Source organism: Haliotis rufescens, unplaced genomic scaffold, assembly GCF_023055435.1.
Source record: "Haliotis rufescens isolate VD_foot unplaced genomic scaffold, xgHalRufe1.0.p SCAF_12, whole genome shotgun sequence".
In the NCBI taxonomy this organism is placed as follows: Eukaryota; Metazoa; Mollusca; class Gastropoda; order Lepetellida; family Haliotidae; genus Haliotis; species Haliotis rufescens.
Window position 1 is genome coordinate 39,049,992 of NW_025963802.1, and position 113,095 is coordinate 39,163,086.

General features: G+C 40.1%; 5 protein-coding genes and 1 long non-coding RNA gene across 8 annotated transcripts; 3 read left to right on the plus strand and 3 right to left on the minus strand.

The window, feature by feature from the left end:
* Window positions 1-5,752: 5,752 nt before the first annotated feature.
* Window positions 5,753-22,727, minus strand: LOC124150966 (solute carrier family 23 member 2-like). Its single transcript, XM_046523181.2, has 11 exons — window positions 22,506-22,727; window positions 21,644-21,801; window positions 14,504-14,601; window positions 14,057-14,151; window positions 12,870-13,051; window positions 12,076-12,196; window positions 11,291-11,447; window positions 10,393-10,646; window positions 9,175-9,448; window positions 8,464-8,559; window positions 5,753-6,621 (listed from the first exon to the last, which is right to left on the minus strand). Exons 1-11 carry the CDS (start codon window positions 22,725-22,727, stop codon window positions 6,452-6,454), a joined length of 1,827 nt encoding a protein of 608 aa, XP_046379137.1. The 3' UTR covers window positions 5,753-6,451.
* Window positions 22,728-30,952: 8,225 nt separating this feature from the next.
* Window positions 30,953-55,290, plus strand: LOC124150949 (TNFAIP3-interacting protein 2-like). Its single transcript, XM_046523162.2, has 8 exons — window positions 30,953-31,062; window positions 33,462-33,961; window positions 35,709-36,050; window positions 42,857-42,928; window positions 43,565-43,771; window positions 44,924-45,148; window positions 52,829-52,915; window positions 54,261-55,290. The coding sequence occupies exons 2-8, from the start codon at window positions 33,494-33,496 to the stop codon at window positions 54,606-54,608; spliced, it is 1,749 nt and encodes a 582-aa protein (XP_046379118.1). The 5' UTR covers window positions 30,953-31,062; window positions 33,462-33,493; the 3' UTR covers window positions 54,609-55,290.
* A 13,331-nt stretch (window positions 55,291-68,621) lies between these two features.
* LOC124150947 (N-acetyl-D-glucosamine kinase-like) lies at window positions 68,622-90,520 on the minus strand. 2 transcript variants are annotated; one of them, XM_048393623.1, is made up of 11 exons: window positions 90,379-90,520; window positions 81,815-81,899; window positions 81,347-81,445; window positions 80,172-80,248; window positions 79,507-79,571; window positions 78,498-78,608; window positions 77,204-77,316; window positions 76,314-76,401; window positions 74,588-74,688; window positions 72,933-73,011; window positions 68,622-70,554 (listed from the first exon to the last, which is right to left on the minus strand). In XM_048393623.1, exons 1-11 carry the CDS (start codon window positions 90,417-90,419, stop codon window positions 70,373-70,375), a joined length of 1,041 nt encoding a protein of 346 aa, XP_048249580.1. In that variant the 5' UTR covers window positions 90,420-90,520; the 3' UTR covers window positions 68,622-70,372. The 2 variants fall into 2 exon arrangements, with proteins under 2 accessions (XP_048249580.1, XP_048249579.1); XM_048393622.1 differs by lacking the exon at window positions 79,507-79,571 and having other exon boundaries at window positions 80,107-80,248.
* A 274-nt stretch (window positions 90,521-90,794) lies between these two features.
* On the plus strand, window positions 90,795-98,884 carry LOC124150948 (transmembrane protein 230-like). 2 transcript variants are annotated; one of them, XM_048393625.1, is made up of 4 exons: window positions 90,795-90,879; window positions 93,140-93,309; window positions 94,526-94,648; window positions 95,504-98,884. In XM_048393625.1, the coding sequence occupies exons 2-4, from the start codon at window positions 93,217-93,219 to the stop codon at window positions 95,639-95,641; spliced, it is 354 nt and encodes a 117-aa protein (XP_048249582.1). In that variant the 5' UTR covers window positions 90,795-90,879; window positions 93,140-93,216; the 3' UTR covers window positions 95,642-98,884. The 2 variants fall into 2 exon arrangements, with proteins under 2 accessions (XP_048249582.1, XP_048249581.1); XM_048393624.1 differs by having other exon boundaries at window positions 90,831-90,955.
* A 5,232-nt stretch (window positions 98,885-104,116) lies between these two features.
* On the minus strand, window positions 104,117-106,647 carry LOC125378252. Its single transcript, XR_007220161.1, has 3 exons — window positions 106,599-106,647; window positions 104,628-105,501; window positions 104,117-104,240 (listed from the first exon to the last, which is right to left on the minus strand). It is a non-coding gene; the product is annotated as an uncharacterized LOC125378252 (long non-coding RNA).
* A 1,008-nt stretch (window positions 106,648-107,655) lies between these two features.
* Window positions 107,656-110,058, plus strand: LOC124150946. The gene is made up of 2 exons (XM_046523157.2): window positions 107,656-108,771; window positions 109,333-110,058. Exons 1-2 carry the CDS (start codon window positions 108,423-108,425, stop codon window positions 109,686-109,688), a joined length of 705 nt encoding a protein of 234 aa, XP_046379113.2. The 5' UTR covers window positions 107,656-108,422; the 3' UTR covers window positions 109,689-110,058.
* Window positions 110,059-113,095: the final 3,037 nt, after the last annotated feature.

Genomic DNA, 113,095 nt, shown 5'->3' on the forward strand with positions numbered 1-113,095 from the left:
GTCACGACGGGGGATACCGGAAATGGGCTTCACACATTGTAGCCATGAAGGGAATCGAACCCGGGTCTTCGGCGTGACGAGCGAACGCTTTAACCACTAGGCTACCCGACCGCCCCGGCAACTGTTGAGGCAACTATTTATTGCTGTGTTTTTGTGTTGCGATCAACCAGAAATAAAAAAGGCAAATGTTGATTTGATTCACTGTTCAAATCGGCGTTAAACCAAACTTAATCACTCAATCTTTACCGCACCTGAATTGTAATGTGTATTGAATATTTGCAACATGGTAAAAGGGGACCTTGATTGGGATCATCTGGTCAATGGTCGTTTCAAGTCAGTACTAACTGCTAATTTAGAAATATATGCGAAACATGTATGTTCCTCAGGATACCGTATACCACAAAGATACATGTGTACGTGACGGTCAGTTGTGACGTGGGAGAAGACAGATATCCCGAATGCCCTGAAGTTGTTGGCTCTGGCGTCATACACCATTTGGCCACCAACGCCCCTTGACACCCCCACACACCACACACCACACACCACACACACCACACACACCACACACCCCCACACACCACACACACCCTATCATTTAGTATGGCATGGTTGTGATTCTTGGTGTGTGAGCAGGATCGAGGATTACACCAAGTGGTACATGTCAAAGACTTGCATTACACATAAATTATATGAAATTATTAAACCCAAACCACTCACCTACAAACGATTTCTCTACATTATATGGTTTATATCGTGCAAGGTGAGCTACAGTACTCCCAGGTATAATATCACAATAGGTGAACCGCGTATGCTGTTTTGAATGGACAGTCATCCTCTACAACAAATATGTGCAGTATTAATTAAGTTTTCAGTAACGATTTCTATGCACGGCTCAGTTCCACGATAGTGTGACCGTGTTTACTAATGCCAATATTATAATAATAATGTTAGTTCACGTCATGTTTGTATTCACGGGACAATTTTCATCAATCTAAATATTTGTGTTCAAACACCGTAAATAAAACAATCCTGAAAAATCCATTTTAGATGCCGTCTATATCATAATCTAGTGTTCATAAATAACCATGAAAAAGTGATGAAACACATGATTTGTCCACGTGATCTTGATAAAATACTATGAAACTCGCCTTGACGGGTAATAAATTTCTCAGAGGGGAAATAAATCTCTTATATCCGCCACGAGCAATACACCCTCCACGTGGATTTCTGAGAGGCAGAATAAATCCCTTATACCAAAATTTTAAAAAAAGCCTGACACTTTTTCCGAGTCAAAGGAGGCCACGTGACATAGCACAAGTTAACCTCAGCTCAATCGAACAGCTGTTTTCTATCAATTTTGAATTGTGGTAATTCGTTTACAGTGTCAAGTTAAAACATGTCTGTCGGTAAGATAAATCGTTGTAGCACAATCACTCGGGGTATATAGGATTTTATGCGTCCCTCGTTAGGTGTTATAAGCGTATTGTAACATTTACGTGTCTCAGCCGTTCTCTTGTATTTATTATGTCACCTGAACACACTTGAGAAGGAATGCGTGCTGTTTGTTCAAACACGGGTAAAATACCTTTGTCAGTCCGACCATGGCAATGCTGTAGCCTTAGGAAGATGCGCCGTGACCTATTCCAAGACCTTCTGCGAGGATCACCATAGCACCTTCCACAGAGATGCCTCTGTTGACTGCGTGAGCAGGCGGTGGTGGAAGGTAGGCAGTCCGCGCGCATGTGCTGTAGTCGCCAATTGAGTCAATAATCGACAGGAAAGTTGACACAGAGAAACTTGTAAATGCAAATACGTTGAATTGAGGCATTCCAAATTGACCTGCGTGTACATAATGTGATTGATAAAGCATACCCTGTGTACATCCATACATGGACTGCCAACATGAAGGTGTTAAATATAATTTTATCATAATTTTATTGCGTGATAGTAGTGTTATTGTAAAGCCACTAAACGTGGTCATCTCTAAGATGATATAGAAGCAGTTTGGGCATTAAGGGTGGAGCCTCTGATTGTTGTTCAAAATAATAATTATAAGCATATTCTGAATGGCTCGCATAGATTTGTTCACAAGAATGGAAAAAGTTAGGTGATATTGTTTTTCAAATTTCACACTATCGTTAGAGTAGAGTGACATCGATGGTAACTAATTTTATTTCATTCTGTCTGCGATGTATTGGCATCGGGCCATGAACAATCGCAATGCATCAACAGATCGATCAATAATTACGCTTCGAATCAAAGAATTAATGATCATAGTTAATTGTTCATCAGAAGCACAAAACATAATTTGATCTTGATATTTAAAAGAAATCTGACTCAAAGAGTTACAACACCGTGCAAAAAAAGTTATGGATCATGAACATTTTTCATGTATGCTGGTATTTTTTTTAAAGTATATCTCACCTTTTTCCATAATCCAGGCAACCTGTCTGGTATATCTCACCCTTTTCCATATCGATAATCCAGGCAACCTGTCTGGTATATCTCACCTTTTTCCATATCGATAATCCAGGCAACCTGTCTGGTATATCTCACCTTTTTCCATATCGATAATCCAGGCAACCTTTCTGGTATATCTCACCCTTTTCCATATCGATAATCCAGGCAACCTTTCTGGTATATCTCACCCTTTTCCATATCGATAATCCAGGCAACCTTTCTGGTATATCTCACCCTTTTCCATATCGATAATCCAGGCAACCTGTCTGTCACCATTCACCTGATGAAGGAGAAAGTACATACTCCGAAACGTTGTGTTCCTCATAATAAAGAAGATGACATCCATAAATTCTCTTCCTGTCCGATCATGTTTAGCTGATGAATTATGCTGTGTAAAACTGACAATTGTCACATGTGGATAGAATGTCGGTAATCAATAACAGCGTGAAATATGTGAATGGACATAAAGGATATTTGTCCATGTTTGATGATTTGAGTTGATATTTTGCATGAACTTATTTCAGAATTTTATTTGTAGCTTATACAATTATTGTAACCATTCACAACAGGCACACGAAAGGAGCGAGGTTTGGATTGGTGGGAGAAAGACACCGCCCACCATCCGGGTCACGAGACGTCAACAGAGTACCAGTATGAGGAAGGAAGTGATGTGTATGAGCCATCGTTAATCCCAGAACGCTGGAAGCGATCAAACTGGACCCGTTTTTCCCTGTCAAACCAAATTACCATTAACGAAGTGTAACCAAAGTATACATTTAATTTCCAACATGAAATCTGTTGATGATGGAATTCGGAAGCGCTGTCTCATATTTAAAGACCAATATATTTAGCAGTGTGTCAGTATAGATTGGAGTATGTTTACTATAGTGAGTGAGTAGGGTTTTACGCCGCCTTTAGAAATATTCCAGCAATATCACGGCGGGGGACACCAGAAATGGGCTTCACACATTTTACCCATGTCGGGAATCGAACCCGGGTCATCGGCGTTACGATCGAACGCTTTAACCACTAGGCTACCCGACCGCCCCTGTCTACTATAGAACATCACTAAAACATTATTTTCGTCAGTAGTTATAGTTGTCTCAAAGGCATGACTCCCTTAAGCCTGATGTTTTATTTTACATTAATTTATTTTTAATACGACAATGGAACGACACATTCAAGAGCCTACATCGTCATAACTGTATTGTAACAGTCATGGCATCAGCTATGCTAAACAGATCAACATGATCTGCCCTGTGGGTAAGCTGTAACGCGTCGCAGACTTCAAGCTATCAAGGTGCATAGGCAAATAAACATTTAAAAATTATTATGTTCAGTGGAAGGGGATTTTTCAAAAAGAGGAACTTGAAATTAATCGATCATGTGGAAGATATATGAAGAAGTAAAAACAAACAACTGCAGAAGTAGATTTAATCCAATTCCTGCTGACAACAAAACTTTTATGTTAGTGTGAGCGAGTCGGGGGAGGAAAGTCATAAAACCCGCGTTACCTCCGTGTTCATTAGTATATGCAATCGTATTTAAAGAAAATAGATAATTGTGCCACGACTTTGAAGTTGATGTCCAATCATGACTTTAGAAATGATTGAAAAAAAAGATTGATATACTGGGTATGGGAAGTGAAGCTTAACGTCTGTGGGTGTGTATGTTGTATGAAGATATGAACTTTTTGCTAAATCACGACATTATAGTATTAATTCTATTGTCTGTTGTATAATATGTATAACAACCTTCTGTTGTCACTGTTTAACCTACTCACGTTGATGTATGCAATTGTTGTTACTGTTAATCCTCCACCTACTGTATATATTCTGTACCATGTTCATAATTCAGCCTTTCTTGACAACGGTACAAGGATCTTTACCGAAACGTCACCTTCACAGTAAATTGTCTCTTCTTTGTCTCCTGTAACCAGTAGACTCATGCCTAGAAGTAAGCTGCCTTGGCATAGGGAAGGTGCTTGTCCCATGATTTTGGTTTCCAATCTGCATATAAACACGGGATCGGGTGGTCAGGCTCACTGACTTGGTTGATGCATGTCATCGTATCCCAGTTGAGTGGATCGAATATTGCTGAGTGCGGCGTTAAGCAACTGACAAACACAACACAAACAACAAACAAGGCATATAAACAGAGCATGGCACCCAAGGTATGGTCAAAACGCTCAACGGTTGAAGAGCTGTTGCCCTTGTTTTCACAATGCCAAGCAACTTCTTGGAAGAGTAGCCTAATTATGTCTGCTCTGGTCACTGTGTATTAGTGCATGTGTACCAAAGCGCAAAAGCACTCTTCCCCTATCTTTTTGGCTACTGTTCTTGCCTCAATATTTGAAATGGCGTAAGCGTCAGTCCACTTTGTAAAAGCATTGGAAACCACCGAAATGAACTTGTTACCAGTCTGTGAATGATCGAGGAGCCCCATAATGTCAGTAGTAAGTCGCCCCATAGGTGCTCTCTACTTAGAGGGTCGTTTCCGAGCAGAACACGTGTCACATTTAGAACATTGTTGTCTAATGCCTCTGTTCATGTCAATCCAATAATAATACTCTTGGATTTTTTAGAGTCTAATGCATCCAAAATGACCTCCCAAAGGGGAATCATGATTATCTGTCAGGAGATGGCGATGCTTACAAGTTGGCATGACAATCTGTCAATGCCATCTTTGATCTCCCACCTTGTATGGAGTACCCTTTTTACCTCACAAACACTTGAAGTCTCAGCATTGCAATAGCCCGCTGTGAATCAGCTGTGAGAGAATATTGTGATTGCGCCTCTACGGCAATCCTCTCTTTTTCCAGCTGAATCCTAGAGTCTGTTAACTTAGAGTTCAATGTAACATTGTCATCCACCAAATCTCGACCTAAGTCCGAGATGGTAGGTTGGCTGTTCCCTCCGTGTGTTGCGGAGCTGCTCTCCATGGGGATTGATTCACACACTGAGACGCCCAATGTCCAGGTTTAGGACAGTTTGAACAAAACGAATTTGTCACGCCTAGATGTTCCCTGAGCTCTGCGCATGCCCCTATTTTGGGTATCCCAAGGACTGCCATTGGGAGAATGGCTCATTGAATTGTTTTGTCTCATTGGGCTCTGTCTGTCTGTCTGTCTAATAGTTGCAACAATATTGACTTCTAATAGTTTACGTGACTCGGAGTATTAATTTTCCAGATTATTCAACTTCCGGATGATAGAGATCCATTCATACAATTTTCACCGCAATTTTGCCTTTTACAAGTGATGAAATCTGTTTCGATGGATGATCGAGTTTATTCTGGCGTTGACATTTAAATGCAGTGTTATCTAATACTTTACAAATATGCAATTATCATCACATATTTACTGCAACTTTATAACATGGTACATTACATCATATATGTTACTGCAATCTAATGCAGTATAATACATGACATCACATGATTACTCCAAGCATATGCAATATGATACATGACATCACTTGATTACTCAAAGCATATCCAATATGATACATGACATCACATGTTTTCTCAAAGCATATGCAATATGATACATGACATCACATGATTACTCCAACAATATGCAATATGATACATGACATCACATGATTACTCCATGCATATGCAATATGATACATGACATCACATGATTTCTCCAACAATATGCAATATCATACATGACATCACATGATTACTCCAACAATATGCAATATGATACATGACATCACATGATTACTCCAACAATATGCAATATGATACATGACATCACATGATTACTCCATGCATATGCAATATGATACATGACATCACATGATTTCTCCAACAATATGCAATATCATACATGACATCACATGATTACTCCAACAATATGCAATATGATACATGACATCACATGATTACTCCAACAATATGCAATATGATACATGACATCACATGATTTACTGCCACCATTCGCAGTATGAGAAATGACATCCTGTTGTAAGATACAGAGAGAATATCACTGTTTGTGACGTGGTATTACGGGGATGAAACGGGCCCATTTTGACCTTCTGAGTCGCCGTGGTATAAAGAGGGGATCATACACCTCCGACCCCTCTACATACGGGTTCTCAGCAGACGTGTTGTAGTCATCCTCCCACCAGTCCAGCCCCCGCTCGTGTCGTGTTCCTGTAGAAGCAGAAGCTTTTCATTTACACAATTATCGAGAAACATGCGTTTAACTAGCCACTAACATATAAATCTTATCATGTTGTGCAAATTCATCATTTCAACACCGGAGAAGAATCAGTCTTGAATATCTACCGAAACAGATTCCAAGGTGACATATAAGACAAATTACTTCCTAAATATTATTCTATAAGTCCAACTCTGGATAAACTAAAACAACTATATAGCTGCAACCTCTATGTTATAAGAAGATTTGCAAAGTATGTATTTCTCGCTCTCAAGAAAAGGAACACTCTTCTTAAAGATGTGCCTGTTATGTAGTACTATGCCATTGTAACAATGTGAGACAGTGTGTGTAACATGTGTTGGGACCCGATCCACGGGGCGTTTGTAGGTTATGACCGGCCTCAGTAACCCTCTGTGCATCCTTCTCAGCACTCCGATGAGTGTTGACCGCTTGTTCGTGGCTCGCGGGCGCTTTTGTGAATCGGTTCTCTGATGTAATAATCAGCGCTCTCTGTACATGTGAACTGACTAATCCAATGTACCTTGTATAATGGGCCGGTGGCCCCTTTACGGAATAAACGCATTCATTCATATAAAACAAATTAGTTATGTAAATTATAAGAATAGATCACTTAAAATCTATACTATTGCATGATGCTTTATTCCAATTATCAAAGTCAAAGAATATTCGCCGAAACAGACTCTAAAGGGCGTTAAATTTTAAATAGTGATAACATTATATGAATACATCCCTGAAACTCGGTGATGACACCAAATGGTGTAATATTATTATAAATATGATAACATCGTGTACATGTATCATGTTGACATGTAATGTGTCACATTTAGTGAGTAAGTGAGTATGGTTTTACGCCGCTTTTAGCAATATTCCAGCAATATCACGGCGGGGGACACCAGAAATGGGCTTCACACATTGTACCCATGTCGGGAATCGAACCCGGGTCTTTATCCACTAGGCTACCCGACCGCCCGTGTCACATTTAGCAAAATTCCTCTGAATGTATACTATATTGTCTTTACTTAACTTAAGGCCTGTGATGAAAATCTTACTTGTAATCAAAATATGTCTTTCCATGAATTTAATAAAAATGTACACGTCGTGTAGTTTGATGTGTAGAGGCAATTTGCTGGCGCTGATAGCATATCGCACGACCCGAAGGGACAAATCAAAATCATCAATTTTATCCTAAAGATTGGTACAGATGCTGTCATCATTTTGCGTTTCAATAAACAGGTCCAGATAGAACACTGAATGTGATAACGTACAGATCCCCAACAGTGGCTGCTGAAAATGTTGCCTGTGTCGTGAGCCAATGACATACGGAGATATATGTCGTGCACCGGTCTCGACGTTGGTGTACCCTCCATGTTATTTTATGTTCATAACACGGACATAAACTACATCCACCCATCAACTCATCCCCCCCTCGTGGCCGGTGGAAAACGAATTTATCTTACTGCACACCTAAATATATTGCACGTACGTCTTGTGCATGCTTGCTTTGGTCCAAATCGGTATGAATACCACAGTTAGGCATTTGTTAACTTCGTTCGTTTTTCACATTTATCGAAAAATATCAGACGAATACAAATTTAGGGTGATTCCCCAAGATCAAATTCTTTCGTCTTACATAATCAATTCGAGATAATAAATATTGTGGTTGGTATGTTGCAAATGCAATGCCAACAGTTCGGCAATTCGTGTGAAGAACATAAAAAATCTACCTTACATGTTTCCGGCGTATATTGAAATTTAATAGAATCCGACATTTATGTGCAAGATGAGATAATGCTGAATAAAGACTTTTATTATACCTGGCGTGGCGTTGTCTAGGACGCAGGCAATTACTCCGCCGATCAGCATTGGGTTGGACAGAAGGATCTTGATGAAACTGTCAGCATCTGAATTACCTGAAAGACACACAAAACTCAAGTCTTGCAGTGGTGTAATTAGCTTAAACAGACGAACAAGAGAACAGTTGTGTAATGTGTGACCCGTTCTCAACGCTGGAGGACATTCATTGGCACGCTAATATAACCTGACAACTAGCAGGAGACGGGTAATTGCTATCTTCATCCTCTGATTCCCATTAAGACATTCACCACATTAATCCTATTTTCAGTTGCTACTTTTTATTAACAGTCGATTCAAGCACAGGGTTAGCTTGGTTCGTGTTTAACGCCGCTCTCAGCAATATTCCAGCTATATTTCGGCGATCTGTAAATAATCGAATATTGACCAGACAATCCAGTGATTGATATGTAGCGCATCCACCTACGCTAAAAGCAAACGAGTCTGACCACCTGATCCCACAGTTGCCTCTTACGACAAGCATCTGTTGCTGAAGACCAATTCTAACCCGGATCTTCACGGGTAATCTTAAGACGTTCTGAAGAATACATACTGTACTGATGGTAGTATTAATACTACTAGCCTTTGTGTTGAAAGATGAACTGTTTCGCGAACAAAGGAATGTACAGTACCAGATGAAAAGAGATTATTGGCTCATTGGACTATAACTGTACCTGTTTTGATTGCATCTGGACGGGTGGTAACCCAGTCGGGAATCATGAACCCAACAAAGAGAGAAGTGCCAATGATGACAACGTTCCGAGTGGATGACAGATCTACAACCTGTAGGTTGGAGAGAATGAAACCCACGAGTGGCCCATACAGAATGAGCATAGAGCCCCCCAGCACAGAGTAGGGAATGGTGACAAAGACGGCCCCCAGTTTGGTGAAGATGCTCAGAAGAATGAAGATTACTCCTGTCAGTTGTAGAACGCGACGGCTGGACACCTAAGGTGGTAGAACAACAATATTAAGACAGTTTCATGTATTGAAAGGACTTGAAGCCTAAAATTTGTGATTCACGCAATGATATAGTAACTTGAAATTTTCTCAATACAAAAATACTCCCATTGATAAAACGTGTATGCACTGTTTCGAAAAAAATATTATTATTATATCATACATTTATACAATGAATCTATCCAGGAACTAGTATCTGCTCAAATGCGGTTTTATTTCTACCCCGACCAGTGGATCCGTTTGCATTCCATTTGATAAACTAAATAAGCTGAGCATAGTGATGATTTGAGTTTAGATATGATTTCTTAGTAGGCAATCAACCCTATTGAACGTGATTTTCTTTTTGTACGTTGCTTGTCGCAACTATAATGTGCATTGTAACATTACCGGTGTGTCATAGTTGTAAAGTGCATTGTAACATTACCTGTGTGTCATAGCTATAAAGCGCATTATCATACCCCATGTCAGAATGATGAGATGTGATTGGTCCATGTGATCTTGATGAAATACTATGTAACCCGCCCTGGCGGAAAATACATTTCTCAGCGGGGAAATAAATCTCTTATACCCCGCCACAAGCAATACAGTCTGCACGTGGATTTCTGAGAGGCAGAATAAATCCCTTATCCTTGTTCCGAGACAGAAGAAGTCACGTGACATAGCACAAGTTAACCTCAGCTCAATCGAACAGCTGTTTTCTATCAATTTTGAATTGTGGTAATTCTTTTACAGTGTCATATTAAAACATGTCGGTAAGATAAATTCGTTGTAGTATGATCACTCGGGGTACATGGAGTTTTATGCGTCCTTCGTCAGGTTTTATAAGTGCATTGTAACATTTGCGTGTCTCAGCCGTTCTCTTGTATATATTATGTCACCTGAACACACTTGAGAAGGAATGCGTGCTGTTTGTTCAAAAACGGGTAAAATACCTTTGTCAGTCCGATCATGGAAATGTTGTAGCCATAGGAAGATGTGCCATGACCTATTCCAAGACCTCCTGCGAGGATCACCATAGCACCTTCCACAGAGATGCCTCTGTTGACTGCGTGAGCAGGCGGTGGTGGAAGGTAGGCAGTACGTGCGCATGCGCTGTAGTCGCCGATTGAGTCAATAATCGACAGGAAAGTTGACATCATGAAACTTGTGAATGCAAATGCGTTGAATTGAGGCATTCCAAATTGACCTGAATGTACACAATGTGATTGATAAAGCATATCCTGTGTACATCCATACATGGACTGCCAACGTGCAGGTGTTAAATAGAATTTTCTTACGGTGAGTTTTTAGGCAGTCAGTGAACTATTGTTATTGCAATTATTGCAAAGCCATAACACGTGAAGATTATTGTTCAAAATAATAATTATGAGCATATGGATCTTAATGGCTCGCATAGATTTGTTCACAAGAATTGAAAAAGTTGAGTGATATTGTTTTTCCATGTCACTCTATCGTTAGAGTAGAGTGACATCGATGGTAACTAATTTTATTTCAGTCTGTCTGCGATGTATTGGCATCGGGCCATGAACAATCGCAATGCATCAACAGATCGATCAATAATTACGCTTCGAATCAAAGAAGTGATTATCATAGTTAATTGTTCATCAGAAGCCTAAAACACAATTTGATCTTGATATTAAAAACAAATCTGACTCAACGAGTTACGACACCGTGCAAAAAAAGTCATGGATAATCTTTTTCAATTTTTTTTTTTTTTTTTGGGGGGGGGGGGGGGGAACTTTATGAAATTTGGTGCTCTTACTTCACTACCAAAATATATTCCCCAACATGGCCATCATCCCACCCCAACTGTTTTTTCAATATATTTGCCTGGGTAAGGGAAGGAAAACCAGCTGCTGTCACTGATGACGTGTGTCCGTGAGTCTGTACGGGCGTAGTACTGGATGTTCTTAGGGTCCGGAGACAGAGAACCAGTCACAGTCAAGATGGCTGACAGAGCCCAACCCACAACCATAGATATCATCACCTACACAGCGAAGAAATGGTATGTCAAGCAGCGTGCTGTATAAAGGGTCAGTATTATTCATATCATGTGAATACAGTACAACCAGTGATGCCACCTTACCACATTAGAAAATGTGGCATTATAACCAGGTTGGTTTGGTTGGTTGGTTTGTTTTACGCCGCACTCAGCAATATTCCAGCTATATGACGGCGGTAAATAATCGAGACTGGACCAGACAATCCAGTGATTGTTAACATGAGCATCGATCCACACAATTGGGATCGATGACATGCTTCAACCAAGTCAGCAAGACTGACCACCCGACCCCGTTAGTAGCCTCTTACGACAAGCATAGTCGCCTTTGCGGCAAGCATGGGTTGCTGAAGACCAATTTCACCCCGGATTTTCCCGGGCCCATTATAACCAGGTAGGTGAATGATTGATTGATATTATAATAAAAGCGACAAAACCCTTTTCATGTGTGTTAGAAATATCTGCCAAAAAAACAGTCGACTTCACGATTCCGACTATATCATGAGCAGGTTTTTGTGTGTTGGTATCAAAACCAGATTGGTATTATCAAAAGGTAATTTTGGTCCTAGAAACAATGGTATTATAACCAGGTTGTACGGTATGTGAATGTCCTTACTGCAAATGTTTTGTGATTGCCAGTCCATGACAAGTGAAAGCCCTTCTGTCGGCTCCAGGCCGGGAATGGAGTGGAAATATTTGACATGCTGGTCGACAGAATGAAGGCAATGGCAGCAGTTCTGGAAGAAGATCAGCATATAATGTTTCACAAATCTTGACAGCACAAAGTGTCAGAACAGTGTCAATTTTACTTTCATCATCTCCGTGGATATTCAGAGGCAGAAGTTTTCAACCACGGAAACAATAAAAAGGCGACGGGTTTCAATTCAATATTTTTTTCTGTAACAGGCGGAACAAAACTAAGTGTTTGTGACCCACAAAACATTACGTTTCAGAACATCCAGCATGTCATGTGAACGATTAATGTTTTATCTTAAATCTGTGGACAAAGCCCTCTACAGCATGACTTCTTCACATCCCAACCCTCTTGACAAGTAATGGTCAGGCCCTTACTTTGACGGTTACGGACCCGTGACGATCAGGGGTGGAATTGGTCTTCAGCAACCCATGCTTGTCGTAAAAGGCGACTATGCTTGTCGTAAGAGGCGACTATGCTTGTCGTAAAAAGGCGACTATGCTTGTCGTAAAAGGCGACTAACGGAAGCGGGTGGTAAATAGGCTCTCTGACTTGGTTGATGCATGTCATATCCCAGTTGCGTGGATCAATGCTCATGATGTCAATCACTGTATTGTCTGGCCCAGACTCGATTATTTACAGACCGCCGCCATATAGCTGGGATGCTTCTGAGAACTGCGTTAAACAAGAAACATGTCTGAAGTATCTTGACTTACACAACAGCAATTCCCCAGTGAGTTTCCGAGAACTTCGAGGCGACTTTTGACAGGAAGAGCCCAGCCAATGTTATTGCAGGAACGACGGTCACGGGACCAATGAAACGTAGCAATAAACCAACCAATCCTGTAGCTCCTATCAAAGTGTGTATGACTCCAGCGAGCATAAGACTTCCCATCAACTGCAAAAGAGAGTGTCAAAGCTTCTTTCTGTATTACATATACTTCTAATTTGAGTAATATTTACCATTCCACGTTTTGATTTAACTGGAAACCTGAAAACTTCAGTCCAGTTTATACTTTGAAAATGAAATATGATCATGTTATAAAATGACATAAAAACTCAGCTATCAACTGCATATTAAGAATTGTAATTAATAGAAATCTTTGAACACTCTGCTACATTATATGTACAACAAACAGCGACATATCAGTGTTGAGTGCCATACACACATTCACTACCACATTATGGGGCCGCACGGGTGCCCCATTCGTCTGACGCGCCGCAATTCGCTGCGAAGAGTTGCGTCCCTTGGGCACACCAGAAACCTATGATTGTTTGTAACAATCCCGGTTCGGCCCGATCATGTTTCTAAGGTTGTTAGCACCGGTTTCGCCCAAGCGGTAAGTAAACGTCTGACACCAGCATCACTTCGGTCTTTTCTCCCACATGAAGCTGACACAACGTAATATATTTAAAATCCTGTTAAAAGTTTCGCGACAACCTGGTATCATCACTATTTGATATTGATTAATACACACATGATCGTGATTAATCGGAATCGTAGTCGACTCTGCCTTTAGCAGAGATTTTTTTATGAATATGGAAAGGTTTTGTCGCTTTTATTAATATTAAACATGTTGAAATGAGAGAGGAAATATGAATATTTTCTTTATTATTGTTTGCTGTATAAAGCTTAACTATTAAAACCATAAATTATTTAAAACATAACATAATATATTGGAAATACTATGGAAATGTGGAACAATATAACTATTTATCCTCGGACGACCTTATTACAATAACTAATACAATATCATTATTATTTCAATGCCAGTAAAATCGAACATGTAAATATTCATTTTACAAATGGCGATCAGGATACTATCCTTTTTAAAATTATTCTTTCGTAACCATCATATTTTTTTCAACTATTGTTAGATGTTCATTTAAAGCGACTGATCACCTGTTGTATTTTATTATCGATGAACTCATCCGGCACAGGCAGCAGCCCGCGAGTGTTGAGGGACACATTCACTGTTGTGTTTTCATACAACTCTGCTGGAAATCAGAAATGGAATGTAAATCAAATATTGGAAAAATATTTATATGAACATGAAATATATTTCAGTAATTGCGTAGCACGTATTATTCTGTGAATATTCATAATGGCATGAACTTTCATTTATATGAAGCCAAAAATATGCTTATCTGGACAGAAGCAAGAGGACAATTACTTAAAATATGAAAAAAGTTACCTTTCACGTTCAATGTAAAAGAATATTTGGTGGCTGGGAATGTCATTTATGACTAATATGAAGGGATTCAGAATACATTACATGAACTCTTAGAGACTGAAATGTAGGTACTTCTCAAAATTAAACTTCTCATTATCTCTATTGATTATGCCTACCAAGTGATTCCTGGGTTGGACACTTCCACTCTGCAAAGGATGTCATGGTAAGCAACGGTATCAAGTAGTAGGTATCCGGGCCTTGGAACACTGGGAGTCTGCAGTATACATGTATGTCATGGAATCACGTTTTGTTCGACGAAGAGGACAGTTAACTTGTAAATCAGAAGTATATATGAAGGGGAACACATTTCCATTCCTTTCTTAATAATATGAAGGAAGATATTGCCATTCCTCTCATGAGTACAAATGAAGCAAGATATTTCCATTCCTCCCATGAGTACAAATGAAGGAGGATATTTCCATTCCTTTCATGAGTACAAATGACGGAAGATATTTCCATTCCTCTCATAACAAATGACGGAAGATATTTCCATCCCTCTCATGAGTACAAATGAAGGAAGATATTTCCATTCCTCTCATAACAAATGACGGAAGATATTGCCATTCCTCCCATGAGTACAAATGAAGGAAGATATTTCCATTCCTCTCATAACAAATGAAGGAAGATATTTCCATTCCTCTCATAACAAATGACGGAAGATATTTCCATTCCTCTCATAACAAATGACGGAAGATATTTCCATTCCTCTCATAACAAATGACGGAAGATATTGCCATTCCTCTCATAACAAATGACGGAAGATATTGCCATTCCTCTCATAACAAATAAAGGAAGATATTTCCATTCCTCTCATGAGTACAAATGAAGGAAGATATTGCCATTCCTCCCATGAGTACAAATGACGGAAGATATTGCCATTCCTTTCATGAGTACAAATGACGGAAGATATTTCAATTCCTCTCATGAGTACAAATGAAGGAAGATATTGCCATTCCTCCCATGAGTACAAATGACGGAAGATATTTCCATTCCTCTCATGAGTACAAATGAAGGAAGATATTGCCATTCCTCCCATGAGTACAAATGACGGAAGATATTGCCATTCCTTTCATGAGTACAAATGACGGAAGATATTGCCATTCCTCTCATGAGTACAAATGAAGGAAGATATTGCCATTCCTCCCATGAGTACAAATGAAGGAAGATATTGCCATTCCTCCCATGAGTACAAATGACGGAAGATATTGCCATTCCTTTCATGAGTACAAATGAAGGAAGATATTGCCATTCCTTTCATGAGTACAAATGAAGAAAGATATTGCCATCCCTCTCATACGTACAAATGACGGAAGATATTGCCATTCCTTTCATGAGTACAAATGAAGAAAGATATTGCCATCCCTCTCATACGTACAAATGAAGGAAGATATTTCCATTCCTCCCATGAGTACAAATGACGGAAGATATTTCCATTCCTTTCATGAGTACAAATGAAGAAAGATATTGCCATCCCTCTCATAAGTACAAATGACGGAAGATATTTCCATCCCTCTCATGAGTACAAATGAAGGAAGATATTTCCATTCCTCTCATAACAAATAAAGGAAGATATTGCCATTCCTCTCATGAGTACAAATGAAGGAAGATATTGCCATTCCTCCCATGAGTACAAATGACGGAAGATATTGCCATTCCTTTCATGAGTACAAATGACGGAAGATATTTCAATTCCTCTCATGAGTACAAATGAAGGAAGATATTGCCATTCCTCCCATGAGTACAAATGACGGAAGATATTTCCATTCCTCTCATGAGTACAAATGAAGGAAGATATTGCCATTCCTCCCATGAGTACAAATGACGGAAGATATTGCCATTCCTTTCATGAGTACAAATGACGGAAGATATTGCCATTCCTCTCATGAGTACAAATGAAGGAAGATATTGCCATTCCTCCCATGAGTACAAATGAAGGAAGATATTGCCATTCCTTTCATGAGTACAAATGACGGAAGATATTGCCATTCCTCTCATGAGGACAAATGAAGGAAGATATTGCCATTCCTCCCATGAGTACAAATGACGGAAGATATTGCCATTCCTTTCATGAGTACAAATGACGGAAGATATTTCCATTCCTTTCATGAGTACAAATGAAGAAAGATATTGCCATCCCTCTCATACGTACAAATGACGGAAGATATTGCCATTCCTTTCATGAGTACAAATGAAGAAAGATATTGCCATCCCTCTCATACGTACAAATGAAGGAAGATATTGCCATTCCTCCCATGAGTACAAATGAAGGAAGATATTTCCATTCCTTTCATGAGTACAAATGAAGAAAGATATTTCCATTCCTTTCATGAGTACAAATGACGGAAGATATTGCCATTCCTGTCATGAGTACAAATGACGGAAGATATTGCCATTCCTCTCATGAGTACAAATGACGGAAGATATTGCCATTCCTCCCGTGAGTACAAATGAAGAAAGATATTGCCATCCCTTTCATGAGTACAAATGAAGGAAGATATTGCCATTCCTCTCATGAGTACAAATGACGGACGATATTTCCATTCCTCCCATGAGTACAAATGACGGAAGATATTGCCATTCCTTTCATGAGTACAAATGACGGAAGATATTTCAATTCCTCTCATGAGTACAAATGAAGGAAGATATTGCCATTCCTCCCATGAGTACAAATGACGGAAGATATTTCCATTCCTCTCATGAGTACAAATGAAGGAAGATATTGCCATTCCTCCCATGAGTACAAATGACGGAAGATATTGCCATTCCTCTCATGAGTACAAATGAAGGAAGATATTGCCATTCCTCCCATGAGTACAAATGAAGGAAGATATTGCCATTCCTCCCATGAGTACAAATGACGGAAGATATTGCCATTCCTTTCATGAGTACAAATGAAGGAAGATATTGCCATTCCTTTCATGAGGACAAATGAAGAAAGATATTGCCATCCCTCTCATACGTACAAATGACGGAAGATATTGCCATTCCTTTCATGAGTACAAATGAAGAAAGATATTGCCATCCCTCTCATACGTACAAATGAAGGAAGATATTTCCATTCCTCCCATGAGTACAAATGACGGAAGATATTGCCATTCCTTTCATGAGTACAAATGAAGAAAGATATTGCCATCCCTCTCATAAGTACAAATGACGGAAGATATTTCCATCCCTCTCATGAGTACAAATGAAGGAAGATATTTCCATTCCTCTCATAACAAATAAAGGAAGATATTGCCATTCCTCTCATGAGTACAAATGAAGGAAGATATTGCCATTCCTCCCATGAGTACAAATGACGGAAGATATTGCCATTCCTTTCATGAGTACAAATGACGGAAGATATTTCAATTCCTCTCATGAGTACAAATGAAGGAAGATATTGCCATTCCTCCCATGAGTACAAATGACGGAAGATATTTCCATTCCTCTCATGAGTACAAATGAAGGAAGATATTGCCATTCCTCCCATGAGTACAAATGACGGAAGATATTGCCATTCCTCCCATGAGTACAAATGAAGGAAGATATTGCCATTCCTTTCATGAGTACAAATGACGGAAGATATTGCCATTCCTCTCATGAGTACAAATGAAGGAAGATATTGCCATTCCTCCCATGAGTACAAATGACGGAAGATATTGCCATTCCTTTCATGAGTACAAATGACGGAAGATATTTCCATTCCTTTCATGAGTACAAATGAAGAAAGATATTGCCATCCCTCTCATACGTACAAATGACGGAAGATATTGCCATTCCTTTCATGAGTACAAATGAAGAAAGATATTGCCATCCCTCTCATACGTACAAATGAAGGAAGATATTGCCATTCCTCCCATGAGTACAAATGAAGGAAGATATTTCCATTCCTTTCATGAGTACAAATGAAGAAAGATATTTCCATTCCTTTCATGAGTACAAATGACGGAAGATATTGCCATTCCTTTCATGAGTACAAATGACGGAAGATATTGCCATTCCTCTCATGAGTACAAATGACGGAAGATATTGCCATTCCTCCCGTGAGTACAAATGAAGAAAGATATTGCCATCCCTTTCATGAGTACAAATGAAGGAAGATATTGCCATTCCTCCCATGAGTACAAATGACGGACGATATTTCCATTCCTCTCATGAGTACAAATGACGGAAGATATTGCCATTCCTCCCATGAGTACAAATGACGGAAGATATTGCCATTCCTCTCATACGTTCAAATGAAGGAAGATATTGCCATCCCTCTCATACGTTCAAATGACGGAAGATATTGCCATCCCTCTCATACGTACAAATGACGGAAGATATTGCCATTCCTCCCATGAGTACAAATGACGGAAGATATTACCATTCCTCTCATGAGTACAAATGAAGGAAGATATTGCCATTCCTCCCATGAGTACAAATGACGGAAGATATTGCCATTCCTTTCATGAGTACAAATGACTGAAGATATTGCCATTCCTCTCATCAGTACAAATGAAGGAAGATATTGCCATTCCTCCCATGAGTACAAATGAAGGAAGATATTGCCATTCCTCCCATGAGTACAAATGACGGAAGATATTGCCATTCCTTTCATGAGTACAAATGAAGGAAGATATTGCCATTCCTTCAATGAGTACAAATGAAGAAAGATATTGCCATCCCTCTCATACGTACAAATGACGGAAGATATTTCCATTCCTTTCATGAGTACAAATGAAGAAAGATATTTCCATTCCTTTCATGAGTACAAATGACGGAAGATATTGCCATTCCTCCCATGAGTACAAATGACGGAAGATATTGCCATTCCTCTCATGAGTACAAATGACGGTAGATATTGCCATTCCTCTCATAAGTACAAATGAAGGAAGATATTGCCATCCCTCTCATACGTACAAATAAAGGAAGATATTGCCATTCCTCTCATGAGTACAAATGAAGAAAGATATTGCCATCCCTCTCATACGTACAAATAAAGGAAGATATTGCCATTCCTCCCATGAGTACAAATGACGGAAGATATTGCCATTCCTCTCATGAGTACAAATGAAGGAAGATATTGCCATTCCTCCCATGAGTACAAATGAAGGAAGATATTGCCATTCCTCCCATGAGTACAAATGACGGAAGATATTGCCATTCCTCTCATGAGTACAAATGACGGAAGATATTTCCATTCCTTTCATGAGTACAAATGACGGAAGATATTTCCATTCCTTTCATGAGTACAAATGAAGAAAGATATTTCCATTCCTTTCATGAGTACAAATGACGGAAGATATTGCCATTCCTCCCATGAGTACAAATGACGGAAGATATTGCCATTCCTCTCATGAGTACAAATGACGGAAGATATTTCCATTCCTTTCATGAGTACAAATGACGGAAGATATTTCCTTTCATGAGTACAAATGAAGAAAGATATTTCCATTCCTTTCATGAGTACAAATGACGGAAGATATTGCCATTCCTCCCATGAGTACAAATGACGGAAGATATTGCCATTCCTCTCATAAGTACAAATGACGGAAGATATTGCCATTCCTCTCATAAGTACAAATGAAGGAAGATATTGCCATCCCTCTCATACGTACAAATAAAGGAAGATATTGCCATTCCTCTCATGAGTACAAATGAAGGAAGATATTGCCATCCCTCTCATACGTACAAATAAAGGAAGATATTGCCATTCCTCCCATGAGTACAAATGACGGAAGATATTGCCATTCCTCTCATGAGTACAAATGACGGAAGATATTTCCATTTCTCCCATGAGTACAAATGACGGAAGATATTGCCATTCCTCCCATGAGTACAAATGACGGAAGATATTGCCATTCCTCTCATGAGTACAAAAGAAGGAAGATATTTCCATTCCTTTCATGAGTACAAATGAAGAAAGATATTGCCATCCCTCTCATACGTACAAGTTTTGCAGTATAGATACTATGATTTGGCTGTTGACAACGAACACGTGGATCGTTGCCTATGTTTTTTATTTACAGGTTTTGTCTGGTCTACACTAGGTTATTCACACATCGACGTGATGGTGCAGAGTATTTTATACAACGGCGTTCAATTACATTATACCATGAAGTTTGAAAATGATTCTGTTCTAATTTGTCAATCAGAGGTTTAAAAATACAATACCAACAACTGAATGAAACAAAAGGTTTGACAACTTAATCACAGATGCAGCATGTGTATAACAGTATGTGTGGCAATATATTTTACAGGAGAGAAGGAAAGATAGTTTTGTTATTTGGAGGGACAGCAGACAGCTTGAACTCTACATCCATCTAATCCACATCTATTGAGTGAGTATGTCCCTCTCTTGTTTGTTTTGTTGTTCAACGCCGCACTCAGCTATTTTCAGGCTCTCTGACGGCGGTCTGTAAAATAATCGAGTCTAGACAAGACAATCCAGTGATTAATATCATGAGCATCGATCCACGAAATTGAGATACGATGACATGCATATTCTACCCCGGATCTTCACGGGTTCCCTCTTTTGACTTTTGCCATATGTTCCTGTGTTTTTTCAGGTAAACAGCTGACTTGCATTTGCATGTGTTGCACGAGTGCCTCGGTGAGGCAGGATACGCTCACCATTTCGCGAATACCTGGTATCATCACTTATTTGATAGTGATTCATAAACAAATGCTCGTGATGCAGTCGGCATCGTACAATAGAGATTTCTTTAGGAGTGAGTGAGTTGGGTTTTGTCCTCTGTATACTGTTTGACATAAATCACTTCTAGCTTATACCATACAAGACCAGTCCAGTGAATGAGTGAGTGAGTTAGGTTTAGCGCCGCTTTAAACAATATTCCAGTTATATCGCGGCGTGTCAGCTTAATGTGGGAGGAAAGCCCGAAGTGATGCAGGTCTCAGACGTTTACCACTTCGGTGAAACCCACGAGCACGGGTATGGTGCTGACAAACCTAGAAACATAATCGGGGCGAACCGGGATTCGAACCCAGAATCATAGGTTTCTGGCGTACCCAAGGGACGCAACTCTGCACAGCGAATCGCGGCTCCTGAGACGACTGGGCCACCCGTGCCCCAGATTTCTTTAGGCTATGAAGGGGTTTTGTCGTTTGTATTCAATGTAGATCTGAGTGGAATTTAGATCTGAAGCCTGTACATTATATGTGGACACGAATACACCCTCAATACACTTATCAGAAATCGTAGATGTTAACGTTACACTGAGAAATACTTATAGTAGATATAGTTGCGCGGTGAACAATTGATGACAACGAACCTGATACCGAAGGTCGACATGAGGAATGTTGTCAGGCCAGTCACAAACATTGTAGAAGACAGAACCTTGGTTTTAAGGAGCTCGTTGTCTCCGGCGCACATGCATTCAGCGAAGACGAGAGTCACGGAGAGACACCTTGAAATACTGACCAATACTTGCTGAGAAGGACAAAACCACATTATCGAGATAAGACTTAAACGACTTGGACAATTTACATAAGTAAACATATAACCATGAATAACGAACTTTTGAGCACGGGTTGAACAAGGAATTTGGAATAATGGTTTGCTTTTATCTCTTGTTGGTCTGTTGGTTTGTTGTTTAACGCCACTAAACAATATTCCAGCTATATGACGGCGGTGTGTAAATAATCGAGTCTGGACCAGACAATCCAGTGATTGATATCATGAGCATCGATCCACACAACTGGGACCAATGACATGCATCAACCAAGTCAGCGAGCCTGACCACCCGATCCCGTTAGTCGCCTCTAACGACAAGCATAGTCGCCTTTTACGGCAAGCATGGGTTGCTGAAGACCTATTCTACCCCGGATCTTCACGGGCCAATGGACTTCAGTTCAGAAATAATGAGTGAGTGAGTATGGTTTTACGCCGCTTTTAGCAATATTCCAGCAATATCACGGCGGGGGACACCAGAAATGGGCTTCACACATTGTACCCATGTCGGGAATCGAACCCGGGTCTTCGGCGTGACGAGCGAACGCTTTAACCACTAGGCTACCCGACCGCCCCTCAGAAATAATGAAACCGAGTCATAATTACGTTTCCTCAATCCATTTGAACGACATGCTAATAACTGAATGTTTAGAGACTTTAGTATTTCAGTGATTACGCTTTACCTGCATTGCGAGGCCGAAGGTGACATGGGCTGGGGGGATATCACTGAGACTGTAGATCATCTTTGGTGTCTCAGTCGTTACATGTAAATCCACTCGTTTGGTATTTTCATTATCCTCCGTTGCCAGATCTGCGTCAGGGCCATCCATGTCATTTTGATGTGTCTTATACACCGTTGTTGCTAACATTGTGTTGTTTTCCCCAGACAATTCAATGTCCGCCATGTTTCTCTTGGAAAACAGTGAATACATGAGTTACTGAATTTAACGCATCTGTCATGTAACGAATAAAAACATATGAGAAAGGTAAACACCACTTATCGGCACATGTACCGCTACAAAGTGTCAGTGAGCTGACTCACATCGCTTCGTTACTGTGTATATCCCCTTTCAGCAACAGTTGTATTGGGGTGGGACCGTCTTTGATCTGATAGAACCGGGGTCAGCAGACATCAACTTTCAAAGCTCCCGTAAAACCTCAGTTTAAAGCAAAGTCCATTGTTTGATTCCGACTTTAACATATGCATATGTGTATTCATTACACAAGTTTTATCACAAGATATACATGTACATGTCAAGATTAATTGCATACATTTGCGTTGTGTCGTTGATCCTATCGACAACTGGTTTAATATGTCAAACATTGCACAAAATACTTCAGCTTCAGTAGAAAGGGAGTGAATATTCGCTGCAGAAACTTGGGGTAATACATTTAGGCAAGAAGAAGGCATCCCCATGGGCGCCAATTGTTCTCCCCTTCTTGCTGATCCGTTTCTTTATGCGAATGAATCAGAATTTCTGCTCGGATTGGCAAAATCAAAACTAGGTAATTTGGTGAAGACATTTATCTTCAGTTTCAGGTCTATCGATGATCTGATATCGTTCAATAACCACCAAGCAGCCAATTCTCTTGCACTTCTCCCAAGATTTCAAAGAGCGTCGTGCAACTCTTGCTCAGAAGTTGTATGACCAAGGTTGCAACATTCAACATTCAGAAAAGCTTTCAAAACGTTTCATAGTAGACATGTGGAGGACTGTCCAAATTTGACTCACCAGTGACAAAAATGATGTCCGATGCAATTGCCTACTTTGACTTTTTCCATAATTAACATGTTTCTTTTTCAGGTGAACAGTTGACTTGCCTTTGCATGTCTTTGTGGTAGGTACCACCAGTGGGACAGGATACAATCTGCTTTTCGGAAACACCGGGAAAGATCACTTTTTGATGGTAATTCATAAATAATTGCTCCTTGTGTAGTCGAAATCGTACAATCGACCTTGCTTTCAGCAAAGATTTGTTAAAAATACGGAAAGGGTTTTGTCACTTTATTCATTTGTAATTAACATTCGCATAGAACAGTATATGTAGACTGTGTCCAAGAAATAGTATTGGAATTACAAATAGCAAAACAAAATCGTTGTTTTCATGGTGGACACGTGAGGCAAACATTCTTTACGATATTACTTTGTACATGTATATACAGTAAACTACGGTTATAACGAACTCAAAGGGACAACTAATTTTAGTTCGTTGTAGCCGTAGTTCGTTATATGCATATATACAGCATAACTACAGCAAATAGTCGGGACAAAAAAGTAAGTTCGTTATATCCGTCAGTTCGTTATAAGCGTGTTCGTTATAAACGTAGTTTACTGTATATTTAATATACCATGCGGGCGTCAAACATACACTGCACTTTTAACCCTGGCCACGAGCAGTGACAGACGGAAGGACGGACAAACAAACTGAAGGAGTCGGTTTGTATATGATGAGCTTATTTCGTACAACACGCATACCCCAAACGTAAGTTAATATCACTTAAGGGGGCACGGGTGGCCCAGTCGTCTAAGGCGCCACGATTCGCTGTGCAGAGTCGCTTCCCTTGGCCACGCCAGAAACCTATGATTGTGGGTTCGAATCACGGTTCGCCCCGATTATGTTTCTAGGTTTGTCAGCACAATACCCGTGCTCGTGGGTTTCACCGAAGTGGTAAACGTCTGAGATCTGCATCACTTCGGGCTTTCCTCCCACATTAAGCTGACACGCCGCGATATAACTGGAATAGTGTTAAAAGCGGCGTTAAACCCAACTCACTCACTCACTCACTAATATCACTTAACATTTGCGTGTAACCAAACTAGTAGATTATTACTTACCTTGGAATCGTTATGAATATTTGATCGGACAAGCAGATGTCCATGGGTTGACAATCCCATGTCGGGAAGGTCATATATATAGATACTATGTACTGCTCGGTACAGTTGTTACACGTTTCATCCCCTGATAAGTTCATCGTTTGCTTTAGCTATTAATAATATGTGTTATTTATTCGTAGAACTATTGTTGTCAAGACAATTGGTGTGTCATATTGAAACGGAAAGCTTTATTGTGGGTTTTCACGTTCTCAATATTTAGTGTTTGAATACCAGGCACTATCGGGTTTTCACTTTAATGAAGAGCATGTTCACAAATTATGAATGTTACGGTAGAATAGTTACGAATAAACTGAGGAACAAATGAAACTATTATACCTCTCTGTTGATGTTTCACATGTTGAACATATATTAAGCTGGTGATAAAATATGAAAAATGAACTATTCTGGCTCTTTGTCAGAATATTTCAACATGGTTTTATTTTTTTAATATACAGTAAACTACGGTTATAACGAACTCAAAGGGACTACTAATTTTAGTTCGTTATAACCGTAGTTCGTTATAAGTACATATACAGCATGACTACAGCAAGTAGTCGGGACCAAAAAGTAAGTTCGTTATATCCGTCAGTTCGTTATAAGCGTGTTCGTTATAACCGTAGTTTACTGTAATTTGATTTGAAACATTTGAAAAAATAAAAAATAATATGCTGATGGGTATCTTAGACCTCTTATCTTTGAAAATAAAAAAATGTTTCCTTTTCGGCTCACATTTATATTTGAAGCATTGCAGGTTGCAAATTCCCCTGTCTTCATTGAACCCATTTAACTTTACACAAAATTCCCCTAAAACAGATTACTTTTGAAAAACTGTTGTAGGAATGAGTGATGGTTACAAAGACATAATCAAATTGATAATGATAGAAAAACTATTAGTCACACGGCAACAATACATTTATGAACACAGTGCAATGTCATTTTATCCCAACTGCGTGGATCGATGTTCATGATGTCAATCACTGGATTGTCTGGTTCAGACTCGATTATTTACAGACCATCGTCATGTAGAACATATACTAAGCTGGTGATAAAATATGAAAAATGAACTATGCTGAGTGCGGCGTTAAACAACAAACAAACAAACAAACAAACTGTTTCCCTCGGGTACAATGGAATGTAACTACCAGAACAGAAATAACATTTCTTGAAATATTTTCCGATCATAGGATTCGAACCTGTAATACCACGTGACATTTCGTTACTGATTCCCAGCTAGGTGTCAATTCGACCACACAAGGAGACAAGTCATTCAAGTGTTACTTCCTACTCGACTTATATCATATTTTCACATTTTTTTATATGTCGATATCTAATCTCGGCGACACACCCCTTGTCCGTTACACGTGGGATTTAAGACGCAAGAAACTCCATACTTTCTATCTCAAACATAAACCAGGAAGATCTGATTATATTTGAATACGTCATTTGATATAGTCAAAATCGTAAACTGCACTCTGCAGAGATTTCTCAAGGAGGGAGATAGAGGTGTGGTGAATGGGGTTTTACGTCGCGTCCAAGATTATTGCACTTATATAGCGACGTGCATGTACGTGTGTGTGTTTGTGTGGCTGCTTGTACCAGTCCGGACTGATGCCGATTTATAGTGCTAGCTCACTGAGACACCATGCCGCAGTTTAACATGAATACCTCACTCAGACACAGTATACTGACTCCGAGCCGACCAGTCCTTGTTTTAGCCCCTTAATGCCGAGCGCCAGACAGGGTAACAACAAGTACCATCTTTTAACAACTTTTGGTATGTCGCGGTCAGAGAGAGAGAGAGAGAGAGAGAGAGAGAGAGAGAGAGAGAGAGAGAGAGAGAGAGAGAGAGAGAGAGCTTATTTATGTGTCACGCGGTTACCTCGGCTGTGTATACACAACATATGGGCATATAATTTACAAGTAACGCCAAGCCATAAGGCTTATGAGACACAGTATAACAAAAAATGCATGTGTGTATAAAACATAAGAAGAATACTGTTCGTATCCTGTACAAAACATTATTATACATGGTAATATTCTGTCTGGAAAGGGTTTAGTTGCTTTTATTTATTTGAATCTGTAGTCCAACACGGAAGTAGTAAGCTAACACGATCCAAACCCGGGGACGTTGTGAAGTGATTAAGACGTAGGTGTCAGGGTAGGTGTTATATTTTACTGACTCACAACGAGGTGAGCCGTGCAACTTACAACATCATATCACGTGGCCACTATACGTGAATAGAAAATTGTCAACGATTCAATTACTGATTTACATCCCGGTAGCTACATTGATCTAATTTAGCTCAACGAGTCTGTCCAGACACCACACACATTTATATCCCGTTAATGTACTGTCACGTGTCATCGTTCCTAATTAAAGTGCAGCAGATTCCCGCTTGGCACGAATCACACAGACCTTTAGATGTATTGTCTGTATTTGTGATATATATAGTGTGATATAAATTATGTTGTTACGTGTCGATTCCCAAACTGAAACAATATGTTAACCCAGAAATATGTACGTAAAAGAACCTAGTGTGAAACCAACAAACAACCAACAAATTATATACAATTAAGAAATGTATTACAAAACTTAACTAGATTTACAAATCAATACAAATCACTTCACATGCAGTAATTGCAATGGCAGTCAATATCAAATACAAACACACAGTGGTGGCAGCAAAAGTCAGTGATAAAAAATAATACATATTCACCCAGCGGCGACAGAAGTCAAGCTCCCGAGATGGGTTAGACAGGGAATCGGGGATGATGAGCGATCCTCACGTGAAAGCTGGTTCCATATTCATGAAATGCGTGTAAGAGATGCCTAAACACGCTTTTGTCTCCTTATATAGTCTTACCAGCTCCTGTAAATCTTTATACAGTACCCTCACCAGTCTAGCAGCACTAGAACATTACAGAACTTTACATAACATTTTACACCGTCCGTGATATATAGCACCGGAAGTTTACACTTAGCCGCTAAATATAGTAATTTCCTGGCGGCTGATTCACTGCAATAAAACAATAAAATACACTGCCATATAACAATGTGCATCATGTAATCAAAAGGTTTGTTTGTTTGTTGTTTAACGGCGCATTCAGCAATAATCTATATATGTGACAGCGAGCTTACGTAATAGTGTCTGGGCCAGACAATCTAGTGATTGACATCATGAGCATCTATCTACTCAATTTGGATACGATGACATGTATCAATGTTGTCCACCATATCCCGCTAGTCGCATCTAACGACAAGAATGGGTGCTGAAGACAAATTATTTAAAGGGTAATCTCTCTCCATGACGAGAGCATCCAGCTCTCCCTTATAATATTCGTGTTTCGTATATTTGTCAAACATCACTCGCGAATATACACATATACACTATACTTCTGTTCTGTTGTTTTACACACCGTTGAGCAATATTTTACACTTCCACCTCTGTTGAGTATCAGACGTGAAGACCGCCTCCGTGGTCTAGTGGTAGAGCGTTCGCCTGGAGAGCGGAAGGTCCGGGGTTCGATCCCCGGCCGCGTCATACCAAAAGACATTAAAAGGTGGTTGTTGTTACCCTGTCTGGCGCTCGGCATTAAGGGGCTAAAACAAGGACTGGTCGGCTCGGAGTCAGTATACTGTGTCTGAGTGGGGTATTCATGTTAAACTGCGGCATGGTATCTCAGTGGGCTAGCACTATAAATCGGCATCAGTCCGGTCTAGTACAAGCAGCCACACACACACACACGTGCATGCACGTCGCTATATAAGTGCAATAATCTTGGACGCGACGTTAAACCAAATTTCACCTCACCTCACCTCACCTGACGTGTATTATACCACAGTTTGTTTATCATGTGATAGAAATTGAAGCTTACAATATATCTAATATTTTACTGAGAAAATACGCAGCAAGAAATATGAACATATTTTTGTTTGTTAATGTAGAGGGGGATTTCTGAGTAACTCTCCATTCTTTAAAAATAACGGAAGCCGAGGCCCAATTTTTTAAGGTTTTAAGGAACAGAGTTACGAGGATATTCCCATACTTAAAATACATCCCTATTTTACACTTTGACAAAACCTTCCCTTTTGAAAAATATTTGAAGAATAAACCAGAACACTTTGTGGACTATATTTACACTGTGTGGGTCGCACTTGCGTCATGCACGAGGAATACGTTCTCCCCCGCTGTTGCACGTGCATCAAGCTCCATCGCGAGCTGATATTTACAATGCATGGTACACGGCATTTCATAATTTCATTGGGTTCAGCTGGTATTTATCAATCGCTCGCACGTTGTAAATACAAGCCGATGGGGAGTTTGGATAATATAGCGCCCTGAACAAGGATACATTATGTTTACCCGACGTCTCTCAGGTAACCATCTGAACGGAAATATTATTATATTTTTTAGCTTTTAAGGGTTATGCAATTTTTTGAAAATATTTAATAGGTAATTTCACACCGTTCCGTCATGTGTCGCCAAAGCTGAGGTCGACAATTAGATGCTGGCGACAAGATTTGTAATCATTCACTTGTCAAATTATAGAAAAATAGTTCCGTCTATTTCAAGTGTAAATTAATTAAAATTTGGGTTCAGGATAATCTACGATTGGCAAACAACTGTCCATTCCTGAAAAATAATGGTGTTTTAACAATAGAATGACGTCACAGATGTGTTTTACGATGCCCTCATGATCACCAATATCATGCACAGACAGACATATTTTTTTATTTTCGTCTCTCCACTGTTCATCTGGGAAAAAACAGGCCCGTGAAGATCCGGGGTAGAATAGATCTTCAACAACCCATGCTTGCCGTAAATGGCGACTATGCTTGTCGTAAGGGGCGACTAACGGGATCGGGTGGTCAGGCTTGCTGACTTGGTTGATGCATGTCATTGGTCCCAATTGCGTTGATCGATGCTCATGATGTCAATCACTGGACTGTCTGGTCAATCCTCGATTATTTACAATCCGCCGTCATATAGCTGGAATATTGTTGAGTGTGGCGTTAAACAACAAATAAACAAACAAAGAAAACATAATAGAAAATGCATAAAATAGGAGTTTATACATTTAAAAAAAACAATACAGCGCGACTCATATAAAGTTATGAGAGACGATACAAAACTTTTAAAATAAATTCAGATAATCTTTTACCCATATAACATTAGCTTTCTGCGTTGCAATACATGTATTACCGAGCAGGTTTTGGCAGTGTAATATACTTAATTTAAAAGCCTCCCCAAAAATCACAAACACTATAATATATATGTTTATGGAATAAGTTTTTTTACAACCACGGGGCCACGGGTGGCCCAGTCGTCTAAGGCGCCGCGATTCACTGTGCAGAGTTGCGTCCCTTGGGCACGCCAGAAACATGATTGTGGGTTCGAATCCCGGTTCGCCCCGATTATGTTTCTAGGTTTGTCAGCACCATACCCGTGCTCTTGGGTTTCACCGAAGTGGTAAACGTCTGAGACCTGCATCACTTCGGGCTTTCCTTCCACATTAAGCTGACACGCCGCGATATAACTGTAATACTGTTAAAAGCGGCGTTAAACCAAACTCACTTACTCACACTTTTACAACCAAACCAACATGTTATCATGGAAGGCAATGCGCATTCAAAATGTCATCATATGTTTAAAGAAAAGGGGAGGGGAGTCACCCCAAGAATCATTTTGAAGGTTACGAAATTATCGCAACCGTCATGTTTCTATGACGCATAAAAAAAGTTGAAATGATTATACTTAATTAACGTGTCATAATTAATTTTGTAAAATTGTGGTTATTGCCTAATTTAATACCTTGAATCGACACAATTTGAACGTGTATGCGGCTATTTTTAACAACGAATACTGATCTTGTGACAAGAACTTGTTTTTTTTAGGATTTGTTTTGTTTTCCGGATTAGGAAGGTTCTGGAAACAGAAGAAGTGGGCGTCAAGATTTCGATTTCGTAAACGTACGGAAACATCCGGGGATTTTTCTAGACTTTGTACAGGTTTACCGAGGCGGTCTCTACTTTTAACTTTACATATATTTTCAATACAACAGTTTCTGACTTATCGCGGTATGTTGTTTAACCATGAAATAAAACAATAAAACAGAAATAAACCCCAAAATATATCGAAAACTGTCATTTAATAACACTCCGAGGAGATTGCATAAATAGGGGATTCCCCTTTAGAAATGGCTGGCCGACATTGGAGAAAATTAACCAATCAGAGTACAGATATAAGTCATGTGGTAGGATTTCCCCGGAAATGCGTTGTATGTCAGAGAGCCAAATCTGGACAGCTTTCGCTTCTGTTTTGACGTATCTCGCTTCATTCATCATATAATACCGTAGACAAAGGTAATACAGCACATTTGTTTTATATACAATGTATCCATAATGAATGAGTAACTCACATTGATTACATTTGTGGGTAAATATGTCTTCGTTCGTGTGTGAAACTATCGACATGTTCTTACTATGTCACTGGTTTTACTGTGTCCGAGGTGACTTGTTCTGGGACATAAGTCGAGACAGTGATGCTTGGTTTGTTACTGAATCACTGATAACGTTCTCTAGCTAAGCGTCTCTGTGGTAAAATCTGTGTGTGTTTTTACCCTGGCAGACATAAAAAAAATCACCTTCGGAACATGATCTTTCATGTTCACTTTCGTAAACAAATATATTTTGGGGGATGCTACCATCAAATTACTTAAATTGTTTCTGAATTAATTCCATCCTAGGTGGTTATTGTGACCTGATGCCTGACTGACCATTCAGAATCGCGTAATTTCCAAATTCATGGTAGAATGAGCATTTTCTATTTACTCACATTTGGTCTGTCACATTGGGTATTGATAATTTTTTTTTGGCATTCAATATATTTTGTAATCTTTTGGGTCTAGTCTATTGGGTATTTTTAGAGAATGAATGAATAACTCTGCTTAAAATGCTGTGTCGGATGACTTCCTGGTGTGTCACATGTCACAGAAGCTCACAGATCAGTGAGTTACAACAAGCGAGACGGAACACTTTTGTGCATATTATTCACTGCCTTTCAAATGTTTGATCAGTAAATAAAGATCTGTAAAGGCATGGGTGAATCAGAAGGGCTTGGCTTGTCGTAAGAGTTGACTAACAGGACGGGTGGTCAGGTTCGCTGACTTGATTGATGCATGTCATCGATCCCAATTGTGTGGATCGATGCTCATGATATTAATCACTGAATTGTCTGGTCCAGGATCGATTATTTACAGATTCCGTCATATAGCTGGAATATTGCTGAAAAAATAATAATGCATATATATACACATGCAATCAAAATTAGTTGGGTTAAGGTGCTTTTGTGTATTTTAGGCAAATACACAGCTTATTATGGTTGTGTGGTATTACAGGAATATCAGTAAATTGAGGTCTCTTCTTTCCATTATATGTATCACAATATTATCATCTAATGCTCGGTATATCGGAAGATTTCAAATAGCAATTTTTATCATGTGTTTAATGTTATACAATTGCCAATACCTTTGAAATGTATCTGTAATTCAGTATCAGAAATTGGAACTAGTCCTAAAGCCTTTGCCAAATTGCCCAATAGTTATGATAGAATAAGGACTAGTAGACATTTGCCATTTTAAGGGTTGTGCTCTATGTTATTGTTATAAGCACTAGTGGATTAAACCTATTAGTTTCTATCGCTGTAATTCTGAAATGCAAGTTCGCGAAAGAAAGAGATAATTCCCAGTAACCTCCGTTATGTGCATTCGCATCTTTTCATACACTTCCGACAACATCTGGGGCACTTTGTTCTGAATTCAAAATTTAGAATTATACGGTATTTCCTGATACGAATCGCAAGACAGCCTTGTGTGTTGTAAAATATTGTGATACATTAAAAACCTCCAATACCAGTGTTCGAAATACCTGCCTGCCCGACCGTCCGAGACGGGTTGATTTCAACTCGGGTTGCCAGATTTTCAAATCCCCCTGCCCGACGGTCGGGTTATATTTCATATGTGAAATTATTCTAAATATTTCCCAATGATAAGCATTAATTCACATGTAAAGATGAATGATAAAATGTAACCAAAAAGAAACCCCGTTAGCTTATCCTGAGAAACATATGATTATAGTGGGCAGGCAGGTTTTGGTCAGGGCTGGCAAGTATTTCAGCTAGCCAGTCCTGTGGTCTGGCTGAAATTTTGGGGAGTTTCATACCCTGCCAATACACATTCCTACAGCGTTTAAACTTAATATTGCTGAATTTGACATAAATTTAACTCACTCATTACACATAAGGTACAAACACAGTGGCACAAAGTATCGCACTCAACCAATACCTGAGTGAATTTGGACTTAATTTTCCATTTTGGAGCAACTCTGTGGCCTTGTCGTAAGAGGCGACTTACAGGATCGGGTGGTCAGACTCGCTGTCTTGGTTGATGCATGTCATCATATTCCACATGCGTGGATCGATGCTCATGGCATCGATCACCTGGATTGTCAGGTCCAGACCCGATTATTTACAGACCGCCGTCATATAGCTGGAATATTGCTGAGTGCGGCGTTAAACAAAAGACAAACAAACAAACAAACGAAGCCTAGAAAAACAGCTTTTTTCCAGGCAAGCATCCCACACACACATGCATACATGTTAAGATCCATACATCCATGCCATGTTATCTTTCTATAACACTATTGACTAACACTCCCAATGTAGTTATGGATAAGGGCTAGTATAATTATTATTATATTTGCAGTTCCTAAAGCCATTGAAGTATAACGGTATCCCATGGGCGTTGGCCAGAAGATGACCGACCACGGCATGATGTCAGGCAAAGGGGAACCAGAGTATCCTACAATGCAGTGTGGTTCCCGGTTGACGGTGGAGCAGGAGCGAGACTGGTACAAGGAGAAGCTGCTGCACATGAAGGTGGTGTTCAGGGAGATGCAGCACAGTCTCCAGTCTCAGAAGATACGGAAGGAGGGGGTTGAGACTGTGTCCGTCTTGTTGAAGGAGTCCCGGCAGCAAATAACGACTTTGGAAAATCAAAAACGAGCACTTGAGACAGCTGTGAGAAATCTGCAGAACAGGCTGGCCAATCATGGACTGTCAAACAGTGTGACATTTGAAGAAAATGAACTTTTTATTCCGGGTACTTCCAAACAGATATTAGACAATTTAGCCAAAGAAAATGCAAGGTTGCGGAATCTACTTGGCATGTCCGGGGGATTTGAGGACGTGTCCAAATTACATGAGGTATGGATTTGTTGCTAAGGCATACCGTATTTGATGTAATAAGCGCCCAGGGCGCTCTCAAAGTTAGAAATGGGGGGGGGCTCTTATAAGAATAAAATTTTGATGAAAAAAAAATGGTTGAAAGATCGTAAATTTCGTGGTTTATGCTGACAGCCTGAAATGATACAAAATAAAAGTCTGTGCATATTATAACAAGAGATATATTTTTCCAGAATTTAATTGCCCATAACTAAGGGTGCATATAACACATGAGTGCGTATTATACAAGAAATAATAAGTCTTCGGGACATTGATCAATCAATGTCTGACCATTTTTGTGATGTAGGGGAAGAGGTTTTTATAGTCAGCTAATGAAAAGAGTCTTTCTTTGATTAATGTTAGTCCAAGCAGCCTTGTTCCGTGCATAAACACAGAGCTCCAGATAAGCTTTTGGTGTTGTAGGTATTTTACCCATGCATTTTAAAATCATTGGGTATCAGTAGTTCTATCTGGGTATTCAAATTTCTGTTACCCACTAGTTTTTACACAAGTGGGTATTTAAGTTAAATATTTAAAAACACTATTCATCTAGTCCCTGCAAACTGGTGTCATGTGGGTTCGAGAGCTTTATAGGACTCAAAAATACCACGATACTTCCACAAGAAAGTGTGATGGCAAATGATCATGATGTAACTGTCATCTTGGAGTTTGGCAAGGTTGACAGAATGCCCGTTTATAATTTCAAAATAAGTTGCTGATTTGCTAATCGAATGCACAGGGTTACTTCACAATATTTTGATGATACGCACAAGTTTTATTTTTGTAGTGTATCTGTAATGTTCGTTCGGATTTGATACGCTTGGATTTTATTTTACTGCATATTTCTGCATTTCTGATGAGTATTTTACGCAGATACGCAGATACGCAGATACGCAGCTTATCTTGAGCTCTGAAACATTTAGTGGACCTTACAGGGATTTATCTAGACTTGCTCTGAGGCCAGTATTCAGCCCCAAGTGTACCTCAAATGTCAGTAATATTTCGCAATATGAAACAGACTTTTGGCTTTAATACCTTCCTTGTGAAACTTGAATGACTGAACCATCATTCTAGGCAACAAAGTCCATCCAATTGTCTTAAACAGTATATTTGTAATACTGAAATATATTAAAGTGCCCAGTTACAACCATAATTTGAAACAATGACGGCGTGTATTGCGTCTTTAGTAGAATGAAAAGTCTTGTAGCATGTTGAGAATTGTTTTGTACATCGATCGTACATCGTGCCCCAAATTCGTAGATATATCTGTGGTCTAGGAAGTCTGAACGCAATAAAATGTGAAAAGATTACTTTGGTCCGAAATACTTAATCATATTTAAAATAATCGTAGTGACCTCAACAAATGGTGAAGTGGTAACCAGGATTTATCTCCAATATTTGGCTCCAAGTCTGCAGCAAGTTTCAGTAAGAAAAATGTCCTTTCGTGTAACAATGTTTAATTAATAGTAATAACTCTAGGCTTGATAGACATGATTGAGGTGACTTGTATTCATAAAAGTAGAGAAGAGGCTTGATTTCACTTTGTTGTATTGAATATTATGTCAAATGTTAAATACCTCTGAAGACAAGAACTTGAAACATATCCCAATTTTGAACAAACTGACATTTTTTCCCAATTTGGTTGCCAGAGGTGCTTAGTTTGAAATCCTAGATGAATCTGTGGATCCTGTTGTGAGGATACTCATTCGCTGTTCCTCGTCTATTTCAGACAATCGAGAGAGTGCAAGGGGTCAGCTCCAATCTGCAGGTCGAGAATGACAACTTGCTCCAGAAGGTCACTGACCTTGAAAACATGTTAAAGTCTTCGGACAGTGACAAGGACAAGATGATCTGTCAACTCCGTGAACACATTGACAAGCTTCAGTCCAACTCCCGGACCCAGGACGTCCTGTGTCAGTCCATGTCGGGCGAGGTGTCCGGTCTCCGATACAAGCTGAAGGACTTCGTGCTGCAGTGTCAGCAGCTGGAGATGAAGCTGGAGGATGCAGAGCAGAACAAAGTGACCTTCACCCAACAGGAAGTGCCGGTCACCGAGGTCAAATATAATCAAGTGAGTAATCTGCCTCAATTTTTTGTTCATATGTTCAACCATTTCCTTTGATAAATAATTATACATAAACACACTCATCATCAATGTGCAAAAGATTAAGTAATGAAAATGTCCTAGAATTAATAATCATGATAGGGCCAGTTCTATCAAAGACAATTTCCAGAAAACAAAAGATTGACAGTTACATTATCAAGATTGGGGGGGACTATTCCATTATTATGGAGATAAGGAAGGACGATTCTTTTAATATGAAGATTGGGGGGACTATTCTATTAATTTTTTACTTATCCTGCATTACTCCTTAATGCATTCACTGCTTACTTACGACAACTAGAAGGACAGCGCTGCGAAGGTCCTGGGTGAAGAAATAAAGTTGTTGTTCTCAAGTCCCAATCAGTGGCCTTCCGTCGCTGTCCTGTGACCTTGATGACACCTAAGGTCATCTTCACATCACTGCTTGTCGCAGCACAGCTAGGACGTGTCCAAGCGGAGCTCTCCTTTTGGATTAATTTTAGACCTTCAGTTTGTCTACAATCTTAAAAATTGATCTGCGATGGGTGATGTATTCTTTTCATATTACTTTCACCATGTTGTGTAGTTTTATGTGAATTAATTAGGCGTGAAAAGACACTTGGTTTTTTTTCCCGCCAAAATATTGTTGTTCGCCGCCATTTTGAATTGTGTTACAATCGTTTGCCTGCCAAGGTAGTCATATTGTTTACAATTCTCAGCTACGTATGTATAACATATTCTTATGTTCTTAAATATTACTAGCTTTGGCGTAACAGTGAGTTGCGTATACTAAAATTATTGTATACTTTTTCAACTCGTTAAAAATATGGTTGCCGATAGATTAATATCAAATCTACGGCTTTCTTCCAGTCCCGCTTCATCAACAATTCTTTTATTGCGTACCTATGTTTATGCGATTAAATAGTTTTTTGTTGGTATTTTTGGTTTTACATTGAGTTGCGTATATGAACTATTGTATACTCTTGCAACTCGTAGTTTTTGCCGATAGATTATTGTTCAATTCTATGGCATTCTTCCAGTACCGCCTCATCAACAATGGCGTAATTGTGTTTAATTTAAACATATTTTATTGACATATATGGTCAACGGGATTGGGCAAAAGTTATCCAACTTAGGTGGCCCTTTCCCTACTCTATATGTACAGACATTGAATATACATACATATATATATGTAATTGTGTAACTTATGATTGAGCGTGGTATTAATTGTCGTGGGAAAAATCTTACAAAGATTATCATCCACGTTGTTTGGTTTGCGCGCAGATGTGCTCTCCAAACCCTAAATGAAAATATAAATACCCTTGGTTTACATTGGGTTGCGCATACAAAAATATTGTATATCCTTGCAACTCATAAATTTGCCGATAGATTAGTGTTCAAATTCTTCGGCACTCTTCCAGTATTATCTCATCAACAAGGGTTTCATTGCGTAACATACCTTTGAGCATTTTACTAATTGTCGTGGAAAAAACCTTACAAGATTATCATCCACGATTGGTTGGTTTGCGCGCGGATGTGCTCTCCAATCTCTAAATGTAAATAGCCTTGGTTTACATTGAATTGCGTATATAAAAATATTGTATACCCTTGCAATTCGTATTTTTGCCGATAGATTACTGTTCAATTCTACGGCATTCTTCCAGTACCATTTCTTCAATGGTTTAATTGCGTAACATAATTATGTTTGCTCGGTGTACATATTGTCGTGGAATAATCGCCCAAAGCTCTTTATCCACGGTCATAGGCATGCACGTAGATGTGCTCGCCAAAATTCAAAATGTAATTTTTATGTAAATCTCTAATCCAACGAGTTTACTATATAAAAGCAGATTACTCACAATCATATTTTGCAGTTATTCCGTCGTGAGACGAGAGGAATGTCACTATCGCAGAATAGCGAATGACATATGGTTCTGTCATTACCACCCAACCGTTATTATCGGCAGGTATTATGACGACTGTGATTGCAGAAGTACACCATCCACCGAAATCAACAATACCGGAGGATTTTGTGAGTATCGTAACTGCTCCTATTTTTTCAGCCGCCGGACACTTCCAGATACATGTATGATAATCTGTGACGTCGGCGACAGCACCAGCGTATCGAGATGCTATGATGGGGGTAGATTAGACACAAGCCTTGATCCAGTCAATACTTTTGAGCTTTGTGTCTGATTTATCTGCGCCGAGCGCAGCACTTGACTACAACCAAAGCACTTCTATTACGCAAGCGGCGCACGATCAGCTTAGCGCTGTTCCAACATATCCAGCATAGACCTGCGCCGAGCGCAGCGTCTGACTGATACCCAAGCGCTCCTATCACGCCAGTGACGCAGGATCAGCTTAGCGCTGTTCCAACATATCCAGCATAGACCTGCGCCGAGCGCAGCGTCTGACTGATACCCAAGCGCTCCTATCACGCCAGTGACGCACGATCAGCTTAGCGCTGTTCCAACATTCCAGACCTGCGCTGAGCGCAGCGTCTGCGTATCAATCAAGGTCTCTACAATGACGTTAGCCCAAGGCTTACAGTGTACTCGGTTACGTAACCGGCACATGATCAGCTTAGCACATGTACCCGATTGGGAAGCAGACCATCTCGTGTCAGTAACGCCCTCCCCTGATAACAGGGTAAATAAGAGGGACACCACGAGGTCATTGGAGGAAGCCTTCTCCAAAACTCACATTTGCTCCGTGATTTAAGCGACCAATATCGTCAATGTTTGCAGTGGATCAGAATCTATTAGAGGATAACCCTATCTGATTAGATCACTTCCAAACTATGGTGTTTTTCCTACAGCGTCAGTTTGACCACAGGAAAATTCATCTTGAGACCGTTCTGACGGTGATTACCGTTACACACAAGACTTTATAGCGTTTCCAACTGAGATGCTGGTTTCAAGGGCAGTCTATTACGTCAACCTTGATCATCTACTCCCCTGTTCAACGAACAGATCGCAGACACGCACGTCAAGTTCCCAAAAAGCTTGGAAAGTCCAAGTCAGGGAATTATAAGCCTAGACGCGCGTTTCTCAGGGAAGACCAGCATTCCCTTACTGAGAAAGGGAGTGGCAGAGACAAGTCTCAAGGACGATTTCGTACTTATCGCACTATATCATGGTGTCCGTATAAGGGTAGAGTTAACCCCACCGTTGACCACAGTTTGATTGGGAAAATCCAACATAGACATACTGTTGGTAAGAAGAGCTGTAGAGTGGGTTCACAACCCAGTCTATACTCCGGGGTTTTATCCTCACACCTACCTGGTACTCATGAAGGACCCAGACAAGATGAGAATGATCCACAATCTCTGTGTTCAACGAACGTTTGATTCTTCATCAGTCTCGACTATCCATCCCAACCGTAGACATTTCAGGTCCAGTTCATTGGGGTTCACTACCAATGGTAGTATTTCACATTTGACATGTCAGTGACACTTATGGCTATTTACAGGAGTAATGAAGCCAATAACTATCTACACGTGACGAACACTTGGTTCGAGTCGTAGATGGAGGGCGATCTACTGTATCATCAACACATGTCAATAACTGGGATAGACAATCAACGAGGCGAAGTCGGGAGTATTCTCCTTCCTATTGACTTCAGTTCATAGGAGACCTGGTTAAGACAGACCAGGATATCCTATCTGTACCGAGGGACAGATGGCACAAGTTTCTACTTCTTTTGTCATCTACTCTACACCAACCACACACACTTCGCCAGTGGCAAGTGTTGCTAGGGTTAATCACCTCGGCACAGGAGTTAACTAGCATGGGCCGCTTACAACAGCGACCAATTCAATTTTTTTCCTGAACCCTTACATCAGGAGTCAGGATCCACTCAAGGCCATCACTCTACCAACTAAGCTAGAGCCTCAATTTGTGGCGCTGAATGTCTGCGGAGTCTGTTTATTCGGATTTTCCCCGAATACACACCTGTTTGTGGACGTCCCCTTTCAGGGGTGGAGTCTTCACTTACAAGACCAGATAAGCTCAGGGCTATGGCCCGGCGCACAATGGAAGTGGCACATAAACAACTTGGAGTTGGAAGCTTTAATTCTGGCTATATCACATTGGCAGAATCAACTACAGTTAGCCCGACTCGCTATATCCACAGACAACAGCACTGCGGTGTGGTGCCTGTGCAATCGGGGAACAACACACTCCCACTCTCCACTTCTAAGGACATTCAGATTTCTTCCATCTAGTGGATCGGCTGTGACTAAGGTTCATAGTTCAGCACATCCCCGGATGTAGAAACATACTGGCCGATACTTTATCACGTCCAGACAGGGTGGCTCCCACTGAGTGGAAATTTCTCACAGAAGCATTCCAGTTACTGCTTCAGGAATTCAGGCAACCAAACATTGACTTGTTTATTACTTGCCTAGGCCACCAACTCATGACGTATATCTCCCCGTTGCCGGATCCGCAGACTTGGGCGGTGGACGAGTTCAGTATCACTTGGGAAGGGCAAAGAACTAAAACTCTTCTGCCACCACTATAACTTCCCAAGGTGCTACAGGGGATCAAGGAGACAAGGTATCTCGATCTCTCCTTTGGTCGCACCATGGTAACCGGCGAGAGGGTAGTTCGTCAAGCTCGGAAAAATCTAAAACGATTCACTTCCCCTCTCACAGTGGTCCAACCTACTCATCCACCCTCAACAGAAAATTGCCTCACCCAACGTCTGCACGCATGGTTCGTCTTTAAAAGGCGTTTAAGTGCGAAGGGTTATTTCGACACGGGCAGCAAAGCTATAGCTTTAGTTCATCGTTACTCTCCCAGAGACGACGATGACAAGTGGGGATCACTTGAGACTTTTTACAGGGAAGAAAAGAATCAAGACCCTACGATTGCGTCACAATTCCTAGAGGAATACCTCCTACATTGCGTACCCAAAAACACTTGGAAGGTAGCACCATTACTACGTAATTGGCTGCAATTATCTTAGTGTTGGCCGTTTCCGGAAAATCACAGTGTGATTAAGGTCAGGGAACTACAGGCCATATTATGCTCATTCAGGTTTGAGGATCAGAAGGCCAAGTTCCAGCCACCTGATTGGGACTTGAACGTGGTACTTCGAGGTTTGCGAGGGCCCCCTTCGAGCCCCTCATTGCATCCTCATTTTCAAGCTCCTTCCCAGCGCGTGACACCTTCGTTACACTCTCGGTATAGTATAGAGAGCTCCGCGAACGGCTATCGCTGTGAGGAGCTTGGACATCACCAAGGAAACAATGGTTTCTCTTGGCATTAGCAATGGCGGTACGGGTGAGCGAACTACATGTGGTCGACTCAACCCGGATCCGTTTTGAGCATGGGACGCACGGAACAGGACATCTAGGGTTATGCTGGGATTTTATTGCTAAAATCTACTACCAGGCCAACCCGACCGTTCTTCACCATCCCACCGATATCGACTATTGTGGGAATCGTACATGGTGAAGTTCTCCTGGGCTCGGTGCGAGCAGTTCGAGTTTTCATTCGACGCTCCAAGAAAAGGCGTGGTTCGTCCACGACAGAAGTTAGTCGCATAATCGCAAACACCATATCTATATGGTTACGCGCAGTAATCCTTCAGGCCTACGAGATCATCAAACGGAACTCGCCGAGAGCGAATTACCCTCAAGATCTCAAGGTGTCAGCCTTACCAGGGCTCAACACGGCAATTGTGGTTTTGGAACAATCACGGAAGGATATTTCTGGAGATTCGACACATATTTTCGTTAGTCATAACCTTCGCGTTGTGACTCTCGAGGATGTCAAAGACGTTCGAAGTTTGGCCCTCTGGTTGTTATCCTGCAGATTGCCAACCACTGACGCAAATAATGAACTCGCCCTATACAGAGCCAGTCAACTTCCATGTGCAGTCACTCAGTCGCCACCAGTGGAAGAATATTAGACAATCTTGTTTGTCAGCGACGGCTCTATGACGCAGTAAGTAAAGAATTAGCTGAATAGCTATTATTTTCTTTATTACTAAGCGTGTATAGGGAATTTCTCTTTAATTCCTATGTTCAATGTTTTTGATTTTTGAACAACCCTACCGTAATGGCGTTTTTGTCTGAACTGTTCCGCTTCACGGTTTATCGACCAAATGGGGTCGTATTGCATGGTGTGAATTATTGAGGTTTCTGTATTCTGAAGGTTGACCCACCTCCAAACCGTCCGATACAGATGCATTAAGGAGTAATGCAGGATAAGTAAAAAATTTAGTAAAATCTAAATATTTTTTACATTTGTATACTTATCCTGCATTACTACGCTTAAGGCCCACCCGTCGTTAGACTTGCCTCCCCACTTTGGCTTCAGAAACCTCAAAAGTATGTTTTTCTAAGAGCTTGGGCGACAGGCAGTGATGTGAAGATGACCTTAGGTGTCATCAAGGTCACAGGACAGCGACGGAAGGCCACTGATTGGGACTTGAGAACAACAACTTTATTTCTTCACCCAGGACCTTCGCAGCGCTGTCCTTCTAGTTGTCGTAAGTAAGCAGTGAATGCATTAAGGAGTAATGCAGGATAAGTATACAAATGTAAAAAATATTTAGATTTTACTAATAACATAGATTGGGCAGAGACCTCCCCCCTATTTCAATGCTTCACATTGCCAGGGTGTCAGGGTCATTTACTCTTGAAACAAACTACTGGCCCTGAGACTGCTCACTGTGGGTCTGCTGGCCCTGTATTTCAGAACCTTCCTCACTTGTGAAAATGCATGTACATTTAAGTCATAATGTCATTATCGTAACACATGAGTGACAATTGTTTTCAGAAATCGGAGGATACCCCAGATGGCAATATTATTTTAGAAGAAACCACAAGATTGAAAGAAGAATTAAAAACTGTAAGTGTTCATCTTTGTTATTTGAAAAAAAAATTTGTGTCAAGGATTTAGTCAACACTTGCTCCTAGATAGTGAGGAATAGGTAAGAACTTGTGGAAACCTGGACGGAAACAATCAGATCAAGGATACAGACAATCAGATCAAGGATGTAAACAATCAGATCAAGGATATAAGCAATCAGATCAAGAATACAAACAATCAGATCAAGGAATTAGATCAAGGATATAAACAATTAGATCAAGGATATAAACAATCAGATCAAGGATATAAGCAATCAGATCAAGGATACAAACAATCAGATCAAGGATACAAACAACCAGATCAAGGATACAAACAATCAGCTTGCTGTAAAAGGTGACTATGCTTGTCGTAGAAGGCGACTAACGGGATCGGGTGGTCAGGCTCGCTGACTTGGTTGATGTCATCAATCCCAATTGCGTGGATTGATGCTCATGATATTAATCGCTGGATTGTCTGGTCCAGACTCGATTATTTACAGACCGCCATCATATAGCTGGAATATTGCTGAGTGCAGCGTTAAACAACAAACAAACAAACAAACAAGCAACAGTAAATTTTCTCTTATCCCAGTCCTAGAGTCCACCTTGATAGCTATTTACAATGTGCTTCCCACAGTTGAAGGAGATGAACCGGCGATGGCAGGATTACAACAGCGACCGTGAACGCTACACCCAGGAGCTGCACAGCAACTACCGTGAGCTCCAGCAGCGCTATAAGACCAGCCAGGAGAGTCGGATCACGGAGGAGAGGGAGCGTCAGCTCAACAATCTGCTTGTCACAGCCAAGGAGAAACTGGAGAAGATGGAGGTTGACAAGAAACAGGTATAGTTGTTAATCAGGATTACAGAGCTCCAGATAAGCTGCGTATCTGCGTAAAATACGCATAAAAAATGCTGAAATACGCAGTAAAATAAAATCTAAGCGTATCAAACATGTCAAATACGCAACGAACATTACAGATTCGCTACAAAAATAAAACTTGTGCGTATCATCAAAATATTGTGAAGTAACCCTGCGTATTCGATTAGCAAATCAGCAACTTATTTTGAAGTTATAAACGGGCATTCCGTCAACCTTGCCAAACTCCAAGATGACAGTTACATCATGATCATTTGCCATCACACTTTCTTGTGGAAGTATCGTGGTATTTTTTAGTCCTATAAAGCTCTCGAACCCACACGACACCCACATTGAGATACATTTATCTGCGTAGTCCAGTTACATCTATAGCAACCAAGTTACCAGACACCTCCCTCTCAAAAAGAACATCATCCAATATGTGGCGTTATCAAATTGCGAGCACATATTCTAATCTCCGGAAATGACGTCATGATAGAACAGTTTTTTATCAATAAATTAACCATGCTTCGTTCTTCATTGTTCTTTGTGATTTATCGTGTAGCTATTTTATATCATTGTTCATTGAGGATGAATTTCTCTAAATATTAGTGATGCTAGGTGCATTACACTTTCCAGGATACCTGCCGGTCATAATTGGCCAAATTGAAAAATATGTTAAAAAATAGGAGAAAAAATGAATCAAAATGCATTTGTATGGTTTACATCGATTAAACTAAATATTTTTATTTTCATTGACCTGTAAAATATGACATCAGTAGAAATGCTCTATGTATACTTCTCAAAAGAAGTTAAGCACAACCCAATTCATGTGGAATATTGAGGTCAATTGACAGTGTTAGCTGTAACCATGACTGTAACGGACTGCTGACACATACAACCTGAAGTGTGATTGTTAATAATAATAATAATAATAATTGATTTGTAAAGCGCCTAATATCCATCGACAGTTGCTCACTGGCGCTGTGACAAAGTTAAAATGTAATGTCTATGTACATATGCCAACAATCAGGAGATCTATTGAAAAGCTGAAGTGAAGACGTGGGTTTTGAGGAGAGACTTAAACGTTTCCTTAGAAGCAGAGAACATGTTCCAACATCCCCTTGTTCACTTCAGCTTGCGGAGAAGTTGGAGGCATCGGAGGCCACAGTTGGCAGCCAGATGATAGAGATGCAGCAGCTGAGGTTGATGTCTGGAGGAGGGGACTTAGAGACCATTGCGGCACTCAAGGCACAGATACAGGTGTGCACCGAGGACTTCGAGACAGAGAGACAGGACCGCGCCAAGGCTCAAGCTAGAGCTCACCTGTTGCAGGAAGAAGTCAATAACCTGCGTGTGGAGGTAGGTGGCGCCATCTGGAACACTTGTTGTGTTGTATGTGTAGCAGCCATAAAATTTTCGAGTCCCGTGATGGGATTCAAACCCCAGCCTTCTGGCTCGGGCGGACGCCTTGTCCATATGACCAGAGAGGTTTATCCCATCAGCAAGCTGACAAGGTTAGGATATTGCCTGTGGGATGACTCCATGCCCTGCTACACATTCTTGGAAATTCCTTGTATTGTTATGATGGAACTGTTGAAATTGTAATTGCAGGGTTAAAAAAGTTGCCCTGAAGGACACATGTAGAAATTATGAATTATCTCTGCCTAAGTACTTGTACCAGTAACACAAAGAAAATACTAAGGGTCGCCAACTCAAGTCTGGTCGATCTGCCCTTCCTGATCAGGCACATTACAAACAAGTGTCTTTGTTACAATGTTATGACTATACCGTACCCTCACCATTCCCCTACCGTACCGTCACCATTCCCCTACCGTACCCTCACCATTCCCCTACCATCCCTTCACCATTTCCCTACCATCCCTTCACCGTTCCTCTACTGTCCCTTCACCATTTCCCTACCGTCCCTTCACAATTCCCCTACCGTCCCTTCACCATACCCCTACCGTCCCTTCACCATTCCCCTACCATCCCTTCACCATTTCCCTACCGTCCCTTCACCGTTCCTCTACCGTCCCTTCACCATTCCCCTACCGTCCCTTCACCATACCCCTACCGTCCCTTCACCATTCCCCTACCATCCCTTCACCATTCCCCCACCGTCACTTCACCATTCCCCTACCATCCCTTCACCATTTCCCTACCGTCCCTTCACCGTTCCTCTACCGTCCCTTCACCATTCCCCTACCGTCCCTTCACCATACCCCTACCGTCCCTTCACCATTCCCCTACCGTCCCTTCACCATACCCCTACAGTCCCTTCACCATTCCCCTACCATCCCTTCACCATTTCCCTACCATCCCTTCACCGTTCCTCTACTGTCCCTTCACCATTTCCCTACCGTCCCTTCACCATTCCCCTACCGTCCCTTCACCATACCCCTACCGTCCCTTCACCATTCCCCTACCGTCCCTTCACCATTCCCCAAACGTCCCTTCACCATTCCCCTACCATCCCCTCACCATTCCCCTACCATCCCTTCACCATACCCCTACCGTCCCTTCACCATTCCCCTACCATCCCTTCACCATACCCCTACTGTCCCTTCACCATTCCCCTACCATCCCTTCACCATTCCCCTACCATCCCTTCACCATTCCCCTACCATCCCTTCACCATTCCCCTACCATCCCTTCACCATACCCCTACTGTCCCTTCACCATTCCCCTACCGTCCCTTCACCATTCCCCTACCATCCCTTCACCATTCCCCTACCATCCCTTCACCATACCCCTACTGTCCCTTCACCATTCCCCTACTGTCCCTTCATCATTCCCCTACCATCCCTTCACCATTCCCCTACCATCCCTTCACCATTCCCCACCATCCCTTCATCATTCCCCCACCGTCCCTTCACCATTCCCCTACAGTCCCTTCACCATTCCCCTACAGTCCCTTTACCATTCCCCCACCGTCCCCTCACCATTCCCCTACAGTCCCTTCACCATTCCCCTACCGTCCCTTCATCATTCCCCTACAGTCCCTTCACCATTCCCCTACAGTCCCTTCACCATTCCCCCACCGTCCCCTCACCATTCCCCTACAGTCCCTTCACCATTCCCCTACCGTCCCTTCATCATTCCCCCACCGTCACTTCACCATTCCCCTACCTTTCCCTTCACCATTCCCCCACCGTCCCCTCACTATTCCCCTACCGTCCCTTCACCATTCCCCTACCATCCCTTCACCATTCCCCTACCGTCCCTTCATCATTCCCCCACCGTCCCTTTACCATTCCCCTACTGTCCCTTCATCATTCCCCTACAGTCCCTTCACCATTCCCCCACCGTCCCCTCACCATTCCCCTACCGTCCCTTCACCATTCCCCCACCGTCCCTTCACCATTCCCCTACAGTCCCCTCACCATTCCCCCACCGTCACTTCACCATTCCCCTACAGTCCCCTCACCATTCCCCCACCGTCACTTCACCATTCCCCCACCATCCCCTCACCATTCCCCCACCGTCACTTCACCATTCCCCTACAGTCCCTTCACCATTTCCCTACAGTCCCTTCACCATTCCCCTACTGTCCCTTCATAATTCCCCTACCATCCCTTCACCATTCCCCTACCATCCCTTCACCATTCCCCACCGTCCCTTCATCATTCCCCCACCGTCCCTTCACCATTCCCCTACAGTCCCTTCACCATTCCCCCACCGTCCCCTCACTATTCCCCTACCATCCCTTCACCATTCCCCTACCGTCCCTTCATCATTCCCCCACCGTCCCTTTACCATTCCCCTACTGTCCCTTCATCGTTCCCCTACAGTCCCTTCACCATTCCCCTACCGTCCCTTCACCATACCCCTACCGTCCCTTCACCATTCCCCTACCATCCCTTCACCATTTCCCTACCATCCCTTCACCGTTCCTCTACTGTCCCTTCACCATTTCCCTACCGTCCCTTCACCGTTCCTCTACCGTCCCTTCACCATTCCCCTACCGTCCCTTCACCATACCCCTACCATCCCTTCACCATTCCCCTACCATCCCTTCACCATTCCCCCACCGTCACTTCACCATTCCCCTACCATCCCTTCACCATTTCCCTACCGTCCCTTCACCGTTCCTCTACCGTCCCTTCACCATTCCCCTACCGTCCCTTCACCATACCCCTACCGTCCCTTCACCATTCCCCTACCGTCCCTTCACCATACCCCTACCGTCCCTTCACCATTCCCCTACCATCCCTTCACCATTTCCCTACCATCCCTTCACCGTTCCTCTACTGTCCCTTCACCATTTCCCTACCGTCCCTTCACCATTCCCCTACCGTCCCTTCACCATACCCCTACCGTCCCTTCACCATTCCCCTACCGTCCCTTCACCATTCCCCAAACGTCCCTTCACCATTCCCCTACCATCCCCTCACCATTCCCCTACCCTCCATTCACCATACCCCTACCGTCCCTTCACCATTCCCCTACCATCCCTTCACCATACCCCTACTGTCCCTTCACCATTCCCCTACCATCCCTTCACCATTCCCCTACCATCCCTTCACCATTCCCCTACCATCCCTTCACCATTCCCCTACCATCCCTTCACCATACCCCTACTGTCCCTTCACCATTCCCCTACCGTCCCTTCACCATTCCCCTACCATCCCTTCACCATTCCCCTACCATCCCTTCACCATACCCCTACTGTCCCTTCACCATTCCCCTACTGTCCCTTCATCATTCCCCTACCATCCCTTCACCATTCCCCTACCATCCCTTCACCATTCCCCACCATCCCTTCATCATTCCCCCACTGTCCCTTCACCATTCCCCTACAGTCCCTTCACCATTCCCCTACAGTCCCTTTACCATTCCCCCACCGTCCCCTCACCATTCCCCTACAGTCCCTTCACCATTCCCCTACCGTCCCTTCATCATTCCCCTACAGTCCCTTCACCATTCCCCTACAGTCCCTTCACCATTCCCCCACCGTCCCCTCACCATTCCCCTACCATCCCTTCACCATTCCCCTACAGTCCCTTCACCATTCCCCTACCGTCCCTTCATCATTCCCCTACCTTTCCCTTCACCATTCCCCCACCGTCCCCTCACTATTCCCCTACCGTCCCTTCACCATTCCCCTACCATCCCTTCACCATTCCCCTACCGTCCCTTCATCATTCCCCCACCGTCCCTTTACCATTCCCCTACTGTCCCTTCATCATTCCCCTACAGTCCCTTCACCATTCCCCCACCGTCCCCTCACCATTCCCCTACCGTCCCTTCACCATTCCCCCACCGTCCCTTCACCATTCCCCTACAGTCCCCTCACCATTCCCCCACCGTCACTTCACCATTCCCCTACAGTCCCCTCACCATTCCCCCACCGTCACTTCACCATTCCCCCACCATCCCCTCACCATTCCCCCACCGTCACTTCACCATTCCCCTACAGTCCCTTCACCATTTCCCTACAGTCCCTTCACCATTCCCCTACTGTCCCTTCATAATTCCCCTACCATCCCTTCACCATTCCCCTACCATCCCTTCACCATTCCCCACAGTCCCTTCATCATTCCCCCACCGTCCCTTCACCATTCCCCTACAGTCCCTTCACCATTCCCCCACCGTCCCCTCACTATTCCCCTACCATCCCTTCACCATTCCCCTACCGTCCCTTCATCATTCCCCCACCGTCCCTTTACCATTCCCCTACTGTCCCTTCATCATTCCCCTACAGTCCCTTCACCATTCCCCCACCGTCCCCTCACCATTCCCCTACCGTCCCTTCACCATTCCCCTACTGTCCCTTCATAATTCCCCTACCATCCCTTCACCATTCCCCTACCATCCCTTCACCATTCCCCACCGTCCCTTCATCATTCCCCCACCGTCCCTTCACCATTCCCCTACAGTCCCTTCACCATTCCCCCACCGTCCCCTCACTATTCCCCTACCATCCCTTCACCATTCCCCTACCGTCCCTTCATCATTCCCCCACCGTCCCTTTACCATTCCCCTACTGTCCCTTCATCATTCCCCTACCGTCCCTTCACCATTCCCCCACCGTCCCTTCACCATTCCCTTACCATTCCCCCACCGTCACTTCACCATTCCCCTACAGTCCCCTCACCATTCCCCCACCGTCACTTCACCTTTCCCCCACCGTCACTTCACCATTCCCCTACAGTCCCTTCACCATTCCCCTACAGTCCCTTCACCATTCCCCTACAGTCCCTTCACCATTCCCCTACAGTCCCTTCACCATTCCCCTACAGTCCCTTCACCATTCCCCCACCATCCCCTCACCATTCCCCTACAGTCCCTTCACCATTCCCCCACCATTCCCCTACAGTCACTTCACCATTCCCCTACAGTCCCTTCACCATTCCCCTACAGTCCCTTCACCATTCCCCCACCATCCCCTCACCATTCCCCCAGCGTCACTTCACCATTCCCCCACTGTCACTTCACCATTCCCCTACCTTTCCCTTCACCATTCCCCCACCGTCCCCTCACCATTCCCCTACAGTCCCTTCACCATTCCCCTACCGTCCCTTCACCATTCCCCCACCATCCCCTCACCATTCCCCCACCGTCACTTCACCATTCCCCTACAGTCCCTTCACCATTCCCCCACCGTCACTTCACCATTCCCCTACAGTCCCTTCACCATTCCCCCACCGTCCCCTCACCATTCCCCTACAGTCCCTTCACCATTCCCCCACCGTCCCTTCACCATTCCCCTACCTTTCCCTTCACCATTCCCCCACCGTCCCCTCACTATTCCCCTACCGTCCCTTCACCATTCCCCTACCATCCCTTCACCATTCCCCTACCGTCCCTTCATCATTACCCCACCGTCCCTTAACTATTCCTCTACTGTCCCATCATCATTCCCCTACAGTCCCTTCACCATTCCCCCACCGTCCCCTCAGCATTCCCCTACCGTCCCTTCACCATTCCCCTACCGTCCCTTCACCATTCCCCCACCGTCCCTTCACCATTCCCCTACAGTCCCCTCACCATTCTCCCACCGTCCCTTCACCATTCCCCTACAGTCCCCTCACCATTCCCCCACCGTCACTTCACCATTCCCCCACCATCCCCTCACCATTCCCCCACCGTCACTTCACCATTCCCCTACAGTCCCTTCACCATTCCCCTACAGTCCCTTCACCATTCCCCCACCGTCCCTTCACCATTCCCCTACCTTTCCCTTCACCATTCCCCCACCGTCCCCTCACTATTCCCCTACCGTCCCTTCACCATTCCCCTACCATCCCTTCACCATTCCCCTACCGTCCCTTCATCATTCCCCTACAGTCCCTTCACCATTCCCCCACCGTCCCCTCAGCATTCCCCTACCGTCCCTTCACCATTCCCCCACCGTCCCTTCACCATTCCCCTACAGTCCCCTCACCATTCTCCCACCGTCACTTCACCATTCCCCTACAGTCCCCTCACCATTCCCCTACCATCCCTTCACCATTCCCCTACCGCCCCTTCATCATTCCCCTACAGTCCCCTCACCATTCCCCCACCGTCACTTCACCATTCCCCCACCATCCCCTCACCATTCCCCCACCGTCACTTCACCATTCCCCTACAGTCCCTTCACCATTCCCCTACAGTCCCTTCACCATTCCCCTACAGTCCCTTCACCATTCCCCTACAGTCCCTTCACCATTCCCCCACCGTCCCCTCACCATTCCCCTACAGTCCCTTCACCATTACCCCACCGTCCCCTCACCATTCCCCTACAGTCCCTTCACCATTCCCCTACCGTCCCTTGATCATTCCCCTACCTTTCCCTTCATCATTCCCCCACCGTCCCCTCACCATTCCCCTACCGTCCCTTCACCATTCCCCTACAATCCCTTCACCATTCCCCTACTGTCCCTTCATCATTCCCCCACCGTCCCTTTACCATTCCCCTACTGTCCCTTCATCATTCCCCTACAGTCCCTTCACCATTCCCCCACCGTCCCCTCACCATTCCCCTACCGTCCCTTCACCATTCCCCCACCGTCCCTTCACCATTCCCCTACAGTCCCCTCATCATTCCCCCACCGTCACTTCACCATTCCCCTACAGTCCCCTCACCATTCCCCCACCGTCACTTCACCATTCCCCCACCATCCCCTCACCATTCCCCTACAGTCCCTTCACCATTCCCCTACAGTCCCTTCACCATTCCCCTACAGTCCCTTCACCATTCCCCTACAGTCCCTTCACCATTCCCCTACCATCCCCTCACCATTCCCCCACCGTCACTTCACCATTCCCCCACCGTCACTTCACCATTCCCCTACAGTCCCTTTACCATTCCCCCACCGTCACTTCACCATTCCCCTACAGTCCCTTCACCATTCCCCTACAGTCCCTTCACCATTCCCCTACAGTCCCTTTACCATACCCTCACCAAATTTCCAAAGGCAAGTGACTATAGAAGTCCAGTTTCAACTCTTGCCGAACTTGACTGGAATTTTGTGGCTCGATTGTAATGCCATTAGTGGCTATTTTGAGTTATGTGCCTTCTATATTCCACCTCCTGACCAAGATTCCACCTCTCCTATCACTTGCATTTGCTTCAATCAAAATGGTTGTGCCCAGTCTGATCGATAATCAAGATCTATTAAGTAATAAAAAGGGGTCTTTCCTTGTGAAGTGCATCATATCACTTGAGCACCTAAATTGAAAACATGAAAAGATTTGGCAAATATCTGTTGATGCCCAGTTGGCAGTACACATGCTTTGCAAATCCTGCAATTGACTGAAATTTGCATGTTGAAATCCATGTCATGCCAAAATATAACTCCATAATTCCAGCCTTTTTCAGCAAGGATGAAAACTGGACTTCTATAGTCAGTTAACTCCCTTGCCTCTGGAAGATGAGTTAGATGACCCTCACTATACCAACACCATCCCCTCACCATCCCCTCACTATACCAACACCATCCCCTCACCATCCCCTCACTATACCAACACCATCCCGTCACCATGGTGACAATGAGTCTGGAACCTACCACTGCCTCAGGGAATACACTTTACATCATGGTCTTCTTGTTTCAGAATAATCAGTTGAGATGCTCAGGAAATCAAAACCTGTTATCACGGCAATCTCAGGTCTACAGCAGGCACCAATCCATTGCACTGGAGGTATGTATGCTCAGTAAACACCCAATTGCCACCTACCCTTTGTCTCTGTGACCCATTGGGACTCCAGGTTAGAATAGGTCCCCAGCAGCCTGGCCTTAAGTGAGTGAGTGAGTATGGTTTTACGCCGCTTTTAGCAATATTCCAGCAATATCACGGCGGGGGACACCAGAAATGGGCTTCACACATTGTACTCATGTCGGGAATCGAACCCGGGTCTTCGGCGTGGCGAGCGAACGCTTTAACCACTAGGCTGACCGACCGCCCGGCCTGGCCTTAAGAGGAAACTTGATGGATCTGGGGCTTGTTTGACAGAGCGATCATAGCGCTGCGATTGTCGTAAGCCTATGTTAAGATGTAGGTGTTACGATAATGTTACGATCTCTTTGTTAAGCGGGGCCCTGGTGGTCAGACCCTGTGACACTATTTGATCGCGTGTCATTGTACACCATCGCTGTGGATGGTTGCTCATTACATCAGTCATGAGATTGTCTGGTCCAGAATCCATTATATATAGGATGACATCTTACAGCTAGAATATTGCTGAGTGCTGTGAAATCCTCCTCAGTGTTCCTATAAGAGTTGTAAGAGCAGACTACTGTTGTTGTTTGTTGTTTAACGCAGCACTCAGCAATATTCCAGCTATATGATGGCGGTCTGCAAATAATCGAGTCTGGACCAGACAATCCAGTGATTGACATCATGAGCATTGATCCACGCAATTGGGATACGATGACATGCATCATCCAAGTCAGCGAGCCTGACCCCCCGATCCCGTTAGTGGTCTTTTATGACAAGCATTGTCGCTTTTTGCGGCAAGCATGGGTTGCTGAAGACTCCTGGGATTGGGTGGTTGTTATGTGTGACGTGGATGACAATGCAGCCCAATGCAGAAAAAAATTCTAATATTGTTTGGAGTGCAGCATGTTTAGTAGTGACAGATGACAGTGACAAGCATACATGTTTACTTCTGAAAGGGCTTTGTTTTTTACTAGATTATTACAGCGACCAAAGACTACCTACGATACACTTAATGAAATGTTTTTTTAAAAGTCAATAGTTACTCTATTTTTAGAGGATTTGGGGAGCTGTATCTTTTTATTTTTCTAATCCGTAAAACATGGAGTGGTCAACAATGTTCAGGCAGATATTGATAAATTGAAACTATTTTGATTTGATGTTCTTTTTGTGGATTTTGGCTGAATACCTAAACTGAAAAATAAAAAAAGGGTCACATTCACTCCTTTTAGAAAATTTGCTTCAGAATCATCGTTTTCATTCTTAAGACTTATGACACAGAAAGTCCCATTATACACTGATGTAACATGGATGATGCTCCTGTTGTCAGCCTCCGCAGCTTCAAGCACGAGGATGGCCGCAGCGGCGAGGATTAATTGTGACTGATGGCAACATGACAGAAACTGATGGCAACCTACCGGGGACAAAGTCGCCTGGCACCAGCCCGAGACTGATCACATCACGATCGCCCACCAACCCTAGTGTGCCACGACACTCCCCTAGTTTCTTGACCTCCGGGCCAGTGAGCCTCCCCGTCATGAGGTCGGACCCTAGTCTGTTTAAACCAGCCTTGAGGAAGAAGGAGGAAGAAACGCTCTGTTGTCCTAAATGTGGGCAAGGCTTTTCAGAGGAAGAGCAGGACAAGTTACTTGAACACATGGAGGTTTGTTGTGAGTAGCTTCACTCAGACACTTTGAAATTCTGATGGATTGTTCAACTGGGATTGGATTAGAGGAGGGGTGTTTTCGGAAGCCGATCTGATGTTTTGAGGTTGAGTGTGAGAAATTGTGTGTTGTGGCTTCGCTGAGACGCATCAAGATCAAACCTTAGGGTGTCTTGGGTGTAGCGGTATGTTGTGGGTATATGTACTGAGACACATGGTGAGGAGTGTTCCTCTGAGCTTGGCTTACATAAGGGGTGTTTTGGGAAATCAATCCAATGTTTTGAGGTTGAGTATGAGAGATTGTGTGTTGTAGCTTCGCTGATACACATCAAGATAAAATTTTGGAGCGTCTTGGGTGTAGTGGTATGTTGTGAATAATCCTACCGAGACACATGGTGATGAGTGTTCCTATGGGATTGGTTTACATGAGGGGTGTTTTCGGAAGCCAATTGGATGTTCTAGGGGTAGAGTATGACAGATAGTTCAAGGAATGGAGCAATACCTTTTATTACAGCCATAAACTGCAAAGAGCATGCACCACGTCTTGGGAGGGGGGAGGAGGGAGGGGTATAGGTTGTGAAACCAAATGTAGCAGGGTGTAGAGTCATCCCACAGATGACATCCTTACCTTGTCAGTGTAGCAGGGTGTGGAGTCATCCCACAGATGACATCCTTACCTTGTCAGTGTAGCAGGGTGTGGAGTCATCCAGCAGATGACATCCTTACCTTGTCAGTGTAGCAGGGTGTGGAGTCATCCCACAGATGACATCCTTACCTTGTCAGTCTAGCAGGGTGTGGAGTCATCCAGCAGATGACATCCTTACCTTGTCAGTGTAGCAGGGTGTGGAGTCATCCAGCAGATGACATCCTTATCTTGTCAGCATGCTGACAGAGTTAACCCCTTTGGTCATGTGGACAAGGCACATGGCCTTGGATCAGAAGGTCTGTGGTTCGAATCCCATCAAATGGATCGGAAATTTTGTGGCCGCTACACTGAGAAAATTCGGCTGTGAGTAGCTCACATGACTCTTTATATAGACCAAGGGTTAAGTACTATAATGTGTGGTGTACCATTGTGACATGCGGCTTTGAACCTGTAAATAACCTGACCTGTAGCTGATGATGCTGTGATGATCGATTATCGTCACTAATCGATGATTGATTGGTTACCCAAACAAATGCAAAGATCGACTGTGATGAAAATCAGTTGTGGAAAAAAATATTATTTAACATTGAATATTAAAATATAATTTTCTTTTAAGAATCAAGTTTGAAAATTTCAGATCATGAAAAAGGCAGGGACATGATCGGGAAGACATTATTTAACCAATTCTAATCCATGTTTGATTTGTTGAAAGAAGCCGATCCTAACCACTGATCAGTGCTAACATTCTGACGCCCACTATGTGTAGGGTTTGTGTCACAATGTGTAAGGAGTGGACTGGTCTTGGGGGGCATGGGTGGCCCAGTCGTCTAAGGTGCAGCGATTCGCTGTGAAGGGTTGCGTCCCTTGGGCACGCCAGAAACCTATGATAGTGGGTTCAAATCCTGGTTCGCCCCGATTATGTTTCTAGGTTTGTCAGCACCATACCTGTGCTCGTGGGTTTCACCGAAGTAGTAAATGTCTGAGACCTGCATCACTTCGGGCTTTCCTCCCACATTAAGCTGACACGCCACGATATAACTGGAGTACTGTTCAAAGCGGCGTTAAAACCAACTCACTCACTTACTCACTGACTCACTGGACTGGTCTGGTATGGTATAAGCCAGAAGTGATTTATGTATAGTATACAGAGGACATACAAATGACTGAATGACTTGTTTGACGGGTCAATGTTTGACGACAAAAGTTGTAAAACAATATGAAAATATTGGAATGTGGTGAACTTTGATTGATTGTAAATATTTGATTTATATTATTTCCTCTATGTCACCATGGTTACAGCTATATCTCAGTGCTTTGTATTTGTTCCTTGTTTGTTTGGAAATGTGATAAGATTTTATAATATTCACCTGTCCATATGTTTTATATCAGAATCTAACATGTGCTCATGTAAACAGATTTCAATTTTGTATATTTGTAGGCCTTTCTTTGTGATATTTATGCCTCATAATTTAATATACTTTTATTTCACCAGAACTCCTTTCATTTATTACTGTTAGAGTTTCTAGTTTTTTATTGTTTGTTGTGCATGTCGTGCTAGTTTTTCTTTTAGTCTGGTAATGGAAGTTCGAGGGGGAAGGGGCATGAAAAAAATGCAGTCCTGAGACAATGCCATTATGAGGAAGAGACATCAGTGTGACAGTCCTGAGACAATGCCATTATGAGGAAGAGACAGTAATGCGACAGTCCTGAGACTATTGCCATTATAGATAATAGACATTCATGTGACAGTCCTGAGACAATGCCATTATAGAGAATAGACAGTAATGCGACAGTCCTGAGACAATGCCATTATAGAGAATAGACAGTAATGCGACAGTCCTGAGACAATGCCATTATAGAGAATAGACAGTAATGCGACAGTCCTGAGACAATGCCATTATAGAGAATAGACAGTAATGCGACAATGCCATTATAGAGAATAGACATTCATGTGACAGTCCTGAGACAATGCCATTATAGAGAATAGACATTCATGTGACAGTCCTGAGACAATGCCATTTTAGAGAATAGACATTCATGCGACAGTCCTGAGACAATGCCATTTTAGAGAATAGACAGTAATGCGACAGTCCTGAGACAATGCCATTATAGAGAATAGACAGTAATGTGACAGTCCTGAGACAATGCCATTATAGAGAATAGACAGTAATGCGACAGTCCTGAGACCAATGCCATTATAGAGAATAGACAGTAATGTGACAGTCCTGAGACAATGCCATTATAGAGAATAGACAGTAATGCGACAATGCCATTATAGAGAATAGACATTCATGTGACAGTCCTGAGACAATGCCATTATAGAGAATAGACATTCATGTGACAGTCCTGAGACAATGCCATTTTAGAGAATAGACAGTAATGCGACAGTCCTGAGACCAATGCCATTATAGAGAATAGACAGTAATGCGACAGTCCTGAGACAATGCCATTATAGAGAATAGACAGTAATGCGACAGTCCTGAGACCAATGCCATTATAGAGAATAGACAGTAATGCGACAGTCCTGAGACCAATGCCATTATAGAGAATAGACAGTAATGCAACAGTCCTGAGACAATGCCATAATAGAGAATAGACAGTAATGCAACAGTCCTGAGACAATGCCATTATAGAGAATAGACAGTAATGCGACAGTCCTGAGACCAATGCCATTATAGAGAATAGACATTCATGCGACAGTCCTGAGACAATGCCATAATAGAGAATAGACAGAAATGTGACAGTCCTGAGACAATGCCATTATAGAGAATAGACATTAATGTGACAGTCCTGAGACAATGCCATTATAGAGAATAGACAGTAATGTGACAGTCCTGAGACAATGCCATTATAGAGAATAGACAGTAATGTGACAGTCCTGAGACAATGCCATTATAGAGAATAGACATTCATGTGACAGTCCTGAGACAATGCCATTATAAAGAATTAGACATTCATGTGACAGTCCTGAGACAATGCCATTATAGAGAATAGACATTAATGTGACCATGGTGACAGTCCTGAGACAATGCCATTATAGAGAATAGACATTAATGTGACAGTCCTGAGACAATGCCATTATAAGGAATAGACAGAAATGTGACAGTCCTGAGACAATGCCATTATAGAGAATAGACATTAATGTGACAGTCCTGAGACAATGCCATTATAGAGAATAGACATTAATGTGACAGTCCTGAGACAATGCCATTATAGAGAATAGACATTAAAGTGACAGTCCTGAGACAATGCCATTATAAGGAATAGACAGTAATGTGACAGTCCTGAGACAATGCCATTATAGAGAATAGACAGTAACGTGACAGTCCTGAGACAATGCCATTATAGAGAATAGACAGTAATGCGACAGTCCTGAGACAATGCCATTATAAGGAATAGACAGTAATGTGACAGTCCTGAGACAATGCCATTATAGAGAATAGACAGTAATGCGACAGTCCTGAGACAATGCCATTATAGAGAATAGACAGTAATGCGACAGTCCTGAGACCAATGCCATTATAGAGAATAGACAGTAATGCGACAGTCCTGAGACAATGCCATAATAGAGAATAGACAGTAATGCAACAGTCCTGAGACAATGCCATAATAGAGAATAGACAGTAATGCAACAGTCCTGAGACAATGCCATTATAGAGAATAGACAGTAATGCGACAGTCCTGAGACAATGCCATTATAGAGAATAGACAGTAATGCGACAGTCCTGAGACCAATACCATTATAGAGAATAGACAGTAATGTGACAGTCCTGAGACAATGCCATTATAGAGAATAGACAGTAATGTGACAGTCCTGAGACAATGCCATTATAGAGAATAGACATTAAAGTGACAGTCCTGAGACCAATGCCATTATAGAGAATAGACAGTAATGTGACAGTCCTAAGACCATCGCCATTATAAGGAAATGTGACAGTCACTTTCCTCTCACATCAAGCTGACACACTGTGATAAAACTGAAATACAGTTCAAAGCAGTGTTAAGCTTAACTCAATTGTGTCAAACGCAAAGCCATCGATATCTATAACTTGTGGAAAGATAAAATTGCACGTTTTTTGTCAAGTATTGTCAACATTTGAAAGGTGAACTTTTTTCATGCAATGTTGGCAACCAATACTCATGAGATGCGGTTTCCTATGCTCATGATGATGATAGTACTACATGTATATTTATGTACATTACATACTAAAAATGGCATTTCCTCATGACAGTGACTAATCTTTTGAAGCATACTACACACAATATATATAGTTCCTGTTTCAACTTATAACTGAAATACTGTTCAAGTGTGTTACATCCAGCTGACTGACACTGTCTATGTAGACATTGAAAAGAATATTAAGTTAGTTATCAGAGGCTAGAAGGATTCCAGGATATTCAATATACCATATTCGATATAATAAGCGCCCAGGGCGCACTCAGAATTATTGAATATAATTTTGGTAAAAGATTTGAAAGATTGTAAATTTCGTGGTTTTTGCTTACAGCCTAAAATGATACAAAAGAAAAATCTGTGTGTATTGTTCACGACAGATATATTTTTCCGGAATTCAATTGCCCATAATTAAGGGTGCATATAACACATGAGTGTTATAGACGAATAGATAAGTCTTGTGTACATTGATCATTCAGAAGGGTGCTAATTGGGATTGTTCACTAGCTAATATATTAGGAAATATCGCCGTGGGGCGCTTGTTACGTCGAATGCGGTACGTGTGATGATGAGGGAAACTGTTGTGTCAAGCTTCATCAGTTTGAAAAGAATGAGGGGCAGTCGGGTAGCCTAGTGGGTTAAGCGTTCACTCGTCACGCCAAAGACCCGGGTTCGATTCCGGACATGGGTACATTTCTGGAGTCCCCCGCCGTGATATTGCTGGGATATATATTGCTAAAAGCAGCGTCAAACCCTACTCACTCACTGAAAAGAATGCTGGTCTCATTTGAGTGCAAATGTCAGTCTGTCACGTGATCTCACATTAATTTATAAAAAAAAAGTATCAATCAAGCTCAGTAGTCCGACTTTCGTACAAATTTGGAATTCCTAAATGAAATTCAAAAATAACATTTTTACATTGACATTAATTTTGACTTAATCAGGAAATTTACACATGCAACCGTGCTTTAGAACCAAACAAGACAGACAACACAAAAATGTTCATTTACAGTTCAGCTTATCTGATGAAAATTCAGTACAAAAGGTATTAAAAGTCAGCCTTAACTGAAAATGTGTCTTTTTCTACACACTGGTGCTAGATTGCATGCATTTTATGTTTTATAACAAGGCTTTCACTATTTGCTTACATCCACGTGTGCATTTAACATGTTTTGGAGTAAATTGAATGTTAACAACGATTTTGTGAATATGTTCATGTAAAATATCGGAACATGATTTTGTAAATAAATAAAAGTAAACTATCAGTCAAGATCTCGTTCTATGCTTCTTCACCGCGTCCACTACCACATGTTTTTTTCTTTTTAAGCACAGCATTGTTGGTTTATTTATCTAAGCACCACAATTTGGTGTACAGAGTTGCATCCCTTGGGAACATATGCTTGGGGGTTTGAATCCTGCTTCACCCTGATTATGTTTCTAGGTTTGTCTGCACCGCAACGTGCTTGTGGTTTCACCAAAGTGGTAAATGTCTGAGACCTGCATCACTCAAATACTGTTCAGGAACCTGTTCCACAAAGCGATTCTTAGCGCAAAGACAGTAGTTAAGCCCATACTTTAACTTTAGACAGTCATATCGCTCTGAACAGCATTTTAGCTGAAACTGACGAGCACAGCATGGTGTTACCCAACTCATGTTTAATGCTACCCATGAAGATCAAGGGTAGAATAGGTCTTCAGCAACCCATGCTTGCTGTAAAAGGCGACAATGGGATCGGGTGGTCAGGCTCGCTGACTTGGTTGATGCATGTCATCGTATCCTAATTGCATGGATTCATGCTCATGATGTCAATCACCGGATTGTCTGGTCCAGACTTGATTATTTACAAACCGCCGTGATATAGCTGAAATATTGCAGTGTGCAGCGTTAAACAACAAACAAATACTTATAATGTATTAACGTGTTAACATTTGTAACTTAATGACGGACATAAGTACTAACTAAGTTACAGCCTTATGGTCCCAGTGTGTTAAATGTCTAAGACTTGCATCATCCCTGACTTCCTCCCACATCTTGCTGACATGTCCTGACTGACTGAAATATTGTTCAGACACAGGTACTGTGAGCATCCCAGGGGGCGGTCAGGTGGCCTAGTGGTTAAAGCGTTCACTCGTCACGCCGAAGACCCGGGTTCAATTCCCGAAATGGGTACAATGTGTGAAGCCCATTTCTGGTGTCTCCCGCCGTGATATTGCTCGAATATTGCTAAAAGCGGCGTAAAACAATACTCACTCACTCACTGTGAGCATCCCAACTGGAAACAACGGTTTGGGGAACAACTGGAATCTTTATCTGTGGGTGATTTTGGACTTTCACAATACATCTTGGTTCAAATGATACCACATTTTCTTCATCTCACCTGAGACCAAGGACTGGATTTTGTAAAGCTGGTTTTGTGTGATTGTATCAATGCGGACATGAAGAGACTTATGAACACTTAAGGGACCGGTCATTTATTACAGGGGGTACTGAATGTCCTGACAGTTACCCTCCCCTAATGCATGTCATATTTTTGGATGACCCTCCCCATGTCCTTGTACACTGTCCCTCAAAAGACGAGATGCAAAAACACTTTATATTTATATTAAAATGTTCTTTGTTCATAATCTTTACAAGATATGTGTATTATTTTTATATAACCCTCCCCAGCTAGAGACTCATATTTTGGGTGATCCTCCTCTGATTTACCCCCTCCCCAATCATAAAATATCAGTCCCTAAATACTTTGAATTATTTTTTTTTGAACACACACATCTAATATCAGAAAATTCAACGTCTAATTTTATTATTTATTCCAGTTACTCTGATTTCCAGAATAGGCCACTTTTATCAGAAAGGAAAGATATATGAGTACACGTAGGGAAATTCCCAGTTGTTCTTCCTGTTACCTGTTCATATCCCGTGTTGGCTGTAAAAAGGAGGTCACTTCCTTGTATGTGAGAGTCATTGAAAACAACACCAAATCACTGGGATCAAGTTCATGACTCCAAAACCGACTTTCAACATACACAATGCAGTCAGCTTCACTGTGCACAAAAATAGTGAACAACATGCCTATAACATTTCCAGTTTAAAACCTACAAGGTCACATACACCTGTCCAAAAGTTCAGCACAACCCATAATTTTATCAATGTGTTATCTTTACATTGACTGTGAATCTTAACGTTGTAAGTATGAAATACTGCTTCAGTGAGTATGTAGGATGTGATGTTTATCCACACCTCTATAAGCCAGCTGACCATTATTTCATATTTGATTAAACATTTTAAAAAATATGTACATGTTCGATTATTTTCAACCTAATTAACCTGTGAAGATCCGGGGTAAAATAGGTCGTAAAAGGCTACTATACTTGAGGTACAAGGTGACTAATGAGATCGGGTGGTCAGGCTTGCTGACTTTGTTGATACATGTCCTCGATCCCAATCGCGTCTATTGATGCTCATGATATTAATCACTGGATTGTCTGGTCCATACTCGATCATTTACAGACCGCCATCATATAGCTGGAATATAACAACAAACAGACAATTCAACCTAATATATGTAGGGGTCGATGCCTAATGTTTTGGGTCCTATTTGCTGTCAGTCATTGAAAACATGTTGCTGAACATTCTGACAAACACACTGTGTCGCAGTCAACAGCTGGGTCAAGCACCATGTGATCTGATGACGTTTACAGCATGATCTGAATAATGTCGATATTACATTTCCCATTGTACTGGGGAAATATTTCAACATATTCCATTGTCATAATCTTTAGAGGAAGTAACTAAGTGTTCACATATTTAGAAACAGGATAATAATCACCCTCCAACATGCTTTGGAAAAACTAAGCCGTTTCAATCAGTACTGAACATGCTTTAAGCAAGATACAACGTAAGACACTCCTTGTCCAAGGACTCTTTCCATAGGGCAGCTCTGGGCAGTGCACCTCTTGGATTATTGTTTAGGAGTTGCCATTAATAAAACCTTTTCACAAGGCATAGTAATTATTGTTATATGTTGTCACACTTGACATCAATCCGATATAGCCCTTGATAAAAACATGATGTATCTCTGAACAAATCTGGTATAGCCCTTGATAAACACATGATGTATCTCTGAACAAATCTGGTATAGCCCTTGACAAAAACATGATGTATCTCTGAACAAATCTGATATAGCCCTTGATAAAAACATGATGTATCTCTGAACAAATCTTTTATAGCCCTTGATAAACACATGATGTATCTCTGAACAAATCTGATATAGCCCTTGATAAACACATGATGTATCTCTGAACAAATCCGATATAGCTCTTGATAAACACATGATGTATCTCTGAACAAATCTGATATAGCCCTTGATAAACACATGATGTATCTCTGAACAAATCTTGTATAGCCCTTGATAAACACATGATGTATCTCTGAACAAATCTTGTATAGCCCTTGATAAACACATGATGTATCTCTGAACACATCTGGTATAGCCCTTAATAAACACATGATGTATCTCTGAACAAATCCGATATAGCTCTTGATAAACACATGATGTATCTCTGAACAAATCCGATATAGCTCTTGATAAACACATGATGTATCTCTGAACAAATCTTGTATAGCCCTTAATAAACACATGATGTATCTCTGAACAAATCTGGTATAGCCCTTAATAAACACATGATGTATCTCTGAACAAATCTGGTATAGCCCTTAATAAACACATGATGTATCTCTGAACAAATCTGGTATAGCCCTTAATAAACACATGATGTATCTCTGAACAAATCTTGTATAGCCCTTAATAAACACATGATGTATCTCTGAACAAATCTGGTATAGCCCTTAATAAACACATGATGTATCTCTGAACAAATCTTGTATAGCCCTTAATAAACACATGATGTATCTCTGAACAAATCTTGTATAGCCCTTAATAAACACATGATGTATCTCTGAACAAATCTGGTATAGCCCTTAATAAACACATGATGTATCTCTGAACAAATCTGGTATAGCCCTTGATAAACACATGATGTATCTCTGAACACATCTGGTATAGCCCTTAATAAACACATGATGTATCTCTGAACAAATCTGGTATAGCCCTTAATAAACACATGATATATCTCTGAACAAATCTGGTATAGCCCTTAATAAACACATGATGTATCTCTGAACAAATCTGGTATAGCCCTTAATAAACACATGATCAATACGTTGCTATTTGTATATGTATCATGTTTGGGAGAGGCAATCAGATAAGCAAAATTTGCTTGTTTGCCAATCCCTCCACTTTATGGAAATAAATATGTTTATATCATAAACACATGATGTATCTCTGAAAAAATCGGGTATAGCCCTTAATAAACATATGATGTATCTCTAAATAAATCCAATATTGCTCTTCATAAACCCACCCTTGTTATTTATGAGTTTATATATACATGTAATATACTTTCTCACTCTGCTTAAAACATTTATCAGTTTACACTAGATAACTATGAGATAAATCACCGGCAGTCACTTGAGAACACTTAAGTAACTTGTTGCCAATGTGTATATAGTAATCAGCTTGCACCATTGATGTAAGGTGAGTGTGTTAAATTTAGGTTTGTTGTCATAAAGTATCCTGTCCATGATTGCAGTGAGGTCAGATAGCTATGTGTGAAGTGAGTTGAAAGTTAAACATCTTGCAGGTGTGGGTGTGTGGATGCTATTTTGTATTTGAACAGTGAGTCAGGGGAATTTTATAATTTTGGATACTTTGGACTCCCAAATGAGTTTGAGACAACCCAGAATTAAACACATCCAGTTCGACAGATCCGAGTTACTTACTTACTTGCTTATATTGGAGATTTTACGTGCGCTTTCTGACTGCAGCGTATTTCGCACATGGGCCGGCCAGGCCATTTAATGTGTTTCCGAAAAGGGGAAAAAGTTGTTTGGCAATCCAGTAGGGGTGTTTTAGTGGTTGCTTACCGGTATATAGAATTTTTGAAATTTTGAGATTTGGAAAAAATGCCACGAGGATTTGGGGGGCGAACTAAGGGAGCTGAGTAGGGAAGTTTGTTAGTTTGATTATGTGGTTTGGTTTTGGTAGTTTATTGGGGTTTTAAATGCGATTTATTAGTCCTGTTTTGATTAAGTATACACCTAAGGCTTTGAGTTTTTCTATTTTATTTTGTGGGTTTAGGATTGCTTCTAGAGTAAGAGCCTTATGGTGCAGTGTATGAGTGCGTGTTCTAGGGTTTTTTGTTGTTTGCAATGTGCGCAGGTTTCTGTTGCGTGTTTTTTTATTATTTTGAGGTGGTTATTTAGGTTGGTATGTCCTGTTTGGAGTTTAGTGATTACTCTGTCGATTTTTTGGACGGATGTAGAATTTTTGGTTTGGTTAGGGTTTTTTTTAGAACCTTTTGGATTTGGCTATTTGAGTTTAGATATAGATTATGCCATTTTTTGGTGATTTTTTGTTTGTTGACACTTTTAATTTCTGATTTGGAGATGGGTAGGTTTAAGCTTATTTCTCGGATTTTAAGGGATAGGTTAGCTGCTTTATCGGCGTTTTCATTGCCGTATATTCCTACGTGGGCGGGGATCCAAATGAATACTATTTGTTTGCCTGCCTTAGTTAAATCGTTTGAGCTTTTTAGTATTTGATTTATTAGTTCAGGGCGTTTTTTGGTATTTTTATTTTGGAGGGCTTGTAGTCCACTGAGCGAGTCGGTAAGTATTAGGATTTTTTGTTGTTTTTTAGATTGTTGATTATGAAGGGCTGAGGCCATGCCCATTAGTTCGGCCGTGAATATTGATGATTGTTTGGGAGTCGGTAGGATTGTGTGGCTTTAGTTGGTTGTGTGATATGGACTCCGAAACCTGTGTGTTTGGAGATCGGATCTGAGGATCCGTCTGTGTAAATGTGACACCAATTTGGCCAATTTTCATGTATGTATGCTAGTGTGGTGGTTTTTGCTATGTTTGGGTCGGTTTTGTTTATTTAATGTGCTAGCTAGTGTTATGTCTATTTTGGGTGTTTTAAGTTTTGGGGTGAAGATATTTGATTTTTCACAGTTTTGTTTAAGATTGTTTATTTGGTGTTCATTTAAGTAATTGGTTATTCTTTGGGATATTGGAGTAAGTTGCGGGTGTTTTTGAGCTAGAGCTTGGTTTTTGCGGCTGATATTTTTGTTTATTAGGTTTTGGATTAGGGGGTTGGATTGAGACGCTGCCCAGAAATTTAGGGTTAATTGTTCCCTACGTAGATTTAGTGGCATTTCTCCTGTTAAGGCCTGGAGTGAAGTGTAGGAGGTGCCATGTTGAGTGCATATATTAGTTTTAGAGCCTGATATTGGATTGAGTCTAGTTTTTTGCTTAGGCCTTGGTTTACATGGTTTAGGGTGTAGTATATGGCATATCCGTAGTCTATTTTAGATCTAATTAGTGATATATAGAGTGAGAGGAGGGTGTCTTTGGAGGCCCCCCAGTTTGAGCCAGTTAGGCATCTTAGCGTATTTAGATCTTTGCTACATTTAGTTATTAGATTATTTATGTGAGCGTCCCAGGAAAGATGTTCCTCGAAAATTAGTCCTAAGGAATTTGGATTGTTTTAGGAATTGGATTGGTTTGTTGTTTAGCTGGAGTTTTGGGGAGGCGTGTTTCATGTTTTTGTGTTTAAATACTATTCCTGTAGTTTTTTCCGAGTTAAGGGAGAAGCCCCATTTGTTAGCCCATTGCTGTATTTTGTTTAGAGATTTTTGAAGTAGGTTTTGGGCCATTTTAATGCTTTTTGTGCGGATCCAGAGGGCTCCATCATCCACGAGACAGATACGAGTATAAATGATGATAAATATAGCAGTTCTATTCAAAGATGGGGTGTTCTTAATTCAAGAAGAATGGTCTTTATTCAAAGAGGTGAGCTCTATTCAAGGATGATGAGCTGTATTCAAGGATAGTGAGCTGTATTCAAGGATGGTAAGCTGTATTCAAGGATGGCAAGCTCTATTCAAGGATGGCGAGCTCTATTCAACCATAGATGAAGTCGGTTTGAGCCAGGTGCGAATGACGACACTTCAAATAACCATCCACCAAGAAATTGTTTCTGTCAATACTGAAACAAGTGGCAGTGTCACCAATGCTCCACTCATTGTATGCAATCACAAACAAAGCTAGGAATGTTTGATAACTGCAGGACGTCTCTCCCATTGTCTTAATACTCTAAAGAACATCTTTTCCGGCTAAAATTTAATCATTACAGTGTTCTGATTTGATTAAGGGTCTGACCAAAACAATTGTCTGCCTCAGAAAATACATTGTTTCAAGATGTTTGTTTTTCTAAAAAGAATTTTTTCGGCTTACTTTCAATAAAACATATCTGATTTTGCAGATGCAGTTGAAATATCCAAGACCCCATATAAACAATATCAAATGGTCTTTCGCTAAATCTATAAAAGGCTTACACACTGGATACCGCAATTTTAAATGTAGATCTATGCAAGGGTTTTATTCAGAAGAGTCATTTTTCATTTGATTGGGTTTCATTTAAGCTCATAAACTTAAAACATTCCTTGCAAAGTTAATAATAAGCATGATCATAAAGATGGAGATGGCAACATCACTTCCAAAGGAAAGCTTTGGCGGTGAAGGTGGCCAGATATTTATCATAATAAAATGGAGACAATGGAGGATAGTCATGGTTAGTTCATTTTTTTTTCAATATTCAGACTTAAAACATAAGATTCCAGTGTCAACAGAATTATCGGTTTCAAATGGATCACAATGGTCATCACCTTCCCAAGGCAGGCATGTCCACTAGTTTCTAAACTTGCCACATCAAGCCCACTTTTCTTGGCTCGACCCTGGCGCAACCTTCGTAGATCACGAGTTGTGACCCTTTGTAATGAAAATGCGATATCTGACCAGAGCGCTGTTCTTATCTCATATAATAGCTTCACCAAGAATACCTAGTCGATCAGATAAGGAAAACATTCTCGATTTCATCCCTGACACAAAAACATAGGCAATTGTTAGGGGGGGGGGGGGGTGTTAAAAGATGAAAGACGTATTCGTGTCAACAAGGACATGAAGCGGTAAATCACTTTCATACGAAGGTGTACCAGTCATGGATGTTGATTTTGTGAAACATTTTCTTACTGAACTATTCATCCCCCATTCTAATGTTACTAACAAAATGATGCAATAAAAACAAAAGATTTTATCTTGTTTATTTCTTCTTTAAATGATAAATCCTTCAACCATAAATATAGAAAAGTGCTCATGATTTTACAAGCTCAATACATAAAACATATCCTGTTTATGCAACACTACAAAAAACTCACCAAGTTTTTAATACAGACATTTGTTCATCAGGTACTGTCCACGACAAATATTTAGCTGCCTTGTAAATCTCAAATCTAAGCAAATAATTATGTAACTTATCAATGAAGCCCTCCTAAGAATAAAATAATATAAATTTAATGTAATTATACATTGATCTTTCAACATGAAATTTCTGATTTGAAATTCAGTTGATATGAAAAACACATGAAATTCAACTGAAATGAAGCATGTTTAATACAAAAGAATATCACTTATCATTCATAATATATAACTATCATGACACAAAGGGACAGTTGTAAAAAAATATGTAAAGCTTCCAATAAAATCATGAGCCACAGGGGCAATATGCAGAACATCTGTGCTTGTTGATCTTCTGCAGCTGTGACCATTGGTGAAAACCACAACCAAAATTGATCAGGTGAAAAGTTAAGTGTTGAAATGTGTTCACAGTGTTTCCAACTGTGCTTAAGTACTTAACCAACCAACTTCCAACAATAGCAGTCCCTGTCCTGTTTCGGTTGGCTATGGGCCAAAGGAGCTAATTTGGTCCTTGTACAAATAGAACACTTCCTAATTTGGTCCCTGTACAAATAGAATACCTCCTAATTTGGTCCTTGTACAAATAGATCACCTCCTAATTTTGTCCCTTTACAAATAGAACACTTCCTAATTTGGTCCCTTTACAAATAGATCACCTAATTTGGTCCTTGCACAAATAAATCACCTCCTAAATTGGTCCTTGTGCAAATATATCACCTCCTAAATTGGTCCCTGTACAAATAGATCACCTCCTAATTTGGTCCCTTTACAAATAGAACACTTCCTAATTTTGTCCTTGTACAAATAGAACACTTCCAAATTTGGTCCCTTTACAAATAGATCACCTCCTAATTTGGTCCCTGTACAAATAGATCACCTCCTTATTTGGTCCTAGTACAAATAGATCACCTCCTAATTTGGTCCTAGTACAAATAGATCACCTCCTAATTTGGTCCTAGTATAAATAGATCACCTAATTTGGTCCTAGTACAAATAGATCACCTCCTAATTTGGTCCTAGTACAAAAAGATCACCTCCTAATTTGGTCCTAGTACAAATAGATCACCTAATTTGGTCCTAGTACAAATAGATCACCTCCTAATTTGGTCCTAGTACAAATAGATCACCTCCTAATTTAGTAAGGCGCATCCACCAAAGTAACAAGAGACTATATAGCACTATACAATGGCAATGATTGGTCAGTTAAAAGTAGGCAGTTGCAATGTGCTTCAGTTTTAAGAGAAATGTGATTGAAATTTTCCAATATTCTATTGGCTTTCTTGTGAATTTTAAACTATTTTCCCTACTAGAAACCAATAAACCAGGAAATAAACATAAAGTTCGTGAACTTTATGAATCATCACTATCAGTCTAAAAATGATTTCTTTATTGCTGGACCAAGGTCATACACCTGCAATATCATCCCACATGCTTAAAAAATTCTACCTAAAAAGCAAACAATTAAGTTACTTCTGTAGCACACTGAATGAAATATTGTTACTCCCTTCACATAAGGCCTTCAAAAATCTTTATCCAATCCCCAAAGCAAGAGAAGCAGAGTCTCAAGCAGATATCAGTCATCATGCCAGTTTCTTATTGAAGAAGATCTTGGCGTTAGCTTTGTAGTCAATAGGCAGATCAAAGTCGATGTCTCTGGCAGCTAGGGAGGCTGCGCCCACCGCCCCGGATACCAGCAGTTCCATCAAAGTCACCTCCGAGATGCCCAACTTCGGGCCGCCCTCCGACATCACCGCAACAAAACCTGAAAGTAACATGACACCCAACAGGTTGCATCCTTGACAAGATACAAATCATTAACTTAAAAGTCATAATGTATATGGTACAGGGAATATGTCAAATCAGGGAATATATGTAATGACAGATTCACAATGGGAATATACATAATCCCTCAAAGTTTCAAGGATTATACACATTGCCTGATTTAACAACAAGTTTGTTAGACATATTCCCTATTACGGTTTTTGTCCATACTGTTATTCCAGATGTCCATAACTGTTACTTGACAAATATCCTACAAAATATAGAATACTATGCAAATGTATATCTTCTAGTAACTTCAAATGTTTGTATTTTATAGTGAGTGAGTGAGTTGTGTTTAACGCCGCTTTTAACAGTATTCCAGTTATATCACGGCGTGTCAGCTTAATGTGGGAGGAAAGCCCGAAGTGATGCAGGTCTCAGACGTTTACCACTTCGGTGAAACCCACGAGCACGGGTATGGTGCTGACAAACCTAGAAACATAATTGGGGCGAACCGGGATTCGAACCCACAATCATAGGTTTCTGGCGTGCCCAAGGGACGCGACTCTGCACAGCGAATCGCGGCGCCTTAGACGACTGGGCCACCCGTGCCCCCTTGTATTTTATAAGAAAGGTTATAGCAAGCTGCACAATGTAAGTGTAGTTTCTTAGCACTGACATAGTTATTGTATATCGACTTTTGCCTTTTTATTGACTACACACACATTTAAAGTTTTTCAATGGATATTTTATCTCAAACATTTGACATTTTAAGATAGAAATATCAAAACAGACATTTTTGTATCTATGTCCACCACATAGAACTTAATTTTATACTGGTCTTTAATAATTTGACAATTTCATTTTGGTAACAGTATGGACATTTTCGATCTAATTTGTTATTCAACCCCAATTAAAACCGTTCTTAATTAAGACAAAGATTGTATTTTTGTCGATTCATCAAATACAGTTTACATGTCAATAAAACAATTATCATTACCCAAAAAGATATTTTTTCTGCCTTTAAAAATTACACTCTTTGTGAAATTGACTCATATATATTATCATTTGTCAAATATATCTTTTCTTCTTAATAAACTTGTTAACAATGTTATATTGAATAATTCTTCTAACAACCATGAATGAAGCAGTTTCAGTGAATATGTCTAACAAACTTGTTGTTAAATCAGGGAATATGTACAATACCTGAAACTCTTAGGGATTATGTATATTCCTGTGTGAATCAGACATTACATATATATATATCCCTGAATATTTCAGGTATTATACATATTCCCTCATTTGATCATTCCCTGTTTTGACATGTTCCCTGTAACATATACAAGTTTCAATACACTTTCTATTTTTTATTGGTAAACTTTCTATGGAGGAAGGAGTAGTCTGTTTTTTCCTTATGTGACACAACCAAGTACCAGTGATATTTGACACAACCAAGAACCTGTGTTATGTGACAAAACCAAGTACCTGTGGCACTCAACACAACCATGTACCTGTGATATTTGGCACAACCAAGTTCCTGTGACATTTTACACAACCAAGTACAAGTGATATTTGACACAAACAAGTACCTGTGATATTTGACACAACCAAGAACCTGTGATATTTGACACAACCAAGTACCTGGGATATTTGACACAACCAAGTACCTGAGACATGTGACACAACCAAGTACCTGAGACATGTGACACAACCAGGTTCCTGTGATACTAGACCCAACCAATTACCTGTTATATTTGATACAACCAGGTACATGTGACAATCAACACAACCAAGGTCCTGTGATACTAGACACAACCAATTTCCAGTGATATTTGACACAACCAAGAACCTGTGATATTTGACACAACCAAGTACCTGTGATATCTGACACAACCAAGTACCTGAGACATTTGACACAACCAAGTACCTGTGATATCTGACACAACCAAGTACCTGAGACATTTGACACAACCAAGTACCTGTGATATTTGACACAACCAAGTACCTGAGACATGTGACACAACCAAGTACCTGAGACATGTGACACAATCAAGTTCCTGTGATACTAGACACAACCAATTTCCAGTGATGTTTGACACAATCAAGAACCTGTGATATTTGACACAACCAAGTACCTGTGATATCTGACACAACCAAGTACCTGTTATATTTGACACAACAAGTACCTGTTATATTTGATACAACCAAGTACACGTGACAATCAACACAACCAAGTTCCAGTGATAAAAGACACAACCACGTACGATAGATACTTGACACATTCAAGTACCAAAGAAACCTGACCATCATTATGGTCCCAACATTTTCAAGACATGTGTCACAGCCACCCAACACTGGGTTCAGGGATGAACTGTTTACCTGGCTCCAGCAGCGGCCAGCTCTTCCACACCGACCCCACACACACAACATGGAGTCCTCCGTCCCCTTCCAGGATTTTCTGCAGAGAGAATGTCACATGCGATCATAGACGAAGTGGGCACATTTATAACCCCCTTTGGCTATCTAATGAAATAACTGAAAGAATTATTCATCTGATCACAAACATGTTTTATTATAGAATATTTGAATATGTGCATCTATGTTTAACACACTGATTGGCATCTCCTGATTCAACTTTAACATACATTATCTGATCTAAGCAAAGAATGTTTTTGTAACGGGATGTCAGGATGATTCTCCCAAGTGAATTTGAACCCATACCAGTGTGTTTAATCCTATACTATACTCTAGAGTAAAACTTCCCCTTGGATAATATTTAGGTAGGATATAATCCTTGCTTACACCGGTACTCATCACTTATAAATCCATACAATGATTATGCTGGAGAAACTTGTAGCTGTGTTATTAAAGATCATGCTTAGGGTGTGAAGATGGTGTTTATTTACACAGGTGCATCACATGTGCAGAATTCCTGCACTAGAACTTAACAATGCTGATGTATCTGCAAGATTTGGCTTCTTTCTAAAAAATTGTTTGAATCTTGCTTCACCCCAATTATGTTTTACAGGTTCGTCAGCATCATACCCGTGGGTTTCAACAAAGTAGTAAAACGTGGTTTCACTTCGGTCTTTCCTCCAACATTGAACTAACATGCTGTGATATAACTAGAATAATGTTTAAAGCGACATTAAAAACCCAAATCACTTGTCAAGAAATAATCTAATCTTGCTAACCTTATATTCTTATGTAGGTGTCATGTTACATATGACTATAGTATATCAATGTTAATTAGGGGTGACTATTTGCAGTGGTAGAAACCAACAGTTTTAGTCCACTAGTCCTTATAATGATAAAATATAGCAAAACCCTTTAAAAAGGGCAAATTTCTACTAGTCCTTATGATACGTTAACTAGTGGTCATTTTGGCAAGAACTACAGGACTAGTGCCAATTTCTAATGCTGCTATTTGGGCTATTTTCATTATTGTGATAGCATCCCACACTATTGCAACTGTATTGAGATAGTCTTAAAACAACTTTAAGGCTTGATAAGTATAATCATCAATGTAACAGAAATTAATAAAGTATTTATTTCTTGTTTTGTTTCAATACAAATGATGGATATATTGGAACATACAACATGGACATGTTGAACAACAACAAATAGTCGTTGAGCTCTCCAGTACCTTTTTCAGAACAACAGCTTATCAACATGCTCCAATATTAAGTCTTAATGCTGAGCAGTAACAACTTCAACAAAATATTAAGCATAGTAAGGACAATTCCATCAGATGTTTTCATATTCCCATCGACAAAGTACAATCATGACACACACAATTGAAATACATTGCTAGTTTGATATATCATTACATCCTTAATATAACTCTGGGACAGTTGTAGTACCAAGATAACAATGTGAAACTGGGCCCATGGTTTTATGACAAAACACAATTCTTAAATCAGTACCCTTTTAATTTCTGCATAAATGTAAGTTTACAAGTAAGGTCCCTTTTATTTACAGTATATTTACCAATTAGCTTGGGTCGGGGGAACAAAAATAAATTTGAAGCTAACCTTGTCCATCTTTGGTCCGAGGGCAATTACGTGTCGAGCTAGAAGCTTCCCTGCCTCCTCAAATATATGCAGGCACAGAGGATCCTTTGTTTCCATGGCACCTGCAAACACAGTGTCTTCAACATGTTCAAATAGCCACACCACTGGCCTATACACCTTGCATCAGTGCCCACATAAGCAGCCTGTTGGTTGATTCATAGCCAGTACTGTACATTGTTATCCCACAGCCTGTACTGTACATTGTTATCCCACAGCCTGTACTGTACATTGTTATCCCACAGCCAGTACTGTACATTGTTATCCCACAGCCTGTACTGTACATTGTTATCCCACAGCCTGTACTGTACATTGTTATCCCACAGCCAGTACTGTACATTGTTATCCCACAGCCTGTACTGTACATTGTTATCCCACAGCCTGTACTGTACATTGTTATCCCACAGCCAGTACTGTACATTGTTATCCCACAGCCTGTACTGTACATTGTTATCCCACAGCCTGTACTGTACATTGTTATCCCACAGCCAGTACTGTACATTGTTATCCCACAGCCTGTACTGTACATTGTTATCCCACAGCCTGTACTGTACATTGTTATCCCACAGCCAGTACTGTACATTGTTATCCCACAGCCTGTACTGTACATTGTTATCCCACAGCCTGTACTGTACATTGTTATCCCACAGCCTGTACTGTACATTGTTATCCCACAGCCAGTACTGTACATTGTTATCCCACAGCCTGTACTGTACATTGTTATCCCACAGCCTGTACTGTACATTGTTATCCCACAGCCAGTACTGTACATTGTTATCCCACAGCCTGTACTGTACATTGTTATCCCACAGCCTGTACTGTACATTGTTATCCCACAGCCTGTACTGTACATTGTTATCCCACAGCCAGTACTGTACATTGTTATCCCACAGCCAGTACTGTACATTGTTATCCAATAGCCTGTACTGTACATTGTTATCCCACAGCCTGTACTGTACATTGTTATCCCACAGCTTGTACTGTAGATTGTTATCCCAGAGCCTGTACTGTACATTGTTATCCCACAGCTAGTATTGTACATGATTTCCCATAGGCAGTATTGTATGTGGTTATCCCACAGCTAGTATTGTACATGATTTCCCATAGGCAGTATTGTATGTGGTTATCCCACAGCTAGTATTGTACATGATTTCCCATAGGCAGTATTGTATGTGGTTATCCCACAGCTAGTATTGTACATGATTTCCCATAGGCAGTTTTGTATGTGGTTATCCCACAGCTAGTATTGTACATGATTTCCCATAGGCAGTATTGTATGTGGTTATCCCACAGCTAGTATTGTACATGATTTCCCATAGGCAGTTTTGTATGTGGTTATCCCACAGCCAGTGTTGTAGATGATTTCCCATAGCCAGTATTGTATCTTGTTATCCCAAAGCCAGTATTGCATGTGGACATTCCATAGCCAGGGTTGCATATGGTTATCCCATAGCCAGTACTGTACATGGTTATCCTATAGCTAGTATTATATGGGGTATTATATGGGGCCAGTGTTGTACTTTGTTATTCCATATCCAGTATTGTACCTTGTTATCCCAATGCTAGTATTGTATGTGTATATGCAGTTCTTTCTCACATAATAAAATAATGAGATCACATGAGCATAATTTTTTCAGAGTGATTTCCTGAACAACAACTAAACTCCAATAGCTTAATCATCCATACTCACATTTTGCTAATTCTTTACACATTCCAGCTATCTTGGCCTTCTCAAACTTAGCATATAAAAAATTGAGGAGTTCTGGTCTGTCCTTTATCTGAGGAGAAAGAGCAAGAAACAGAATGCAGAACATGAATAAAACGAGCATATTTTCAATCCAAACTTATTCCAAATAAATCCTCTTTCAAAATTTATGAAGGATTTCATTGACGCTATCATATATCTTCAGCGGTAGAAACTAACATTTTTAGTCCACTAGTCCTTATAATGATAACATATAGCTTAACCCATAAAAATTGACCTGACATGCGTGATATAACTAGAATAATGTTTGAAGCGATGTTAAAAACCCAACTCACTCACTGGTCAAGAAATAACCTAACCTTGCTAACCTTATATTCTTATGTAGGTGTCATGTTACATATGACTATAGTATATCAATGTTAAATAGGGGTTCCTTTTTGCACCAGTAAAAACTAACAGTTTTAGTCCACTAGTCCTTATAATATTAACATATAGCTAAACCCTTAAAATGGCAAATTTCTACTAGTCCTTTCTAATGCTAAATCTTTGATGGGGTTTACCTATAATTGACCTCCATCAGCAAAAACTTACTTCAAAGGAAAAATACATCAGTAAATATTTATTTCAAAATACAAACATTTCAGTCAAGACTTAATTCAAAATAAGAAAACATTAGCAAAGACTTACTAGTTACTTCAAAGTAAGAAAACATTAGTAAAGACTTACTTCAAAGTAAGAAAACATTAGCAAAGACTTACTAGTTACTTCAAAGAAAGAACACATTAGTAAAGACTTACTAGTTACTTCAAAGAAAGAACACATTAGTAAAGACTTACTAGTTACTTCAAAGAATGAACACATTAGTAAAGACCTACTTCAAAGTAAGAACACATGATGTCTTTCACTGCTGCTGTATCATAAGGACAATCCACCAAATTATCTTCCTTATCAAAATACGTCTTCAAAGCTTTATGTGAAATCCAGTAAGCTGAAAGAAAACGAGCAAGATCCCAAAATATAAGTTTTTGATCACGAAGCACATTCCATCTACTTTAATAGTTCCCATATATGCGGATCAATGCAATACTTGAAGGTTACACATTCATCTACCAAAGTAAGATTTGAGGCAGCATTTTGAACTGGTTATAGAATATTGTGAAGAAATACCATGGCATAAAGACGATACACATAAAGCCTCAAATCAAGCTTGACTTGTTAAAAGAGGAGCACATTTCAGTGTCCCCGTTTAACGGTAAAATTAGGCATGGACCGGTAATTCATGTGACTGCCAGTCCCTGTGGACCAGCAAATAAAGTACCTTATACATCTTTGTTGTTGAACAAAACATATCGGCGATATCCATATCAGTATATTTTGCCACAGAAGTCAGCTTGTCTGTTACCATCAGAGTTTCCCCTTGTCCATTTGTAGAGCAAGGAAATAACATTTTGTTTTGCTTCGAGGTTAAATATGTAGCAACTTAGTCACAAAATATTATTTTTTTTTAAAAAGAAGAAAAACTTGTGACTGAAGTTTGTGTGAATGACATGTAGATCTAACGAAGTTACTTTAGAGATCATGTCATTGCATTGAACATGATGTTGAAAGAATTAAATCCAGGAAATTTTAATGCATTTTTGTTGTTGTTGAAAGATGGGACTGGCGAAAATTAGCGGGGACTGGTAATGTTTAGAGTTGCCAGTCCACCAGGACTGGCAGTTTCAAAAGCCAGCGGGAACACTGCCCTTATGACAGTGCATGCTTCTTTCATTCAGGACAGTGGGTGACCCACATTCATTCACACTATGATATACAACAGGAATTATAGTCTCCTATTAATATGGCACATGCACAAGTTGATTAGTGCCATGCATCATGGAAAAAATATTCTTTAATATTCCAGTTCTCTTAAAAGATGATGCAATGTTCCACAAAGGCACTTTTTGGCCATAAGATGTGCTTAATTAAGAATTGAAAATAAATCTCTGAACATTGTTGAAATTGTTGTAGAAGTATTTTGATGTGTTCACATAAATGACAAATGGACTTTGCTCTTTTCAGTACTTGCATGTTTTGAACTAATGACAAAACCAAATGCAGGCATACAGCTAAAATGTCTCAATCTGCCACTGCATTAAGTATATCTTTGACCAAAGCGTGTGACATTACCTGAAGACTCGTCACCGATGAGGTGACCCCATCCTCCGCACCGAAAGGCGGAGTTGTCTGGGTTGATCAGCTGACAGTTGGAGCCAGTGCCAGCAATGAGAACAATTCCACCTGGAAGTAGTGAAGATGTTGTTATTATTATATTTTCTATGACAGATCCTGCCAAGGGAAATTCTACAAGCCAGCTAATATATCAAGGGAAATAACTCTTAACAACAATTTTATGATCTTATTGTATCTAATCACTGGTTAAACATGTATAGTCAAAATAGTATCTTGCTAGTTTCCCAATACATTAACAGTGTCCAGAATTAAGTATGAGAGTCAAGGTGTTCTTGTCATAACCCTCAAGTCAAAAGTACAGAATGAGGGGTTTCATAGATTAGATAACACCACAGCAAGGACTCCAATGGTGTTAGCTTGTCAGACCACTTTATCCCTCTTCCCTACAATGGACAACATATCATTAGATAACGCAGTACACCTGTGAATATCCGGGGTAGAATAGGTCTTCAGCAAACCATGCTTGTCGTAAGATGCAACCAACGGGATTGGGTGGTCAGGCTCGCTGACTTGTATGATGCATGTCATTGTATCCCAATTTTGTGGATCAATGTTCATGATGTGAATCACCGGATTGTCCAGAATGGATTTTTACAGGCCGCCATCATATAGCTGGAACATTGCTGAGTGCAGTGTTAAACAAACAAACAAACAAACAAACAAACAGTAGCATAAAAGATGTCACCGGCAATCTATGTGTGGCTTGTCAGACCACTTTACCCCACTTCCAGCAATGGACAACATACCATTAGATAACGCAGTAGCAAGGGCTCCAAAGGTGTCACCGGCAACATATGTGTGGCTTGTCAGACCACTTTACCCCACTTCCAGCAATGGACAACATACCATTAGATAACGCAGTAGCAAGGGCTCCAAAGGTGTCACCGGCAACATATGTGTGGCTTGTCAGACAACTTTACCCCACTTACTGCAATGGACAACATACCATTAGATAACGCAGTAGCAAGGGCTCCAAAGGTGTCACCGGCAACATATGTGTGGCTTGTCAGACAACTTTACCCCACTTACTGCAATGGACAACATACCATTAGATAACGCAGTAGCAAGGGCTCCAAAGATGTCACCGGCAATCTATGTGTGGCTTGTCAGACCACTTTACCCCTCTTCCAGCAATGGACAACATACCATTAGATAACGCAGTAGCAAGGGCTCCAAAGGTGTCACCGGCAACATATGTGTGGCTTGTCAGACAACTTTACCCCACTTACTGCAATGGACAACATACCATTAGATAACGCAGTAGCAAGGGCTCCAAAGATGTCACCGGCAATCTATGTGTGGCTTGTCAGACAACTTTACCCCTCTTCCAGCAATGGACAACATACCATTAGATAACGCAGTAGCAAGGGCTCCAAAGGTGTCACCGGCCACGTATGTGTGGCTTGTCAGACAACTTTACCCCACTTACTGCAATGGACAACATACCATTAGATAACGCAGTAGCAAGGGCTCCAAAGATGTCACCGGCAATCTATGTGTGGCTTGTCAGACAACTTTACCCCACTTCCAGCAATGGACAACATACCATTAGATAACGCAGTAGCAAGGGCTCCAAAGGTGTCACCGGCCACGTATGTGTGGCTTGTCAGATCAACGTAGCCAGTCTTTATCCCCTCCTTTAGCTGCCGCTGGCTCTCGGTCTCATCCCCCCCACTCAACGACATTCCCTGGAGAGAAAAATATAAACATGATAATTCTGATTACCCACTAAATCTCTCAGTTGTTACTTTTATTGCCATCTTACTGAATCACAAATGTCGTCCTAACATTATTTGGATATCTATTGTATAGTGCAACCTTGTTAGCCAGGACCCTGCCAGTCCAGAAACTCACCTTCTGGACCATCTTTTTGGGAACATCTCTATATACATTCAAAGGAACATTACCCTGTACCCTTGATTTGTTAATCTGGACAAAGGAATAGGACCTTGACAAAAATCATACTTCAAATGTTACCTTAGCTTAATGACATGAAATGTTAACAAGGCAACAATCATGTTAATAGTAGATCACAGTTTTGCATGTACATTTTACCATGTAATCATGTTGTAGGAATACCAATAGTTTGTAATGATATATATCTGATCCTTGACAGAGAAATAAAAAACATTAAAAGAAAATGGCAAATTAAAAATGATAATTCATAAATGCATTTTGATCTTCAGAGCTGCAGATAACTTTTTGAGCAATTGAGATTTAACTCGAGAGTTTCTATTGTAATTGGGTTATTACATTTTTCATTGGGTAACCAACATTTTTTCACTCATCTATTCATCACTCTATTTTTCCCAAAACTTGTGAACATTTCAAGGTTAAAAAAAAATGAAATTATGTTTTAGATGTATGTAACTGTTCTAAATATATAGGCTTGACTCGGAAAGTAGATTAGCTCGTAATTGTGTTTCGGAAATTAGCTCCTTTTATTTGTGAAAAATGCTCCATGCTGAAAAAGCTTCATTGGGTATTTATGCAAGCTGTTTTTATACATTTGAGTTTTTCATTTAATGCATGCGTTTCTGTACGCAAGTTAATTGAAAGTAATTGGGTTTTGAATATCTTGGGGGGTATTTTACGCAGATACGCTGCTTATCTGTAGCTCTGGATCTGTTACACACAAAAAAGTAGCTTCTGGTAATTAGTTGTATAAACTGCTATTCAAATCAGGAAATCAGCAGAAGCATTGTCACTGCATGTAGTAGACCATCTTTCTAATGGGGTTTGTAAACAGTGGACATTGTACGTTCAAGACATCGTCTCTCACTGACCAGAGCCTTGAGTGGCTTGGACGCTTCCACTCCTGCCTTCTGTTTGACATCAACTGTCATCGCACTGATCCTCTTCAGGCACTCTTCTAGGCCAATGAGCTGTCAAAGAAACAGATAATGTCATGTTCAAGTCTGTACCCTACCCAAAATATTGGGGCTACTTACACAAAATTGCCTAAAACTTTTGCCACTAATTCTAAGGCTGAGTCTAGTAAACTTTCTTATGTTTTCACTATTTATGCCAGCTAAGTTAATTCTTCCTCAGTTAGTTATTTTGTAAAGAGAAAAGGTACAAAAGCACAATTCACTAATACATGTTAGATACAAGAAAAAAAATACCTGATGAAAACATTAATGGTCAAAATAGACAAATTATAGCTGTAAATACTGCATTTTTCTTTCATGTTACACAGTTTGTATTAAAGGTGATAAAGCATTAGAGTTAAGATGATTAAAGCTTTTCCTGACCCACTGATTTGTACAGGGACCCTCACTCCAGCCTGCAACCTTTCCATCCGACCGAATCAGTACCATTTTGGAATGTGTTGCACCTCTGAAACGAAGAAATGCAATATTTCAAATTTACAAAACACCACAACAGCAAATAATTACTTGGTCCCAAATATAACCATTGGTGTTATATTTGGTTACAGCAACATGTAGATATGCCACAGCATTTCTTTTCCCGTTTGACACAGACCTTAAAAGATATGTACATCCAAAAATGGCATGGTTCTTTGTCCAGTTCTAGAAAAGCGAATTACTACACTACATTTAAGACTACTATTATACTAGAACCTTATCTATTAAGTGTAAATTTACATAAGTTTAGAACAGCTCTTTCTCGTTTCGTTGTGGCTCACATGATCTATTTATTGAAACAGGCAGATATGAAGGTATTGCAAGAAAACATAGACTTTGTAGGATTTGTAAAACTGATTGTATTGAAGATGAATATCACTTTTTATGTGTATGTCCAGTGTAGAAAGATTTAAGAGCAAAATATCTATATAACTATTTCTACAGCAACCCAAACGGTAACAAATTTTGTAAATTAATGACTTGTGGTTGTACAGAAACTATTAGAAATTTATCAATGTTCATTTATCATGCTATGAAACTAAAAAAATGTATGAATTTGTAACACGCCCCAGACAATGTACTCTAGGCCTTTGGCCTCATAAGTACCATGAATAAAGATTGATTGATACTTGGTCCCTGTACAAACTATAGTACTAAAAATGTTTGGTCAAAATCTTCAAACATTTATCCATCCATATTTGAATTCTACATACCAGTTGTGTTATACATAAATGCAAAAATGACTCTGGGATCCTTGTGGTGTGCTGCAATAGTTTTTAATTCTTGGGGCCCCTAAATCTTAAACATTCAACATTAAGGTTAAGACAGGAGTCCTTTACTTCATTCTTACTTTCAAATACTGCCAGAAGAAAATCCCTCTTTCATTGACGTGCCCCACTAAATTCTCTGTTTCACTGAGACTATGTCTTACTGAAATTTGTTACAAAAATGTTTAAGTTGAGCTCTTCTGACAATAAGTCTCATCTCATCATACTATCAAGTATAGCCCATTGGCCCATTACATTCTGCAACAGTGCTACATGCAATTTTTTACATTTCTTTTCTCAACTTATTAGCAGAGAAAATAAACATTGCTATATTTTGTAAAATATTCGAATTGTTCCCAGACATAAACATGATAAATTTGTGTGAACTAGGAATTATATAAAACTTTTTGGGGGACATACAATAGACCGATCCAGTCCAGATCATTAAGCCCCGCCCACAAGCTGCCATCCTTGTTTTAGGCGTCAGGGGGGGCAACCACTGGCTATTTGCTATGGTGTCACAGCCGGCGAAACTTGATCGTGCAGGCGATGAATTTGGCTCAGAATATTTTAGTACCAGTCGTGTGTCAAAAATATCTAAAGAGGACAGTCATAAATATTCTGTTTGGGGTTATATTTTAGTTGTCAAATTGTATATCGGGAGGGAGAATGAGTCATATGTCCGATGTAAAGGTATATCGGTCAATGAGGAAGTCACCATGGCTGAAAGTTAGAAGCGTTCACTACTTCGAAGCACTCATGTCAGGTAGAGTATGTCATATTGTCAATAAATAGCATGTCAATAATATATTATTCATCCGAGGGCGGGGTAACTATATTTTGTTTTTACTTTCCATCGTGCAAAGTATTGGAAACTGTAAACACAAGCACAAGTTGCAAATCATGTGGATATCTATAAATAGATTGTCAACAGTTAGATTGCCCATAAGTTATGTTTTTTTCCCAATCTGTTTGCCAAGGTCACTTAGTTTGGAATTCTAAATTTAGATACAAATCCCTGGTCACACTTCCAGAATATTTGACTTAATGAACTGCCAGTATTTAGGTACATGTATGTGACAACAGTTAATAACATTGAGAGGATCCTAGATAAAATGAGCACCTGTAATTGCCATGGTTATGGCTAAACAATCTGAACCATGTTCCATAACCTGTGGTGGCAAAATAAATTTATTTGCATTGATAAAATAAATAACACAAATCAAAATTCATCTATGATCTTTTATTCAAAAGAATTGTCATGAATCCAAGAATTACTACTGTTAACAACATGTAAATTAAGTAAAACAAATATCTCATAAGGAAGAGAATTAATGGATGTTAACTTCTTTATTATGAGGAACACCACCTTGTGTTCCTCATAATAATAGGTGGTTTTCCTCATAATAAAGAAGTTGCCATCCATCAGTTCTCTTCCTTATGTGTATCACTTCTAAATGCCATTCAAAGACTTAAATAACACATAAGTTCACAGCTTTAATCAACAAAATTACCTGTTGACATCATGATTGTTACTGATAAGAAGAAATATTTTTTTCATTGCACCAGAAACCACATGCCTATAGGACATAACACTAAATAATATTTATTTTTACAAATCACATGTGAAGTGAGAAGTATTACATATGCATGAAATAACATACATTTAAATGCAAGTATCAGGTAGCTGGACACCTGTAATTCATTAGATATTTATATAATTTAAACATCCCAAGAATGCTTCACAAATACTAGTGTGAAAATTACTTTTCCTTAAATAATACAAATACACACAAACAGGGATGTCATCTATAATGTCATAAAGTTGTTCTATAATTTGGTAAAGTCCTATCGAAGTTTAAAAAACCCAGATGAAAATATCCTGAAGCCAGCAAAATCACTGTCAAGTAAATATGAAGCTCATTTTCAACATAATTATAACCAAATCTTGAATATGTAAATAACCAATAAACACTAGCTCTTGCTCAATTATCAAATATTGACAATCTCCTCAAATCATGGTAAAGAATTACTTTTTGGATTAAATACATTTCAACATTCATCACAGTTATATATGAAATGTATTAAGAATTATATAATTTATTCTGTATCTGAACTGATCAGGCACTCTGGATAATGCCTGATGAGGGTGTGACAAAGAGATACTGCCTTTGTTTTCACAAATTCTTTGTATCATGAAATAAGTTTCATGCGTTATGATATTGGTAAGCCCTTTCAAAACTATCTTTTATTATTTAAGAAGAAATAATATAATGTCCTATAAAAAGTGCCAACAAGCTAAGTTTTATACCAGGTGGATGTTGTACCATGAATCACTTAGTGTTTGTTAGTCCTGCTATTAAATCATATTAATCTGGCTGTGATAAGGCATCAATTAAATAATTGGTTGGAATAATTAGTAATTACTTGATTTAATGGATTGCAATTTATATCATTACTTGACCATGTTACTTTGAGTTCATAAAAATCTAGCTATCATTTCCAGGAAATTGATTAAAATGACTTATAAATTGTTTTAAACAATTGTAATATTTCACTAATATGTACATCAGTAAGCTTCCATTATCAGTGAATAACTTATGTTGCAAACAATTCTAAACCAATAATTTTCTTATATTAACTAAGATTTCTTTTTTTTTTTAACAGTCAAAATATTACAGTAATTCACTTCCTTCTCACGAAATTTTCCTGTTCTTTCTAACCATGAAGGGATGATTCCATTTCACAAGAATAGGATCAGGTAATTCATTACTGCATGGGTCCTGTCTCTTCATAGAAATGCTGAAATAGTCAAAGCATGATTTCATGGGAATTAATTACATTGAAAAATTTTGCGGGAACGAAAACCATTGAATTACCACTCCTAGAGTAATTTTCAATATTATACTCGAGTAATTTTCAATATTAATACATTTAGGCTTATTGTGATTTTTGTGATTTAATTAAAATCATATCTAAAAATCTGTAACACAATACATAATATCTAAGAGAGGGGATAACAATTTCACCAGATTGTACTTTAATGTAAAAAAATGGTAGATTTCTACATGCACTAACGGAAATCAGATCACTGTCAAATTTGTTTACAGTGTGTCACGGCCGTCTCGAGTGTCTCATTTCAGCAATATGACCTGCTAACTCAATGCCCGATGTTGCCAAAATACATAATTCAAAAATGATTTTGTAGTTACAAGCATTCTCCTTGTTTATAACATGCATAAAATCTTAACTTGCACGTGTTGTCATTTACTCGTTTTGAATATGCATATGTGCAAAAGTGCGGAAATTTGTGCTAATTCTCACCTTCGAGCAGATGTAGGTACTGTGGAAGATGGTGACGACATTTAAATGATGGTGAGGCCTTCCGCACACCTTGATCAGCCCCAAACATTTTTCTCCAGACCATGAGGGTTTGAGTAAGGGTATACATCTAATCCCAGCGATACGTAATGGATATCGCGTGTGAAAATAGCACAAACCGTAGGCACGTCGCTTCTCAGGCATCGTTTGACCCGGGAAGTAAGTCTGACAAATCCGCAAATCGCGCCCAGCCTTCTGATTGGATCAAACTCATGCATGCGCTAGTTTTGATTGACAGACTGGATCGGTCTATTGCCGCAGGTGTTGATAAGCACTGCATATCAACATAAAATGGTATTCACTTTCAACACATCCGTAGCTACACATATCACATATTGTTTGGTTATCTACCAGTTTCTACTTTTAGACGATGTGAGCCACACTTTAACCTTGCCAAAGCCACACGAAAGATGTTTATAGTGATACAGCCAATATATAGTTCAACGCAAAAATGGATTTAAATAAGGAGTAAGAGAGCATTTAAGAGCCTGTTATATATACTGAGTCAAATTAAAAACTCCACATTTTTATCCCATATATGATATACAACGGACAAATGTATCAGAGAAGGTAATTTTTAATCATTAATGTCCAAAGAAGGATTTTAATTAACGGTGGTAACCATAATTTGTTCCAAGCACCTATGGTATTCGGTAATAACATCAGCAGTTTAAATCATAAGTCCCAAGCACGAGAATCTGATGGCACACAAGTTCAGTAGCATGTATGGCCACCATGTGCGTTGATAACTGCCACACAACGCCTCCGCATGGACCTTGTGATGCTTGGGAACACATGATTGGGAAGATGACGCCATGGTTGCTGCTAAATGGTGCCAAGATCTTGCAAATTCTGTGGTTGGTTCTGGAGAGTGGGCAGACTTCTGCCAAGAGCATCCCAGACGTGTTCGATGGGATTGAGGTCGGGAGACCTTGACGGCCAGTCCATGACGTTGGCTCCCGCATTCTGAAGGAAATTCCTTGTCAAAATTGCTGTGTGGGGTCTGGCATTGTTGTGTTGGAAGATCAAACCGGGTCCATGTGCTGCCATAAAAGGCAGAAGTTCTGGTGCCAGTACCTGGTCGCGGTAAGCAGCAGCGTTGAGGTTGCCACGGATGACAAGAAGCCTGGAACGTGCATTGCCACAGAAAGCACCCCAAACCATGACACTTCCGCCTCGAAATCTGTCAATTTCCTGTACACAACACTGGGAGTAACGTTCATGATGGCACCTCCACACCCTCGCCCTACCATCAGCAAATCAAAGATTAAATCGGGATTCATCACTGAAGACAACTTGATTCTAATTCCTCTGAGTCCATCGTAAGTGTCTCTGTGCCCACAATTGATGTTGATGTCTGTGTAATTGAGTCAGAATCGGCCCGCAGTATGGCCGTCGTGCTTGAAGGTGAGCAGTTCTCAGACGGTTTCGAACAGTTTGCGCACTCAGTCTACCCCTAAACAGTTCATTTCTGGTTGATGTAGCCGTCAAAAATCGGTTACGGAGGTGACGTAAGACAATCTGACATTGCATGTGATGTCACACGTGGTCGACCTGGACGAGAGTGATCAGCGGTGGTACCCATTTGCTGTAGACGTGTCTGTAAATCATAAACAGTCTGTCGACTACAACCCATCGTCCTTGCGACTTCACCTACGGACGCTCCCGTCTGCAACATGTCGATGGCACGTTCATGTTGCACATTTGAAAGGCGTGGCATGACAAATGGCCGTAAAGACTTTTGTTTTCTTGTGTTTTTCTTTTTTTGTTAATGACTGCTAACAAGTATGGCTGAAAAGACGTGCGGTATTATGGCCACGTGACCAGTTGCACGTGAAAAAACACTTTTGCCACTAAAGTGCTGTGCACATGATTTTGATCGATCCACCTGCACAAAAACGGGTGTTTTCTGAAGACAATACGTGGCCATTACTGTTTAAATACACAATAAGGGCCCACAATGATAACTGGTCAAAATGTTAAAATTTTAGGATTGTGAAGTTTTTAATTTGGTTCAGTATATATATTGTGATCTAGCAATAAACTCTGCAACAAAAGAATTTATATTGCCAATAGACTGACCTTACCAGACAAAACCAAATCCCACTTATATATAAAAAATTTAAACTTTGAAACCCAGTTAATTTTTCCAAGGCTAGCATCCAATAGTAATAGATTATAACATTTTTGGGAAAATGAGAGATTGGCATTAGGGCTGCAATGAATACAGTATGAGGCGAATACGATTCATATAACGAATATAGGGTAACGAATACGAATATTAATTCACAATTACAAGTCAGCAGTTTCTGTATTTTTTATTATATTCAGTGCAAAAATAACATCATAATTTATTTGACATGGTTTGTTAATTATTAATACATTATACATTTATATACTGCACTTATCCAGGTGCTAGTATCTGCTCAAATTCAACAATGACCAGTGAAAACAATACTATCAAATTAAATATTATTAGAGTGTTGTCACTGAAAGAAATCTATGCATATAATATGTTGTTATGGATATTTTTAGGTACAGGGTATGTAAATATACATGATAGCATATTCATAAATATTCGATTCAAGTGGCCATGAATAAAAAATTCAATTCATGAGTGGTATCGGTTCGATTCACCGAATACGCGAGTGAATTGTAACAGCCTTAGTTGGCATACACAACAACTTATACCAGTATCTAATACATTGTTTATAAGCATGCATATATGGGATACCTTCCACATTCACCAAGGACAATGTGGTTGGGTGTTGTATAATATTGCACCAAGGAAATATTTACCCACTAACATCTACACTTTTTATATCTCAGAGTTTCTATTACAATCTAATCCCCATATTTCAGACCCGTGAAGATTCCGGGCTAGAATAGGTCTCCAGCAACCCATGCTTGCCGTAAAAGGTGACTGCTTGTCGTAAGAGGCAAATAACGGGATCGGGTGGTCAGACTCGCTGACTTGGTTGATGCATTTCACCGATCCCAATTGCGTGGATCGATGCTCATGATATTAATCACTTGATTGTCTGGTCCAGACTCGATTATTTACAGACCGCCGTCATATAGCTGGAATATTGCTGAGTGCGGCGTTAAACAACAAACCAACCAACCAAACCCATATTTCAGCTCTGTACATAGGAGAATAGAAATTACTTTAGAGTCAAATATAAAAAAAATACATCGCGTGGGAGAGGTTTCAACTTTGAAAGAGATTTTAAAATATCAAACACAACCTTTTTGGATTGAAGAGTAGAACGAACTGTCAAAGTGCTTTTTCCAGGACAAAAATCTTGTGAAAATAATACCCTTTTGTTTAAAACAGCAGTTAACTGCAGTGTCATTAATAAGTTATTGTCATATTGTTTCCATACAGACCACAGATAGTGTCAATCAACTGATATTGGAATATAAAACTGAGCAGTCTCTATGCAAGAAATACATGAACATGTAACTGTAATTACAATGACTAACGAGTTCGGGTGGTCAGGTTTGCTGGCTTGGTTGATGGATATCATCATATTCCAATTGTGTAGGTCGATGCTCATTATGTCAATCACAGGATTGTTCACTTATTGTACTTATGGATTGTCTGGTCCAGGCTCAATTAATTACAGACAATAGTCATATAGCTGGAATATTGTTAAACATATGTGGTTACAAAGACATTCCAAACGCAGAAGCTAAGCAATTATTCAGTGTCAACATTTTTTGATGAACATCAAAAGTGAAATGTTTAAAACTAAAGATAACGAGGGTCCCTTCGTAGTTAAAATGCAATAGTACACCCTATAATCTCAAACACTGCATATTCCTGTTTGTGGTGAAACAGTCGGTTACAAGCTCTGTAGTGATCATAAAGCTAGACAGTTTCTGGTGTTTCGTCATTGATTATGTGGATGTGTCTGCGTGCAAACGGTCACCACCGTTAGGAGTTTACAGAAACACATTCATTAAACAAACAACTCCCCACTTGTCTCTCTGAACAGGCTGAGAGGGACTTTCTTTGATAACTGACCTAGATCCACTGAACTATCTAAACATCCAGACATGCATACGCCCATTGTTATTAACCTAGATTTAGTGTTTGTGAGGGAGCTATAACTCTGTCTTTAGTCATGTAAATAAGGATCCTCAAAAGTTTGAAGCACTCTCTAAATTTTTTAGTAAAATGTGTTTATTGATTTTCATGTCAGCTCAGTGATAAATAGTTAGAAATAGAAAGCATCGGTATGAATTATGAAATACAACGTGATTAAAAAGGGTTCAACTGTAAAAAGTGATACAAACCCTTCGATACCTCCATAGTAGTCGAATTCGTCTCCAGACATTTTTGCAACACCCCCTGTACCTATCCTGTGTGAAACCCTTGGAGTTGGAGACTTGCAGACGATGTTCAGGCGACCAGCTCCAGACAGCGACGTCGTTACTTCTAATTATATATATTGAGGGATGTAGCACGCGCTGTCAAAGAGTACCTGGTTGGATAGTATTTTCAAACCAACAAATCTTTGTTAACGTGATTTACTCGTACTAAACTGAGCATTGTCAATAGTTGTTTGATATTGTTTGCAAATTTTATTCTAGATAAATACTAGTTTTATTTATGCAATTTAACGTATGTTAGATATAAAATGATTTTAGAAGTTTTTAAAATCCGAAAATAAAATCTCAATAGTTGATAGTCAGTAGCAGTATGAAGAAAAGGCAACTCTGATTGATTCTGCAAACTTCCGTTTCAATCGCCACACAGTTCCGCAAACAAATAACAGATCCACCACTCAGTGCCAGGTATTTTCTGTTTGGCTTCTAGGCCTATATCGTAACATCTGATGCCCATCTAGTGACCGGTGTCGCACGGATCGTGGTATATAGATTGATGCTAACCTTTCAACAATGCGAGTGCTTGGCTGTTTTTCCTCCAAACTGTTATAATCACGAGAGCACTGAGTGTCTTCTGTCAATCAGCGCATGGACATGAGAGTGAGATCGTTCTGTGTTACAGGGATATCGATTATGACACATGTACACTGAAGAACCCTAAGTGTTTCTCGGTGCTGAAAAGCCTACATCTGTCAAAGTAACTTCACAATGTTCAGCGCAGCAAAAAAAATTAGGCTATCACGTTTGCATTTTAATTTTTATCAATCTCGTGTGCTGGGTTTTCGGACGCTTAAAGAAACATTCGTAGTTTTCTCGATAATCACAATAACAACTGTAAAACATCTCACTCTCTTAATAAAGACGATTTTATCTTGAAAACAAGAGATACCGTATTCGACGTAATAAGCGCCCAGGGCGCTCTCAAAATTAGAAATAGGGGGCTCTTATTGGAATATTAATTTGGTGGAAAAAAGAAGAGTTGAAAGATAAATTTTGTGGTTTATGCTTACACACTGAAATGTTTATATGCGACAGATACATTCTTCCAGAATTTAATTGCCCATAATTAAGAATGGTGCACGGGTGCGTATTATAAGCGAATAAATAAGTCTTGTGTACATTGATCAATCGGAAGGAGTGCTAATTGGGATTGTTCACTAGGCAATACTATTAGCAAATATCGCCGTGGGTGCTAATTAGAGTGGGGCGCTTATTACGTCGAATACGGTAATCTGAGTATTTACAAAGTCTGTGTGACGCCACACCACGTGCTATTAGCGTGAGTTATCATAACAAACATTGCTGTCCAAAAACATATGATGTCCGAAAACCTATGATCTTACGATATTTATAATGATCCAGGGGTGCACGTGCAGTCATGAAGCTACAGGACTTTCGACCATTCTGAAGTTTTGTTTTGAAACAATAACCGATAATCCCGAGCTTCCTCAGCTCTGCTCGCCATATTCCTCTATAGAATGTTCTGCTCCAATGACCACGTAGGCTTACCACGTATCAGACCTTTCTCTTGTTTGTAAACAATAGCGCTTATTCTGAAGAAAAAAACCCAGACAGGCCTATAATGCAAGACTTTCGGTGCACTTTATATATTGTTTTGCATAATTGTAACTATTGGACGTACTACTACATCTATGACAGTGAGATGCATGAACTTTGCGTATGAAATGGATCGCTTTCTCCCTAGGGTTTCAAAAACAGCTCTTACAAGATAAAAACGCAAAAAGAAATAGTTTTTTTCATGATATTTTCTCAATGAAAATTATGGTTGTCTAAATTGTCAAACCTGAAATAGATGAAAACACATGAATTGGCTGTGTAAGATATATGACAATGTGCCAGAAGTACTAGGCTGGAGGCAAGGAACTCTTGCCTAGTACTTGATATAGAATTAATAAGGAAATGTGAGTATCTTTTGGGGCAGTCACTTACCTGGTATTGTGCGATTTTCGCTTACACTATTTTGGGATGTGTAACACAAACCAAGGCGTCTACAGAGGGAGTGGGCACTCAGTGATTTTCGTTGGATCTCATGCACAATTTCTGCGCAACATCTTTGCATAATCTCCCTTCACAAACTAAAGATTTCAGCTGAGCATTGCTTATTTTATATCATCATGTGTATATGTTACAGTCAGTGTGTAAAATGACTAACATTTTCACCGAGGCAATTTGTTAAACACCTGTATATTCAGTTATTTTACAAACTGACTGAACAATCTGTCCATTTGTTCTATTATGATAACAATTTCCAAACATTTTGATGTTTAATTTTATCACCCAGCGACTGAAAATGATAGGATTAAAAGAAGACGAAAATCAAAGTACATTTCCATACTTTTTGCCTCTAATCCTATCATAATTAGTCTATTGTGATGTTTTTATGCCCTTTTGAACTTTGGATTGTGTTTTATCCACAACGGGTTCAATTTTCCCTTGTCCCAACACAACTAACCCTATGGATTGTAGACATGAGATCAGTGAAGCGTGAGCCACTCAGTGTTAAGAGGTTCTTATATTGAGGAATATTGCCAAAAGCAGCATACAACCTCTCACTCACAAAGTAAACATGGTCAAAGTCTGTGACATTGTTTCATTAATAGTATGAATAGAAATGCATTAGCACCATGTTTGACTTTGTTGTTTGCAGGCATTCAGGATATGACCAGAAGCCAGTTAGGAGGCACAGGGTAGTGTGCTGCTAGTTCAAGTAGATTGTACTTATTCATGATGCCAAAAAGATCAGTGGTGGGTCAGCCCTCCTCTGCCAAGTACCATAAGCTGACGAGGACAGGAGGTGATGGATATATTGACCTTCAGGTAGGGGACATAATCTTGATAACACTGACACACATGTTTATGACGAAACATTTTCAAGAGAATAATAAATGGCAAGAAGTGACATTAACTCCATAAATGACCATATGTCATTTTTTTGCCTTGTCAGTGTGGATCTAATGTAAAAAGGAAGTCAACAGTTTGAGTAGGGGCTAGACATTTACCATAAAGGGGGACAATTTGCGAGGAGGTAACTTTTGTATGACCAGATGACAATAGTTCCTTCCAAGTGTTTATGTTCCCAGCAGGGAAATATCAAGTGTTATGTACTGAAGTATATAATTAAATCAGGCAGTTCTGAATGCAAACTAATAAAGCAGCACTATTATATTGTTGTGGATATTTATGCATCCTGTTTTAGGGATTGATACAGCATCTACAGGGAAAGAGTGTACTGTCAAGTTATATTTGTGTTCTTAGTCGGTTTACTTTTGCTTGCTGTGAATCACCGTGGTAAAGAAATGTAGCGGAATCATAGAAATCTGAAATCTGATTGGCTCAAGAATCCATGGATCCTTCATTTAGATGGGTAGGTCAAAGTTTGCTAAGGGTTCACCTGATTAAGGCGTCCTCAGACTTTCAAGCAGAGACCCATAGTATTGGAGCAAATGATCTTAATGCGATTATTTAATATACCAGTAAGGAAATATTTAGATTTTGAAATTAAAACACTTCCAAAGTCAGCACTCTCAGTTTACCAGTGTATTATTATGCTATTTATTTCTGACACTGACATGCAAGACAGAAAGTATAATTTTTATAAGTGTTATCATTGGTTTGAAAACATGAATAAATGACGAGTGCGGAGTAGGTTAGAACATGTAGTATTATGCTATTTATGATGATAAACGTGATGAATTACCCTGATTACTGCTCATGGTGTTTATCACTTTTGAATGAGTATTTTGTATGAGTAAGTGCATGAGTTGGGTTTAACGCCACTTTTAACAGTATTCCAGTTATATCACGGCGTGTCAACTTAATGTGGGAGAAAAGCCCGAAGTGATGCAGCTCTTCCGTGACACCCATGATCACGGGTGTGGTGCTGACAAACCTAGAAACATAATCGGGGTGAACCGGGATTGGAACCCACAATCATAGGTTTCTGGCAACTCTGTACAGCGAATGGTGGCACCTTAGACGACCCCCACATCACTTTTGATGTTTGTACATGTGTGTGTGTGTGATCTCATTCCAGTTCGAGCGCCCTCCTCCGAAGATTCCCTACAAAGCTATCTTGCTGGCAACAGGCTTGTTTGTAGCAGGGAGTGTTCTCATTGTTGTTGGTGCTCTTCTTCTCAGTGGCTACATCAGTCCGCAGGTAGGTTCGTCAGTCACCAGGTGGCGCTCATCCTCGGTTAGCCAGACTATTGTAACTGCATGTTACGTACGTATGTGCTGCTTTTGTGGTGTCGTGGATAGAGCGCTTCCAAGGGAGTGGAGTGTTGAAAGATGGTACTTAGTGTTACCCTGTCTGGCTTTTGGGATTAAGGGTATGTAACAATGACTGGTTGGCTGGACAAGGGTATTCATGTTAAAACTGCATACAGTGTTCTGCTGAAACAGCGGCCTAGCAGAATTCTCACAATTATTTATTGATTGGGGCATGATATTTACCCACTGTGGACCCGTGCAGGCCTGGGGTCTTCAGGAACCCAACTAACAGGTCCAGGTGATCAGGCTCTCTGACTTGGTTGATGCATGTCATCATATCCTGATTGCGCGGATCGATGCTCATGATGTCAATCACTGGATTGTCTGGTCCAGACTCGATTATTTGCAGACCGCCATCATATAGCTGGAATATTGCTGAGTGCTGCGTTAAACAACAAACAACAACAGTTGTCTGCTCTTACAACTTTTACAGGAACACCGAGGAGGATTTCACAGCACTCAGCAATATTCAATTAATTACAATCTGCCGTTAAAAAGCTGAAATACTGGGTGCGATGTTAAACGGGGCACAAATTACAACAATACAGGATTTGGACAGGTAATAATACTCACTGTAATATATCCAATAGACAGGCAGGCAGACATTTTTAGTAACAATAGTAGTGTGAATGGTTCAAATACTGTAAAAATAGTACTGTGAATGGTTTTAATACTGTACCAATAGTAGTGTGAATGGTTTAAATACTGCAACAGTTAAATAAATGTTACATTCATTTTACAGTATTCTGATCGAACATGGCCGGTGCTGATCCTGGGGGCGTTAATGTTCATACCTGGTGCATACCACGTCCGACTTGCGTACTATGCATACAAGGGCTATGCTGGATACTCGTACGAAGACATTCCAGAATTTGAATGAAACTTGGACAACTCCTCAATGTTGCCTGGTCTACTCTTCACTTACCTCCCTTTGAACACCTATTCTATCTGAATGAAAACCGAAACATTATTTATCTACATGATCAAAATGAACATGTAGGTGTTTGTTTAATGTGCTGTTATCTTTGGGAATGTGAGAGAATTTCTTCCTGAACTTTTCTGTGGCCTTTTAATGTCACAATTTATTGATCATTTGAAACTAGAATGTGACTTCTTAGAAGTACTTCATCCTCATGATTTTTGATTGAACAGCTATACAGAGTTAATCATTATCATGATTATGCATCTTCCCGAGGCAAGTGAGTAAACTGACTACAAAAGATCTAAGCTGGAATTCATGGCTGGATCGTAACGCTACCAGTGGTAGTTATGAGTTTTGTCCCTTCTATGTCCCTCCTATTGACCAATCAGATTCAACCTCTCCTTTCACTTGTTTTTTTGAACAAACTGGCAGCCCAGTCCAGACGATCTGATCGATATTCAGGATATTTGGTTTAATAAAATTGGCCTTACCTCACAAAGTACATCAAATCACTTGAGCACCGTGATAAAAAACATGAAAACATTTTGAAAACATCTGTCGATGCCTAGTTGTGACTACACATACACTGAAAATCTTGCAATCAAGCAAAATTTGCAGGGCAATTGCCATATTGTTTATGAACCCAATGTCGATTTTGTCCTGAAATTTTCATTGGACTAGGCACAGATTCGTTAGTCCAGTCAAAATATAACTAAATAATTCTTGTCTAGTTCGGCAAGGGTTGAAACTGAACCTGAACCTGAACCGAGGCAATAGTCTGTTAACTCCCTTGCCTCGGGAAGATGATCATTCTGAAGATATTTTCACTGTCATCATGGCCTGGCCTTATGGAACAAATGTTATCACATATCTGTGTCATGTAAGGACTTAAAGCCAGCCTTGCTGTATGTTTCCAAGAATGCAACAATAGTCAAATGACAGCGGAATGTATTATGAAGTCATCGGAGATCTATTGCAGGTATTTTCATTTTTCCAAATTATATTTGAGCATTATTTAGGAACAGATAAATTTATTATAAGGAGGGTTGGGGGAGTAGGGGTCATAAAAAATTGTAATATGTATTTGGGGGCCTTGAAAAAATGTTACATAAAATGGGGGACACGTTGGGTCGATCGGCAAGATATTTAACCCTAAGACCGATCTCACTGCCCCCAAGACCTCGTCCCCACCCCCCAATAATAATAAATTACTAGTTCCTTAAGTCTATATTTGGATTAGTATGATGGGAGGTTATGCTTAGTTAGAATCAATTAAATTCAGTCTTTGAATCAGATCACACAAATCTGAACTATTATTAATTTTAAAATTAAATTTCTGCTGAAAATTTAAGTGACACAAGATTTGTGATCAACATGGTCAAAGCAAATGTTTTTTAGCGTTACGATCAAAAGACTTGTTTTTATTTCATTAATTGATAATCAAACACGTCGAGTTTATGTCAACATTAACAGTGTTAGGAATTAACACGATAGCTTCAGCAGCTACGTGAACCCGACGCTAGATGACTTTACTGACTCAGAACACTATGAACTTCATCTTCTTTGTCTTCTGATCATGTGGTCAAGTGAGTTTCTGAACTTGGATATGAAAAGTACTTACAGTGTGGGGAAATACCAATAACTGCATGGGATAAGGGAAGGAAATACCAATAACTGCATGGGATAAGGGAAGGAAATACCAATAACTGCATGGGATATAGGAAGGAAATACCAATAACTGCATGGGATAAGGGAAGGAAATACCAATAACTGCATGTGATAAGGGAAGGAAATACCAATAACTTCATGGGATAAAGGAAGGAAATACCAATAACTGCATGGGATAAGGGAAGGAAAAACCAATAACTGCATGTGATAAGGGAAGGTAATACCAATAACTGCATTGGATAAGGGAAGGAAATACCAATAACTGCATGTGATAAGGGAAGGAAATACCAATAACTGCATGTGATAAGGGAAGGAAATACCAATAACTTCATGGGATAAAGGAAGGAAATACCAATAACTGCATGGGATAAGGGAAGGAGACCAATAACTGCATGCGATAAGGGAAGGTAATACCAATAACTGCATTGGATAAGGGAAGGAAATACCAATAACTTCATGGGATAAGGGAAGGAAATACCAATAACTGCATGGATAAGGGAAGGAAAAACCAATAACTGCATGTTATAAGGGAAGGAAATACCAATAACTGCATGGGATAAGGGAAGGAAAAACCAATAACTGCATGGGATAAGGGAAGGAAATACCAATAACTGCATGGGATAAGGGAAGGAAAAACCAATAACTGCATGGGATAAGGGAAGGAAATACCAATAACTGCATGGATAAGGGAAGGAAAAACCAATAGCTGCATGGGATAAGGGAAGGAAATACCAATAACTGCATGGGATAAGGGAAGGAAAAACCAATAACTGCATGTGATAAGGGAAGGAAATACCAATAACTGCATGGGATAAGGGAAGGAAATACCAATAACTGCATGGGATAAGGGAAGGAAATACCAATAACTGCATGGGATAAGGGAAGGAAATACCAAAAACTGCATGGGATAAGGGAAGGAAATACCAATAACTGCATGGGATAAGGGAAGGAAATACCAATACCTGCATGGGAGAAGGGAAGGAAATACCAAAAACTGCATGGGATAAGGGAAGGAAATACCAGTAACTGCATAGGAATAAGGGAAGAAAATCAAACTGAGTCATTCTTGTCACTGTCCGATTAGTTCTCTGTGAGATTGAATAACAGGGTATATATCTAAGTTCTAACAACTTCTTGAGCATTGTCCTTTCCTCATTCGTGTTAATTACTCACACTGAAATTTATATTTCATTAAATATTATGATGTAAGTGTCTAAAGTACTTAAGTAATATGTACATTTATTGCAGTGCCAAATAACCATTTGAACTGGCATAATAGGTTCTAGTCATATTACGCTATCTGGAATGAACACTGATATCAGGAACAACACACACTGCATAATTAACATCCTCTACTAAGTTGTTTTTAAATGTGTGCAAGTCTTCAGCTGGGGCCAGATCTGACCAACTACTTCCATATCCTGGAATCCATGCCAGATAAATTGTGCAATATGTGGTAGAATTTGTGTCATGTTTTATCTGTTCTTGTTGTGTATGTTCATGTGGTATGTCAAGTTCTTGGATGAATTCCTGTGAAAAGATTGGTCAATCACAAAGCATTAATTGATTGCCATGTTGAACTATCTGTGAAATGTTGAATTCATTTTAAAATATTTTTCCAATCTGTACCATGCTGAATTTTCTGTGAAATGTTGAATTCACTTTTAAATGTATTCAGTCTGTACCATGCTGAATTATCTGGGAATTGTTGAATTCACTTTGAAATGTATTCAGTTGTTACCATCGCTGTTTGTTATGTATGTTTTGGATCAGTATAGTTCATAGTGTTATTATCATTTGTCATATTGGTAAGCGGAACCTTCAGTTCCATGGTTAAAAAGGCCTCCAGCATTTAATGGTTGCCTGTTGTATGAGGAACTGGACACTAGTGCATGGTCCGTTTGGTCAGACAAAGTTTTGTTCACTTTGTTACTTTGACATCTCCCCCTTTTCTAAATCCTTAAAATGCCTCAGGTCCCTGTTCCATAAAGTAATCTTAGCTCTCAGAAGACCTTAACTTCCATACTTTAACACAGACTTACCCCAATTGTAACGCTAAGAGGACCATAACTTCCATACTTTAACATGGACTTAGGCCAATCGTTACGCTAAGATGACCGTAACTTTCATACTTTAACATGGACTTACGCCAATCATAGCGCTAAGATGACCGTAACTTCCATACTTTAACACATACTTACGCCAATCATAGCGCTAAGATGACCGTAACTTCCATACTTTAACACGGACTTACCCTAATCATAGCGCTAAGATGACCATAACTTCCATACTTTAACATGGACTTACCCCAACCGTAACGCTAAGATGACCGTAACTTTCATACTTTAACATGGACTTACGCCAATCATAGCGCTAAGATGACCGTAACTTCCATACTTTAACACATACTTACGCCAATCATAGCGCTAAGATGACTGTAACTTCCATACTTTAACACGGACTTACCCCAATCATAGCGCTAAGATGACCATAACTTCCATACTTTAACATGGACTTACCCCAACCGTAACGCAAAGATGACCGTAACTTTCATACTTTAACATGGACTTATACCAATTGTGGCGCTAAGACCGCTTTTATAATGGATCCTGGTCCGAGGATGGATGGCTACGATGTTTGACCTGGCTGATTGTCAGTATTCATGCCTCTAATGAATGGAACAGGCCTCGTGTAATGGATCGTTGCTCATGTCGTCACCACTGGTTTGGGCATGTTGGGTGGCCAAGACTTTATTGTTTCAATTCCAGCCATTGCTGAAATATTGCTGACTGAGATTTGAACACACGTCAAGCAATTATGGGAAGTAGTTGGGAGGAATGTTTCTGTAAAGGTGGTATTACTGTTAAATGACCATCAGTTCATCTATGTCCTGGCTGTCCTGGAGTGTCATCTTACCCAGACGACATATTGATGCTTCCATTATTCGCTTCTCTCATACCTGAGGTCATTTATTGTATTAACACACATTGTAGTTCATTATTAGCTGCAGCTTTCTCCCACAACTCGGTCTGCCTACCACTCATGTTTCCAGGATCTGTTGATCATTGGTTCATATCACAGTTGGCCAGATTAGGCTGACATTGACCAGGGCGTAAAAGTTTGGACTGCAAGTAGGCTGACAGCCGTGATAAAACTGAAATACTGTAACATCCTTTAGCAACTTTCTCTACGTAGGAACTGACTCATGCTCTGTACCAGTGCTTGTGGATCTGCTTCAGGACATGTTTCCATGAACCCAGACATGGTGTAGCCTGATCCACATTTATACATCTAGGTTTTAGAATTCTAGGATCCATTTTGGAACCGACAAAAGAACATGTTAGTGACCTCTCCGTCTTTCACTCTTGAACAAGGGGTCACCAGTAGGCCAGTTGTCTAATGTGCAGTTTACTGTGAAGAGTTGCATCCCTTGGTCAGAAACCTATGATTGTGGGTTTGAATCCTGTTTTGCTTTGATTATGTTTCTTGGTTTGTCAGAACCATGCCTGCTCTCATGGGTTTCACCAAAGTGTAAACTTCTGAGACCTGCGGAAAGCCCAAAGTGATGCAGATCTCAGACATTTACCACTTTGGTGAAACCCACGAGCAGGATATGGTGCTGACAAACCTAGAAACATAATTCTTTGGGGCAGACCGGGATTTGAACCCACGATCAGAGGATTCTGGGTGCCTAAGGAACGCAACTCTGCACGGCGAAATTCCAGCGCCATAGACGACTAGGCCACTTGTGCCTCCCATAAGCATGGTATGTGAAGCCATAGATGTATTTATTGATTGTACATAAACTCAACTATGTAATTGGTTGTCAAATTTGACAGTAAATGTTTGTATCATGAATAAAAGTGGGAAATGCATCAATTTGCTTTGAGGTTTTTTTTGTTGTCAGAATGGTTTTGCTGACATCCAAGTTTGGACTGGCTCTCGTGTGTTTCCCGGAAGTTATAAAGTCTTCGACCAGCGTCTCTTGGTTTTCCTGTCACATTGTGATTTAAGTGATATATTGTTCAAAATTTCAGTAAACCCAACTCAGTCATCACACCACACCATCAGGATGCAGGGACAGACCAGGCTCCGAGTCGACAGCCTCCGTGGTGTAGTGGATAGAGTGTCTGCCCCGAGAGCCGAATGTCGTTGGTTCGATCCTGTCTGCATCAAACCGAAAGACATGAAAAGCTGGTGCTCGGCATTAAGGGGTTAAAACAAGGACTGGGGCGGTATTCATAAAGAAACTAAGATTTTTCTTAAGTCTAAACTTAAGTTTTAGAAATCTGACTTAGCTAAGTCTGAGACTTAAGTTGACATTCATAAAGATGCTAAGTCCGAAACTTAGCTAAGTCTCCAAAGAAAAACCAGTCAGTTTCGTAGTACCTACCCGCGTGATCACTAGGGGGAATCCCTGCTATTTTAAACTTCTGGTGGAACTCTTTAAAAAAAAAAGGTGTGAACGTCTTTTTCGGTGGGATTTCCCGGTTGCTATTTACGTCAGACGACACACACAGCGAAACTTTGTCCACATTGCCAACGTCATGTCAGAGGCAGATATGAAGAGGAAGCCTAACTGGACGAAAGAGGAGGTTTTACTGGTGACGGAACTAGTGAAAGCAAATGTACATGTGTTGGAAGGAAAGTTTGGTCCGGGCGTGACATATGCGAGGCGTCAAGAGGCGTGGCAGGTACAGTGACACTTGTCGTTGTCAGTCACTCAGGCAGTCGTTGTACACAAATGTAGTATTTACACCAGACATGAGTTTTATAAAGTTATATTTTAGCAGTGTACATCTACTTATTCAACTTATTCGAGATATATTAGTACGCCAATCAAGCGATTATAAATGCATGATTAAGGGACTTGCAATTTATTGTGGGGTAGGGGTGGAGAGGGAGCCTGCTGGAGGAAATTTTTTTTTTTTAAATCGATTAAATCTAACATTATTTAAATATTAGTATAACAAATACCTCACACCCCTATAATAAATCACCTGTCCATGTAGCCAACTTGCTGATTTTCAGTAACAATATTTTCACTAGTATTTACCACCGCATGTAGATTTAATGCAACATTCTACCACTGAGCATGAAATCATCACTATTGGTGATTGGTCCTGTTATCAGTGGAATTTAAGTCTCCTCTGCTATAGCCATGAACATATTCTATTACTATCATAAACTGGGACATTTGTTATTTCCAATTTGAGTTTTTTTACTGACAGTGCCCTTGCAGCAGACTTGGGGCTAAATATGGAATCTTGAAGTGATATCCAAAATATTAACATCTTAATTGTCGGCTGAATAAATTAACTTGAGAAAATATTTTATATATATATTTGGGATCAGACTACTTTTTTAATATAATCTCAGCACCCTCACAAAATGTTTGGCCCCTTATTATCTTCATATTTCCACAATTGTAAGACTCTTACTACTTTCCCTTAACTCTACAGGTTATAACAGCTACCCTCAATTCCTCTGGTTCACACAAGAGAACAAAGGAAGAGGTGGAAAAAAAATTGGAAGAACGTGAAAAGCCAGGCAAAACACAAGTACTCCGAATTTGGGAAACTGACAAAAGGAACTGGCAAGTACTTTTCTTCCCTTCATACATACTGTATACAAGTCAGGGTTATTGCGTGACAACTCTTCTATCAATGGTCATTATAAATACGGTATTACCAATAGATCGATTATCAATCATAATGTTCTGTGTATTTTTGTATGAAGAATATTGTTTCCAAAATACATTTAGATGATGATGATGATTAGAAATTTCATTGTCTTATCCCTTCCATTAACGAACATATATAATAAAATTTTAAACGATATAAAAAATTACAGTTTGTAATTAAATGTTTATACTGGAGGTGGACCAGCACCAGCACCAATCAGCCCAGTGACCAATGCAGTCATTGATATCTTAGGCCAGGACAACGTGACCCTAACTGGTGTGCCAGGTTCAATTGACACGACAATGCTGCAGGTGCTGGACCTGATGCCACCTACTGACAGGTACATCAATGATATGAGATACCTTTCGGGTTAGAAAATTATCATGGTTCTGTTCTGACATAAATACTGGGTGCTTGGAAAGAGATTATGGTATCACTATAGACGAGCTTGTATATTGCATATCCTTAATGAGTCTAAATTGAAGTATTTTCTGAATGTTATTCTAGTATAGGTGATGACAGATTTGCTTAAATAAAATAGTTCAAGGCAATCTATAACACTATCTTTTGTCTTATTAGATATTATGTCTGGGAGATGGGATCTTGTTACCTTAGGCTAGTTTTTATCTAAAAGCTTTGTATCTATAAAACTATGTATACATAACTTTTGTCTTGTTGAATAGTATGTCTGGGAGATAGGTTCATGTTACCTTAGCTAGGCTAGCATCTATCTTAAAAGCTATAACTGAAACTACTAATATTTGGTATTTGCATTTTCCCTGGATCCTAATATGTTTAACTTGCTGTTCTATAATCACATGAAATTTTGTATAAATGTTAAACCATGAATAACTTTAAAACCACTTGCTGTGGACCTACTTATTATTTGAAAACTTAGTATAAATGTATATTTTTTTTATAATATCAACACCTCAATTGTGCACAAATTAAGTCAATTGTTATTTAAACAATTGTGATATGATTATAAATGTAAATGTTCTCATTATAATAACACAAAACAACAAGCTTGTTGAAATTGTAAAGCACATTTATGTGAAAATTACAATTAAAACTTTAATATATTCTGTTGCAGGGAGATCTATGACACCGCCATGTCAGATCCACATCCTCAACCAGAAGGAGCCAACATGTATTCCAAGGAGCCAGATGTCACAGAGTCCCTCACTTCACCAACCGTGGAAACTCTGTTGAAGCAAAAATTAAAGCTTGAAATTGAATGCCTCACTTTGAAAAAGGAATACCTTAAATTGAAAATCACGAAACTGAATTAGCTAAAAGGATCATACATGTTGTTTGGGCATTAAAGAATTATTTATATATTTGAATATTAAATGTCACAAAACATACTAAGCCCAATGTTATGATACAACAGATTCTGGTAGAAAGACCATTGTGGAACATTTTTGAGAAATAGTACATTCACTACATTGCATTTAGAATATTGCATATTTAAGAGGGTGAGGGATAATTAAGATGATTAAAAACTAAAGATACTTTGCAAAGAATGTACTGCTGATACAAACTGGATTTATTATGAGGAAATGTTGAAAATTAAAATAAAATAATCTTACATTGAAAGTTGGTGTTGGCAAAGTGCTCCCGGTATCTGAGTGCAGCTACTGGTGGAGCAGTCACTGCTTGAGCTCCATTCTGTCCATCAAGCCTGCCAAGTCCATCATGCCCATCAGTGGGTGGAACTGGGATATGTCTGTCCTTGCATATGTTGTGTAGGACAGCACATGCTATTATCACCTAAAATATGAAATCATTAATGATAAATTAACATCATATCACTTAACATTTAGGCTTTTACCTGGCCTCAGTTGAACATACAAATATTACTGTAAATAACGAATAAGTTCATACAACCCCATCATTTCCTGATCATCTCCACATGCACATTAACAAGTCTATACTTCAAATATTTATGAATTTTCTCTTATCTGCTCCTAGTCATTACCAATCTACAACTGCCCTGTTATTGCCTTAAATACAAAACTGTATATATATTCACTATATATTCACTTGATTTAGATACAAGTCAATCTGAACAAGTTCATGTCCATGTACAAACTTTAATAGATGATGAGCCACTGCATTGTTCTTTTCATATTCTCAATGGCATTTGTTAACATAAATTCAAACAACCATTCTTTGAAATAATTATGTAACTCAATAAAATCTTGTTGCTTTTTTCAATCATTGCTTTCCTCTCTAGGAATTGTTATTTTATATATTTATTGTCATTTAGCTTTGTTCCATTTTTGTTCTGTTGAACTTATTTGTGTGGCAAATAAATAGTGCACACAAATTAACATTTGTTGATCGTAATTTTTACTACAAGCCTTCTCAGGTTTTAACCTGATTTCCCAATGGAGAACAGGAAATCTGCGTTTGAGTTGACCGATGGCCCTTTCTACTATGCTCCTGGTTCTTTTGTGTGACCTGAAAATAACATAACATATCAGAATGTAACCTGTAACATTAATCTTCAACAGGGTTTAAGAAAAATATATTTATCTTTTTATTGATAAATGTCACTTGTTGAAGAAATAATTTTCATCATGTGAAAACAATAATTTACATTTTGGATTATGTAGGAAATTCATACTGGTAAAGTTTAAAAAAAAATATTCCTAATTACCACAAATATTCAGCATGTTTACCAAAACAGCACATGATTACTTGTACATTTAGAACAACTAACTAACAAAGACATAATAATAGATGTTGAAATAAAAACATATGGTTATGGTGTGAATAATATTCCGTATTTTATTAAGAATGTTTTTGTATTTGCTTCGATTATCCAGACCAAATATTGCGTTTGTGCTCTATGAAAGAAAGAGGGGTAAATATGTAATCGAGGCAAATACAAGGGACATCACTCTAAGTTGTTGATTACGATTGTAATCTGATTGTAGTTTGTTTGTGGTCCCGGCAATGGTCTTAGGAAATGGGTAAGCAGCCACTTCTTGCAGGGATAACCACTGTCACCGAGAAGGTGACATCCGATGGGGAGAACATTGCGCTCGAAAAGCTGGTAGAGCCCGCTGTTTGTCAACATACGTGAATCGTGTGTCGATCCCGGCCACCGAGCAACAACGTCAATGACTCTGTCGTCGCTGTCAAAAGCGATCTGCGTATTTATGCTGTGATAGTGATGTCGGTTTACGTATTCATTTTCGTTTACAGTTGGTGCCTGGATTTGTACGTGGGTTCCATCGATCACCCCGACAACTCCGCGAAAGTTCGGAATGTGATAAAAGTTAGTTTGGTGACGCCTAATGTCCCCGAGTTGCAGGGAGATGCGGACAAACTGTTTCACAATCCTGTCAGATGACAAACTGGTGATACACTGATTTACAACTCTGGAAATGGTGGGCTGGACTCATCGATGTTGCCTTGTTTGATACTGATATGACTCATTACTTTTCAAGGAAAATATCAAAATTCGAATTGACAAATCGTAAAATGTCTGTATTAGTTGTCAGCTTGTGATGAATATAGCGGAATGCGAAAATTATGTTAATGAATCATACATTACGTTGTTACTAGATGAACCACTATGGATCCACCGCAGTTACTGAATATAGACCATCCCGGCGTGAAACCGAAATAAAGTTATGACCTAATAATATTTGATGTATTCAGACACACAAATTATCAAAAGCAGTCACGTTATAGACTTTGTGTCCTTTAATACTGTTTCCTGTATCATCACGGATATGATTATTCATAATGACATGCATCATTGTGATATAGAATATAGTCATTAACGACTACGGGCATTGGCCTAGGCGAAACAGTTAGATTTTCTGTTTACGAAATCGATCAAAAAGAAATTAAATCTAACTGTTTGTCCAACCGACCTCTTTTCGATGGGAGAGAAAAATATGAAGATGCTTACAAGTACAAAAATCTGATAATATAGAACTTTTGACTTTGACTTTAAAGGGGAAGTGTACACGCAAAAATCACTTTCTTTCTTTTTCTAAACAAAACGCAATTTTAGAATTAATTAGTATCTGTGTTTGAAAATATACACTCATTTTTTTCACAGTGAACGTAGGAAGCTCACAATAGTGTGAAAATGATATGCCGTTATGAGGCCTTCGTTTTTCCAGCTAAACAGGCCTGAGTTATCCCCCTTAGATTATGACGTAATTGGTGCCAATTCAACTGGGTCCCTGTCTATTCTCAACGCAAAAGATATCAAGTACCAGTTTGCGGTAAAACAACATGGCCTACGACACACTCCGGCGCAGTGGTGACTCAGCATAACACTATGCTGGCTGGCATCTGAGACGCTAGAATCACACACCTGGACCTACACCACGTGAAGCGGCTCTAACAAAGCATGATGACGTCATAATGTTTATCAATTGGCACCAATGACGTCATATTGCAAGGGGCATAAGCCATGGTGTTTTTGTTGTGGAAATAGAACACTTGGTAAATGTGAAAAATATAAATCGTTTTAATGCGAAAAATATGTTAATTAATTGTGATATTTTTATATTTTTATCTATGACACTTCTATGTTAACACTTTTAATGTGGAAAAAGTACAAGAAAAATAGGTTCATTTCCGTGTGAACTTGCCCTTTAAGATAAATACTGATCAAATACGATGATATAATTCTGGCCCACAATGAAACATTAGGAAAGAAACACCTCCTTTTGACAGAAATACATACAAATATTTGTTTATTTGGTTTGTAATTTATCTCATTTTTTCCTTCTGAAAAGACCAAACTATTTTTACACATCAAACAAAATATATTACAGTGTGCTACAAAAACGTATATTTATTATTTTATAATTATATATTATAAAACGTCTATTTCGATCGCTACAAAAAATCTCTGTTAACCATAAAATATATGAGAGTGGCCTAACAGGAGTCACTGCATTGTCTCATGAGTTTGAATGCATAAAGCTGAACTCAGCGTATATGGTGAAACATGAAAGTGTGTGATTCATCGGAATAGGGAAGTATAAATACCCCACGTTGCAGTTAAACAGTTGTATACAGTGTGCACCCCGCGAAGCCGAGTCCCACGTAGTCTATGGCACTTAATCTCCTCACTTTGTGAATCTGGAGAAGCATCGCATTACCATTCTGAAGACAGAAGAGCTTTATTTTGTATCATGTAATTTGAGTCCTTGAGTCTTTTCGTCGTTTAGTTATCCAGAACACCATCTTGATACCAGTTCCATGTTGTGACAGAACGGTTTTATTCAGTTCCTGAAATCGAGCATTGGTCTGAATTTTGAGACATTTCATCCCACCGCAAAGCACACGACTATTCCGAGGTTCTGGATTGTGATATTGTCCCTCGTGCCAATACCCTGTGAGACACCATGCAACACGAACTGTTCCAAGTCCACATCACCGGGAAGGACGGGGCAGCCAAGAGATGTCACCTGAAAGGAGATTACCAACTTGTCATCAAAGACTCCAGTTTGTGTCTGTGTAGTGTGAGGTCGAACCAGGTCATATTTGAATGGCCGTTCACCAATATAAGATGTTACGGGTATACGGACAAGGCTTTCAATTATGCAGTTGGTCGGTTCACCTGTTCTGGAGAAGGCATGTTTTCTATAAAGACAAAAGATGGGTTTGCAATACACAAAGCTGTCCATGAGAAAGTTCAACTGATGAAGAGAAACAAAGATTTGAAACGTCGCCGAAGGACCACACATCGATTAGGTTAGTGGTGTATGTCTATCAAGGAGTAAATGAATCGATTGACACCACATACATGTACAACAATATCTATTACGGCAGACTGACAATCTGATTTTTGTTGGAGGCAAAATGTTTCACTATATTTCAGAAGGGTGTAGGGATGGGGAAACAGTACAGCTATGTTAGGATACCAGCATTTTTTTCCAAATATATTCATACTGAGTGTAAAAGTTCAGAAGATTTCCGGTTCCCCGCTTTAAGAATATTAATATTGTCTGGGAAGCACGCTTCTCCTTTCCCGTAATTAAAGTTGAGGTTGGATGGGGTTTTTATTTGCACAAACTATATTAGGACGGATTCATATACATAGTCATGATGTATGATTTTAGTATTTTTAGTAGCATGGATATCCCTCTGTGCGTCCCGGAGCGCAAATGGTAGGGATTTTAGTTAAAACGTAGTAATCTGAGTAAAATGAATGTACATGAACCGAACTATTGCGTTTTATGTAAACCTTTCTTAAGAAGGAATATTTCACGGTATTGACATGCTTATAACATGTTTTACTTTTCTCACACACAGAGTCGGTGCCCCAGACATCAGTACGTGTACGCAGAAGGCGAAAGAGTTCGAAGAAGAGAAACATCGGGTCTCACGAATGTGAATTCGGGTACAGCGAACCATACACCTTTTGTATCAGGACACGCATCAGTGCGCACCAGGAATACTTATCGATGTGTGAGACACCATCAGGTGCTGCTGCTGGCAATGATGAATATCTGGAACTGTACGATGAATTCGAACTTACAGGAGGAAGCAGTGAGTACACAAGACTGTACCGCGAATACATAGAACCGCAAAGCAGCGGTATTTATGAAACTTTGAAGCCGGCGACTCGTGAATGTTTGACACGTACAGCTAAGGGACAATTATTGTAGTTTCTGTATCAGTTTGTTTTTAAAGTTTCCGCATCAAGGAAAGGTCCTTATGTGCGTCGTAGAATATTAGGGGAGCTATAAGGTAGAAAGGACGTCTGAGATGCTTTTTCAATGATATACTCATATTCACGTGCCATCTGTGAAACCCAAAGTAGCGTCTGAATGTTGTGAGGTTTATCATACTGTGAAGCCAGAAATATTTAGCAATTGTAATTTGTGTTGTACATGTTGTGACTGAGGCGGGTGATGTTCCGAGTGCACATCGACCGCCTCCGTGGTCTAATGGTAGAGCATCCGCCCGGAGAGTGGAAGGTCCGGGGTTCGATCCCCAGCCGCGTGATACCAAAAGACGTTAAAAGATGGTACTTGTTGTTACCCTGTCTGGCGCTCGGCATTAAGGGGCTTAAACAATGACTGGTTGGCTCGGAGTCAGTATACTGTGTCTGAGAGGGGTATTCATGTTAAACTGCGGCATGGTATCTCAGTGTGCTAGCACTATAAATCGGCATCAGTCCGGACTAGTACAAGCAGCCACACACACACATACACGTGCATGCACGTCGCTATATAAGTGCAATAATCTTGGACGCGACGTTAAACCCCATTTCAACTCACCTAACCGAGTGCACATCAAGGAAGGGGCAGCAAGAGATGTCACACTTGGTAATTCCTCGAGTAAATACCTTGTGAGACGCCATGCAACACGAACCTATTGTGAGAACCACTTCCTTCTTTAAATAGTAAATGGCGATGAGCACAGACATGTACCTACCGTGCATAAATGATCATTTCAAATCAAATCAAGTTATACTGGGGTAAAGGGAAGTTGTGTGCAAGTTACAAAGGCTTTCAAGGCGGCTGCTAGGGAAGTTAAAAGGGAGGTTATAAGGGATGTTGTTATAGAAATAATAAAGGGGTTAAAGGAAGTTGCTGGCAAGTTACAAAGAATTTCACGGCGGTTGCTGGGGAGATTGAAAGGTAGGCTTTACAGAAGTGAGGTTGTTTTTAAAGTTGTTACAGAAGTTATAAAGGAGTTGATGGAAGTTGCTGTTAAGTTACAAGGATATTCACGGCGGATGCTGGGGAGATTGAAAAGAAGGTTACAGTGAGGTTGTTTCTAAAGTTATAATGGAGGTTGTTACAGAAGTTATAAAGGAGTTCATGGAAATTGCTGTTAAGTTACAAAGGGTTTTAAAGAGGTTGCTTGGGAGGTTATGAGGGATGTTAGAGAAGTTATGTCGGGTAATAATCCAACACCTCCAGTCTTTCTGTGTACATTTCACAAATTTTGATCACATGAAGGCCTTTAGTAAAGACATTCCCGATTTTAATTTGACCCACATGTTCCCGTGTATTTTTTCAGGTGAACAATTGACTTGCCTTTGCATGTGTTTATGACGGGTGCCACCGGTGGGGCAGGACACGCTCACCTTTCGCGAACACCATTGCTATGTGATAGTGATTCATAAACATATGCTCATGATATGGGTGGAATCTTACAATGGTCGCTGCTTTTTCGGAGATTTGTTATGAATATGAAAAGGCTTTTGTCGCTTTTATTTTTAAGGGTGTCAAGGGAAGCTGCTTGCAAGTTACAAATGATTTCAAAGAGGTTGTTAGGGAGCTATAACGCGGTAAAGTTGCAGGGGAGATTTTAAGGCGCTTATTCAGGGAGGTATATCTGGCGACAGTCTCATAAGTAATATGTATGCCTCTACAAATAAACATCGCAGAACACTCTATTGCTTGAGGTGTTGACTGTTACTGTTGTTATATTATACTATACCTATCTAAATAGCAATGTAATGATTACTCCGGTGGATAATGATGTACATAAATATTATTTATTGTTTGAATAAAGACTGTTTACTGCTGGAATAAATTCTTTTCTTATTTACTTTCCTTTGAGCCGTTAATTGTTTCGTTGTGGCTGTTTGCATATATTTTCAAAAATGTACTTTTTACGTTTGTATTTATTAAGCATCAACCGTGGAAATGCCAAATGAATGTTGTTTTTGTGATACTTGTCAGAAGGGGTTTAAATTTAGCAATGGTATATTAATAATTTATTTACATATTTGAATTAAGTAAGTTGATATTAATTTTGATGGCTTCGTCATTTTGACGTTAAAGATTGGCTGGTCCGTTGTATACACCCTGAAGGTCGGTTTGTGGTTTTGAGTTGAAGCTGATTAAATCTGCAACAAAACCTTCCGAACTGGGAAAGGTTGGGTAGCCTAGTGGATACAACATTTGCTCTTCAAGTCAAAGGCCCGTGTTCGTATCCAGACAAGGGTACACTGGCGGAGCCAATTTCTGGTGTGCCCTGTGATATTAGCTGATACTGCTTAAAGGGGTGTAAAACCATACTCGCGCTCCCACTCTTTCGAGCTGCTGAACTTAAAAAAATTAAAATTAATAGCTTGAATATGTTTTTCAACACACTTTAAGAAACTTATGAAGCCAAATATCAGTCCATATAAGTCATTATCGTTTAAATCGTAAAGAAAACACGAGAAGTTTTGGCAGAGGCAACAGTTAACGTCGTATACGGTTAAAAAGCACAAAAACACCATTAGTTACAAGATCAAAAGTAATATGTCGAACATTCATATAACTTTCATTGCTATTTTTCCTATTAAGCCGATCAGTGAAGATCCGATGTAGAATAGGTCTTCAGCAACCCATTCTTGCTGTAAAAGGCGACTATGCTTGTCGTAAGAGGCGACTAACGGGATCGAGTGGTCAGGCTCGCTGCATTGGCTGATTCATGTCATCGTATCTGAATTGCGTGGATCGATGCTCATGATGTCAATCACTGGATTGTCTGCCCAGAAACGATTATTTACAGACCGCCGTCATATAGCTGGAATATTGCTGAGTGCAGCGTTAGACAACAAACCAACCAACCAACCAACCTCTTTAGCCAGATGGTCGAGACTTCTGGTGTTGATGTTTAATATTTAACACAACGTTAATATTAATGACTGTCTCAAACACGTGCTTTAAGATGATATATGCTTATGGCGAATTGCTATTTATGATTTTAACTAAAGCATTTATAAACAGACATGACATAAAAATATATATATGTAGGTCATACCCCTATAGTATATCTTAGAGGTAACTTGGTCAGGTTCAGCGACTTGTTTGATTGTTAGCCATCGTGCCTCAACGGCATGGGAATCAAATAAGAAATACTGTTCCGTAAATTATTCTTGATATAAATAGGGGCGGTCGGGTAGCCTAGTGGTTAAAGCGTTCGTTCGTCACGCCGAAGGCCCGGGTTCGATTCCCGACATTGGTACAATGTGTGAAGCCCATTTCTAGTGTCCCCCCGCCGTGGTATTGCTGGAATATTGCTAAAAGCGGCGTAAAACCATACTCACTCACTCACTCTTGATATA

Bases quoted from the DNA above. Each gene is read 5' to 3' on its own strand.
- LOC124150947 (XM_048393623.1), bottom strand. From the start codon at position 90,419: ATGTCTGGAGACGAATTCGACTACTATGGAGGTATCGAAGG. The intron at 81,446-81,814 runs GTCAGGAAAAGC...TTTCTTTGACAG, and splicing joins GTCCCTGTACAAATCAGTGG to CTCATTGGCCTAGAAGAGTG. The intron at 77,317-78,497 runs GTAATGTCACAC...GTTTTCTTTCAG, and splicing joins CATCGGTGACGAGTCTTCAG to CTTACTGGATTTCACATAAA.
- LOC124150946 (XM_046523157.2), top strand. From the start codon at position 108,423: ATGCAACACGAACTGTTCCAAGTCCACATCACCGGGAAGGACGGGGCA. The intron at 108,772-109,332 runs GTTAGTGGTGTA...TCTCACACACAG, and splicing joins AAGGACCACACATCGATTAG to AGTCGGTGCCCCAGACATCA.
- LOC124150949 (XM_046523162.2), top strand. From the start codon at position 33,494: ATGGGCGTTGGCCAGAAGATGACCGACCACGGCATGATGTCAGGCAAA. The intron at 45,149-52,828 runs GTAGGTGGCGCC...TTCTTGTTTCAG, and splicing joins TCAATAACCTGCGTGTGGAG to AATAATCAGTTGAGATGCTC. The intron at 52,916-54,260 runs GTATGTATGCTC...TCCTGTTGTCAG, and splicing joins ACCAATCCATTGCACTGGAG to CCTCCGCAGCTTCAAGCACG.
- LOC124150966 (XM_046523181.2), bottom strand. From the start codon at position 22,727: ATGGCGGACATTGAATTGTCTGGGGAAAACAACACAATGTTAGCAACA. The intron at 13,052-14,056 runs GTGATCAGTCGC...TCTCTTTTGCAG, and splicing joins TCGATAATAAAATACAACAG to TTGATGGGAAGTCTTATGCT. The intron at 8,560-9,174 runs GTACAGTTATAG...TGTGTCTTTCAG, and splicing joins TCCAGATGCAATCAAAACAG to GTAATTCAGATGCTGACAGT.
- LOC124150948 (XM_048393625.1), top strand. From the start codon at position 93,217: ATGATGCCAAAAAGATCAGTGGTGGGTCAGCCCTCCTCTGCCAAGTAC. The intron at 93,310-94,525 runs GTAGGGGACATA...ATCTCATTCCAG, and splicing joins ATGGATATATTGACCTTCAG to TTCGAGCGCCCTCCTCCGAA. The intron at 94,649-95,503 runs GTAGGTTCGTCA...TTCATTTTACAG, and splicing joins GTGGCTACATCAGTCCGCAG to TATTCTGATCGAACATGGCC.